Source organism: Dama dama, chromosome 15, assembly GCF_033118175.1.
Source record: "Dama dama isolate Ldn47 chromosome 15, ASM3311817v1, whole genome shotgun sequence".
In the NCBI taxonomy this organism is placed as follows: domain Eukaryota; kingdom Metazoa; phylum Chordata; class Mammalia; order Artiodactyla; family Cervidae; genus Dama; species Dama dama.
This window is the reverse complement of record NC_083695.1, coordinates 84161389-84305567: the sequence shown is the minus strand read 5'-3', so window position 1 is coordinate 84305567 and position 144179 is coordinate 84161389. Positions and strand designations below refer to the sequence as shown.

Sequence of the window (144179 nt, the reverse complement as noted above, 5' to 3'; positions counted from 1 at the left end):
CTCAGCTGGTGGGCTGTTTCTGGCTCCATGCCTCCTCTAGGCTTGGTATTTTCTTCCATTTCTGAACAAACAGCTCTCCTACAAGCTCTGGGTTTTCACTAAGGTCTCTCACAGCAGTGGCCGCAGTGGAGAGGCTTTGGTATGCAGCAGGCTGATGACAAAGTTTTCCTTCTTTGGGTGGCTGGAGGGGGTCCATCTGGGTGCTCATCAAGTCAGTGGAGGCCTGTTTAGATCCTTGAGTCAGATCTTGAGCAAAGTTTTCCACCTGAGACATCCAGGGGTGAATTGAGCCAGAGGCTGAGAAGGCCAGAGTCCTTGGAATGTGCTGAGGTCTACCTAGGAAAACAGTCAATTGTCAACACTGAAGACCAAGAGAGCTGGAATGGGAAATAAAGTCAAGTGTGAGGCTCCTGGTAGAACTGGAATGGAGAGGGCCATGAGAAAGAGTCATGGAGTACAGCCATGAACCACATTTGATTGTCCGTCATCTCCCTTTCTGACCGTCAGCAGGGTGGTTATGGACAAGGTGACTCAAAAGGGACAGGGCTGGGGAAACAAAGTGTACAAACAAGCACTGTTCCTTGGTCTATAGCTATGGCCTTGACTGCTTGATGTCTTTTTATTTTGAGTAAACACTTGGAAAATTGTGGATATGCCTTCAGAATTTTGTCTTAAGATGTTACGAAGTACATCTGTGGTTAGTCCATAACTGTGGTCTCCTGTCTCGTCATACCAAAAGCAACGGTCTTTAAAGTTTTTTTAAAAAATAGCTTTCTTACCGTTAGACCTAGTGTTAACTATCAGAGAATTCTGACCATCCCACCTGAGCTACCAATAAGGCTGTTTGGCCCCTGTGAACCTAGCCCCACCCAGGTCTGCTGGTACATTAAGACTATGTGGTGTCTGGGCATCTGGAGTAGATGAAATTCTGGATATCCCACAAGGACTGTGTTGTAGTCTCCTTCTATGCCAGCATAAGATAACTCTGCCCATCTAGTCCTTCTATGCCAGTTTCTGCTACATTTGTATCCTGGCATCAACAGAATCCTAGTTTCTGTCCCCTCTTATAGGATCTGCCAGCTCCCCTCTCCTAGATCTAGCCCTGGTTTCCAAATGCATGAACATAGTTCGAGGAATTGATTTGTCTACCAAAGACCTAGATTTCTCTGGATACTGATGACCATGTACTATGTGCTAAGTCACTTCAGTTGTGTTCGACTCTTTGTAACCATGGCTTATGGCTCTTTGGGCCATAGCTTACCAGTCTCCTCCATCCATGGAATTCTCCAGGCAAAAACACTGGAGTGGGTAGCCATTTCCTTCTCCAGGGGATCTTCCCAACCCAGGGATCAAACTCCAGTCTCCTCCATTGGCAGGCAGGTTCTTTACTACTAGCACCACCTGGGAAGCCCTACTAATGACCATATCCACCCAGAATTCTCAGCACTAAGTTTTAATCCACTATCTGGACTGGCTATTATAAATGTATCCTCAGCATCCCATCCTTGAGATAACTAACTTGAACTTCTGCCCAGTCCTGACCTTTTCTTGACTGCTTCTCTTACCCAGCTCCTCCAGCACACTTTGGATCTCATTAAGGGTTGCATTAGTTTCCTTGGCTCTTACTGTGTTGGTTTCAGCTCAGGAGTGGACCAGGTCGTGGCTCCCAGCATGCCCTGGATGAGGGCCTTTTATCACATTGGAGAGCTTGCTTCTGCCACAGAGCTCCTGCCTAAACTTTTCTGCAGTCATAAAATGGCTACATGTGAGAGTCCATTTGCTGATAGTAACAATACCCTCCAACACTTAAGAGTTTGTCATATACTATCTAAATTGATAGGCATTAAACCCTAAGAAATAGGTAGGTCCAATATTATCTCAGTGTACAGATTAGGCAGCTTAAGCTTCTGAGTTATTTGCTTTTGGAAACGCATCCAAAAAAAAGCACTTGGCTGAGAAAGCACAAGTAAATGACCCAGTTAAGAGGTACCACCTCGGGGCACACTTTTCATTAACTCATGTTGCCAACCTGGTAATGTAGGGCCACATGAGGAAGTCCAGTATGATTCCCAACTGGCTTATAACCTTGATCAAGAAGCTGATATTCACTGATTTGGCAAATATTTCTTGAGTGCCCACCATGTGCCAGGCACTCTTCTGGAGGGTTAGCACACATTAGTTCACAAAAGGGACAAAATCCCTAGTGCTCATGGCACTTTGCACTTGCCGGTCTATTCCTCAGGAGCGCTAGTTCAGATCTGACTCTGCCCCTAGCTTCAGCTCTCAGATGGAGATAACTATACTGGTGTTGCTAGGCTTTGCATCTGTGATTCTGTGACTCCCCCTGAGAAACCCTTTCAGTTAGGAGCTGACAGTCTGCTTGTGAGTCCCTAACTTCTTCCCGATAGCAAATTTGGGCAACATTATTGAAAATGCTCTTAGAGAAGAAGCAAGAAATGAAATAACACGATTCGTCCTTAGTGCAGCTGTTGAACCGGCTGGTGATGCAACAGCTGGGGCAGCTGTTAATGACAATCTTTCAAGTGAGGCTGAATGATGACACGGAACGAAAAAGCAGCTCTGTGATGTTGCTTGATTTTCAGTTGGTTTTACAAAAACTATTTCACCGGGGAAAATCATTTTAGAGGAAAAACATAAAACCTATAGCTGGGCTAAAAATATGGCATTTCTGCGGTGTGTGTTGAGCCTCAGCATTGAAAATAATACAGAGTTGATTTGATTCACAAAATAAGCATTAAAGATCTGTTATACACTATAATTATCTCAGAATTTTTTTATATGATGGGAACATGAAAACCCAGCTCTTTGCTGTCAGAAATGTTTTCTTTCATTCCATTTTTTTCTAATCTTCCTTAAAATATTGGTGTGAATTAAACTCACCGAGGAGGAAAGCAGTGAACATCTTCCATAATACAGTTATGAAGATAAGAGCAGAGCTGTTATTACTCCCATCTGGGACACCAGATGTTTGCAGGCTGGTGTGTGACTTGAAGCACATTTCTGACCCCCAAAACAAGACCTGGTTAAATGTGTTTAAAGTGTCCTCTTTCCTGTTCCAAACAAGTAAACGCAAGTGAGCGATAGCAAAACAGAAGTAATAGTACTGATAATCTATTAAGAAGGCATGAGGAATCACTGGCAAAGTAAAGTGACTTAAGGAGAATCTGATTGTATAGAGTGTTGATAATATAGAATGAGGGTGAAGAGTTCCTGCCATGCGAGCATCCTCTCAGGCTACTGCCAAGAGCAGGAAGTCCAGTACAGGAAGTGTCCTCGAAACTTTAATCTTGAAATGTCAGAAGTAACATACATTTTCTTTCTCCATATGTCTAGAGGGTCAAGAGTGGACACACATATAACAAAACTGAAAGTACTCTCTAATCAGTTGTATTTTTTCTTTGTCATTTGTTGAAGGCCAAATGGCCCACCCATTTATCATTTCAGCACTGGAGTCTCAAGAAAATGCCCTCCTGTGAGGTGGGTTCGGTTGCCCATCACTTTGTCCATCCACAATCATTGGAGCGTGGGGCTCCATTTGAACTCTGTAATGAGAGAGGGAAGGGAAATGGGATGTCTAGGAGAGCACTGACTTTATGCTATCAACCAATGGATTTCTAGAAGTTTCTTCTAACTACAAAACGTTTGAGAAATGCTCCTGACAATATGTATGCAATGTGATAGGTTTACAGGATGGTTAGTTCTTCAAAGTTCAAAAAAACATACAGTGACTGTCTTGACCCAGGACGGCATGAAACAGCTCTCATGACAGTCTGGTAACAAGGATATGAGGAAAGAGTTTCTGTGCAGTAACATCATGTGTCTACTTAACTCTGTTGACAGTAAAATACGGATTTCAGATTATTCTATGGCTTGGAAATATATTTTGTTGAAGCTGTGGTTTTATGTCTTTCTTTTACAACACCAAATAAGATTACAGTATGACTTGCACAGCAAATACTTCAAGAAATTTTTTTTAATAATTGAGCTTTAAAGAAACAAATTAGAAGAGAATTTGCATCATATCAGGGCTAATGAGTTTTTTAATGTTTGTATTTATAACCAAGTACAAGTGTACGTCCCCGTCTTAGTTTAGTGATAGAGCCTACATAGAATTTTTTGATGCAAATAATTTTTATATATTAGATTTTTATATTCTATATAGGTTGTTATATGATTGATTTTATAAGACAGATTATTTATCTGCAGTTGTAAAGAGTCATCCCTTAATGTACCTGTTTTGGAAGTCTGGACTTTCATGTATCATTTTTCCCTAGAATGACCCCAATGTATCACATAGCTTCAATTTTCTACTCCCTGTGCTTCATAATCCATAGTTAACCAGGAATGAGGGGAAAAGAAAAAGATCTGTTTTCTTGTCTAACTGTGTAGAGAAAAACTGCAGATGGCTCTAATCCAAAGCCTTTATAATAAAGTTTTATTAAAAGCCAATGTTCATTATAACTTTAAAAAACTAAATAATTCTTCTAAGACCCAAAAAGGTTTTTCATCTTGCATAAATAAGATTTTGTATAAAATCTTCATATAATGTTTATGCCTCGCAACGGCGAGGCAACTCTCTACTTCAGTTTCCTCATTGGCAAAATAAAAAGCTTAAAATGTTGTACTATTTGATGATAAACTATTTCTAGCAGGTAAGAAAAGTGGTACAAAGAAAGTTTGTGTGTGTGCACTTTACAGTGAGCTTTGGGTCTCAGAACTGAAATCTTCTCTTCCCTGTAGGATTATTTTGTCTAAGGACATGATGTACAAAACACTAATCGGCATTTACTTATTCATAATTCATTCAAGGAAGCTCATTATTATAGCCTTTCACAGTCTCTGCCCAACATACTTTATTTTCATCTTGCATTTAAGACAGAGAGGCCTGCTCCTCACATCCCTTGTAGATAGAGCCAGGAATGAGGGTGTGATATCCATGTGCTCAACTATAAAATCTGAAACACATTCAGTGGGCTGACCTCAACAGATGTTTTGGTGAGAGCTTCTAAGTGGAGCCAAAGAAGGGTGGAAAATTAGGTCACACTGCTAGGAAAGAAGTAAAGACAAAACTCTTGCCAAAGAGTCATTGTAGAGAGCAAGAAAAAGACCATGGGTTTATTGCTTGGGTGTGGAGTATAGTTCTTTCTCTGGGCAGTAGGGAACAAGGTTCCCTCTGGCTTTATCCTGGAGAAAACAGCTGACCCTTGGCATACTATGCAGGGGAACTGTTTGATCTTTCTGGAACTATAAGATGTTTCGGGGTCATTTTGTAGAATTGACCATTTCTCTCAGGAATGCTTGTTCTTTTCATAAGAAAGTAAAGCCAATATCTGGGCACTAAGTTAACGGATTGCTACTGGGGAGTCACTGCTTCTAGCACCTCTCACTGCCAGAGTTAAAATATGTACATATGTGTGTGTGTGTGTGTGAGTGTATACATCAGTGAAAGGTCACTCAGTCATGTCAGACTTTTTGTGACCCCATACAGTCCATGGAATTCTCCAGGCCAGAATACTGGAGTGGGTAGCCATTCCCTTCTCGAGGGGATCTTCCCAATCCAGGGATCAAACCCAGGTCGCTTGCACTGCAGGTGGATTCTTTACCAACTGAGCCTCCAGGGAAGCCTGTATTATGTGTATATACATACACCTATAAATATTTCTGTATGTACATACTGCATCTTCTTTATCCAGCCATCTGCTGATGGACACTTAGGTTGCTTGCATGCCTCGGCTACTATAAATAGTGCTGCTATAAACAATGGGGAGCGTGTACCTTTTCAAATTGGAATTTTCATCTTTTCTGGATGTAAGTCCAGGAGTGGGATTACTAGATCATATGGGAGGCAACTCTTATGTTTAGTTTTTTAAGGAACTTCCATACTGTTCTCATAGTGGCTGAACCAATTTACATTTTCACCAAGGCAATAGGAGGGCTCCCTTTTCTCTACATCCTCTCGAGCATTTCTTAGTTGTAGACTTTTTGATAATGGTATTCTAACTGGTGTGAGGTGATATCTCATTGCAGTTTTGATTTTCATTTCTTTAATAATTAGCAACGTTGAGCATCTTTTCATGTTCCTGTTGGCCATCTGTATGTCTTTTTCAGAAAGATGTCTATTTGGGTCTTCTGCCCATTTTTGATGCACAAAAATTAACTCAAAATGAATCACTAACCTAAATAGAAGAACTAACTAAATCCATAAACTCATAGAAAAAACATAACGGTCAGTTATCATGACCTTGAATTTGGCAATGGATTCTTACATATGACCTAAAAGCACAAATAACAAAAGAAAAAATAGCTAAACTGGACTTCATCAAAATTTAAAAAATTTGTGCATCAAAGGATACGATCAAAAAAAATAGAGACAAACTACAGAATAGGAGCAAGCATATGCAAACCATTTAGAAGGATTTAGTATCTAGACTATATAAAAAATTGAAAGTCAACAATAACAGCAAATAGACAAACAAAAAGGAACAATCCATTTTAAGAATAAGCAAGGGACTTGATTAGACATTTCTCCAAACAAAATATATAAATGCCCGAAAAGCACTGAAAAGATACTTATTAGTTATTGGGAAAATGTAAATCAAACCACAAGATACTGCTCCACACCTACTACAATGGTTATAATTTTTTTTAAAAGGTAAGAAAGAAAATAGCAAGTGAGATGCTGGAACCCTTGTGCATTACTTGTGCTCCGTTGCTCAGTTGTGTCTGACTCTTTGTAACTCCATGGACTCTAGCCGGCTAAACTTCCAGACTTCTCTGTCCATGGGATTTCCCGGGCAAGAATACTGGAATGGGTTGCCACTTCCTAATCCAGGGGATCTTCCTGACCCAGGGATTGAACCTGTGTCTCTTTCGTCTCCTGTATTGGCAGGCAGATTCTTTAACACTAGAGCCACCTGGAAAACCCATACATTCCTTGAGAGGAATGTAAAATGGTACAGACACAGAAAACAGTTTGGTAGTTCCTTAAAAAACTAAACATGAAATAGCTATCTGACCCAGCACTTTTGCTCCTAGGTATATATCCAAAAGAATTGAAAACAGGGACTCAAAACAGATACTTGTGTGCCAGTATTCATTTCAGCATAATAGCCAAAAGGTGAAAACAATCCAAATGCCCATCAACAGATGAATGAATTTTAAAATGTGGTATGCACATAAAATGGAATATTCTTCAACCATAAAATAAAGGAAGGTATGATAAAATGTTCAACATGGATGAATCTTGAAAACATGCTGAGTAAAATAAGCCAAACACAAAAGGACAAATATTATCAAATATTAATACATGATTCAACTTATATGAAATACCTAGAATGGGTAAATTTATAGAGACAGAAAGTGGATAAGAAAAGAGGGGGAAGGTAGAAAGAGGAATTATTGCTTAATGAGTACAAGGTTTCTGTTTGGGGTGATGCAAAAAGCTTTGGAAAAAGATAGTGGTTATGGTAGCTATGGTATAATAAATACTTGGTCTTTGTCCCTGTTCTGGTCATCACAAAGCCGCCAAAACCCTTGTACTCCCCTGAGTGATAGGAATGTCTTTTGTTATTCATAAAAAGCCCCTCTGATCACACCTGAGTTTATGCTAATTGACTTAGGGAGGAGCTCCTAGATATTTCAGGAGGCAGACTGGCCCCCAAAAAGACAGCTAAGATCAGAGGGTTGGAACTTTCAACCCCACTTCTCACCCTTCCTCCCAAATCTCTGGGCAGGGAAGAGTAGCTGGAGACTGAGCTTTATAAAAATTTTTGAACGAAGAGATTCAGAGAACTTATAAGTCAGTGAATACATTGAAGAAGGATGGTTGTACAGCAATATGAATGTAATCAAATCCACTGAATGGTACACTTCAAATAGTTTAAATGGCAAATTTTGTTACATATATTTTACCATATTACAAAAAGCAAAAAATTTAAAAAATACTAAAGATTAGAGAGGTTGGAGAGCTTGTAAATCAGTAGCTGGTAGATTGGGTTTGAACCCAGAGCCATCTGAGTTCTGGGTCTTTATGTTTTTAGATACATAGCAATTGGATTAAACTGTGTACAGCCATCTTTCACGTAGAATTTCTGAGCTATTAGTAATACCATAAAGGTGGTCTTTACAGAACATCAGCCTCAAGGGGGAGAAGGCAATGGCACCCCACTCCAGTACTCTTGCCTGGAGAATCCCATGGACAGAGGAGCCTGGTAGGCTGCAGTTCATAGGGTCGCTAAGAGTCGGACACGACTGACCGACTTCACTTTCACTTTCATGCATTGGAGAAGGAAATGGCAACCCCCTCCAGTGTTCTTGCCTGGAGAATCCCAGGGATGGCGGAGCCTGGTGGGCTGCCATCTATGGGGTCGGACAGAGTCGGACATGACTGAAGCGACTTAGCAGCAGCAGCGTCAAGGGATGGGCAGGTTTGAAGAAAGAGTAGGTGCCAAGTGATCAGACAGAAGGCTAGTGTTGTAATACAGTGGAGAAAGAACTAGAGTCTGGACCAGGGCTGTGGATATGAGAATGGAGAGGAAACAAAGCTGAAGGGAAGAAATGACGATGCATACTTGTTGATGCTGGAAAGAGACAATGAAGGATCCACAGTCAACCTTGGGAAGACGAGAGTGGTGGGCAGCTGTTGGCAGAAATAAGATATTTGAAGTCCCCTCATTTTCTTTTTTTTTTTTTTTTATTAGTTGGAGGCTAATTACTTCACAACATTTCAGTGGGTTTTGTCATACATTGACATGAATCAGCCATGGAGTTACATGTATTCCCCATCCCGATCCCCCCTCCCACCTCCCTCTCCACCTGATTCCTCTGGGTCTTCCCAGTGCACCAGGCCTGAGCACTTGTCTCATGCATCCCACCTGGGCTGGTGATCTGTTTCACTATAGATAATATACATGCTGTTCTTTCGAAACATCCAATCCTCACCTTCTCCCACAGAGTTCAAAAGTCTGTTCTGTACATCTGTGTCTCTTTTTCTGTTTTGCATATAGGGTTATCATTACCATCTTTCTAAATTCCATATATATGTGTTAGTATGCTGTAATGTTCTTTATCTTTCTGGCTTACTTCACTCTGTATAATGGGCTCCAGTTTCATTCATCTCATTAGAACTGATTCAAATGAATTCTTTTTAACGGCTGAGTAATATTCCATGGTGTATATGTACCACAGCTTCCTTATCCATTCGTCTGCTGATGGGCATCTAGGTTGCTTCCATGTCCTGGCTATTATAAACAGTGCTGTGATGAACATCGGGGTGCACATGTTTCTTTCAGATCTGGTTTCCTCAGTGTGTATGCCCAGAAGTGGTATTGCTGGGTCATATGGCAGTTCTATTTCCAGTTTTTTAAGAAATCTCCACACTGTTCTCCATAGTGGCTGTACTAGTTTGCATTCCCACCAACAGTGTAAGAGGATTCCCTTTTCTCCACACCTGCTCCAGCATTTATTGCTTCTAGACTTTTGGATAGCAGCCATCCTGAGTGGCGTGTAATGGTACCTCATTGTGGTTTTGATTTGCATTTCTCTGATAATGAGTGATGTTGAGCATCTTTTCATGTGTTTGTTAGCCATCTGTATGTCTTCTTTGGAGAAATGTCTGTTTAGTTCTTTGGCCCATTTTTCGATTGGGTCATTTATTTTTCTGGAATTGAGCTTCAGGAGTTGCTTGTATATTTTTGAGATTAATCCTTTGTCTGTTTCTTCATTTGCTATTATTTTCTCCCAATCTGAGGGCTGTCTTTTCACCTTACTTATAGTTTCCTTTGTTGTGCAAAAGCTTTTAAGTTTCATTAGGTCCCATTTTTTTATTTTTGTTTTTATTTCCAATATTCTGGGAGGTGGGTCATAGAGGATCTTGCTGTGATTTATGACCCCTCATTTTCAATACGCTCAGGAATGTGTTCTCATCTCCCAAACACACAAATCCTGGAGTCCCCAACAAAACTGAGCTTGTTAATGTGGGTTCTAGGGAACTAAGTGCTGGGAACACAGACCCCTCTATGGACTATCCCCCTTCCATGGAGGCAGGATTAAGTTAACATATACACAATGGGGACCTATGAAGGGGAAAAGACAAACATAAGATACAAAGGATATATTTTGTCTATCTTCTACCCAACCTAATCCGATGATAATTAACACCTAATTTTATTGTTTAATCTCTTTAAACACAAAGGTCAAAGCTCTACCTGCCTTTCAGCTAAATGGCCGGGTTTTGTTGTTGCTTTTACATATGAACAACACACTTGCGTGCATGTCAGTCACTTGTGTCCAACTGTTTGCAACTCTATGGACTGTAGCCCGTCAGGCTCCTTTGTCCATAGAATCCTCCAGGCAAGAATACTGGAGTGGGTTGCCATGCCCTCCTCTAGAGGATATTCCCAACCTAGGGATCAAACCCACATCTCCTGCATTGCAGGCAGATTCTTTACCCAGTGAGCCACCTGGGAAGCCCATGGACAACAACATAAGTAGACCTAAATGCCTATCAGGATGTGTGTTTAGGAATGGAGAAAGAAGGAATGCAAAGCCAGGCCAAGGACGGGCTGTGGCAGGAGTGGAGTGAGAGGAGGGATGTGGGGGAGCATTAAATTCCCTCCTCTTCCTCCCACCTGCACCTCTGTTCTTCAGCTTTACATGCTCCTCTGCACATCCAGGGCTAGAAGAAAGGCCCGTGTTCTTCCATAACTGCTGCAGCTGATGTTAAGTTGACAAGTCATCTTTTGCAGCCCTTGGAGACCCAGCAGAGCTATCTAGAGACACAAAGACTACTGATACTTATGCTGTAGTCCTCCGTTCTCACATTCTCCCTCAAGAGGCCTAAGTGATAGAGTTTTAGAGAACCTGCCAGATATTTATATTCTAACAAGCCAAAGAGGAAAAAAAACAAAAAACAAAACTCAAAGCAGATCTATTAATTCAGGGAGGATTTTACATATTTATGTGCTCGATTGCCATCTCTTAGGACTCTCCAGGCTTTTCACAGGAAGGAGTATATTGAAGCTGAAAGAAACTATTCCTAAAAATACAGCACAGAAGAGGTTTCTGATCAATTCTTTGTGTTCTTATGTAGCAAAACGACCACAGACATGCAAACAGATAGACTGTTGGTCTATCACATAGAGTGTGGGTTACAAAAATGAATCAGAGTTTAAATGTTAATAATACTTATGAAAGCAGCTAGAAATGTGATGATTGTATTTGATCTCATAGACTTGAAGCACCTTGAGAACAGTGACTGCATCAACTACATTCACTGGTGGGGCCCATGTGAGCACAGAGTAGGGCTCAATGTGTATTCACTGAACAGAGAGATGGTGGTACCGCTGGTTGATTTTAGTGATGTCATATAGTCTTTCTAATTGTATTTCGGGTAAAAGATGCTCTCCATAGTGACATCAGAGTAATATAGAAGGATTTTAACACATTGGCTTCCCTGGTAGCTCAACTGGTAAAGAATCCACCTGCAATGCAGAAGACCCTGGCTTGCTTCCTGACTCAGGAAGGGATAGGCTGGAGAAAGGATGGGCTACCCACTCCAGTATTCTTGCCTGGAGAATCCCCATGGACAGAGGAGCTTTGTGACCCCATGATCGCAAAGAGGTGGACATGACTGAGCAACTAAACAATTAACACATTGATGAAGAAAAATGCTGCTTTGGTGCAGAGGTATTGCATCTATAAATTTAAATCTAAAATAAACTTGTAGACATTTTGAGGTTGCTTCTTATGTTTGAGGTTGAGGTCAATTAGCTACCCATTTAAATGGGAGTGGAAAGAAATTGGAACTTATAACTCTCAGCTATTTCCCAAGGTGGCCACCTCTGCCACCTCGTCCTCCTTCACTTTTGGCGGGGGGATCTGTTTCCTTGTGCCTACCCAATCTAACCTGCAGGAGGATGCCAATACTTTTAGGTCTTTGGGCCTAGGTGTGGCTAGATCTCTTCTGTTCTTGGTTTGTGTGAGAGAATAGTTTAAAGCTACCCTCACATACTCCATTTCAGAACATATATCCTGTATCCATCCCCTATCTGTGATCACAGATAGCTCAGGTGACACTGTTACCCAGAGAGGTGCATCTCAAACCATCGTGTGTATAGGCGTCTCTGGGGAACATATTAAAAATGCAGATTCTCACTCAGGGAGCTTGGAGTAGAGCCTCCAGGTGAGGCTGGTGCTGCTGGTCCATGGATCACATGTAGAGTAGCAGACTTGATTGTATGTAACTCATTTCTTATATCTCTATAAGATGTGCGTGCGTGCGTGCTATGTTGCTTCAGTCATGTTCGATTCTGCGACCCCAAGGGCTGTAGCCCGTCAGGCTCCTCTGACCATAGGATTTTCCAGGCAAGAATACTGGAGTGGGTTGCCATGCCCTCCTCCAGGGGATCTTTCCGACTCAGGGATTGAACCCATGTCTCTTAGTCTTTTGCATTGGCAGGTGGGTGATTTACCACTAGCGCCACATGGGAAGTCCTCAGATATATATACAAGATGTATAAAATGCTAAATTAAACTACCAGGTCTTCTAGCCTGAAACAGTTTTGAGTCAGTGCCTCTGAACTTCTGATGGAATTCTCAGTTCCTTCCAGAATTTTCTTCCCAATCTTAGCTCTGGAGGTGGGCCCCCAAACCACCCTCCTTGCCCTGGACTACTCTGCCACTCCTTCGCCTGGAGTGATGACAATGACTGCTATTCTCCAACACGTGAAGAATTCTTCCTATCCAACTCCACAAATTCTTCTTTTGACTTGGATTTTCCTGCATAAATGTTGTCAATATCTCCCAGAACCTGGATCCTGCCAGCCTCTATTGTTTCAGCCTCTGGAAGCCAGACCCTGGTCATTGACCTGTTTTGTTTTCCTGAGTCATTTCATAAGCTCCTTGTTCAGTTCCATGCTTCATTTATGGTGACAATTTTGGACCTAGAATTAATCACGCTACTGGTCACGTGACCTGGCACCACTGCCACTGCCTTGGTCAAAATCAACAGAACGCGTCCCTGGAATGCTGAATGTCTCAACTCACGAGCCTACATATCTTTTGCCCTCTTCCAATCTGCAGTTTGAATGATAGTTTTGAAATAAGAATCCAATGATCTCTTTCTCTCTCTCCACCCCAAGAAGCAGACTACCCCCTCATTCTGTGCTGGTGAATGAGTTTTCCTAATCCATCCTTTGCCTGTCTCAAGTTTCACAAAGGGGATTTCAGCTCCAACTTCCTCCCTCCCTCAGCCAAAGCCTCATCTTCTCTTAGCCAAACCTTGGTGTTCCCGAGATCAATAACTCCTAGAAGGGAAACCATGGTGCCCTTCACTGGTCTATCTAGTTTTTTAATCCCTTCCAGCAACTGAGAGTTTCCCTTTCTTAAAATATCTACTCTGCAGTAAAGAGAGTATGTTTTATTCTGTGTGCAGCGTCCCAGGTGTTTTAGCAGGAACATTTTTAGGTTGCCCACTGTTTCATGGGTCAAAACACCTTGCTCTCTGCACTCACCCCATGCATCTTTCTGGTTTTCCACTGTTTATTTCCTCATTAGGATTTTTAGTGCTGTTCTTTCCACCAGGAAGTCTCTCCTTACTTAAACTCTCAACCACAATGATAGGTAAGTTGTATAAGAAATATTTCCTGATTCCTTGATAAAGTCGGCCTCCTCTCTTAACATCTGTTTCAGTGGTTCCTTCTGTGGTTCCTATGGTATTCTTCTTGCATAAATAGTACTTATTGCAATTGTACCTTATAGTCTACATCCCCTTCCAAAAGCTAAGTTCCTTACTAGGAGGGCAGATGCCTTGTTATTAATAGTTTCATTCCACAGTACATGGCTTCCAGTGCAACATGGAAATAATGATAAACAGCATGCATTGAGCTTTTTCTGTATGCCTCCCCGCAGCTCCACTGGTATCCCCATTTTACAAATGAGGAAACTGAGGGATAAAGAGGTTAAGTTGTTAAGATCTGAAATCAAATCCAGGAAGTCTGGCTCCAGAACCTTCTGTCTAAATCTCTATTTTGTGAAAGGTTGTTGCTCAGTGAATCTGGTGGGGAAATGACCCTTCTTGAGAGCCCAGGAGCTCCTGTGCTCCCTGCCAGAGCCAACCAAAGATGTCTCCTTTCTTCATTTTTCACCATATGATCCTCCTCCCAGAACCTTCCATGGATGCACTTCCTGGATGAGGAACCCCTTGGGCTGCTGCTTATTTGCATGGCAGGAATCGTTGGCAAGCCTGAGCTTGGTCACATCACCTGTCTGCCTCCTTTCCCATGATCTTGATGAGAACTCACTCAAGCGACACTTGAAAGAGATCTTTCAGAACTCTGCAGCTAGCAGTAGAAGCAGATTCTGAGTCAGTATCTGAAGCCTGAGAGTCTGCATTTCTAACCACTTCCCAAGTGATGCTGATGTTGCTGGTCTGCAGACAGCTTTGGAAGGGTCAGAAGCAAGGTCTGCATAATCTACTCTCCAAGCTTTCATTTCCTAGCTTGTTTTTGCAGCTGATACTATCTACTTTGTAATAGTCACATGAATAAAAGAATGTATGTGAAGTACTTAGTACTGTGGTTGGAACATGTTAGGTGTTCAACTAATGGTTTTGTTGCTTTTCCTATTTTAGTTTTCTAAATATTAGTTGATATTAAATCTGTAAAGATCTTATCATTTAATACAATATTTCTACTGAAAAATTAAAACACACGCACACAACTCTTGAACCATTTTTAGAAAAGGAATCCAATCAAGGCATTGAAAATATTCATCTAACATTATGTAGTGTAAAAAAAATAGTCATCTTCACCTCTTTGAAACTTAAATTCAGTCTGTAACTACCTAACCTCCGGATATTCTCTGCCTGACTATTAAAAGCTGATGATGAATCACACTAAGAAACTCTTATTGCTTCTGGGTTCTCACCATTACTGCAAATCCATAAATTGCCCAGAACTGTAGCTTTGAAGGTTGTTAGCTCTCAAGATTTCTATTATGAATTGGCACTTAATCTTTGATCCTGACATATCTTTTAGGCTTCCTATTTAATTATTTACTAAATACACATTTAAAAGCCCTAGGAACCAGTCTTCTCCATGGCGGCTGTCCACTGTGCTCACCTCCCCACCTGTGTTTGTGACCTCTAGGCTGCCCAGAATGCTGAGCTGCACCCACATGCCCATGTTCCAAGGGACTCTGCTAATGGATTGACAAGGAACTTCTCTTGGTCTGGAACTGAGTAGCTGACATTCTGACCGACACCAAGCATGAAAATCACATTACCCTGGTTGTAAAAAACCTTCACTGGCTACCTGTAAAGTACAGGATTATGTGTAAAGTCCTAGTTATTAACTTACAAGTCCTTAAATTGACTTGGTTTTGAATACCTCAGAGACATCCTGCAACCATACATTCCCAGTCGTTTTCTTTGGTCTCAGTCAATTGGATTAGTTCTTTTTGGCTGAAGACATTGAGCTACGGGGCATTTTTAATGTTTGCTCTCTACTTATGGAATTTATTAACCATGGAGGTCAGGCTGTCTTACTCTCTGTCAAGCTTTCAGTCCAAATTTAAGAGGCACCATTTCCAGATTGCTGATTTGGCTAAATAAGCCATAAATCGATCCACTGTTGTTTAGTTTTTAAATCACTGTTCTTTGGTATTTTTATGTATCTGCTCCAAGAGTTTGTTTGACATGTCACAGTTAAATTTTATACTATTGCACTTAATATCTTTTTTTTTTCACATCCTGACTTGAAACACTGTCAAAGTGAATTTACTAATTAAATGCTTTGCATGACATATTACCTTTCCCCATCTGCTTCAGAAGGATGTCACAAGGAAAATGAGATGTGAAAGCACTACTTGGATTGTGAAATATCAGGTCTTATATTCAATTATGTACATATATTTCACCTTATTTTGGTTCCTAATCAATCACTCCACTGTTAGGGTGCTCAGAAATTAATTGTTGAATGGACAAATGTATGCTAGACACACAGTGGGACCAAGGTATTGGTCATGGGTTTCTTCAGCAAATTTTAATCTAGCATCTTTCAATCAGTATAAATATGTCTAAAGTTAACTAACAATGAAATATTTAAATATCAGGTGACAACAGAGAAAAACATGGCTCAGGTCACTGCACAATTAAGGACCAAATATCAGGTTGGCCAAAAAGTTCATTCAGATTTTTCTGTGCCGTCTTAGGGAAAAACCTGAATGAACTTTTCGGCCAACCCAATATATTCTGCATATAGTCCCAGCTCCATAATTTCTGAGCAGAGTGCCATTCCTGAGGCTGGAACAGTGGAGGGAAATCTGACCGAGATGTTGGATTTGCAGTGGACCCAGGTATGTGTGTGGGAATAGGGTAGGCAAAGAAGAGGTGAGGAGGCCATAGGGTTGAATACAAAGATGGAATAAAAGCAGGAAGAAAACCCAATGACGTTTTCCTTTTAAGTGGGAGGAAGGGTTTTAAATTCAACCCATTTGGCTGGAAGAGGATTCAGAAAAAAATATATAATAGATAGTGTTTTGTGACACATTTATAAAAATAGGAGTTTCTTTTTCTGAGGAGATAAGTTTTTTTCTTACAGTGTCAAGACCGTCAGCTGGGGTCAGAGAGATGGAGGAGACAACGACGGGGAGGTCAGTAGAGTTCTCCAGAGACAGGCAACGAAAGGTTCTGGTGTTGGCAGTATTTTACTTCCTGTTTTGATTGGTTTCTTTGAGGACTGGGGTGGTGGGGTGGGGATAGGGGAGGGAAGGTTCTGGGATCTAATGCTAGAACTTGATTACTTTTTGAGAATCACTGCTCCAAACATTTTAAACTATGAAATCTCCACCAAAGCTCTCACAAAGTCTATGGATCCTGTTTGGAAACAAACATATTCTCAAGATATCATCAGGAATCAGAGTCAATTCAATCCAATCCAGCTCAATTCTATCAACAAGTAGTTACCAGGGCCTTCGTGCTTCTGGTGTCATAATTGTTGCTGCTGTGACGAGCCAAAGAAAGAGGAAGCAGAGTGTAGACTGTGGTTGTGAAGACAAACCTTACTCAGGGGAAATATTTACCCATCAGACGAAACAGAGGCCAGGTAAATACCAAGATCAACACCAAATATGATTGCTCTGTGCTCCCACATTTCAGAGAAAGACCGAAGAGGAAGTGAAAGGATTTGTTTGAGGGGAGAAAGTCCTGGAGTTGACTCTGAGGAACGGATGCCTCGCTACTCAAAGTAGGGTCCATGGACCAGCCGCACCAGCATCATTTGAAAGCATCATAAAAACGCAGAATCTCAGGCCCCATCTCAGAGACATTGAATCAAAATCTGGATTTTAAGAAGACCCCAAGTGATTTATACTTTCATCCCTGGAAGGACTGTGTTAGAAGATGCCAACTCAACTGCAAGAATGAAAACATCAGATAGACACACATGGGCAGGGGGTGCCCCACTTAGCTGAGTGGGTGCCCCACTTAGCTGAGTACTCCCCAGATCCCCCCCTCTTGGCAGATCTCCTAAACTTTAATGGATCTTGCATGAGTATCCAAAGACAGGATTGGCCTCATGTGCAAGGAAAGAGTCACTTAATAGCCAACCCTGTTGAAATATACTCCTGAGCTCTGACAGAAATGTTGAAATATTTGGACAGTGGGCACAGGCTTGGGAATAGGCAAGGACTGAAATGCCCTTTCCAGCATGTCTGATCTTACGTGTAGGTGCCTGCAGGTATTGATTTGAGCCATTACCTTCAACGGTTGAAAAAATTATACACATGCCAAAAAAAAGAAACACCCCCAAGACCTAGCTTCCTGCTTCTGTCATATAAGTTCATGCTTGCCTGGTTTGAATTAGTTAGAGTGCTTCATTATGGAGCAAGGAGAGAAGAGACATTTTAATGGAATTGGCAAAACCCAAGCCACAATGCCCAACAGAATAGGGCTGGAAGTAAACAGCTAAGCCCTGACTTTCTACATATGAAAAGGGTTTCTCATGCCTAGGATTAATGGAGTGCTTAAACAGCCATAGGGATCCTTTTATAATTATTACAATCTTTCCTTTCCTTCCTTCCTTTCTTCCCTTCCTTCCTTCCTTCTATACGGTTTTTAAAATAATGTGGTTTCCATGCAAATCAAAACCTGCTGAAAGCCTGCCAAGACCAAGATGTAATTGCAGATGGCATTTAAGCCTTTGTGTCTCCTCTGTCTCCAGAGATATCATCATAAAATAAAAGACTTCATCAGGTAACATTTTCTTCATTATTCAACATCACAATTCTGAAGCGAAAAAAAGATAATTAGACATACGGTGCTGTCGACACATAGTTTATGAGGAGCTCCTAGTTAATTAGTTATGGTAAAAGGTTTTTATATAGTCATAATTACTTTATATTTCAGAGGAAAAGAAGCAAACATCCATGTATTTTATTTTACCTGGTGACAAGTTTATCAAAGTGATGCTGGTGTTTGGATGATCCTTCGGCACCTTCTTCAAACTTCTTGGGATGTAATACAAGGTGTCATGAGGGGATTGTAATAGCTCAGCTCTTGTCAACTTTAATAGGACCCACACATCTGAAATCCTTACACATCATCTGGCTAGGTTCTATAAGAAAATATCATCTTGGTGTCCTGAATTTCCTTTGTCATCGACGGAGAGTTCACCTATGGAATAATTCAGAGCATGGTTACAGCAATTTTGTTTAAAACATGAGATGAGTCATCTTCGGGAAAATATTTTGTCTATTCTAATTTCTGGGGGAGTCACTGAAGAAAATATGATAGCAAAATAATATGCTGAGAAAAGTAGCATTCTAGTTTATTTGTTGAAAAATATTGGGTTGGCCAAAAGGTTTAGATTTTTCCATTAAACCCAACCTGAATGAAATTTTTGGCCAACTCAGTAATTATAATCTATAAAAGCTTTTCTTCCCCCCACCAGACGTTTCTAATACATTGATTATTCAAGATAGCCTAGTTAAGAAATGAAGGGAGATTTTTGGATTAGCAGATGCAAACTATTATATATAGGATGGATAAACAACAAAGTCCTACAGATGGCACAAGGAACTGTAATCAATATTCTTGATAAACCATAATGGGAAAGAATATGAAAAGAGTATGTGTGTGTGTGTATATATATATATATATGTATGTATACATACAAAATTAAATCAATTTTCTGTACAACAGAACCTTGTAAATCAACTATACTTCAATAAAGTTTTTTAAAAAGAAAAAAAAGGAAATGAACTTAAAAATAAGATCCACATTCTTAGTTTTGTGTCTGCGCCAGTTTCAACCATTTCTTAGCTGAGGGGAGAATCAGAACACTTCTGTTGTGTCCTACACCCATGTGGGTGTTCCAAGCACAGATTGTGTAATCCCCAGCAATACCTACCCATGAGAGAAAATTGATCAGGTACCAACATGCCCTGACTGTTGATTTCCTAGGATGTCAAATGGCTGGCATCTGCCCGAGTGTACCATCAAAGTGTATTCAACCGTGGGGCTAAAACACAATTTTCCTCAATCTCAGTCCAGGGCCTTATTTCTCAGAACGGAAGGAGGAAACCTGAGATTTGAGTTAAAGAGGGAAAATGGACAATTCTCCGTGGCATGGTACGAAATGCTAGTATCCCCTTCTCCACTGCTGGGTTTGACAGTTGTCTAACCTGGAGAGTCAAAGTGGCAGGTGCACGTTTCCCTCCATTCCTGCCGTCCTATCTGGTATCAGAGCACTCAGAGAGAGGCGTATGGGAATGATCACAGTGGCCATTTCCTGAGTGTTTAGTGACACTTGCCGTGTATCACGCACCACGCTTCATCAAGGACTCGCTGCCTCTTAGATGAATGTCCTGTGAAGGTGTTAGTTGCTCAGTCGTGTCTGACTCTGCCATCCCATGGACTGTAGCCTTCCAGGCTCCTCTGTCCATGGGATTTCCCAGGCAAGCATACTGGAGTGGGTTGTTGTTTCCTTCTCCTTGGGATCTTCCTGACCCAGGGATCAAACCCTCCTCTCTAAGTCTCCTGCATTGCAGGCAGATTCTTTACCATCTGAGTCACCAGGGAATCCCAGAATACTGGAGTGGGTTGCTATGCCCTTCTCCAGGGGATCGTCCCAACCCAGGGACTGAACCCAGGTCTCCCGAATTGCAGGCAGATTCTTTACCAGCTGAGCCACAAGGGAAGTCCAAGAATACTGGAGTGGGTAACCTATCCCTTCTCTAGGGAATCTTCCCGACCCAGAAATTGAACTGAGGTCTCCTGCATTACAGGTGGATTATTTACCACCTGAGCAACCAGAGAAGCCCAGATGAATGTCCTAAGGTGAGGTAATTAATCTTTCTAAGATTTAGTTTCCTCATTTATAAAAAGAGAGTACTAATAGGATTAAGACACATAGCAAATGTCAGGAGATTAGCACAATGCCAGATGTATAGTAAATGCTCAGTAAATCTTAGCTGTTGTTATTTTTATTTTGAGAACAGCTCTGTAATTTTAGATACCATCATTATCCTCGTTTTATAGATGGTAAAATTCAAAGAAGTTAAATCATGGTAGCTAGGATGTGGTTAAAAAAAAAAAGGGCTGAGTGCCGAAGAATGGATGCTTTTGAATTGTAGTACTGGAGAAAACTCTTGAGAGTCCCTTGGATAGCAAGGAGATCAACACCAGTCAATCCTAAAGGAAATCAACCCTGAACATTCATGGGAAGGACTGATGCTGAAGCTGAAGCTCCAATACTTTGGCCACTTTATGCGAACAGCTGATTCACTGGAAAAAATCCTAATGCTGGAAAAGATTGAAGGCAAAAGGAGAAGGGGGCAGGAGAGGATAAGATGGTTAGATAGTGTCACTAACTCAATGGACATGAATCTGAGCAAACTCCAGGAGATAGTAAGCCTTCTCTGCTGGCTCAGATGGTAAAGAACCCACCTGCAACGCGGGAGGCCTGAGTTCGACCCCTGGGTTGGGAAGATCCCTTGGAGAAGGAAATGGCAAGCCAAATCCAGTATGCTTGCCTGGGAAATCCCATGGACAGAGGAGCCTGGCAGGCTGCAGTCCATGGGGTAGCAAAGAGTGGGACATGACTTGCTGACTGAGCACACACAACACAGGATATGGTAAAACTAGGATATAAACCCAGGCTCCAAACTTGAACTATTGGTCTCATCAGAAAAACTATAGCAACCCTGAGCCACCATTGTCTTCTTGTTTGACTTTCCCCTTTCACCCTCCATTCTGGTGGACATCTTGGAAAGCAAGATCTAATGCTTCTGGTTCTTGGGACTTGTCTGGCTTCTGTGTGGATGTGCAGCATGTCGAAGCCTGGTCTGAGTACCCCAACATCATGTCTTTCAACTTATCCAGGCTTCAATGCTTCCTTGTTTATTTGCTTATTTAAAGGATGGGTGGAGGGAGGAGGACCTAGCTAGCACGTCCCCCACATTTTTGTTCTCCACCTGATTGGTCTTTTGTGATGAATGACATGGCTCTCACTGCTCTGGACTTTTCCTCTATAATTCTCCCTTCATGGTTCCTGTTTCCAACATCATTTTCTAGGATGCTAACATGTTTTTCCTGGATAAATCAGGGAAGGATTGCCTCATTTCCTTAGAGAAAAATCAGTCTCAGTATTTGCATTTCTACTATTTATCCCCTTCGATTTTTTCAAGTGGACCAAGAAAGGGAATGCATTCAAAAAGAAATAAAGGAAGGAAGAAAGGAAAAAAGAAGGAAGGAAGGGAATGAATCTTTAGTGTAGGTTCCATTGTGGCTAAATGCAATTCTAGGGTGTGGTGAAGTGACACATGAGGATATGTCTTTAGGTAGGAATCATTTGATAGCCAAACTGAAAAAAGTCTATTCAGAATGACAAAATAAATTTTATTTGACATGGGGCATGTTGAGAGCCTGAATAAATGAGATCATTAATGTGTTATCATTAAGTGTTTCATACATTGCATCCTTATTTCCACTTTGAAGCTAAGCATATGTTTTATGCCCCAGAAATAGAAAGATGACATAGAAGTATGCCATAGAAAGGAACAGCCATCTTTAATCTCATTTCCTTGAGGTAGTTAAGAGAATATTTACTATTTCTATGTATAATTTTTAGCTATGATTCTAATCTTTAATTGTTGTCATGTAATCTAGGAAAGAAATACCAATTTAGAATGGCAGGATGTTTGGAAATAATCTCTCTTTCATCTCTTTTTAAAATAATAAAAGTTTTAATATGTCTAAGGAGAATGGTTTCTAAAGTTTGTGATACTTCAGGTTCAGTCAATATCTTTAGGTAATGTAGAACGCTATATATAAAAATTCTGAATAAATAATTCCCAATTAAGCATGTTAATTAATTCTCAATTGATTATTTTGTAATTACACTAATTACTAATGTAATTACAAAATTGAAGATTAACCTGGAAATTTGGAAGAGCAGTATTTCTGTTAACAAAACAGGAATAAATTACATAGGCAGGAGCAGACACAGGGTTCTTTTATTTTGTTTGCCTAACTGAATGCCTACAAAGTACAATATAATCTGGGAACATTTGACTTTAGGATTTAATCCATTTGAAAAACCATAGAATCCATCCTATCTTCCATTTCACTCCAACACGTACCCTTTGTCTTCGATGTTGCTGATTTTTCAAAAGCTTACAAGCGATGAAAAGATCATCTCTAGCCTTAAAAGGAAAAATAAGACTAGGCCTTTCTATAGCATTTTGCCATTGTCTGCCAAGGCTGTTGGAAAGCTACAGAATTGTTAGGCCTATTGAATATTCAACAGGACTAAGAAAGTATCAGTAGCCTTTGTTTGCTGGGCTCAACCTAAAGATGCTATAGGACATGCTCTTTGGGATGCTGGCTTGAATTACAGGGACCACTTTCTTGCTTAGGTTCAGATAGCTGTAGGAGAAAATTGGGGTAGCTTCCAAATAGTAAGAGCTAAGCTGTTTGAGATGAGAAGCAATACAATTTCTTAACCATTAATCCTGATTTTACATATTGTTGTGCTTTGCGTCCTAATGCTATTTACAAGGTTTAAAGGGTTATATTTCTCTATGCTTTATTGACATTCACTGAGTTGGTCAATCAGTTGACCACTGGGGTGTGTGTGTGTGTGTGTGCGCACACACTTCTATTCTTGTCTACTGTGCCTGGTTCTAGATCTTGACTATACAAAGAAGAAAAAAGTGAAACCTCAGCCTTCGCGAAGCTCTCACCCAAGCAGAGATAATGTCCCATAGTTTTCTCGACATAAAATTACAGTTTAAAGAACACAATTTATCAGCAGGGGGTGAGGGAGGGGAAGTTCACTTTGAGGATATGACTCATTGAGTAACAATTTACAGCTCACAGTTCAGGTTGACCTAGCCTAGACCCATGGTCAAAAGGATTTTGAGGATTTGCATATGATGGAGTAATTCACCCCATTCTTTTGTGGTAAGGAAAGAGTCAGCTTTGCTTCTTCCATCTCTAGGTTCACAGAGAGGCATTTTTCCAAGAACTAGTGGAGAAGAATCCATTGGAATCTGATCTAATCCTCATTTCCCCTCTGAGGCTCACTGACTTAGGTCCTAAACCTACTCTTAACTCCTAATGAAACAAATTTTCTTCTTCTGAGGTAGAGCACCCATGGCCCTGGAATGCTGTGAAGAATAACAAACAAATGCTTCTGAAGTACTCTAAACGTTCAAAATGAAATTTGCCACATGAAAGCCAAGTATTGTTATTAATGACAGGAATTGCCAACATGCTAAGAACAAAGGAATGCTCCAAGCACTTATCATTCATCTTATGCTTTTTAATCCATTGTGCTTTTCTTTAAAAGCAAAACCTATCTTGTTATAAATTGTTAGTTGTAAATTACTTGTTTAAAATCTCATGACTGTTCATTTGAGTAAACCATGAGATAGATTTCTGGTGTAATTTAAAATGCTCCCCAATGAGCTATAATTCATTCACTATTAACATAAAAATAAAAGCTATAAACCATAAGAAGAAAATGAGCCATGGTTGCATCATAAGAACTAACTTCAGAGAAATAGTAAAAACTAAATATTATTTTCAGTACCTTGGGATTAACTATTATTTGCAACCCGACCACTGGTAGCACTCTATTTCATGATAGAAAGCATGAGAACTCATGATTAATCCTGATCTGCTATCTATTAACATTCATCTAGATTAGTGTCTCCCAACCCTAGTTTATTTCACTCTGGGGCATTTCCAACTACCTCAAGGGATGTTATGAAATTCTTCCAAATTGCCTAAACAAAATTAATTTTAATTCACATTAGTATTAAAAATAAATGTATACCATATGGCAGACTAGGGGAAAGAAAATACTAGAAAGTCAAACGAATAACTTAGAAAAAGCTTCCCACTCATTAGCCAACTTAAGTGAGGATTTAGATAACACTTTTGAAGCCACAAATTCTCAGCAAATAGGAATGTAGTTCTGGGAACCAAGAAAAACAGCACTGAGTTTTAAGTTCTTAAACTGCATATTCGAGGTCTCTTGATGAAACACGTTTCTTTACCATGAACTAATCCTAGTTTCAAAAACCTTTACAGACATCCCTGCTCTCTCACAATTTAGGTAAGGACAATGTTTTACTCCTATATTCTGTGTCGTGGTTTATAATACACTTCCATATACAGTATCTTGGGCTGATAGGAAATGCTGGTTACGTATGACCATAAAAAGAGAACACGAAAGAGCTATCTCAGTGAAAGGTCTTCACTAAATGCAACTTCAAGTGGAATAAGCTTAGACTTCATCACTGAAAGGGCTTCCCTGGTGGCTCAGATGGTAAGGAATCTGCCTGCAATGCGTGAAACCCTGGTTTAATCCCTGGGTTTGGAAAATTCCCTGGAGAAGGAAATGGCAATCCACTCCAGTATTCTTGCCTGGAAAATTCCATGATCAGAGAAGCCTGGAGGGCTATAGTCCATGGAGTTGCAAAGAGTTGGACACAACTGAGCAACTAACACTTTCACTTGGACCACTGAAAGCTTAATATTCTTCGTGGTGCACTTGGGACGAGGCGGGAAGAGTGAAGGGAGCTCTTTTGCTTTTACTTTTCCAGCTCAAGTGCCACAGGTGGAAGCTGAATGCTGCATGAACTTGACCTCAGTCTCTCTAGTGAAAGAAAGTGAAAGTTGCTAAGTCGTGTCCAACTCTTTGCGACCCCATAGACTATACAGTCCATGGAATTCTCCAGGCCAGAATACTGGAGTGGGTAGCCTAACCCTTCTCCAGGGGATCTTCCCAACTCAGGGATCTAACCCAGGTCTCCCACATTGCAGGCGGATTCTTTACCAGCTGAGCCACAAGGGAAGCCCAAGAATATTGGAGTAGATAGCCTAACCCTTCTCCAGGGGATCTTCCCAACCCGTGAATCGAACTGGGGTCTCCTGTGTTGTAGGCAGATTCTTTACCAGCTGAGCTACCAGGGAAGCCGCTGTCTCCAACTCTCTAATAAATAAAGGGGAGGGACAGTTAGGAATCGGTGGTAGATGGGGATAATAGAAAATGATTAATTCAACACAAATTAAATTTAAATTAAGCAGTGTGGATAGCGATCTCTTGAGGAAACTGGGTGAGCAGGCAGCTGACCACATGTGTAGAAGCTGGAAAGCTCAGATCCGGGGAACTTTAAAATAAAACCTACTGATGAAGGCATCTGAGATCCAGGAGGAAATCCAGGTACAGGTTAACTCACCCTTTAAAAAAGACCAGCTCTTACAAGCAAAAACAAAGATGTGCTTGTTGTAACAGGGTACTGAAGAGTATTTTTCATCTTTTTAATTTTTTTTAACTTTTACTTTTATATTGGAGTAGAGCTGATTAACTATGTTGGGATAGTTTCAGGTGGACAGCAAAGGGACTCAGCCATACATTTACAAGTATCCATTCTCCCCCAAACTTGTACAACCCAAATTCACCCCCATTTGTGATAATATGATCTATTTCATAATCTGATTTTAATGCTTATTTAGAGGAAAGTAATTGGAAATAATACCTTTACAGTTTTAGTGTTTAGAGCGTGAATATAATTTTTAGTATACCTTCAATTGAATGAATATGCTGAGGGTGTCATTATAAGAAGCAAAATGTTGAAGAAGCTATTAATCATTTGAAAATTCTGGTTCACATAGGAAATATTAAATCTGCCTGCTAAAGAGTTATATCAGACTACATTTAACTCATCAACTCTAATATTAAAATGCAAAGCATGATGGATATGATTTTTCATGCTACTAAATTATTCTCTGATTCTCTTCCTGTAGGTGGCAGAAAGTATAAACAGACTTTGAAGAGGTTTCTGGTCCTTGTATGAAGGCTAAGAATCATAGAACTAGTTATTCTCAGTTGGTTTAGTAACAGTTGCTCACTCAACAAGTTTTCAAAAACTCTTAGCAGGCTAAGGTCCTGGCCTTCAAGAAGTCTCAGTTCTGTGGCATAAGAGACATAGTCACATAATAACACTTTATAGTAAGAGCTGCAGAAGAGGTATGTTCAAAAAAATTCCAGAAGTTCATAATAGAGAATGAAAATTTCTTTCTAGGGGAGGTGTGAAAGGCTTCTCACAGAAAGTGGCGTCTGGATTCCCAGATGAAAAGCAGAAGTTATCAAGTATAAAAGAAGGACATTCAAGGCTGAGAGAGGAGCACATGAAAAGTCAAGAAGATACAAAAAGCCATGCTTGGACTTCCCCGGTGGTCCACTGGCTAAGAACCCACCTGCCCATGAAGGGGATGTGGGTTTGATCCCTGGTCTGGGAAGATTCCACATGCTGCTTGCCATAACTAAGGAAAGCCCACATGCAGTAACAAAGATCTAGCATAACCAAAAATAAATAAATAAAATAAATACCACTTTTTTTTTTTTTAAAGGCATGCTTCAGGGAAGAAGGGGATAGGTTATATGCCTGAGGTGTGGTCTGTGATAGACAGGAAGACACTAATAACAAAAGGGAAAGGGAAGCTATATTACAAGTTGGCAAGAGGGGAGATGTGGGAAGTTCTGGGGAAATTTCCAGGGGAAAAAAAAATGAAAAAGCACTCACAATATAAAAACCTCCAGGAAAACAGTACTGGATTTAGCAATCTCCAACTCATATCCAATTCTGAATCTTTTGTTTGCATGGATGCTAAGTTGCCATTATATCTACTACTGTGGGCAAGAATCACTTAGAAGAAATGGAGTAGCCATCATAGTCAACAAAAGAGTCCAAAATGCAGTACTTGGATGCAATCTTAAAAATGACAGATTGAGCTCTGTTCATTTCCAAGGCAAACTATTCAATATCATGGTAATTCAAGTCTATGCCCTGACTAGTAATACTGAAGAAGCTGAAGCTGAATGGTTCTATGAAGACCTATAAGACCTTCTAGAACTAACACCCCAAAGAGATGTCCTTTTCCCTATAAGGGACTGGAATGCAAAAGTAGGAAGTCAAGAAATACCTGGAGTAATAGTGAAATTTGGCCTTGGAGTACAGAATGAAGCAGGGCAAAGGCTAATAGTTTTGCTAAGAGGACGCACTAGTCATAGCAAACACCCTCTTCCACCAACATAAGAGAAGACTCTACACGTGGACGTCAACAGATGGCCAATACCAAAATCAGATTGATTATATTCTTTGCAGCCAAAGATGGAGAAGTTCTATACCATCAGCAACAAGACCGGGAACTGACTGTGGCTCAAATCATCAACTCCTTATTGCCAAATTCAGACTTAAATTGAAGAAAGTAGGGAAAATCACTAGATCATTCAGGTATGACCTAAATCAAATCCCTTATGAGTATACACTAGAAGTGACAAATAGATTCAAGGGATTAGATCTGATAGACAGAGTGCCTGAACTGTGGACAGAGGTTTACGACATTGTAAAGGAGGCAGTGATCAAGACCATCCCCAGGAAAAAGAAATGCAAAAAGGCAAAATGGTTGTCTGAGGAGGCCTTACAAATAGCTGTGAAAAGGAAAGAAGCAAAAGGCAAAGGAGAAAAGGAAAGACATTCCCATTTGAATGCAGAGTTCCAAAGAATAGCCAGGAGAGATAAGAAAGGCTTCCTCAGCGATCAATGCAAAGAAATAGAGGAAAACAGAATGGGAAAGACTAGAGATCTCTTCAAGAAAATTAGAGTTACCAAGGGAACATTTCGTGCAAAGACGGGCACAATAAAGGACAGAAATGGTATGGACCTAAAAGAAGCAGAAGATATTAAGGAGAAGTGGCAAGAATACACAGAAGAAACATACAAAAAAGATCTTCATGACCCAGATAACCATGATGGTGTGATCACTCACCTAGAACCAGACATCCCAGAATGGGAAGTCAAGTAGGCCTTAGGAAGCATCACTATGAGCAAAGCTGGTGGAGGCGATGGAATTCCAGTTGAGCTATTTCAAATCCTAAAAGATGATGCTGTGAAAGTGCTGCACTCAATATGCCAGCAAATTTGGAAAACTCAGTAGTGGCCACAGGACTGGAAAAGGTCAGTTTTCATTCCAATCCCAAAGTAAGGCAATACCAAAGAATGCTCAAGCTACTGCACAATTGCACTCATCTCACATGCTAGTAAAGTAATACTCAAAATTCTCCAAGCCAGGCTTCAACAGTATGTGAACCGTGAACCTCCAGGTGTTCAAGTTGGATTTAGAAAAGACAGAGGAACCAGAGATCAAATTGCCAACATCCGTTGGATCATCGAAAAAGCAAGAGAGTTCCAGAAAAACATCTGCTTCTGCTTTATTGACTATGCCAAAGCCTTTGACTGTGTGGATCACAATAAACTGTGGAAAATTCTGAAAGAGATGGGAATATCAGGCCATCTGTATGCAAGTCAGGAAGCAACAGTTAGAACTGGACATGGAACAACAGACTGGTTCCAAATTGGGAAAGGAATACGTCAAGGCTGTATATTGTCACCGTGCTTATTTAACTTATATGCAGAGTACATCATGAGAAATGCTGGGCTGGATGAAGCCCAAGGTGGAATCCAGATTGCCGGGAGAAATATCAATAACCTCAGATATGCAGATGACACCACACTTATGGCAGAAAGTGAAGAAGAACTAAAGAGCCTCTTGATGAAAGAGGAGAGTGAAAAAGTTGGCTTAAAACTCAACATTCAGAAAACTAAGATCATGGCATCTGGTCCTATCACTTCATGGCAAATAGATGGGGAAACAATGGGAACAGTGTCAGACTTCATTTTTTTGGGCTCCAAAATCACTGCAGATGGTGACTGCAGCCATGAAATTAAAAGACGCTTGCTCCTTGGAAGAAAAGTCATGACCAACCTAGATAGCATATTAAAAAGCAGAGACATTACTTTGCCAACAAAGATCCATCTAGTCAAAGCTATGGTTTTTCCAGTAGTCATGTATGGATGTGAGAGTTGGACTATAAAGAAAGCTGAGCACCAAGGAACTGATGCTTTTGAACTGCAGTGTTGGAGAAGACTCTTGAGAGTCCCTTGGACTGCAAGGAGATCAAACCAGTCCATCCTGAAGGACATCAGTCCTGAATATTCACTGGAAGGACCGATGCTGAAGCTGAAGCTGCAATATTTTGGCTACCTGATGTGAAGACCTGACTTATTGGAAAAGACTCTGATGCTGGGAAAGATTTGAAGGCAGGAGGAGAAGGGGATGACAGAGGATGAGATGGTTGGATGGCATCACCGACTCAATGGACATGAGTTTGAGTAAACTCTGGGAATTGGTGATGGAAGAGAGGCCTGGTGTGCTGCAGTCCAGGGGGTCACAAACAGTCAGACATGACTGAACGACTGAAGTGAACTGAACTGAAGTTGCTTCAGTCATGTCTGACTCTTTGCGGCCCCATGGACTGTAGCCTGCCAGTCTCCTCTGTCCATGGGATTCTCCAGGCAAGAATACTGGAGTGGGTTGCTATTTCCTCCTCCTGGGGATCTTCCCAACCCAGCGATTGAACCCCTGTCTTTTATGTCTCCTATATTGGTAAGCGGGTGCTTTTACCACTAGTGCCACCTGGGAAGACCTCCGAATCTTCTAGAAAATAGTTTATTCAAGAGAAAACCAAGCTAATGGTAGAAATCAACAAGAAAGCTTTGTTTCTTTTTTTAAGATATATTGCTGGAACACACTTTATGTGAACTCATGGTTGTTATTGCAATATTTTAAAATACTCATCAAAAAAACTAGAAAGGATGTATGCCTTGAATATTAAGAGCCCGATTCCTATGATTCTATTGGAAAATTAAAAGACTTCAAGTATATGAATTTAATGTGACCACAATCCACGTTTACAACTGAACACTTAGAAATGAGACCAAATTTTCACCTCCTGTGTTTCCTCTGGCTATAATCTTCCCAGCTATACTAAGAAGCTCCTGGGAAGTATGCCTATCATGAAAATTGCTCAATTTTCAAAATGATCTATGAATCATAATGGGAGTCTTGGTAGTTAAGTGTCTACAATAACATAAAAATGCCTCCCAGCCCTTCAACAGGTGGTAGAAAGAAGCTGGATGACTCATACAATGGTCTTTTTTGACTTCATTTAAATCCCAGCATATCAGACAACAGTAGAAGAAAAACAAAGCAAAACAAAACAAAACAAAAAACCCTAGAGCATGGGTATAATAAGATACATATGCTTATAGGAAAATAATATGATACAAGAGATAGGCCTAGTGCAGTGGAGCCAAACTGCCTGGGTTAGAGTCCTGGATCTATCACTTAGCCGCTGTGCAATCTTGGGGAAGTTATTTAACCTCTCTGTGTGTTAGTGCATGCTATAAAAACTCATGCGCCAATGTCATCTACTAAACAGGATTATTTTAAATGTTCTGAGGATCTTTACCTCCCCAAAGTCTCCTGCAATCTGTCTCCATTCTGCTTCTGGACCCTGGAGGCTGGCCCATAAAAGTGGCAACAGGTAACATCTTTACCCTTAGCTTTCTATCCTGTTTGGCTGATGGGAGGGACAGTCAAGAGAGCTTGAGGCAGGGGGACTTCCCTGGTGGTCCAGTGGTTAAGATTCTGAGCTTCCAATGCAAGGCGGTGCGGATTCAATCCCTGGTCAGGGAACTAAGATCCCACATGCAGTGCAGCATGGCAAAAAAAAAAAAAAAAAAAAAAAAAAAACCTTAAAAAAAAATGGTGGGATAGAGCTGGAGGCAGGAGGAAGAGTGAGGCAGGATGTTTATTCTCCTTGTTCCTCTCTGCCATGTTGCCATGGTTGTTTGCAACCCTCTCTTTCTGGGCACATATCACTACTCTCTTTCCCCACCCGTTCAGGCAGGCCAAGGGGAGGAAGAGGCTCCCTACTGCTGTCAGCCGCAGGGTTGTGCAGTCTCTTACTGCATTTTCTTAAATCCCACTCACACCTTTGTAAATATTCTTTTTATTCTCTTCACTGTGATTTATCCAATTTGAGTGTGCCATCTGTTTCCTGCCAGCATCCTGACTAATAGAATGAGTTCCGCTTTGTAAAGCACTTAGAATAATAGCTGGCCCAGGATAAGCACTGTATAAGTATTTGATAGATATATGAAATAAATGAGATTTAGAAACTTTTTTGTCATTGATTTAAACATATCTTTCTGCATCCTGTTATACAATGCAAAATCATCAGAAACATTTTCACAAATAAAAGTGTTTTCTTCAGCAGAATTTATGTATATAAAACAGCCATCATTCTATTCTGTTTTTAGTGCTTTGGCTAAAAAAATTCTATGTAATTCAATAGGACCCCATGGGGAATTTATGTAACTATATTCATTGTAATCATATAATAAACATATAATTATTTCCTCCTTTTTTCTACTTTGTTGTTTCTTCTCCATATACCTTTCATCACATTTATAATACTGTCCTTTTCTGATACTATAAACCAATCTGCAATATAAACATATATATTTTTTATTCAATTGGTCAAATATAACAGTATTTATAGTTTCTAAAACTGTAAATGTATCTGATAAAAAGCAATAGTCTTGTTAGTTCTTTGCATGAAAGACAAGAGATTTTGTATATTGGAGTCCACCTTTCCCATCAATTCTTTTTTGTTGTGGTTGGTTGTTTTAGATTCATTTATTTATTTAATTTATTTTTGACTGTATGTGGGTCTTTGTTGCTGCATGCAAGCTTTCTCTAGCTGCAGTAAATGGGAGCTACTCTTCGTTGCGATGCGCGGGCTTCTTATTGTTGTGGTTTCTCTTGTGGAGCATAGGTTCCAGGTGCATGGGCTTCAGTAGATGCCTCACGGTGTATGAAATCTTCCCAGACTAGGGATTGAACTGGTGTCCCTTGCATTGCAAGGCAGATTCTTAACCACTGGACCAACAGGGAAGCCTCCGATCATTCATTCTTAATTCTGAGGTTCTAAAACCCCTGTCCTTCCCTATTTTATATTAGAAAGTTTACCTACTTTGTGTGTTACTATTTAAAAAAAAAAAATCTCTTAAACCAGACAATTGGAGAAGGAAATGGCAACCCACTCCAGTATTCTTGCCTGGGAAATCCCACGGACAGAGAAGCCTGGCCGGCTGCAGTCCACGGGGTCGCAAGAGAGTTAGACGTGACTTAGTGACTACACCACCACCACCACCAAAACAGACAATAGCAGCAGCTTTCTAGTTTGAGCTCGTCTTTACTTATTTCTGTAATGACTGGTGGTTCCTCTTAGCCTAGTTCTAGTTCCTATCTTAACACAATAGAGTGTGACCTACAGCAAGCTGCCAAAAAAGAAAGTCTGAAACATTGTAGATCTTAGAGTATCCTTTCTTTTGCTTTTCTATCTAAGTGACAATTTGACTAAGAGATATATTCTAAGGTCTTAAGGGGCATATAGATGTTACTCCAGTTTCTTGCAATAACTGCTATAGTAGAGATATATGATGACAGTCTGGTTTTTACCAGTCTGAAATTAAGCAAAGTTGCTTGCTAAAAGACCATCATATAAAAATCAACTGTGTTTTGCTACTCCAGCAGCCAACACTTAGAAAAATACAATTTTTAAAATATATGTACTATTCACAAAACAACTAAATGTATAAAATATCTAGGAATAAATTTACCAAAAATTATGAAACTTCATGGGCATACATTAAAGAAGAACTAAATAAATGAAGAGATATACTGTAACTCACGAATGGGAAGACTCAGTATTATAAAGATGTCAATTTCCTCCTCAAAAGTTATACATTCAGTGGAACCGGGACAATTGTCTATCTGTATGTGAAAAAATGGATTTCTACTTTACATCATACAAAATACCATCAGTACAGGTTCAAAACCTAAATATGAAAGCAAAATATTAAGGTTTTTTAAGAAGAAGAAAAGAGAAAGTCTTCATTATTTCATGTTAGGGAAGCATTTCTTAAATACGATATAAAACCCACAAGTCACATGGAATCAATCTGACTACATTGAAATGAAAAACTTCTCCTTATCAAAAACTACCATTTAAGAGTGCAAAGAAAATCCACAGACTGGGAGAGACATTTGCAAAACATTTTAACAAGGATTAGTATACAACTCAATGAGAAAAAAGGAAATCTAATAGAAAAATGGGCATAAGACAGGCACAGATATTTTATGGGAAAGGAAATATGAACGTCTAATAAATGAATAAAAAGTATCAGCCTTATTAGATTCAAAGAAGACTTATGATCACAGGATATACCACTTTGTACCAACTGTATTGGCCAAAAAGTTAAAAATTTTGAGACCATAAAGTATTGGTAATGATGTTAAACAGTAGAAACTTATTTATTGATGGGTGAAAGTGTAAGGATATAGTCACTTTAGGCACATTTGATGTTATTCAATCAAGGTGCATGTACCAAGACCAGTTTTTGGGCAGTGGGTCTCAAAATCGTGCATCAGAATCTCCTGGAGAGCTCATTAAAACACAGATTGCTGTCCCCATGCCCAGAATTTCTGACCCAGTAACTCATGATGGGATCCAAATATTTGTCTTGCTAACAAGATGGCAGGTGACACCAAGGCTTCTGGTACAGGATCACACTGTGAGAACCACGGTTCTGGAGAAAGTCTTACACATGTTAAATATGGCCTTATGTACAAGAGTGCTCATAGAAACATTTTTTTGGTAACAACAAAAAACTCTAACAACCCAAATATTCATGGAAGAAAGAATGAAAAACTAAACTGCAATATGTTCATAAAATATTGTAGAGCAATACAGTGACTAGTGAATAAACAGCAGCAAGTTCATCAACCCGAAGGAAGATCAGAAAACAACAGTGAGTAAAAAACATATGTTGCAAAAGAAAGAATATGGGATAATGTAATTTAATTAGCTTTCAAAAGCTTGCAAAATAAAACTATAATTGCTTAACAGTAAGTGCACTTATTAAATTAAAAAGCCAAGGTAATGATAAAACTCAACATAGTGGTTACTCTTGGGAGTGTGTATAGACAAATGCAGTCAAAGAAGGACAAATGGTGGAGCTTAACACTACTTGGTAAGGCTTTATTTCTTAAACTGGAGAGTACACAAATGTTTGCCATGTTATACTTAAATTTTTCTTGATATGTGCAATATTTCAAAATATGTAAAAATAGCAATTATGTTTTAAAAAGTATTTAAACTTTCTCTTTCAAAGTTCAAAACTCTCATGTCCTAATTTTAAGTAGATATAAGGTGGGTATTTCTTCCTTTATGGCATTGTTTTTCTGTTCTGAAGAGTTTTACCCACGTACGACTTTATCTTTTGAGCCTTTACTATTGTTTGATCTCCAGGACGTCTATTTTATCACAATTTGGATCTCTCTGTATCAGTCATCTTTTCTTGAATTTTTCATTTCTATCACATCCTAGTGCTTCCTGCATAGCTCAGTTGGTAAAGAATCCACCTGCAATGCAGGAGACCCCAGTTCGATTCCTGGGTCAGGAAGCTCCACTGGAGAAGGGATAGGCTACCCACTCCAGTATTCTTGGGCTTCCCTTGTGGCTCAGCTGGTAAAGAATCTGCCTGCAATGTGGGAGACCTGGGTTAGATCCCTGGGTTGGGAAGATACCCTGGAGAAGGGAAAGGCTACCCATTCCAGTATCCTGGCCTGGAGAATTCCATGGACTGTACAGTCCATAGGGTTGCAAAAAGTTGGACACAACTGAGTGACTTTCATTTCACTTCAGTTCACTAGGTTTATTTCTTAAGCTTATCTTCTATTTTCTTACTGTACCTTTTAGCATCATCCATGGGCTTCCCAGGTGGCGCTAGCAGTAAAGAACCCACTTACCAAGGCAGGAGACCTGGGTTTGATCCCCAGATCGGGAAGATCCCCTGGTGGAGGAACTGGCAACCACTCCAGTATTTTTGCCTGGAGAATCCCATGGACAGAGGAGCCTGGCTGGCTACCGTCTATAGAGTTGCAGAGTCGGACACAACTGAAACAACTTAGCATGCAGCATCATCCATCTCATAAGAATTTTCAATTGATTGACAACTAGATTCCTGCCATTTAACTTTTGCTTTTCCATGAAAAAATATCTATGGATGACACTAGGTTTACTTCTAAGTGAGGGATTCTTAACTGAGCTTGGTGAAATACCTGAAACCATGTGTAAAATTTATGTTTGTGATTTTTATCTGGGGAGGAAATTTATAATTTTATCAGATTTCATTAGGTGGTCTATTACTAGGAAATGTTTACTTTTAAGAACTATTCTATTCTTATGTTGGAGAAAAATTTGCTCCAAATCATATTTCTGTTAATTTATACATTTTCCTTACTGATAAGAATCTTGTTTTACTTTATAGTTATGCTAACACAATATCACAGATCACTTTCTTAGTTTAGATTTTGGTTAATATCCAACCTAGACAGCATATTAAAAAGCAGAGACATTACTTTGCCAACAAAGGTCCATCTAGTCAAGACTATGGTTTTTCCAGTAGTCATGTATGGATGTGAGAGTTGGACCATAAAGAAAGCTGAGTGCAGAAGAATTGATGCTTTTGAACTGTGGTGTTGGAGAAGACTCTTGAACTGCAAGGAGGTCCAACCAGTCCATCCTAAAGGAGATCAGTCCTGAGTGTTCATTGGAAGGACTAATGTTGAAGCTGAAACTCCAATGCTTTTGGCCACCTGATACAAAGAGCTGACTCATTTGAAAAGATCCTGATGCTGGGAAAGATTGAGGGCACGAGGAGTAAGGGATGACAGAGAATGAGATGTTTGGATGGCATCACCGACTCGATGGACATGAGTTTAGTAAACTCCGGGAGTTGGTGATGGACAGGGAGGCCTGGCGTGCTATGGTCCATGGGATCAGAAAGAGTCTGACATGACTGAGCGACTGAACTGAACTGAATATCCAAATATTTTTGTTTAGCTGAGCAAAAATATTAAAGGCTAAATTTTTAATTTCTGACCATGGTACTGCTCATTCTAACAAACTGGGCTTTCAGATTCATAATAAGATATCAAACGTTCTCCATTCTTATCATACAAAAGGACATGAAAGTGCATACTGAAATATTTGTTTGAAAGGAAAAGATTATTTCCAGTTGGCAGAATTTTGGAAAATGTATTGGAGAAATTGACATTTGCCCTGAGATGGTTGGAGATAGGAAGAAAAAGTGCTATTGGGTTAAAACAAAACAAAACGAACCAACCAACCAACCAAACAAACAAAAATGGGCAGCATAGAAAAGACAAGGTAATGGGAAAGTGCATGAGTATTGATCTTTTCAAGGAATCAACTTTCGGCTTTGTTAATGTTCTGTATTTTTTGTATGGTTTTTTACTCAACTATTTTCTGCTCTTTAGTTTTTCCTTTCTACTAATTCATTTGGGCTTACTGTCTCTTATTTTATAGGTCAAACAGTGTTAGTCACTCATTCATGGCCGACTCCTTGTGACCCCATGGACTGCAGCCCACCAGGCTCCCCTGTCCTTTACTATCTCCCACAATTTGGTCAAATTCATGTCCATTGAGTTGGTGATACTATTTAACTGTCTCATCCTTTGCTGTACCTTTCTCCTTTTACCTTCAACCTTTCTCAGCATCAGGGTCTTTTCTAATGAGTCGGTTCTTCGCATCAGGTGGCCAAAGTATTGGAGCTTCAGCTTCAGCATCAGCCCTCCCAGTGAATATTCAGGGTTGATTTCCTTTAGGCAATCCTAAAGGAAATGACTGATTTGATCTCCTTGAAGTCCAACTTGAGTCTTCTCCAGCACCACAATTTGAAGGCATCAGTTCTTCTTTATGGTCCAGCTTCCATATCCATACATGACAACTGGAAAAATCATAGCTTTGACTAGACAGATCTTGGGTGGCAAAATGATGCTTCTGCTTTTGAATATGCTGGCTAAGTTTGTCATAGTTTTCCTTCCAAGGAGCAAGTGTCTTTTGATTTCAAGCCTGCAGTTACTATCTACAGTGATTTTGGAGCCCAAGAAAATACAATCTGTCACTGCTTCCACTTATTCCCCTTCTATTTGTCATGAAGTAATGGGAATAGATACCATGATCTTAGCTTTTTGCATGTTGAGTTTTAAGCTAGCTTTTTCACTCTCCTCTTTCATCAAGAGGCTCTTTAGTTCCTCTTCACTTTCTGCCATTAAGTGGTATTATCTGCATATCTGAGGTTGATATTTCTCCTGGGACACTTGATTCCAGCTTGTGATTCATCCAGCCCAGCATTTCTTCTGATGTACTCTGCATATAAGTTAAATAAGCAGGGTGACAATGTACAGCCTTGACGTACTCCTTTTCCAATTTGAAATCAGTCCGTTGTTCCATGTCCTATACTAGCTGTTTCTTCTTGACCCACATACAGGTTTCTCAGGAGATAGGTAAGGTGTTCTGGTATTTCCATCTCTTTAAGAATTTTCTACAGTTTGTTGTGATCCACACAGTCAAAGGTTTTCATGTAGTCAATGAAGGAGGAGTAGAAGTTTTCCCGGAATTTCCTTGCTTTCTCTGTGATCCAGTGGATGTTGGCAATTTGATCTCTGGTTCCTCTGCCTTTTCTAAACCCAGATTGTACATCTGGAAGTTCTTGGGTTTCAGTTTATTATGTCCATTTGGTTCTTTCTTATCGGTTCTAGTTCTCCATTAAGATTTCAGATTTGTTGATTCTTTACAAATTTTCTTTTACATTCATGAGTGTGGTTTATAATGGCTGATTTAAAATTCTTCCCTGCTAATTCCAGCCACTGAATTATTTCAAGGTCAGTCTCCATTGACTTCTTTTTGGCTCACTTTTTTTTTTCTTCATGTACTTAGTATTTTGGATAGTGTCCATTCATGAATGACATACATTGTAGAGCCCCTGGATTTTGTTGTATTCCTCTGAAGAATACTGATTTTTTTTTTTTAAAGTAGGTGGCTAACTAACATCAGACTCCAAACTGTGTCCCTTGTAGTGAACAGCCACAGAAATCTCTGTCTAGTCCCTTTAGCCTTAGCTGGACTACTTGCACAGAAGATTGGGGGTCAGCAATGATTTGTGCAGAGTTTATGCGCAGAATGTATTGCCCGTCCCCCCTTGTTTTGGCTCTCTTCTTTCCAAGATTTCCCCCTCACTTTCCAGTTCAATCACCTTGAACTCTTTCTCCTGGCTCTTCATGCCAATAAGACTTCAGGTTTTCTATCCAAGTTTTGAGTCACTCCTGTTTGGCAAGGATTGGGTCCTGCTTTCTGGCAAAAAGCAGTAATCATGGGTAACTTGCCCGTTATTATTCCTTTTTTCCAAAGGCAGTCTCCTCTCTAGCATTTGCCAGCTTGGTTACTCTTAGATGCCTTTGGACAGCTGCTTTTTATATTTTGTTCAGAATTTATAGCTGTTATGTGCACAAGGATTACAAGAAGCCCATTCCATTTCTTTTTTGAGCTTGTTTGTATCTTTTTTTTTTTTTTTCTTTTCTTCTTCATTATTTATCACCTTTTGTTCCTCTCTGGGCCCCCGAGGGCAGTTCTTCTGGTGCCCGGAGTCTCACAGCCTCTTCTGAAAGTAGCTCTCATCCTCATCTTTCTAATCAAGTCCAAGGAGACAGAGAGAGGATGAGAATCAATTATCAATGACCTTGTCTTAAGGACCACAATGGAGCATTTTCTTCAAAGCAGCAAAGTCTCTAGACCTCCAGCCATTCATTCAACTCAGAAAATATTTACTGAGTGCCTACAAGGTATGAGGCTCTGTCAAAGTCCGTTCAGATACTGTTTTGATAAGCAAAACAGTCAACTATCCCTTAGGGAAGTAACATCAATAAACAATAGACATAATAAATAAGCATTACATTATGTTAGAAGATGGTAGCTGGCCACCTTCATTCTTATTTCTAGAGCAGTCCTGGCTCTTTGGAATCATTCCAATATCTTCATTTCCCTTAACTTGACCAACTCTTGAGTTAATGTCTCAGAACAAACAAAAAGGCAGTGAGCCTTGAAGGAAAAGCATTTGGCTTCAGCTGCTGCAGTGACTCGATTTCGCCACTGGGTGGGCAAAAATAAAGGGAGCTGAAGAGTAATTGCAAGGGATAGAAGGCAAAGGAGAAGCCATGTTTCAACTATGGCTAAATTCCACCTGATCCCAGTTCTCCATGCGATCTCTCTTCTACCTTCAGTGAAAAACCACACAATCAGATAGAGTAATTTCATCACAGAGTAGTTTTCTGTGCCTGAAAATGGGAAAGTGTTTTTTTTCTAGCACAGGATTTTGTATATGTGTGTGTGTGTGTGTTGTGTTTGTGTCTGTGTCTGTGCTACACGTGTATGTGCCTGTGTCGGGCTTCCCAGGTGGTGCTAGTGGTAAAGAATCTGCCTGCAACGCAGGAGACCTGGGTTTGATCCCTGTGTTGGGATGATCCCCTGCAGAAGGGAATGGCAACCCATTCCAGTATTCTTGCCTGGGAAATTCCATGGACAGAGGAACCTAGAGGGCTACAGTCCATGGGGTCAGAAAAAGTTGGACATGACTGAGCGACTTAGCATAGCATGGCACAGTGACTGTGTTAGCTGCTCAGTCCTCTGTGTAGTCATGTACATGTAATCTATCGTTATTAAAACCTATTTTTTCTCTTTTCAGTACATATGTGCACTATAAGTATTTGTGTATGTATGTATGTGTATATGTGTGTGTTCTGCTTGCACTAATACATATATATATATCTTTGTTATATTTATTACGTGAGTGTATAAGTATGTAGGACTTCCCGTGTGGTGCAGTGATAAAGGATCCACCTGCCAGTGTAAGCGGCGCAGGAGACACGGGTTCGATCCCTCGGTTGGGAGGATCCCCTGCAGAAGGAAATGGCAACCCACTCCAGTATTCTTGCCTGGGAAATTCTATGGACAAAGGAGCCTGGTGGGCTACAGTTCATGGGTCGCAAAAAGTCAGACATGACTGAGCACACGCACACACACACACACACACACACATGCTCAGTGAATATTAATAGACATTAGGCACAATGGGAAATAGATGGGGAAACAGGGGAAACAGTGTTAGACTTTATTTTTTGGGGCTCCAAAATCACTGCAGATGGTGATTTCAGCCATGAAATTAAAAGACGTTTACTCCTTGGAAGGAAAGTTATGACCAACCTAGATAGCATATTAAAAAGCAGAGACATTACTTTGCCAACAAAGGTCCATCTGGTCAAGGCTATGGTTTTTCCAGTGGTCATGTATGGATGTGAGAGTTGGACTGTGAAGAAAGCTAAGCGCTGAAGAATTGATGCTTTTGAACTGTGGTGTTGGAGAAGACTCTTGAGAGTCCCTTGGGCTGCAAGGAGATCCAAGCAGTTCACCCTAAAGCTGATCAGTCCTGGGTGTTCATTGGAAGGACTGATGCTGAAGCTGAAACTCCAATACTTTGGCCATCTCATGCGAAGAGTTGACTCATTTGAAAAGACCCTGATGCTGGGAGGGATTGGGGGCAGGAGGAGAAGGGGACGACAGAGGATGAGATGGTTGGATGGCATCACCGACTCGATGGACATGAGTTTGAGTAAACTCTGGGAGTTGGTGATGGACAGGGAGGCCTGGCGTGCTGCGATTCTTGGGGTCGCAGAGTTGGACACGACTGAGTGACTGAACTGAACTGAACTGAACTGAGGCACAATGCCAGTCTCTTGATAAGGCTTGTTTCATTCACAATACCCCTCTGTGGGTAGGAGCTGCATTTGAGAATGGAGGAGGAAAATTGATAAAATATCAATATTCAGAGTGTGGTAGGCAAAGGCCTCTTAGACTAATACCTCATTTGGGAACGTGGCAGGTCTAGCCACAAAATATCATTAGTGTGTTCACTGATGACAAACTCAACTGCGAAGTAAATAGTCCATATATATATTTGCACTCTGGCCAGAGTATCAATTTATTCATTTATCAGGGAGTTTTCACACTTTTTATAAAAATAATATTTATTTGCTTATTTGGTTACCTCAGGTCTTCGTTGCCACACATGGGAGTTTTGTTGTGTCATTTGGGCTCTCTAGTTGTGCTGGCCAGGATCAGTAGTTGCAACGTGTAGACTTAGTTGCCCTGCAGTATGTGGGATCTTAATTCCTTGCTCAGGGATTGAGCCCGTGTCCCCTACATTGCAGATTCTTAACCACTGGACCACCAGGGAAATCCTGGAGTGTTCACACTTATGGAGCAGGACTTTTAGTTCAATAAGCATTTCTGAAATACCCAACATGTACTAAGGACTCGAGAACAAAGATAGGGAAGAGGAAGTGGTGCTTACATGAAGGAACTTTCAGACTGGCCTCTGCGGGCCTGAGGGATAGGAAGTGTGTTGGGTAGAAATGGTCCAGGGATCACCTGAAAGTGGGCTGCACCCTAGTACAGGGCTATCTATTGGGGAGCACTCTGCTAGAGCCCACACCTGGGTTAGGAAGAAGGACACCAGACTGGCTTCCCAGGAGGCCACTAGGCCTTGCTCTGCCAGTCTTCTTCTGAGGCCTTGGGCAGTTACATTAATGCCTCACACATATTGAGCACTTGGTACATCCAGGTCTGTGTGCTGAGTGCTTTAACATACATGGCCTCTCAAACCGAATCTGAATTCCCAAGTGTGACAGTATAGGTTTCCTATGATTCAGCTCCAACATAGCCCATTCTAATTTCTTCTCCTCTACAGGCACCCTAATCTGTAGCTATATTGCACTGCTTTCCATTACTTTTATTTCCAGCTTTAGGTGACACAATCTCTACTCCCTGGGTCCTCTTCTCCAACTCAGTCCATCATAATGCTGGCCATTCTTCCAGGCCCAACTCACATGCTAACCCTCTCTTTAAATTTTTTCTTCATAGGATCTCTGAATATCATACAATTTTTCAGCTCATTCCTTAGCACTAAGTGCCTTTTAAAAAGCTATCTTAATGTTCTCAGTTCTGATTACAAAAATAAATAAAATATTGCTTATTGTAAATAAGTCAAGCAATAATGGCAACATTCGGCAAACATGTCACACTCCTCTCATGGTCTTAAGTTCGTTAGGGACAAAGACTGTATTGCATTCATCTTTATATCTCCTCCAGAATCTATCCACTATAGCTCCAGTATGTCTACTCCAAGTTTGGTTTATAGTGAGAACTAAATAGATCTTTGTCTGAGTGAAGGAATTAGGCTTAGAACTTTTATAGCTAAACCTAGAGCTGATTTTTTTATTGTGTAAGTTATTTTTATTGGATGTAGTTGATTTATAATCTTGTAATAGTTTCTGCTGTACAGCAAAGTGAGTCAATTATACATATATGTATACATGTATCTAGGGGTTCTTGATGAAAGTGAAAGAGGAGAGTGAAAAATCTGGCTTAAAATTCAACATTCAAAAAACTAAGATCATGGCATCTGGTCCCATCACTTCATGGCAAATAGATGGGGAAACAATGGAAACAGTGAGAGACTATTTTCTTGGGCGCCAAAATCATTAGCAGATGGTGACGGCAGTCATGAAATTAAAAGATGCTCCTTGGAAGAAAAGCTATGACAAACCTAGACAGCATATTAAAAAGCAGAGACATTACTTTGCCAACAAATATCCACCTAGTCAAAGTTATGGTTTTTCCAGTAGTCATGTATGGATGTGAGAGTTGGACCATGAAGAAAGCTGAGCACTGAAGAATTGATGCTTTTGAACTGTAGTGTTGGAGAAGACTCTTGAGAGTCCCTTGGACTGCAAGGAGATCAAAACAGTCAGTCCTAAAGGAAATTAGTCCTGAATATTCATTGGAAGGACTGATGCTGAGCTGAAGCTCCAATACTTTGGCCATCTGATGCAAAGACCTGACCCATTGGAAAAGACCCTGATGCTGGGAAAGACTGAAGGCAGGAGGAGAAGGGAACGACAGAGGATGAGATGGTTGGATGGTATCACCAACTCGATGGACATGAGTTTGAACAAGCTCTGGGAGTTGGTGATAGACAGGGAAGCCTGGCAGGCTGCAGTCCATGGGGTCACAAAGAGTCAGACACAACTGAGCAACTGAACTGAACTGAACTGCATACATATATCTACTCTTTTTTAGATTCTTTTCACGTATAGATAACTACAGAGTATTGAGTAGAGTTCTCTGTGCTATGCAATAGATTCTTATTAGCTATTTGTTTTATATATAGCAGTGTTTACATGTCCATCCCAAACTCCCTAACTATCCCTTCCTCCTGTTTTTCACCCCCAGCAACCAGAAATTCATTTTCTAAGTCTATGAGTTTCTTTCTGTTTTGTAAGTTCATTTGTATCATTCTTCTTTAAAAAGGATGTCATATGATATTTCTCCCCTGACTCCTCTGGAATACTCCTCCTCTGTATTACAATCTCTTCAATCTCAATGTTTCTGCAAATAACACTGTTTCACTCTTGTTTATGGCTGAGAAATATTCCATTGTCTATATGTATCACATCTTCTTTATCCATCCCTCTGTTGATGGACATTTAGGTTGCTTTTATGTCCCGTCTATTGTAAATAGTGCTTCAGTGAACATTGGAGTGCATGTATCTTTTCAAATTATGGTTTTCTCCGGATATACGCCCAGAACTGGGATTGCTGGATCATACAGTGGCTCTATTTTTAGTTTTTGAAGGTACCTCTGTACTGTTTAGAGCTGATTTTTTTTACAATTTTATGTGGGATTTATGGTCAATGATGTTGTTAACATGTCTTTATTTCTAATATTATGCACTTCGCTAAAAAACTACTAACAAAATCATTTTGTTACTAGATTAAAGGAAACGCCTCTGCTTTCTTGGAGTGTGGGCCAAATCCATTCCTGATCATCTGTTATTGCTAGAAATCCTATTGCCTTTATCTCCAGACCACTTTGGAGATGAATTATTTAATTCATGCTGAGAACATTTCAGTACTTGAGGTTGTTCACCTTTCCGAGTTCCTCAGGTATCTGCAAGAATTTGTGAGTTAAAATATTCCTGGGTTATAGGTCTTTACTTCATTGGAAATTGACTGCATATTTTTATCATTAAATCATGAGCATCACAGATGACTTTATCCTTTCTGCTGAAGGCATGTTTCTTATTAGACTCAAGCTTTTCAACCTACAATTAATGGTTCATAGCACACTAGGGAACATTTATTAATTTTCATTTTACTTGTTTTTTGAAGGTTATGGGGGTTAAGGGTTCTGAGTTGGAGTTATTGAAAATTTAAAAGGTGTAAATAGGTAAATATTATAGCTCTTGGAAAAGTGAGACACTTTTCCCTTTAAGCAAGTGATTAATATTACTAATAAAAATGTCATCAGTCTTCCCTGCCAGGGTTATACGGTGAGAAAGATATTTTGTATGTATGTGGTTTGCTTTCCCTATCAAATAGGGCATTTTTGAGAGATATTTTATATAAGAAAATTACTTTTAAAAATAGATTCTTGATGCTTTGTTGACCAAATAAAATAATTCTAAATGAAAAATAGTACTTTCCTATGTATTTACTAAAGATTTTTCTTGACTATTCTTGGTGGCTTATATCAGTGTTTGAGATGCAGGGAATTTTTTCCCCTCTTATCAGATCACCTAACATGAATACTATTCTTGCTGAAGGCTGGATTTCTATTTCCTATCCTTTTATGGATAGATTACTTATTTTATATTTCATTCAAGTTTCATTTGCAAGCAAGTTTCCTAAATAGTTATTTCCTTATGCTACTATTTATAGTACATGATGTTGGGTATGTATATAATAAAATACATAGTTTTGGCATCTGTTAAGTAGTATGTTAACAGTTTTGCTGAGATGTAACTCACATACCACACAGTTTACACATTTAAGTGGTTTTTAGTCTATTCACAGAATTGTGTATCCATCACAACAATATAATTTCAAAACGTATTTGTCACCCCCAAAAGAAACCCTATTCCTACTAACAGACACTTGCCATTTTCTGCACTTCACCAGCCCTAGACAACTGCTAACCTAATTTGTGTCCACAGATCAAGCAACATTTTAAAAAATACATTATCTTATTCAAAAAAGATAATTTTAATTATCTAAAAAGTTTGGTGATATTATGACATTATTAAAACCAATACAGTCAATATGATACTTAGGTAAGGTCATTTTTCTTTATCTTCTCACTGATTTTATCCTCAAAATAAAGCATCTTCTTTGCAATAATTTCAAATCCATTGTTAAATTATAGTAGTATTATGTTTGCCTGGGCTGCTCTTCTATTTGGTTAGTACCAGAAAGTTTATCTATACCTCCTCCAATGGAGAAGTGTTGCATTAGAAAAATGGTGACAATGTCAGTGGTTAGCATGAAGCACCTCAGAGCAGACCGTCTCAAGCAGCTCCACTGTCCTGTTTCATTCTCCGGTTCCTTCTACCTTATCAACACATACACATGCATATGTGCACACACACACTCACACACACATATTCTCACCACCACCCCCCCCCCCCGACATGTATGCATACAGAGTGGCCATGGTCACATACAGTGGAAGATGCTAGAGAGCAAACTTTATGCAATGACAACCCGAAGGATCAATATAGGTCCAATATAGAACTGACACATTCTTAAGCACCCTATAAAAACAACATGTGTTGTATATTTTGATTGCATGTATATATGGTTTATTTCAGAATCATAGTGGGGTCACAGAACATTCTCTAGAGGTCAGAAATGTTAAAGCAGAAATGTATAAAATAGTATTCTAGGTTGATGCTTATTTCTACTGATTTTGCTCATGGCATCATCAGAAAGGCTGGAGGTCATCCATTTCTTCATTCATTCATGCAACATGTATTGGCTAAAGATAACGTGAAGGGCACAGTGCAAGGCCCCAGGGAAAATGAACACCTAAAAGCCAGCTTCCTTGGGAACTGTTACTCAACTTCAGCACACAGAAGGAAAGAGCTCAATGAATCATGCACCTCTTCCTTTTTCTTGAAAAATTGCAGCCTATATTTTGCAGGAAAATTCAACATAATTGGTATAAACCCATCTTTTTAGGTGAATTAGGTCTTAACTGACAGCTAGCCCATTTTGTCCTAAAATTCAACAAACTCTTGGAAAATCTTATTCCATACAATCTTTTGAATATGTCATTTGCTATTTATATTTGATGGCCTTAAGCAAAAAAAAGTTATAAAAGGTATTAATGCAAGTAGATAATAAAGCTGCATTCTATAAATCTATAGCGGCTTACAGTAATCATTAAAGCATGCAAAAGTCTTTCATCTATTCAAAAATATGCAGTGCACAGAATGTCTGCTAAGGTGCATGACAAGTCAGAGTTAAATATATATTAATAAATGAATTAGCTTCATAAATAATAGCCATAATGACATTTTAGGAGACAATAAGTCTGAGGATTGTCAGAAAACGGTTGATGTATGAGCTTCACGTCTCAGTGATTCTTCAAAATGAATAGGCTTTGTGAGATAGTTCAGACCCGCGACCAGCCTATTTCCTTGAATAATTTACTTGTTGTCAATTTGTACAGCCACATTACACATGCAAATTGTGCTGCCTGTGCAAACACCACTTGGAGATGATAAAAACAAATTTACGAAGGCTATAGAAGAAGGATTTATTTCACTTTCTCACCCAGGTCAAGCAATACATGTATCTGACGATTGTGTGTACCCAATTTTGTTGTAATTATATCAGCAAATTATTCCTTATAATCTTATTATTTTTAGCAGTCTCCTTGTGCTTGGGATAATTAGCTTTCTTCACTCAGTGTAAAAACAATTCAACTTGCCAGCCAGGCAGGGCATAGCTCCATTATCTGTTTTGGGTTTAAATTTATTCCCTATATTCTTGGACACTTTGTGTAAATTAAAAATTTCATAGTCCCTAATACTGTACACGCTGCTCATTCAGTGATGAATTAAGGCCCCTAAACCTCTCCGTTTGCCATTAGATATCTCACCCACTTTATATGTTAATCTGTGCTAATGAATTCCACAACCCCTAGCCACAGCGAGATGACTAAAATTATTACCACTTACAGAGATAGGCCTTTTTCATTTAAAGTTCAATTCAAATTGCTCCCATAAACAGTCTGCCACACAAAGATACCTCCTATAAAGGAGAGTTACTTACCTATAAGTAGAGTTCTCTGAAGGTAGTATTATCTTGGGATGCACATTCCTAGGTCACATGCCCTCAGGTCTCTGGTGTGGGGAGAGAGAACTCATAGCTGATGGGTAAGACTTTCTTTCCTTGGGGCACTTCGTTAGCTCTGTGGCCTGTATTCCTAAGGGTTATTGGTGCCACACCCCTTCAAGCAACCAATCCCTTCTGGCAGACCAGTCCCCAAGTGCAATCGGAGGCCAATGTAGCCTTCCAATGAGAAGTGAAGGACTGGTTATCATAAACAGTGGCTGATGATCAAGAAACACATTTTCCATTTTAAAAGAAGTTACCTATAAAGTAATATGCCTAATAACTAAAAAAAAAAAAAAATGAGTTTTTGCCTATAGTATGAAATGTTAAATGTATATTTACTTTTTATAGAAATGGCATTTTTATTGCAGAAGAAATGAAAGTGACAGTGTTAGTCACTCAGTACTGTCCAACTCTTTGTGACCCCATGGACTGTAGCCCACCAGGCTCCTCAGTCAATGGGATTCTCCAGGCAAGAATACTGGAGCAGGTTGCCATTTCCTTCTCCAGGGGATATTCCTGACCCAGGGATCAAACCCCTGGTCTTCTGCATTGCACGCAGATTCTTTACCGTCTGCGACACCAGGGAAGCAGAAGGAATACATTGTCACTATGGAAGAGCTAGAAAATATATATCAACAAAAAGAGTAAAAATCACACATATTCTCACAAAGAATCCTGTCACCCAGCGATAGTCACTGGCTGGTATCTATTTTTACAGACTAGCTTTCTACACACTTTTACATAAACTCTTAAGATGGCAGCACAATCACTAGTCTTATTAGGTCCCTCTTCACCCCATTTCTAGGACAAGGCAGCACCTGCCCTGTTTGCTCCTAAGTCTCCAACTGAACACATTTTAAGATGCTATTTGCTGTCTTCCTCTAAGGTTGAGAGATTACCAGAGTTTCAAGGGCTGAACCCTTGGCTTCTTCCATCCCTGATTCCTCAACAGAATATTCAAGCCAGTTCTCCTGCTTCAGCCCTGAAATACTCTCAGCGATTACCATCTTCCTGAATAATCTTTCACAAACAGTACAGCAAGTCACAGGCATGTCAGGCACGGTCTGAAGGCTGGGTCCCTGCACCAGACTTCACCAGATCTTACATACATGGTGTTCTATTGGTATGGGTGCTGCTTCATATTCATTGCTGTCTCTGCCCTTGATTTCCACAACCCCCTGTGAGAACAGGCGGGGCAAGTGCAGTTGTTCCTGCTCCACACACGAAAGTATCTCAGGTACCAGAGTTTAAGCCGCCTTCCCGGGAGAAAAGAATTAGTTCCCGAGTCTTTGTGACTTCTAGACCCAAGTGATCTTCATTTCAATCCTTGTCCTGTATGGCTTTGGAACTTAGGGCATTTGGGGTCTTTTCAGTATTTCTCCTTAAGGGCAGATCCCTCCAAAGGTAAAGCTTTGGAAACCTTTTTGGTTAGAAACTCAGAGCTTCGTACATTATTTTGTATTGAGTTTTCCTTAATTATTTATAACTGTAAGAAGGCTATTTACCTAAAGCAAATATTTTGCTTCAGGAGAGTTTATAATAGTCTATCTTTTATAGTATCCTCTGCTGAAAAGTCAAAACAACTTCTTGAAAAAGGAGATTTTTTTTTTCCAGTCCACAGGTCAGAAAATGCTCACTGGTGAACTTAATTCAGTATGACGCCTGGACATAATGAATGAGACGCTTCTGAGCCCTTCTCACTCTTTGCGTTTCCCTTTTGGCCTCAGGGTCACGCACAGTGGTCAGCACCCGGGTAGTGAGGATGGCACGTCACATGTGACATATGCGATGGGAGGAACATCAACTTAGAGAAACCATTTAATCTATCATTTGGAAGTTTGAAAATGTCATGCCCATGATAGGTTGGGCAGCCTGCAATTAAGCCGGGTTAATATTTGGCAGAGCCAGACGTATAGCTCTTAACATCTAATCTCACAGAGGTGCTATATGTTCTCTCATTAATAAAAACCAAGTGTACTTTCAGCATCTTCTCTGGATCACAGTACGTTCAGCTCCGTTGTCTCATCTCCATTCATGAATCTCAAGTGCAGGCGTGGTTCTGCAGTGACCAAGCTCTGAGAAGCATGAAGTGGGCAGGGTTGGGATCCTATGCCTCAACCATCCCCAGAAGTGTCTCCTCCCTTCCTCCTTCCAGTCAACCCTGCCCGTCTCCCTGTGTGCCCTGTGACCCCCTCATCTCCCCTCCCCTTGTTAAATCCTCCTGTCTGGAGACCAGCTGGTCATTTAGTCACAATGCAGGGCAGTGGCTAATAGCCCTTCCTAGGTTTTCTTTCCCAGAATCATCTTCATTTTGATTGGAATGAATCCTGGTAAGAAAATATTTAGGTGCCAGGTAAACATTTCCAGTGACCATAGAACGATGTGACTTGGATCCAGGTTCTTGGGGATTAGGGATATTTTAGTTGTAGAATTGTTGAATTGCCACGAGGATGTTGAATGCCAGTTCAATTGTTGAATGCCAGTTCCTTTTCTGGTCTGTGTGACAACTTAGAATTCTCTTTTTTTGGCGGGGGGGTATAACTTACTCTTATACAGAATGAAGATAAAAATGAAATCTCTCTCATGATTGTGGTGATGATTTAATTGGTTAATATGTGTAAAAGCAATTGGAATGGTACTGGCCTTTAGGAAGTACTCAGTGCATTTTGTAGATATTCTTCCTCTTCTTCCTGGGGTAGGCAAGGTGGCATAGAAAAAAGCACATGGGTTTGGGAAGCAGGTGATCTTGGCAGATGGCTGATCTAGATTCTGCCACTTGCTAGTTATGTGATTAAGGACACATAGCCGTTCTGAAATTTAATTTCCTTTATTATAAAATATAGATAATAAAAGTATCTTATCTTACTGTCATGAAAATTGAGATCATGCATATCCTATGATTACCAAAGCGTTTTGTACCTGGCAAGTGCACATTAATGAATTGTTATTTTTGGTGCCAATAAAGGCAAAAGGGCTTCCCAGGTTGTGCTAGTGGTAAAGAATCCTCCTGCCAATGCAGGAGACACAAGAGACTCGGGTTTGATTTTTAGGTCCTTTGTGTATGTTGTGTCCCTTCAGACACAACCGAGTGACTGCACTCACTCACTCAAAGGCAAAAGACATACATGTATTTGAGGCTGCAGCACAGTTTTCTAAATATTAAATTGCCTCTTATAGTCACTTAGCTAAATATGAATGTCAGCTTGTTTGCATTTAAATACTGAGAGTTTCCAGGTTAATGAATCATAACCCCATTTTCTTTACGTAAATGTTTTTCCACTATCCGAAACAAATAAACAGTAACGGAAAACCACAACAGTATAATTTGGCAAACATTCTAATGAAATGCTATGGAGGTGCTCGTAAGAGGGTTGTTACTAAAAAGAAAAATTTAGTATATCTGAAAGTATGAAGTATATGTTAATAAGACTTCAATGAACCAGAAAGTAGAGAAAAGAAAATGTAGAAATTCTATGATTAAGTGAAATTGTGAAGAAAGTTCCTTGAGCTTCTTTTTAATTAAAAAATTAGAAAATTTTGAAAATTATTCTTTCTCTCAATCTCTTTAAAGTCCCATTGCCATTTAAAAATAGTTTACATATTATATTAATATATGCATCAGATAATTGCCTCTATATTGGAAAAAGGAACCCTACACATATATCACACTAACAAAATTACTGTAAACTACAATCTGGTTCCCATTAAATTCCCTGAGTTTCCATTAAATTCCCTGAGTTTTCACTTCTTTCTTTCCTCCATAGAATCTATTTCCAAGTTGTTTATATTTGTATCCTCATTTTCAATTTCTTCCAAAGCCTATGGCTGAAATAGAAAATACAGTCTTTTGTTTTCAGGTTCAGTCTTGCAAGCATTTTTTACCTAGCTTGTTGCTGTAGCTTCCTAAAAGGCTTCCCCAACTTCAGTCTGCATGCTTCTGTCAATCTGTCTTTTAAGCCTCTCCATAATTTGATCTCTACTTGACTTTCCCTGTTTGTTTGTTTGTTTTCCTGGTGGTGAAAGTGAGGCTCAGGGAAATATAAGGAGTTGAGCAGGGTCATGCATATATTTAGGCTTCCTAGGTGGCACTAGTAGGTAAAGAACCTCCCTGCAGTGCAGGAGATGTTAGGGACACAGGTTCGATCCCTGGGTCGGGAAGGGCTCCCGGAGGAGGAAATGGCAACCCACTCCAGTATCCTTGCCTAGGGGATCCCATGGACAGGAGAGCCTGGTCGGCTACAGTTTATAGGGTCTCAAAGAGTTGGACACTAATGAGCAGCTTAGCATATGTGACTTTGTGACTTCAAAGTCCAAGATCTTATCACTAAACCATGCTACTCTTCCCCAAATAAGACGTATAATTTCCCAGGCTTTTCTAAAATGAATTTCCCTACCAGATATACCTACTAAGTTATTTTTATCCTCCTACTTCCCTTTTTTTCCCCCAAGGCCAGTATATATCTTACATCTACCAAGAAACTATCCTGGAATTTCAGTCTGATTTCATTGCTTCCTACTTACTGCAATCATAACACTTTATTCTGTTTTTGAAATCGCACTTATTGTTGTCTGCTTTATATGTTAGGGTTATTTATATCTGTCTGTTCCTCTCCCCAACAGGATTTTGGACTTTTGGGTGTCAGGGACCATGTTCTTATCTTTCTCATTTAATCGTCCTTCCCTTTCAACCTAAAATAGTCAATGTCTCCCACGGTGCCTTGTATCTAGTAGAAATTGAATCAATATTGAATAAATTGCATTAAAGCTTCATTTTAAAAATGTAAGAAAGTAGGTTCCTGTATTTTTGAAGGAAATGTAAGGGTTTTTTTTCTAATAGCATTTTTAATGAAAAAAATACCTGTTATTAACTAAGTGTTCTTGTATAGAAAAATTTTTCTCAATAAGAAGGTATTCTATATAGGTAGGGAAAATTTCATGCTACATTAACTCATTTTTCATCATATAATTATTGACTGAATGTCCAATGTGTAGGACAAGAGAGCTGGCAGACATTAGGTGGTGCTTAATATAAAAAGTAGTAAAATGAAAGTGCTAGTCACTCAGCCGTGTCCAAGTCTTTGTGACCCAGTGGACTGTAGCCCACCAGGCTCCTCTATCCATGGAATTCTCCAGGCAAGAATACTGGAGTGGGTAGCTGTTCTCTTCTCCGGGGAATCTTTCTGATTCAGGGATCAAACCTGAGTCTCCTGCATTGCAGGTGGATTCTTTACTGTCCAAGTCACCAGGGAAGCCCCCAAATCTTTACCTTAAAAACTGTAACCAAAAATGAGTAAACTCTAACAGCAACAAACAGCAATAAGATTACATGAAAAACATGAGAATGTTTAAGAAGATACACACCTATCTGAATTAGAAATGCTTGCATTTCCAGTCATGGCCAAGTAAGCTCCTCTGTGGTCCACCATTCTACTGATGACAACTCTAGACTCTGGAAGAAGCAAAATTATTTTTTGAAGACATTGGAGAGTGAAAGAAAGCAGTCAGACGCTGGAGAGTTCAGATACTCAGAAGAAGCAGACTCAAAAGGATGAGTTTATCATTGTTTTCCAGCTCTTAGCCTGAGGGAAGGTCTCAGTCAGCCTTATGCTTAAGGGCTAGAAATAGATCAGAAATACAAGCTCACTGGGGAAGAGTTTGGGTCAATCACAGGTGCTAAAAAGTAAAAAGGTGTCTCAAAAAGAAGAGAGAGAGGGTGAGCCCTCTCTATTCTATTTATAAATTATGCCTTAATCTTTGGACAGGGCTTCCCTAGTAGCTTAGTGGCAAAGAACTTGCCTGCCAATGCTGGAGACATGGGTTCAATCCCTGGATTGAGAAGATCCCTCAGAGAAGAAAATGGCAACCCACTCCAGTGTTCTTGCCTGGGAAATCCCATGGATAGAGGAGCCTGGTGGCTGCAGCCCATGAGATGCAAAAAAGAGTCAGACGTGACTTAGCAACTAAGCAGCAACAACAACACCACTCTTTGGATGATCCTTGAACTATGCAAGTTAAGGACAGATTCCTAGCAGCCCAGCTAACACTAAAACAACTGAATTTAGATTTTAACTGCCACCTATCAGAGGGAGACAGAGCTTGTACTTTGAGCTTAGCTAGTTAACTGCCTGCTTTGAAACAGAGCAAGAGCAGCAGCAAAAGCAACAACAAAACATTGTTCTTTAGAGGAACGTAAGAGAATCTAGTGTTTCTACAACATGTCATTCACAGTTTCCTGGATGAAATCCAAAATTTTTCATTGTCTATAGATATGAGAAAATATGAAACGTTAAAAAAAAAAAAAGGAAAGTCAATGGAGGCTAACCTGGAATACCCCCAATGTTGGAATCGAAAAATAAAAATTTTAAAATAGTTATGCTAAGGCTAGAAAGGAGAATACTATACTATAATGAGTGAGGAGCCGAGGAAATCTCAGTCAAGATATAGAAATTACATAAAAAGAACTGAATAGAAATGATGAAACAGAGAAATAAAATACATATAATGAAAAATTTACTACATAGCTTAATAGCAGCATAAGTATGACAAAAAAAAGAGAGATTCAGAGAACTTGAAGATACATCATTATAAGTCATACAATCTGAAGAACAGAGGAAAACATTTGTAATAAATGATCAGAGCCTCAGGGTGTTGTAGATCAATATCAGAACGTCAAATATTTGAGAAATGGAATGACAGAGGGGAATATAAAAAGTGTTTGAAGAAATAATGGCTGAAAACTATCCAAATTTGTTTAAAGACATAAATTTTCTAGTTCAAGAAGTTCAGTGAGCACTTAGCAAAACATATAAAATCTAAAATGTGCATCTAGAATCATTATAATCCAACTGCTGAAAACCAAAGGTAAGGAGACAATCTTATAAGCACATGAGGAAATTTCTGTGCTTTGAAAGACATTTAAGAAAATAAAGACACAACCACAGACCTCATTAGTTATTAGGAAAATTAAAATTAATACCACAAAGAGATACCACTAGACATTTATTTGAGTAGCTAAAATTCTTTTTTGTGTCTCTGGCAAGAATTTGGAGCAACTGAAGCTTTCACCTATGGCTGATGGGAATAAACAGTGTTACAACCACTTTGGAAAACAGTTGGTGGCTACTTATATAGTTAAACACAAATTACCATATAACCCAGCAATCCCGCTCCTAGGTATTGGCTCAAGGGGAATGGAAACCTTTATTCACACAAAAACCTACATCAGTGTTTTCAGTATTCTTTGTTCATAATTCATAATGGGTAAAGATGAAAACCATTCCAAATATCCTTCATCTGGTGAATGAATAAATAAACTGTGTTTTAGCTATGTAACTGAATACTACCCAGCAGTATAAAGGAACAAACTGCTGACGGATTCAATATGAACGATTCTCAAATGCGTTACATTACATGAGAAAGGCCAGACTCAAAAGACTACACACAACTAGATTTTACTCGTATAACTTCATTCTGGAAAGGGCAAAACCATGAGGACAGAAAACATCTCAGTGGTTTCCAGGAGCTGTGGGTGGAAGAAATAATTTACTTCCAAGAGGCATGAGGGAACTTTAGCCGATGACAAAATGTCATGTATTGATTGCAGTAGTGGTTACATGAGTATATGCATTTGTCAGATTTCATAGAATGTACACTATCAGGGGTAATAGAAATAGAAATCTTTTATCCTTTCTTTTTTTATTTTTTAAATTATGACAGTATGATAACACATTTACAGGAGACTTGGAAAACACAGAGCAAAGTTACATATATTAGTAGCTCCACTGTATATCACAATTATTTTTAAGTAGATAAAGTATGGATTTTAGTTGCAGTTTCAATATCAAACTTTCAAAAATTAATAGAATGAATAGACAAAAAAGTGGAAGGATATAGTAGGCCTGAAAAGTACTATGAACCAATTCTACATAATTAAGATTTATACAATTTTCACACAACAGTAGGATGCAAGTTCAAGTTCCCATAGACTATAAACCAGGAGACAGTGGAACATATCCAGGGACATAAAACAAGATGCAAAAATTTCACAGACTAAAGATATTGAAATCATACAGAGTCTGTTTTCTTATCACTATGGAATTATGTTAAAAATCAGTATCAAAAGATATTTGAAAATAACCCACATATTTTCAAATGCAATGGGACATTTACCAAGAAAGATCTTTGACAAAGCCATTGAAAGCCTCAATAAAGTTAAAAGGCTGAAAAAACACAGAGGGTGATTGCAGAGAAGAAAACATTCAAATGAGAAATTAAAATCAAAGATACTTTAAAAACCAGTAAGGGAGAAATTTTATTGTACTTAAATTCTACCTCAATAAATTTGACTGAGAAAAAGAATGATATTTTCAGGTAAAAGAAAATGAAGAAAATCCATTGCTAGCAAATGTACTGTAACAAAACATGCTAAAGGAAATTCTTCAGAATGAAAGTGAATGAAAGCAGATATAAATTCACATCCATAAGATAGAGTGAAGAACATCAGAAATACTAAATGTGTAGGTAGATGTAAAAAACAAATTCCACCTCTTTATTCCTTTAAAATACATTTAAGGTTTAAAACAAACGCTGGATTGTGGGGCTCACAATGCGTGTAGCTCTAGCGTCTGTGACAATATCGAGGTTGTGTCTAGAATCACAGATGTACCTATAGACCTCCAAGGTTTCCACATTTTTCATGAACTGTTAAAATACTAACTTTAAGTCATCTGTGAATAGTTAAGGATGAACACTATAACCCCTAGAGTGACCACCAAAATATCAGATGAAGAGGTAAAAATAAAATGCCAATATATAAGTTTAAATGAAATTCTAGAAAGGACCTATGAAATGCACCTGGAAAGAGGGAAGGCATTGCTCTAGGGATGGTCGGCTCAGACCTGGGAGGCAGGATGGCAGAGTCCGTGTAGCTCAGTTACTAAGTTGGTTGGATGGGCTGAGAACGTAACCATGGAGTAAAATGTGCTTTCCTTTCTTCTTGATTCAAGTATAGTTCATTTATAGTGTGTTCTCAGTTTCAGGTATATAGCACAGTGATTCAGAGATTATATCTATCTCTATCTCTTTTGATATATTCGTTTTTCTGATTCTTTTCCCTTACAGGTTATTACAAAATATTTTTTAAAATGTATTTACTTTTGGCTATGCTGGGTCCTCATTGCTTTGCGCGTGCTTTCTCCAGCTGCAGTGAGCAGGGGTTACTCTTCATTGCATGCTCGGGTTTCTCATTGCGGTGGCTTCTCTTGTTGCAGGGCACAGGCTCTAGGCACACAAGCTTCAGTAGTTGCAGCCCTTGGGCTCAGTAGTTGTGATGTGCAGGCTCTAGAGTGCTGGCTCAGTGGTGGGGGCACATGGGCTTAGTTGCTCTGTGGCATGTGGAATCTTCTCGGACCACGGACTGAACCCATGTCCCCGGCATTGGCAGGCGGATTCCTATCCACTGTGCCACCAGAGAAGTCCACCAAATATTTTGAGTATAGTTCCCTGTACTATACGGTAGGTCCTTACTGAAAATGTGCTTTTCTTAACTGGAATTAAATTAGTGCTTACCCACAGTTTAATCAGCCAGTTCAGTTCAGTTCAGTCGCTCAGTCGTGTCTGACTCTTTGCGACCCCATGAATCGCAGCACGCCAGGCCTCCCTGTCCATCATCAACTCCCGGAGTTTACTCAAACTCACGTCCATCGAGTCAATGATGCCATCCAGCCATCTCATCCTCTGTCGTCCCCTTATCCTCCTGCCCCCGATCCCTCCCCGCATCAGGGTCTTTTCTAATGAGTCAACTCTTCGTATGAGTTGGCCAAGTAATGATAGAAAGCAATTCAAAAACATTTCCAAGTTAAAACCTAGCAAGGGAAAATTGTATGAGACAGCTCACTCAGGATGTCCTCAATTTAGCAAATACATGGTTTCAAGTGTTTGTTTCCAAATAGTTACAAGAAATTCAGAAAAGCCATTTCACTAGAGACAGACAATATCCTAAATGCCATTTCAGTTCTCAGGTCATAGAAAATAATGCCATGTGGCAATAAAAACCAAACAAAATAAATAATAACACTGGATAAGAAATGATTCTTGCTTACTTTGAAAGATGGAAACTTTGGAAAACTTTCCGAAAGGCTCTTTCCTTTCAGCCATTCAAGGTGAGATGCTAGTTCCGTAATTAGTTGCTTCACTTTAAACTTCCAGCTCTCTTTTTCCTCACCAGCACATCTCACCTTGTGCTTGGCAGTCAGGATGAATGTGGTGGGTAGTGGTGTTTTATGTATCACAAAAAAAGATGATGGAGAATAAGACACCAATATTACTGGGTTAAAACTGGAAAAGAAGCTTCCAAATGGGTTATCTGTATCTATGAGGAAGAGATTTGCTGGAATTCCCATCTTGTGAACTGTAAAGATTGAAGGGGAGGCAGAGTACCTTTTTCCATTCTCTGCACCAGAGGAAATGTGTTGGTCAGCCTCCAAGCAGGCTACCCACATAACCATTGCTTACCTGGAACAGTTTTGCTGTTTTTTGGAATAATTTGAGGATGTGGTCCTGAAGGTGGAAGGGAGGTGAGAGGTGGCATACAACATGTTTGCTTGAGCAGGTTATTTGAAAGTCAGATTTGACTAAGGGAGTTTCTTAATGAAAAGGATGCTTGAAGATTGTGTTGAATCCATAAAACTGAATGCAATATAAGAATGGGTAGAAAGTAGGGAGCAATAAAAGAACAAAAGCATGAAAGTGAGAATGAAAGGGAATGAATGAATGAGGAAAACATTACCCTTGATGATCAGATTTCTTATCCTCATTACCAATACTTTTATCCAGATGCTTCTCATTTATCCCACGATGGTCTTCTAGCTAGGCATCTTTCATGTTGGCTCACCTACTTCCAAATCCATCTTTCTTATTCACAAGACTATAATATTAATCTTGTTGTGGAGGACCTGCTTCTTCTAATTATTCCCTTGATCAGAATCCATTAATTCCCTCCTCTGTATCAAGGTAGAAATTGTGTGTTTGCCTTAGGGAAGTCCCCTAGGAAGCTGACCCACGTTGGTTTCTTATGTCTGACCTAAACCACAGCATTCTTGCCATTCTACATTGGTTCCTAAACACCTTCCCTGTTTCTCTTCATCTCATGCCTTGACATCTCCACTTCCATCATCCATCTGTCTTCTCCACAAACACTTACTGGATATTTGTGCCAGGACAAGGACTTTGCCTTCAGAGGAGCTCACAGTCCAACAAGGTTAGACTCACCTATGACAACTGATTGCATTTCAGTGTGATGAAGCCCTAGCTGGGCTGTGCATCAGTTGTTATGAAGGCACAGAGAAGAAAGCCATGAACTGTGTGTCAGGATAGATTTTACTTAGAAGATAATATTTTAATCTAGGTTCTGAAGAATGAAAAGAAGCTCAACAGCTAAAATGAGAAAGGCATTCCAAGAAACAGAGATAGCACATGCCAAATTCCATTCTGGGGGGCTTCCCTGCGGTCCTATGGTTAAGACTCTGTGCTTCCCTTGCAGGGGTCCCGAGTTTAATCCCTGGTTGGGGAACTAAGATCCCACACATTGTACAGAGCACTCAAAAAAAGTCCTCTTTGGGACTTGTGTAATTTCTACTTATATCATGGACCTCATAATTTTAGTAATTATGGTACAAAATATGCCATTTAAAACTACATTACATTTCTTGCACTAAAGACTTCTTGACAGGACAGTTTACATACTTTATTTGTATTCTCTTCAAACCTTAGCAAAATGCTAAGCATTAGGTCCAAAGTAAGGACCACAAAGATGCTAACAGATTAATCTAGCAAATCTGTTAACATTTATATTCTTGGTTTTTTTGTGTATGTGTTCCTATAGAACTTTATTTACGGACACTAACATTTGGATTTCATGTAGTTTTCACAAGTAATATTATTCTCTGATGATTTTTAAATAGTATTTTCAGAGCAGTTTTAAATTCACAGCAAAATTGAAGCAATATACAGAGATTCTTCCATATATGAATCGCCCTCCCCCTACACCATGACAGATATTCTCTACCAGCATGTTACATTTGTTACCACTGATGAACCCACAGTGATACATCATAATCACCCAAAGTCCATAGTTTACATTACAGTTTGCTCTTGATGTGGTACACTCTACCAGTTTGGACAAATGTTTATGGTATCATTACGGTATCATACAGAGTATTTTCTCTGCCCTAAAAATCCTCTGTGCTCTGCCTATTCACTTCCCCTCCCCTCAAACATGCACACACACACTCCTTAGTTTTTACAGGTAAAGGGAGAAAACTAGTGTTTATTGACTATTAACTACATTCCAAGATGAGTGTTAAAAGCTTTACATGTGTTTCCTCATTTAGAGAGATTAAGCAGACAATGGGCTGTTTTGGAAGGTGACGGTATTAGGAAAAGGGAGAGTAACATAGATTTCAATGCAGCAATCAATGAATTATTGAATAGGATGGGATTTGATAATAGGATGGGATTTGATCACTCACTACTACCAAGAAAGACGGAGAGAGAAGACACATTTTGCTCCTGAAGACTCTCTTTCCATGAGTTCCCACCTAGTAACATCCCACTGGGTAGTGATGATGTCTACGCTTTATTGACTGCACTGTGTTGGGATTTACCAGGAACTTCACTGTAAAAGGGACAGTGTGTGACAGTGGAAAGAGCAGGAGCACCAGAGTCCAGTGAAACTTTCCGATCTTAGTTTTGCATGTTATTATTGTGCCTCTTGAGAAAGCTGTATGCAGGTCAGGAAGCAACAGTTAGAACTGGACATGGAATGACAAACTGGTTCCAAATAGGAAAAGTAGTATGTCAAGGCTGTATACTGTCCCCCTGCTTATTTAACTTATATGCAGAGTACATCATGAGAAATGGTAGGCTGGAAGAAGCACAAGCTGGAATCAAGATTGCTGGGAGAAATATCGATAACCTCAGATATATAGATGACGCCACCCTTATGGCAAAGGCAAAAAAGAACTAAAAAACCTCTTGATGAAAGTGAAAAAGCAGAGTGAAAAAGTTGGCTTAAAACTCAACATTCAGAAAACTAAGGTCATGACATCTGGTCCCATCACTTCATGGGAAATAGATGGGGAAACAGTGGAAACAGTGTCAGACTTTATTTTTTTGGGCTCCAAAATCATTGGAGATGGTGATGGCAGCCATGAAATTGAAAGACACTTACTCCTTGGAAGGAAAGTTATGACCAACTTAGACAGCATATTAAAAAGCAGAGACATTACTTTGTCAACAAAGGTCCGTCTAGTCAAGGCTATGGTTTTTCCAGTAGTCATATATGGATGTGAGAGTTGGACTATAAAGAAAGCTGAGCGCCAAAGAATTGATGCTTTTGAACTGTGGGGTTGGAGAAGACTCTTGAGAGTCCCTTGGACTGCAAGGAGGTCCAACCAGTCCATCCTAAAGGAGATCAGTCCTGTGTGTTCATTGGAAGGACTGATGCCAAAGCTGAAAATTCCAATACTTTGACCACCTCATGGGAAGAGCTGACTCATTTGAAAAGACCCTGATGCTGGGAAAGATTGAGGGCAGGAGGAGAAGGGGACGACAGAGGATGAGATGGTTGGATGGCATCACCGACTTGGACATGGGTTTGGGTAGACTCTGGCAGTTGGTGATGGACAGGGAGGCCTGGCATGCTACGGTTCATGGGGTCGCAAAGAGTCGGACACGACTGAGTGACTGAACTGAACAGAACTGAACTGATTTGACCCTTGACTATATTTGTGACATTAGATCAGTTTCTTAAACTCTTGAAGCTTTAATTTCTTTTGTCTGTCAAATGGATACAATAATAACCACCTCTTGGGTTTATATGACATTAGTTATATGGGGTTGCTAAGAGTCGAACACCACTGAGCAACTTCATTTTCACTTTTCACTTCCACGCATTGGAGAAGGAACTGACAACCCACTCCAGTATTCTTGCCTGGAGAATGCCAGGGACGGCGGAGCCTGGTGGGCTGCCATCTATGGGGTCACACAGAGTCGGACACGACTAAAGCGACTTAGCAGCAGCAGTTACATAATAGCAAGCACCCAGAAATGTTTCCCCTCCTATCTTCCTATGTACAATCAGTTGGACCAGAAGAATCTAAAAGTAAGGCATGATGAATAAAGAAACAGTACTTTTCTTTGGCAACATCCTATATTACAGAAATTTCCTTTCCTCAAATGTCAACTGTTGCTAATGTCATAGTGTTACTTGTTCAACATATTTTTGGAAGATTAACATTACCTAGAGATGCTTCAATTTGCAAGTTTAAAAAATCCAGACAGAGAAATTGTCATATGATATCTAAAGTTCAGAACTGCCTTGATTCTATTCTTTTGCATAAGTCATTAGCCTAATTTTTCTTCAATGCAGAAAGAAGGGCACTTTATACAGATGCAAAGAACTGTTCTCTTTCTCAGTTTCAGCTAGAAGTACATTTATCATACGTTCAACAAAGTAGCATTCACTTTTTTCAACTGAGACATATTTAAGGGACTTCAATATATTTGGGAAAATTTTCATCAGAGATTTAGCAGCTACCAAAAAAAGACCTCCACAATTAATCTTTTATAACATGAGTGTGACTTGTAATCTCTATGCTTAGGATAAATATTACTAAATATAAGGAAAAACAATTCATAAACTATAATATTTCTTGGCAAAGAAAAACTGCTTTATGATTTTTAAGATGTTTGAAAATTTAAGTGAAACTTACATGTTTGAAATTAGTGCCAGATGCAACACAATTCAAGCACAATTCTCTAGCTGAATCACATTCACTATGATTTAGTAAAAGAAATTCAATAATTCTGTATTTCATAGAAATCTCACAAAAACAAGTATTTCATTCACAAAATGCATGGTTTGGCAGGTTTCCAAAGCAGGAATTTGCTGGAGGGAAGGTAAATTTATTGATTAAAATAAATCAAATGACTGACAGCTCCTTTAGAAAACTGGCAAAATAATAATATTCAGAGACTGAAAAACCAGAAGAAATGTCTGAGCTATTTACATGTATTATAGGAATTCAATAATGTCACAAGAGTAAGTTAATCAGATATTTGAACATTCTTAAATTAACATTGAGAACATTTTAAACTATGTGTTTTGGGAGTAGGATTTTCCAAAAATTTTTGATATGAAATCCGGTAGTTGTAAGTCTTTGGAGTACTTATAATTATATTCCCCATTTATCCTTTCCAGATTTATATGCACTAAATAATGAGTATTCTGTGATAGAATTTATATAGAAACAATCCAGACAGTTCTTAAACAGGCCGACAATACTTCCTCCCGATCCTTTGTCTCAGTTCTTCCCTCTCAGCATTTGTTATGGACCGATTGTTCCGGTACTCCTAAAATTCAAACACTAAAATGCTAAACCCAGGGTGGCTGTATTTGGAGATGGGGTGGTTAAATAACTGATTAAGGTTAAATGAGGTCATAAGGGTAGGGCCCTGATCCAATAGGATTAGTGTCCTCTTAAGAAGAAACACCAGAGAGCTCTTTCTGTCCCTTTTCCTCTCCTTACACAGTGCACAGAGATTTTATGAGCACACAGCAAGATGACTGCTGCCTACAAGCCAAGAGAAGAGGTATCAGAATGAAATCTACTTTGCTAGCACCTTCATCTTAGATGGCCCAACCTCCAGAACTATGAAATATAAAGTTTTGTTGTGTAAGCTATATAGGCTTCCCTGGTGGCTCAGTTGTAAAGAATCCACCTGCCAATGCAGGAGATGAGGGTTCCATCTCTGGGTCAGGAAGATCCCCTGGAGAAAGAAATGGCAATCCACTCCAGTATTCTTGCCTGGAACATCCCATGGACAGAGGAGTCTGGCAGGCTACAATCCACGGGGTCACAAAAGAGTCAGACAGGACTTAGTGACTAAATAACAACAACAAAGCTACTTAATCTGTGATATTTTATTATGGCAACCCCGGCAGACTAAGATAGCAATTAGGAGGCTTAATGTAAGAGCAACAACAGAACTTTCTGACACACTCTTTCTTTAACTGCTAAATTTGTTTTCCTATCTGGATACAGGGAAAACACTATTGAGAGGCTGGACGCACTTGGCCTAGAGAGTTTCACACAGATCCTGAAATCATTCAGCCCTCTTCTATTCTAAAATCAGAGAATGTGAATGTAAGAAAGGGTCTTTGTAACCCAAGCTTGCCAATTCAGATTTTGCTATCATTCTGGGGTCATAGAAAACTACTCCATACACCTAGCACATCTTCTGGAAAACAATGGGGGTTAGGTTCAGTTCAGTTCAGTTGCTCAGTCGTGTCTGAGTCTTTGCAACCCCATGAACTGCAGCACGCCAGGCCTCCCTGTCCATCACAAACTCCCGGAATTTACTCAAACTCATGCCCATTGAGTCGGTGATGCCATCCAGCCATCTCATCCTCTGTCGTCCCCTTCTCCTCCTGCCCCCAATCCCTCCCAGCATCAGGGTCTTTTCCAATGAGGGGGTGAGGTAGTGGATAGTTAAGTATTCAACATCTGTTTATACTAAATCGTGATATGTTATTTACTGCCATACACAATTTTTACAGTTTTGGAATGCTTCAAAGGCATTATTGACAAGGTCAGTGACAGTAACACCAAATAGCTGAAAGACTGGAAATGAATGGGGGCCAGGTAATGCCTTAAGGGGTTAATATGTATTTTGTTACATGATTGTTACAACACTAGAAAACAGAAACGTATTTTTATTATTACAGAACATTATTTCAGAGTATGAAAGCATTTCTAAAATAGTCCCACTCCCATCATGGTCATATGCTGTGTTTTATTTTCCTCATAGTTTTTTTTTTTTTTTTTGGTTATTTCTTTTTCCCTTATTTTCTATGTTCCTCCCAACCCCCTTCTCAGAGCCTAAGTCAGTGGCTGCCAGGGAAAAGGAGCTCAATGAGTTTTTGGCCAAGGCCGGTCTGTAGCAGCTGCCACCGTCACCAGATGCTAAGCGCCACGAGAGCAGGGGTAGAGACCATTTTGCTCTAAACAGAGGCTGGCACGGTGCCTGCTCAAAAAAATATGTACGGGGAGGGGGTGGGAAAGTAAGGAAGGGAGCGGGGGGAAAGTTTGAATGAATGGAAACGTTCCCAGAAGGGTCTAGAGAGCTGCTGCAGCGAGTCTCGGTCTTTGGGGAATGAACTCTGTTTAAGGTCTATGACAGCACTTTCCTCACCACGTACAGCAGGGGATGGAAAAAGAACAAAGTCTTTAAGACGTCTAGAAGAAAGGAGAAAATGGCGAGAGAAAAGCAGAGTGGAAAAAAAGAAATAGAAATGAATCGCCCTTTTTTCGTTTATTTAAAAGGCGAGGCTAGCGCGACCGGTTACCATGGCGACCCCAGGCCAGAACGGCCCCAGCCCATTGGCCGAGATGTCGGAGCCAATGAGAAGGCGCGATGTTGGCAGGTCTTAAAATGGCTGCCGGGCGGCACCGTCCGGACCGGTGAGTACGGCTGATCGCGAGGCTGGCTCTTGGGCTCCAAGGTGACGGGTTCAGGGAAGACCGGGTGCCAGGAGCGAGGGAGCAAGCATGGGCGGCCTCACAGCCTCTCGGCCGAGCTCGTAAAGCCTTTGGTCAGGCCCGCCAAGCCTTTGACCGGGCCCGTGGGAACGTCGGCCGAACCGGCCTCCGCTTTGCTCTGACGCGGCGTCGCGGCGGAGTCCCAATCCTGTTGGTGGGAGAGGGGTTCTCCGTCCCACCCCGGCCGGAGTGAAACTGGATGAGAAGGCTTTCGACCCGGGAAACGCGCTCTTGTTTACAGTTGCCGTACCCGGAAACGAGCTGCAGTTGATGGGAGAGTCAGCAAGGTAAACATCCTACGTCAGAATCTGTGGTGCTTAGTTCTGTGCCGGGAGGGGATTCTTCCCATTTGGGCGTCGGACTGTGGCCCCGCCGCAGGGGAGCCTGCAGAGTTCCCGGTGGTTCAGCCGTGCAGCGAAAGGTGTGCGTTTCTAGAGCCACCCCTCTTGCAGTCTTCCACCCTGTAAGTATTCTCACGGAGACATCCAGTTTTAAAATGGGTCTCGAACTATTGGCTACCTGTAAATCTTTCTTGCAGGGTCTTGACTATCTGGGAGTGTTTTCTAGCCCTAGGCTGAACAAGACACTCGCTTTGACATATGCATACGTGCAAAGTCCTGCTAAATAGTTTATCTGGGTAATCGGATTGGTAACTTAATTCCGAAGTCAGGCCTGAGATTCGGTTGCACTTTCTGTTCCTTTTTGAGAAAACGGAGCACATTTATTTCATAAACGTGAACAGGGCATTTGCGTTAATGGTGATGATAACATGCTTAGAAGTATTTCAGTTAAGTAATTAATGCCCAGTCACAGAAACTGATTATTGTGTAAATTATTTAACAGGATCTTTATGCTGGTAGGTGGTGATTTACGATTTCTGTAAGATTTAAGTTCAGATCAGACAAGATTTTCCCTTTTCTGTGATTATTTCTAATTGAATACAAAATTTTGGAAATAAGGCAACTTCATTCAGTAAAAATGGAATTGAAAGTCTGGAATATGAGAGTCAGGGGACATTTACCCATAAACTGCTTAGTTGAGTTCTGATTATAAGCAGTTATCTGGACTTCAGAAAATGTGATATTATTATATTACCCAGGCCTGTATTCAATTTGGTATAACATTTTTCTATAGCTTTCTGCCCTTAAAAGGTGAGAAAAAAATTTCTTCTTGATCAAATTTTAATGGAATTACAGGCTGGAGATATTCTTCAGACCCACTCTCAAATCTTTGTCACCAAGAATATAATACTACTTAAACTCTGCACTCTAAAGAGTTTTGAGTTACAGAGTTCTATTTTTCTAAGATTAGTGGATCACCAATCACTGGATGAGTCTGTTACTGCATCTGTAAAAGGGGTTTAGATAATAATTCCTAGTGGAAGGGTCATTGTGAGGGTTAAGGGTAAAATAGTGCCTGTCACATTGTTTGTATGCCATTTATAGCAATGACCTGGTTTGTTTTTCTTTTTGGTTCTGTTTCTTCTGTCACAGGGGGGTTTCTTTCCCTTTCTCCGGAACACCTTTTAGGTGTTTTCTCTGAAGTGCAGGGTCTTACCGAAAACTTGCAAGCTTGGCTGTGGTGGCTGGGTTAGGAGAGAAACCTGATCTTCTGGGGTGTTGGGGTTTAATTAGTATTGTTCTGACTGAGAGAGAATGGAGTGTTACATTAAAGAATGAGGTGATTCTGGGCATTTGGGCACACATAATATTAAGATCCATAAAAAGGCATATTAGAGCCTCTAGACGTCTCAGAGATTTGATCAAACCCTTCATGTTTTAGGTTAAGGGTGAAGACCCAGAAGAAGCAGTAGCTTTTCCACAATTATGTTGTTCAGGACTAGAAACCCATCTTCTGACTTCTAAAACTGTTCTCTTTCCCTGCTCTACCGCTGGCTCCCAGTCCTTTCATAACCTAGAATCTCATTTATTGTAATTTGATATCTCCATGGGTACTGTATTTTGAAATATTGCCTCTACTAAACTATACCCATTTAATTTGTGTTTTTTCCTTTTTAGTAAAACTCAGGCCTTTAGCTACCAATCAGATGAATGAAAATGTGGTGAACAATAATGTTTCATTGAATTTAAGTTTCCTAACCTAAAGGTGTTTCCTAACCTAAATATTGTTTGAGGGAAAATGAAATATGTTGGGCTTTTTGAGTATTGAAATTAGCTTAGAAATCTCCATTACTATCTTCATAAAACTTTGAAAAACACTTAGCTGAGGAACTGCTGAGCTGTGTCATATTCTTCTAGATACACTGTCATCTGCCCAGGTGTGCTAAGTAGTAGCTGTGCTTGATTTCCAAGGGCAAAAGAAAGCCCAGCCATTCAGACTAGGATGTGACATAATGTTTTTGTTCATCATAAATCATGTCAACCCTGGACTGCATAGCATACACAGAATTTTTCTTTGTAGAATAACTGTGGATTGGGAAGAATCTTCACTCCAGCAGTACAGAGTGTGTGAAATGGAGAAGCTGATATTCAAAATCGCAGAGAATAGGGGGATTCTGAATGATTCACATCTTCTTTGGGGCTGAATGATTAAAGTATTTGACTTACAGGCTGAAAACATGAAAGTCAATATATCAACACATGGACTGTTACATAGACTTGACTATAATCTACACTATAAAAACTTCTTTCTTGGTCTCTGGTATGTGATGTTTCTTGAGAATGGCTGAGTAATGCCCACATTTAAAGGGTTATCTGCTTTAAAATGAAAGAGTGCACTCTGAAAGGTATGAGATGAGAGATGCTTCAAAGAACTAGAGAATCAGAATCCAGAGCAACCCAAACAGAAGTAACAGGAGGCCTAATGGGACCAACTGGTACTGTAGTACAATTGGAAATGTATAAATAACATGCGTATGCTTTGACTAGAAAGACAATGTTTTTGAATCTAAGCCCAAAACAAGTCACAAAGCAGCCACTCCATATTGGCTGATTTGCAGTCGGAGCTGCTGCTCAGATGGGCAGCCTCACTTTGCAGGCTGCTCAGTTAACTGTCCGTGTTTGTCAGTGGCCACCAAGTTATCCTGCTATTTGTGTGTGTGTGTAAGTTATGGTCACAGGAGAATGGCACATCACTTTAAAGATATTTAGGGATTAAGTTCAGAAACATGTCTTATTTGATCTTTACCTTTTATGGATTTGGACATAGAGTCCACTTTTTAAAAATGATTTTAATTTTTCCCCCACCATGGGCATACACAGGGAGTTATCATACTAGCCAATAGCCTGCTGAGGACAGTTCTTAATGCCACATCAGCAAGAACTTATTAAACATATATGAAGTTGAAGAAGTCCAAAAGTGATCAGAAATGATTAAGGGCTGCTGAAGAAAGGCGTGTCCTCTCCACGGCTACTAGCCCTGCTTCCCAAGGTGAAGCCCCTTGGGGTGCCCAGAGCATAGACTTACCCTGTGAAGATACTGCAGTGGCCCAGTGGAAGAACTGTGCCCATCTGAGCTGCCACAACTGAAGTCTGGGCTGAGTGGTACTTGGCTGCTGATGGACAGAAGCTTGCCATTTGTATAAGAATGTTGGTTCCATGAGGGTGGGCATTTTTGCCCATTCTGTATACTGCTGTTTCTATGTCTTGAAGAGTGCCCGGCACACAGTGGATATGCAGAAGATGCTGTGGACAGGGAGAAGAAACAGTGGCTCCAAACCATAGAACCCCCAATTAGTTCTAAGAAAGCTAACTCTGAAACTTGTTACCATCCGTAAGTCCTAAAATGGATAGTGAGTCTGAAGGTGTATTATATGCCAGTGGCAAAGTCATGGTACAGCAGATTATCACAGCCTTCCTCCTGCTTCGCAGAAGAGTAGAAATGTTTTTATTAATAGCTCCACACCTGTTTTTCTATATTGGCTTATTATACGTCATGTCTTTTGTGCTAACAGTATCTCAATACTACCTCCACTCCAACTTTTAAAATCCTCAGTCCAGATTTAGGGATGGATTCAGGTTTCCCCAGTGGCTCAGTGGTAAAGAATCTGCCTACAGTGAAGGAGAGGTGGGTTCGATCCCTTTGCCTACAGTGAAGGAGAGGTGGGGAAGATCCCCCTGGAGGAGGAAATGGCAACCCACTCCAGAAAAGTCTGAACTTCAGGCAGTCCAACTGCCTGAAAAGTCCCATGGACAGAGGAGCCTGATAGGCTACAGTCCGTGGGGTTGCAGAGTTGGACATGACTGAGCAACTAAGCACGCATACACATAGCAGGTTTTATAGGGCTTGGAATTTATGTAATTTGAGTCCTCTTTAAAAGAAGGAATACAGATTCAAAATACAAAATCAGGTATAGTGCTTTGGAAGAACTTACGCAAAAGACAAGCCTTGAAGCTTAGGTTCAGTCTTCCTGGTAATTTGCTTCTGATTTTATTGCTCCATTCAGAAAACCAGACATCAGTGTTTTTAATTGAAAGTTCATGTCAGACTGTGGAAATCAGGGAGTTAAATGACTTTTTATCAATTACTAAATGAATTCATCTCAAACATTAGAAATTTCAAAACTTCCTTATATAGATGCTGCCACCCATAATAGAAATGATAAAAATGCAGTACATGGCCACAGAAATAAATGATAATGGCACAAAGAAGCGGTCATTGATCAAGTCCCCAGAACCTCCTGAACACTGTGTAGAGTGTTTAAGTAGCTTACCTCATTTCATTCTGAGAATAACCCAGTGTGCAGGGTAATTAGCCCCATATTACAGATGAAAACACAGGGTCAGAGGTGTTAAAAATGACTTCCTCAGAATTACAATTAGAGTAGTTAGATGTTAGAAATCTTCCTCTGAAACAACCAAAACAGTGTTTTGGTGAAGATGCTTTACAGAGAGCCAGCAGCTGATGAGACTGGACCCAGACTGTGAAAAGTGAGAGCTGATTCTTTAGACTTGGGAGGAGGTCCTTAAAAGTGATCAGGAATCCATTGTTCAGAGTATGCAAAATGCCATGATACTTTGTCTCAGAGACAGTGCTGGTGGTTTTCTTATACTCTGTTAACACAATAGAGGGCAGAAAGATAGCGAAAAAGATTTCCACCCTTCCGTTTTATTCCTTCAGTTGATGGTAAATCATGAGCAGAACAACCAGCTTCTCTATTCTAGGGATCTTTTAAATGAACTAGTTTTGGCTTATTGTGTATGCTAAACTAGACTGTGCCATGGAGATTAAGAGTGAAATGTACTCAATTATCATAATTTTAGAAAATGATTACAACTTCAGTTTTTAAAAATTATTTTTATTAGACTTAACAATAGTTAATGATTCTCTCTACCAAGGGGCTGTGTAACTAATGATAAAAGTCACCCTGAACTTGTTTTCCGAATACAGTATTGTTACTTTAAAAAGCTATATGTTTTTGTTAATTTGTGAAGATTATACTCCATTTAGTATTATTTTAACAAGCAGTGTAAAATGTAAAACTGGGCCATCCTTTTTACCACCATACTTTTCTGAAACTGCTTGCACAGCTTAAACATTTTCCTTTGTGTAATTGTTTTCCTCCTCCATAGATAGTAAGTCCCCTGAAGTTTTATACGTTCAAATACAGGCGAGAAATCCAATTTTATTTTCTTCTCTAATTGTTACAGCTTGAAATATTAGTGTTATAATTCTTAAATTACCTCCAGTGTATATTGTTAGGCTTTTAACATTCTTGAACTATGAATGCTTTTACTGAATTTCCTGTCTTTTTTGGACAAAATTATTCATGTATTAGAGGATCAAGATTTTGTTGTCATTAAGTCATTCAGCTGTAGGTGTGTCTTGTAACAGACTTACTTAAACTATCTTACACTTCTAAAAAATTTATATAAGCAAAATATTTAAATTATTTTGATATGGAGGGTATATCCTGCTTTATACCAATTTTTAAAAAGTATAAATGGACTTTCTCCAAACCATTGGTATAATTATTAAATTCCTGGTATATCTTTTAATGGTTTTAAAATTCTTTCCATGTCTACTTTGTATATCTTAATTCATTTTTTTTCCCCCTCGAGCAGAAAAGATGTGGAGTGGGCTGCTACCTCCTGGCCTAAATGAAAGTGATGTTGAATTGAGTTCTGACGATGATACCACATTAGAGAGCTCTGAACTTAACTCACAAGAGGGCAAAGAAGATGGGACCTTTAAAAAGACAGAGGCCGTAGACATTTCTCCAGACGGACCAGACGCTGAAGCAGAGGCAAATATAAATGCGTATGCAGAGTGTCCATCTGGGATTCCCTTAAATATGTGGAACGTAGGTTTTCTCTCACATGTTCTCACTGAAGTCTGTGCCTGTGTCTCTGCCAGGGTCAGAATGTGTGTGTTCTTGGTGGGTAACGGGTAGGAAAGATTGATTCTGAATGATTTTATTGCTCTCTGTGTCTGTGGCCAACTCATTGGTCACTCAGGTACTTGCATTCATTTTTGTTTTCTTTTTCATAAAAAGAGGAAGGAAAAAAAAACATTTAGTAGGATTAACTACTTTGCTTAACACAATACATGAGGAGTTTCAGTCTTAATCTCTTTGTTACAAAGTCTATGAGTCATTGACTTTTACCCCTAAATTACCAGATTGACTTGTTTGGAAATAAATGAGGATAATTCAGGTTGTAAAAGTCTCAGACAATAGAGCATCTTAAGAACTAAACTACTTTCATTATATTTGTATTTTTATAAAAGTTAAGAATATAGTTTTTATTGACATGTCATTTTTCAGATGTATACTTTGCTTCAAAACATATTTGCTCTTTTTTTTTTTTTTTTGCTTTTATGTAGAAATTTCAAGAATTGCATAAAAAGCATTCTGAGCAGAAAACCTCAGCTTCTAGATCCGAAAAGAAAAAAAGAAAACGCTCCAGAAAAGGTGTTTTAATTCAGGTTAATTGTCAATAGTGTTAAATTGTGACCAGTTGGACTTAACAGTTTTTAATAACCATCATTTTGAAATAACCAAATGTTTAGGTATTGATACTTTGTGAATTCTTTTCAGGTAAATTGAAGAATGAAGAAGAATCTCATAGGTAGGTGTAATTTAAAATATCTGTCTGTCCTAGACAGTATTGTAGAACTTGTACAAATAGTTGAATTACCTCTGAAACCTAAGAAGTAGTTGATGTAATATAATTGTAGTAACAAATTAAAAACAGTAAATGTAAAAATGAGTACATTTTGTGTGAAACCTAAGTTATTGTCTATCTTTTTACAGTGAACAGTCTTCAAGTGAAACCCAGTGGAAGGAGCTTACCCAGTATTTTGGAGTCAATGAGAGGTTTGACCCACCTGTTAAAAGGAAAAAAGTTGAAAAGGTAAGATCTTTTTTATTGCATTTTCTATTCGCCAGTGGGAACTGTTTGTAATTAGTCTTGCCTAAGGTATTTCTCCTCATTGATTCATTCAGTGAAGAAGTTAATGTGTGCAGGATGCTAGATAAACTAGCAAATACATAGTTACAAATCATTTTTTAAAACTGTTTAAAAAGAAACAGGGTATTGTGAAGAAATTAATATGGAGGCCCCACGTTAGCTGAGTGGTCTTTGAAGGCCTTTCTCACTAAGTCTGAAGGATGGCAGGGAGCCATCTGTGTAAGACCCACTAGTGTAGAGGTGATAACCTGGTTAAAGATCCTGCTGGGGAGGAAGGGCCGTCATGGGACATGGGAGTAGCAGTGAGGAGGTCAGCCTGGCTGGATGGCGTCAGCGAGGAGAACATGAATGGCCAAAGATTAGACTGGAGAAGCAGGCAGGCAGGGAGCAAACTGTGCAGGACCTTAAAGGACGCAGTAAAGAACTGGGTTTTGGTCACGATGCAATTGAGAACCATTCAAGGGATTTATGTGAAGGGAGTGACGTGATCACAGTTATGTTTGAAAAGATTGCATCTTACATCGAAGATGGACCTTGGAGCAGCAAAAGCAGATGGGAACAGTTAAGAGACTCAGCTAGACATGAGATGATGGGAGCTTGAGTGAGAATGGTGCTGCTGAAGGTAGACGAGAGCATGGGTTTGAGGTACACTGTAGAAGTAGAATGGACAGTATTTGCCTCTGGATTGCTTATGAAGTGGTGAGGAGATTGGAATTAGGAGGATGGGAGAGAACCATTCAGGGTTTTACTTAAGCAGTGGTGTGAATAGCCACATTGATAACAACGATGAGAAAGCTTTGAAGGGGAGATTTAGAGTGAGGCCTATCCAAAGTTCATTTCGGGGCATGGGTGGTATCAGTAAGCAGAATAGAGTAGACCACTGGTAAGATGAGGCAGGAGCTTGGAGGAGAGTCTTGAGTCTCGAGATGCATGCTTGGGCAGTTGCCAGTCTATAGATGGCGTTAATATTTGGTAGAGGCTAGAATGAATGAGTAACTTACACACTTATCTCAGGGAATGTTGACAGACTTCAGGAGCATGGAAATTGAGCTCTGGGCTGGAATGGAGGTACAGAGGCCTCTTGGTTAAAGCCCAAGGATATTGTGTCTTGCATATACAGACAGGATCATTGCTGTATACTACTGTATGTACATAGATATTGTTACTGTTTTCTGGTTCATCAGTATTTCTTGTGAAAAACTGCTTGATTTTAAACCCATCATTGGGGTTTAAAATTGGGTGCCTCATTGAGGGCACATGCATTAAAGAACTGGCACAACAGAGTTTTTACATGTGAACTGTTGATTCCAACTTTGCCAAGAATTCTTGCCACCTAGTCCGTTGAACACTGGGGAATTGGTACCAGGATCACCTTGTACTGCAAATAGTTAGAGGTGTTGAGCAATCTCCTTTTCCCAAATGTTCAAGCAGGTACAGAAATGCTAAATTTCTTACAGAAATCACTGATTAGAGCTGAAGCTAAAACCCAGACTTTGTTCCACCATTCTCAGTTCTCCAGCTTCACCACCCAAAAGGCTGATGAGCATTTTAACGTGATTGCTGTGCTCTGGACGACTGTGATTCTGCTCTGCCGGGCTGGGAGGAGGGATCTTGTGGGGAGGATGCTCTTGACTGTGACAGACCTGCTCCAAAGCTTGAGGGAGGAGGCTCATGCTGACAGCAGTGGTCCCCAGGCCGTCTCTGGCCCACCTGCTTTAGAGTCCTAACTGCTGACTAGATTGTTATTTTGAGGGAAAAATGTTAATTAAAAATAATTTTATTTTATTTTACTGCCATGATGCATGCATGTAGGCTCTTAGTTCCCTAACCAGGGATCAAACCTGGGACCCTGCAGTGAATGCGCCAAGTCCGAACCTCTGGACCACCAGGCAATTCCCAGAAATGGTGAAATACTGGTTCTCATCAGAAATATTTTTTAAAGTTGTGCTTGTGAATTAGGTGGTCTTTGATCTTCAGTTGTTTATAATATTTGTTATGTTTTCTCATAACTATATTGTAAGTCACTCAGTCATGTCTGACTCTTTGCAACTCCATGGACTGTAGCCTGCCAGGCTCCTCTGTCCATGGGATTTTCCAGGCAAGAAGGGGTTGCCATTCCCTTCTCCAAGGGGTCTTCCTGACCTCGGAATTGAACCTGGGTCTCCTGCACTGCAGGCAGATTCTTTACCGTCTGAGCCACCAGTGAATCCTGTATTTACTTTAGAATATCTAAATTGTTTCTTAGTGAAGTTAAAGCCATAAAATTCAGTATTTTAGCCTTTTCAAAAAATAGAAATTTTGAGAGTATTTTTTACAGTCTATCTGTATTAGAATATTATTTCCCTACATGTATGATGTTGTACCTTCTTGATAATTGGCAAGATATGGCTAAGTTATTCTTTGTCTAAAGTTTGGAATTCATGAAGAGTAACTTTAATAAAGGATACTAGGATTCCTTGTGCAAAGTCTTTTGTACAGCTCAGTTTTAAGAGCTAGTGTTCTGTTTCACATTGTATATTAGATGTATTCTAGAAAATAATGATAAATCAAACTCCATTTTAAAAAGAAATTTCTGTTTAAGGGAATACTGCTGTAAATCCTTTTATAAATACTCACGGATCTGTTTTAAGTTTGGATTTTCTTAACAGCAGCGTTTCTCTGTATAAGTGATATCTGACTAAGAAAGTCGTGGCATCTCCTGAACAAGGAAACTGACGCTGGCCAGGCTAGTATTGCCCAGGATGTTGCCAGCACTTAACATTCTATTAGTAAGTGTAAGCATAAGAGGAAAGGAAGGATTCAGTGAAGCCAGATGATTTCATATTCTCTTGGTGAAAAATGAAAGTTAAGTCGCTCAGTCGTGTCCGACTCTTTGCGACCCCATGGACTGTAGCCAACCAGGCTCCTCTGTCCATGGGATTCTCCAGGCAAGAATACTGGAGTGGATTGCCATTTCCTTCTCCAGGGGATCTTCCTGATCCAGGGATCGAACCCAGGTCTCCTGCATTGCAGGCAGATGCTTTAACCTCTGAGTCACCAGGGAAGCCCAGTTTTCTTGGTAGTTCAGCTTAATTGCATGCCAGCAGGTTCACACTTATTCTTTGGTTTGGATCACTGTTTTCCATGCCCCCTTGGGCTATCATGCCAGTCTCTACTATGAGTCCAACAGAGTAAATAGACAGTAAAGATGTCCACTTTGGAGACACCAAAATAAAAGCTAAGAATAAATGTCAGTCCACCAGATAATAGCTACTGGCTGAGAAATCTAGAGAGGATCATAAAAATCCCTGATGCAGTTTGGACAAAACCAGCATGGATTTCTGGTCCATTATTTTACTTCTCAGGAGCAAAGGTTGATCTGTTACCATATTAGCAACCCTTTTTAGTCCCCTTTTCACTCAGTCACTCAACTCTCAAGAATGGTAAAATGAAACGAACTTCTTAAGTCTGTTGTGCGATCCATCTTTGTTATTCTTTGCTCCCCCACCCCCCCTTTATTGGAACACTGCCAGACTGTTGAAACTGTTGCTCAACCAAGGATGTGTATTTATAACACTGCTGTCACCTGCTTCCCTGACAATGCACAGAGGCTTATATTTTAAAATATAATCTCCCTAATGTATAGAGCTGTTTTGAAAGTGTTCTTATATTAAATACAGCTATAATTGTGTTTCTGGCAGCAGTTCTGGGTCTTACAAAACTTCTGTTAATTGTGACATAATTAATGTTGAATCTATGTGGGAATTTCTTTAGAATAAATTTTACTCATTAATTTCATTATAAATGCCTCAAGTATTCTTTAGTTGCATCAATTTGATTAGTCAGCAGTCATCTTTGGGAGTAGTTTTATGTCTACTTAATGGGTACTTTTTGGCAAGAAAAACCAAAGGTGCGTTTAATAATTTGTAGAGTGACTGCACGAGGTCTGTGATAACTTTTGTTTGTGAGAGGAAGCTGCTGGTGTACTGTGTGCCTATTTTCAAACTTGTTTTTTTAGAGGAATACTTTTTCTTACTAGGCTCTCACGTGGAGATCCGGTACACAGATCATAGGCTGGCTGCCTGGAGTGGTAGGGAGTCGGGTGGCTGGTGGTGGGAATGTAGAGGTACCCGATGTTCCTCTGGTATCAGGTACAGAGTTTTCTCTCTTGATCTTTATGTGATCCCTGTTGGGTGGGTTAATACCTACCAGCTATTATTCTCATAATACAGATGAAGCAACTGAAGCCCAGCATGATTTGTCTAAGAAAACAGAGCAGGTTGAAAAGGAAAATGGTCCCAAATCTAGATTCTTTTGAAGTAATAGTACTTAGTTTTACTTTGTTTTTTATTTGCTGAGTGTGTCTTTTCTTTTTTGCGACCCCATGGACTGTAACCTGCCAGGCTTCTCTGTCCATGGGATATTCCAGGCAAGAATACTGGAGTGGGTTGTCATTTCCTTCTCCAGGGGATCTTTTCTGACTTGATTCAAATAGTCCAAGTGGGTGTGATTTATATGTAAAAGTAACAACACTTAATTCTTTTTTTTCTTCCTCCTTTATGGAGAGAGTTACCTAATTTTTTTCCCTAGATATTTAGATCTGATCATAGAGCAGCAAACTTGAGTGGACATTTCGTTTGTATTAAGGTTTAAAAGTTGAATGTATTATCTGATTGAATATTCAGTAGCAAAATATCTGTAGAAATGCATTATGTTACAGTTTGACCTAAACAGTTTTAATCGGTATATTAAAAGAGATTTTACTACACACATGGGGATGGTTAATCCTTAATGTTAAGCCTAGTACCAATAAATTTCTTAGATTCTTACAGTACTACTGCCTTGACATCTGTAATAAAACTGTTAGTTAGCGGTCACTTATTGCCTCATGGGAACCTGTCAGATACTGGCCTTAGAAGATTTTCCACCTGTGACCAAATTGCCATCCCCAAGTTTGTCTGTACTGAGATATATCTTACGCTAAATTCTGGGTCCTGCCAGAGGCATCTTAGGAGCACACTGAGGCCTTAATCATCAATCCTGTCCCCATCAGTCCTGAATATTCATTGGAAGGACTGATGTTGAAGTTGAAATTCTAGTACTTTGGCCACCTAATGCAAAGAGCTGACTCATTTGAGAAGACTCTGATGCTGGGAAAGATTGAAGGTGGGAGGAGGAGGGGATGACAGAGGATGAGATGGTTGGATGGCATCACTGACTCAGTGGACATAAGTTTGAGTAAACTCCGGGAGTTGGTGATGGACAGGGAGGCCTGGCGTGCTGCAGTCCATGGGGTCGCAAAGAGTTGGACATGACTGAGCTGACTGACGGACGGACTGAGGCCCAGCAGTGCTTCTGTGCGTCCTGCTACTCCTGTGGTGTGAAAGATGTTTCTGGTAAAGGTTACTTTGGGGTCCAGCTTATGACTTGGACAAAGCCTTGCTACTCAAATCTTAGTTCATGAGATGACTGACTGACTCAAAGTTGAAATCTTGGGTCTTATACTTGTGTCTGAGCCCTTGACTAACTGTAATGAGGTCTGTAGTTATATAGAGGTGAACCTTCTCTTTGTTTTAATGGTATCTTGATAGATATAATGTGAATACCTTATTTATTGAGTGACTACTGTTCTAAAAACTTTGCTAGGTATCCTATTTTTTGCCTTTACTGTAACTCTGCAAAGTATGTGGTGATATTCTCATTTTACAGGTGAGATAACTGCAGCCTGTCGTTTAGGAACAAAACTCAGGGTTTCTTGGCCAGTAGGTAGAGGAGCCAGAATTTGAATCCAGGTTTAACCTCAGCAACTATGTTCTTTGTAAACTGTTGTTAGCTTTTGGTCTTAAGGTGATAGAAATGTTTGACCTTAGGGTTTTTATTATTATTTAAGCATTTTGAAAATATTTGGAATGTTACTATCTTCTTATAGAAGCAAAGAGTCTGGGTGTGCATATGGAAGCAGAAAATTTTCAAAGCCAAAAGGAGCTGTTATATTTTACTTAAATAAATTGCTTAAAAAGAAAAAGAAAAGAAAAGAGAAAACGGGGAAGAAAAAAAGCAAAGTCATATCTAGTGAAACTTTATTGATATTAAAAAAAAAAACTCCTAAAAGAGCTAAAAACAAAGTTGAACATGTAAGGGGAATTCTAGAATTTTATTTCTAGGGGAGAATTTTGGTCGTCCATGCTGATTTTCTGATTTTCTCTAAGGAAACTGAAGCTTGTGAGTTAAGTACCTCTTTTGCCTAGTGCTGTCGTCGCCTTCTCTGGCTTCTGGCCCCGTGCTCTTTCTGCTATATTAGAGGCTGGTTGGAATGGCTCGGGGAATGGGAGTTCATTGATAGTAGAGAGATTTGTAATTTTAGCTCATTTATTTTTCAGTGAAAATTATACCAGTCAGCTCAGCAGTTCACATAAGTTTCCAGAAAAAGGGAATGTTCTTGTTTTCCGTTTTGGGGACTTTCACTGTAATCTGTGTCTCCATGGTAACCAAAGGGAGTTAAGTTGATGGATTTCTAGGCCTCACCCCCAGAGTTTTCTGATTCAGATTTGCATTTTTAACAAGTTCTCAAGTAGTGCTGATGCTGCTGGTTTAGACTTGAACTTTGAGAACTTAAGGCTTAGAGTCTAGTTTGAAAAGGTTATTCATGAGTTGCAGGCCTGAAGGGAGGAGAGGAGACTCAGGATGGGGCTGAAGGACTGTGAGAATAAATATGATGGTGCCTAGAGTATGGGGTCCAAATGAAGCCCCAATAGGTTTACTTTCTCTGAGGACTCGAGGTAAGTGGAAGGACAGAATCTTGTGTTTGGAGAGAATTCTAGATTGTAAAGCTCTTATGTGACCTAGAGCAAGTGTATTCAAAGGTTCCAGGAGATAAAGAACTTGTGCCTGAGTGTAACCCACTATACGCCTTCTTTCTTTGAAGTCTGATTGTCCTCATCAAACCTTACCCATCCTCTTCTAATAAAAAATCAACTAGGCAAACCTATGCATAGTTATGTAGTTGATTTGCATTCTGGCACAAGCTCAGTTCACAGACTGTCATCATTTGCAGACTTGAACTGGAACATAGACCACACTTGTAGAGTCCCTGACTCGAGTGTAGGGTGGGGGTGGGGGGGGCTATTATTTAGTGGCCCCAGAAGATGAAGGATGTTGGAAGAGTGAGTCCAGGATGTTGTTTCGGTCATCAAGAGAAGAAATCTGCAGCAATACAAAAAAAGAAATTTCTGGAGACTGGTGGATGATCACAAGACCAGGATGGAAAAAGGACAGTAGAGCAGCATGGCCTGGGCTCAGAGACACTGAGAGGCTCCTGAATGACACTCTGAAGCTCCAGTCCAGAGCGAGGGAAAAACCACATCGTCCTCCAGGCCTGGGTGGGGTGAAGGATTGGTGAGAAGGGACAGTCTTCACTTAATATAGGTGTCGTCAGCAGCCTCCTTGGTCTTTGCTTCCTAGTCTTTTTAGGCGTGGGCGTTTTTAGAGTCTTGTTTCAACAAAGGCTCCATGGGAGTGAAGTTTCTCTTATAATCAAGCAGTACTCTGATGGAAGAGACATTGCTTGGACTTCTTTTATTAGGTTAAGTAGGGAGAAGTCTATTAACCAAAAATGAGATAAGCCATTGGGATAAACTTTTCTTCTAAGAAACATATATTAGACTATCTCTTTAAAAAATTTGTATTTTCTTTGGTAACTATTTCTACAAACCAAAACTCATTTATTTAAGTCTAACAAGTATCTTTTCATAGGGTATGATACATCCTACCAAGTCTGTTTGGTAATCCCATGAAAATTTTAATTATGACTTCATGAAGTATCTTCAGCTAGTAAATAACATTTCCATAGGAAAGTAAAATATAACTTTCCTCCTGTGTTTAATATCCAGCTTAATACCCATAGTCAGAGACTAGGAGGGGCTGGTGAATGCAAGTATGGGCAGTAGAGAAAGAGGCAGAGGGAAAGGGTGGTTTAGAATATGGGCTCTGGGCAAATCTATTAATAGATTCATGTGATGGCTTAACACTTAACAGACTCTGTGACTTGGACAAATTGATGAGTCCAAACTTCTGTTTCCTTGTGTTCAAAACAGGATAACAGTTTTATTTCATCCAATTGTTATATGGATTAAATGAGCTTTCTTATAGTGAGAAAGGGTGTGCTATATAATAAGCATGCCATACTTTCAAGCTTATTATTATTAACATATTGTTATCAAGGGAAAGTTTAGTCCTTAGGATCACAGAAATGTGGATTTACATTTCCTTCTTAATTCAATTAGTCTGACCCTGGATAAGTCAGTTATTAATTGCTGATTCCCTTTCTCGTCAGTAAATGGGGGTAGCAACTACCATTGCGGTCACTGTAGGAATGAAGTAGTCTAAGTACATAATGTGTTTGGTGTGGTCCCGTGACATAGTCTTTACTAGCAAGGGTTTGCCTTTCTTTCCTGCCTCTAAGTTTGAGATTTCTTTTCTTTCTAGTCGGGACTTGAAAAGAGGATAGACCAAGCTGTGGAAGAGTGGAACGTTGAGAAGGCTGAGGAACTCAGCAACCAGCTAGCTACTCGAGAGGTGAGTCAGCCCCACCATGACACTCTGCTGTGCTTTCAAATCTTCTGAAATGAGTGTATGTTCTTTGCATGATCACTAGTAAGTGCAGTGTTCAAATATTTGATCTAAGATTTTCCTTCCTGTCCATTTTCTTCCCTCTTAATCTCCCATTTATTTTGAGATACTGGGTTTTATTTTTGTCTTTAATGTTAATGAATTATTCTGATCTAAATCTTAATGCTGGAAATAATCCATGGTTGATCTTCAGCCTCTAGATTTCATCTAGTTCAGAGCTCTTTCAGCCATTTGTGCTGAAAAGGCTAGCTTTCTTTTTCCATTTTCGTCTTTAGCTCAGTTTAACTCTCCCTGAGGGCAGCCGTGTGTTCTGGGGTCACATCTCTCAGCGTGTTCCTAACCCTTTCTCCCCAGAATGCTTTCTTACTGCATATTCTAAATAGTTCCCTCAGCCCTAAAGAACTCTCAGCCTTTTTTAACCTATAAGTCTGTAGTATAAAGCTAATACGTATATTGAATATTCTTTTCCCAAGTACCAAGGTATCCAGAAGATTCTCACTTGCACCTTCTGGGAGAAAGTTGCAAAATTTGTAAAACAATTTCTGTTTGCCCTTCACTCAGATACCTGAAATGTTAACAGTCAACATTTGCTTGATCATTCTTCTCTGATTTATGTACCTTATTTAGATTTGCCAAATATGTCAGTGATTGCCTTTATAGCAAAAGAAAATTTTCTTTTTTCTGGTCTCGGATGCTGAGTTTTGTTGTTGTGTCTTTTTAGTCTTCTTCAGTCTGGAATGTTTCATCAGTCTCTCTGTGTTTCTCAGGACCTTAGTAATTTTGAAGAGTAGCTGATGATTTTGTAGGATGTCTGTCAAGTTTGCTTTGTCTGGTGCTTCCTCATGATTAGATTCATGTTATACATGTATTGGTGGGAAAATCACAGAAGTGTCCTCAGTGTAGGATATCAGAATGCATGTGGCATCTATTTGTCTATTTTATTGACGATGTTCCTTTGATTATTTGCTTAAGGTGGTGTCTCCAGGTTTATTCTAACATTATTCTTCCCTGTGTAAATTAATAAGTATCTCACAGAAAGGTGAGAGATGATTTGAATCGACTGTGGATATTCTTTTTCTCACTATTCTTTACCTACTAATTTTAGCTGTCATTGCTGATTGTTTTCCAGCTTGAGACAATTACTATTATAATTAAGATCTTGAAAATGTTATTTGAGTGTACTTTTCATCTTTACCTGGCAAATCAGATCTAAAATTTGCCTTCAGTGAGATACTGGATTCTAGAATCTCTTATGTATGTATGTTATATTTTCCCTAAGTGATGTGCTGGGAGGGTTGGGGTTGTGGGGCCTGGTGTCCACCGGGGTTGCATGTTCAGTCCCTGCTTGTCTGTCTCATCAGTGGTCACCTGTGAGCAGGAGGCAGCGTGTCAGAGCGAGCAGGGGTAGAGCCCCAGAGGCCTCAGACCTGGGTGTTTCCTTTGAGGGTATTGAGTTTCTGTTTCTGTTTTGCTTTGTCATACTGCTATTTTTGAAATGGGAATTGCATACTACTGACTCGGTATTTTCCATTTTAATAATATAGTACATAATATAATAATAACAATAATATTTATATAAATAAATAATAACCATTTAGGTTATTATTTCCTGTCACGCTTTATGACAAATGAGATTGCTTTAGAAATATACACCATTTTCAGCACTTGTAAAGGATAGTAAGCATTTTCTCAAGAGTTCTTTTTACTTTCATACCAGCATAACATTTTATTCTAATGAAAGAAAATTTATCTAGCGTGGGGTTAAAGATTTCTGGTTAAAAGGAAAAAGAGTAATTTGTGCCCTCCTCTTTTCCTTGTATAAGTAGAAAGACATCTGGAAAGTGTTTACTGGCCAGACACAGACACTGGAGAGATACTGATGCCATGTTAATTAAACACCCGTGGAAGAATAACTAAAGTAATCAAGATGGAATTCTTGAATAAATAGTTTAGTTTGAGGTTTAAGTTTTTCAAATTTATCTCCTTGGTGCCAATCACTGGATATGAAAGATGAGATTTTGAGGAGTAAGTAATCGTGAGTTTGGGGCAGAAACCCTTTATGAATTAAAGGTATACATGCATGGTAGGTGTCCTTTTGGAAATCAGGTATACAGGTTTTTAATCAGTACTGTTCTCTTTTTTCAAGAAGCAGTGAGTGGGATGTGCAGATAAAGCCTTTGCTCAGAGGCACAGATCTCAGAGTTCTTAAAGCCTTTTCCAACTGTAATAAGTGAAACTAATTTTTGATGTTTAACATTTATAAGCCTGTGAAACCAATAGGGCAGTATCAGTATTGAGAAGAGTGAAGCCAAAAGTAGAACCCATGTCTGAGAATGAGCCTTGAAAACAGTTCCTCAGAACAGAACAGAACAAAATAAAACAAACTGGTATGTCAGAATAAAGCTGTCAGTGCACTAGCATTATCACACAGCAAGCACGTATTTTTCCAGAATCACATACCCTTAAATTAATGATGACATTAAAGGTGGGTGTAATCTGGTGTGGGGGATGGCTTAAGTTCACATGTTGGAAACCAGGATTGTGCTGTCATGTTTGACTTTGCCATGTAGTAATGTGGTTGCTTTGGGAAAGTCCATCCTATCGATTAAATCCTTCTTTGTTGTTAACAATCTTGGAGGAGAGATAAAAGTGGAAAAATACATTTGGTTTGTGTCATACTGATGAAAATGTTCTAATTTGAAAAAAAAATAGCTCTTAAAAAATTACTATTTATGTATGTATACATACACATGCACATTCACACACATGTTTGAGCACATTTATAGCTTCTTAACCTCAGGCCTGAACTGGAAGAACATCCCATTTATTGATAGTGATCCTCAAAAATGCCATCCTTTGGTTCTTATCTTTTCTGACACACTTTGTTACAGTCCAGATCATACCAATTTGTAGAAACCAGTAGAAACAAGTATTTAAAATTAAGTGCTAAGCCTAGATTTAATAAAGTAAGCAGCATTTCAGTTGAACCTCACATTTTGAAAACAGACTTTGTCTCTAGGCATCTTCATGTTAGCCTGCTGTACATAAAAACCAACTTGGTTTGGCAGCAGACAGTGAATTTCTACCATTGAATGAGTCACACCTACATTAACTAGAAAATATATTGCTTTCAATTATAGCTGTGCCATGTTAGGGCAAAAATGAGTGGGGAAGAGAGGTTGCCAGTGAATTTTGTTTGAGCTTTGTATATAACTCATGCCCCTGAAGGTTACCTTTTCTGTAAGTGATTCAAACAGGATGATCTTTGACAGCACCAACTAAACTTAATTCCTTGGAAACATCAGTACATACTTCATGTTGTAATGTTACAACTATTTTATGTAACTTATAGTAATTAAAAAAAATTTTCAAGGTATTAATATTCATATCTGAAATATTTTGGTTATAATCTGCTACTATCTTTGCTAAGGTCAATAGCCTTCAGTTGGAGTAATGATATAAAATGTTTCATATCCTAATCTTTTGCATCAACTTATTACTTTAGCCTGTAGTACTCTTAAGCACAGTATTTATTTAGAGTCTAACCAAGGTGTCACAAGTACAAATGATTAAAAAAAAAGTGTCTCACTTTGATAGTATTCTTCTTATAGGTAATGATAAATATTTAATTGGCAGTATAAATTAAACTGAAAATTTAATTTTAGCTGTATTAAATTTCTTAAATAGGCTACTTAGATTTTTGGATTCCAAAACATAGGTGGAGTTAATAATGTTGAAATAGTAATAGCTTGTTAATATTTAAATGGGCAAGGTAGGAATGGTCTTTTTAAAAAACCAATGTTTGAATTGATTGAGTTGTATTCTTTCCTAGCTAAATACATTAAATACTGTGTAAATTTGGGGTATATTATTAATTTGTTGTTGAAGTTCTATTTTTAGAGCCATTTCCTAGAAAAATCTTAAGGTATTCTTGTTGGAGAGGTATATATACACACATTTGAGGAGTTAGTTTTTGTATTTTATGTTAACGTGTAAGAAGAAACATTTCTTATGAAATATTTCCTATTTCTCAGAAATATTTCCTATGCTACAGCACTTGTTCTGGCACTCAGAAGTTTTCCATTGCAATTTATTGTTGGGCTGTAGTTTCCTCGAGAGGATTCTGGCTGTAATTCACCCTTTCATTTTGATTATTAATTTCATGTCGATGTACACACTGCATTGTCTTGATGGAATAAGACATCCCCCCTCCCCCCAAAATAATTCACCCCCCTCCCCCCAAAATAATCTCCCCTAATAGAACAGTTTTGACAGATGTAGCTATCAAAGTACCTGGAGTATTTGCATATCCAGAGTTCAGAACTGAAACATTTGTTTCAAGTTTTGAGATAGAGATGCTGCCAAACTTGGTGAGTTTGAAGTTGCCTCTGATCAGTGCTGTTTCCAGAGCTCTGATATTTTAGGAAAGTTGTTTGCTTGCATCACATACAAAAAAAAAAAAAAAAAGCTGAGTTGATGGATATTATAGTGAAGAAGTCTTGTGGTTCTAAACTCTTGGTTCTCTAATCCAGAGGGCAAAATTATTTTCTTCCTGTTTTTGTGACTACTTTTAGAACTCTCTTAACAACCATGATTCCAGAGGTAAGGCAGTTAGTTCAGATATGAAGCTGAACATATATTCCAATTAGCTGTTATCAGAATTTATCAGTAGAACCTGTGACTCTAAGAAGGCCAGGAGGTGCATTCTATTTTCTTAATTATTATGGTTTCTAACCACTGAAGATAGGGTAAACGAAGTACAAATACATTAAGTAGTACCCACTGGTACATATTAAGAAATTAAAATTAAATATCTCCATTTCAACATCTTATTTTTACAGAAAGGAGATTTCCTTTGTTGTGAATTCCAGGAGTGTATATGGAGAATAGGTTGTTTCAAAGTCATCTAATGCCTGAACTGTCCGGCAAAATTTATTTTATGTCCCTCTTTGAAATTTTACTACCCTACCTCCCACCCCTTACTTTTTCTTTCTTTTGGTCTTTCCATTAGACAGCAGAGTGTAGGACCATTTTCTTTGCAGTATATTTCACTGATTATCACTGGGAGGGAATCCAGGACACTGGGGAAAAGACGTCCTCACTGAACAGGCTCTTGCTGGTCGGCAGTGATCAGCCACCTGGGGAAGCTGCCTGCCAGGGAGGGAGGGGTGTGTGCCTCCGTTAAGGATCATGTAGAAATGACTCACTTTCATTAACTTTGGTCATTTCTCAGTGGTTTTTTAATTTAAACATTCCTGTTTGTGTCATTTTGTAGTCTGTACATAGTCCGGGGGGCTTTTCAATGGTAATTTTAATTCTTTGAAGCCTTGTTCTCCTTAGTTCTTAAAAGTAATTCTGTTATTTCATATAGATGAACAGGTAGCACAGTGTATGGAAAATAAGCTCTGCCTGTCCAGGTGAGGGAAGGCCTAGTTGAATTCCTTTACGTGGAGCTGAAAGATACGTTCTTACCTACAAAAAATGGTGTACATCCTTGAAGTTGGAGCATTTTAATATGAGAAAAATAAAAATGGTACTGAGTGAAAGGTTTTCCTCTCAAGCTTTTAGGTGTGCTTTTTAGATCTCATTGCACTGAGGACATTTTCTTTTAACCTCTGGGGTATGATTGGGTGATCACCTAGAATGGTGTTCCTTATGCTCTCTTTTAATTATGTTTATGGTGCTTTTAACAAACCTTAAAAAAAGATTTCAGATGTTACAAGTCTAATTAAAGAGACAGACAAAGCACAGTTTATACTGTAGATTTTTTCTGCAGTTCAATTAATCAGCATGTTTTCTCTTTTAATTAAAACCATTTTAGTAAATTAAAGCCCACAGCAAAACACATATATAATTTGTTTGTAATTAGCTCTTAATTGGTGGTAGTTGAAGCTTAGCACCCTTGGTTTCTTTCTTCATGATTGCCATTTTATTAGCAGCCAGTCATTAATTAATCTTTTTCTAATTAGCTTATAAAACTGTTGATGGCACATTATTGTAAATGTGATTTTAAGTTCAAAGCTTGTTAATAAGCTTTCTTACTTAGAAGAACAGAGATAAAGAAATTGCTGAAAACAGTACTACAGTTCTTTAAAAAAAAAAAAGAAAAACTGTCTGATGGGGACTGTGTAAAGCATCTAACAGCTTATGGTTAATTTTTTTCCCTTATGAATGGAATAAGTTGCTTGAATATGAATGTCTCTATCCAGGAGTAATTTCGACAGTATAACATCTTTTCTCCCCCCTTTGGAATACTGTAATCTACATATAATTTGAAGCCTTAATAGTCATCATTAAACCAGGTGTTACATAAACTATTTCATTATGAAATCAGAGTTGATGATATGAATCAAAATATATCTTCTCACACATCATGGGCTAAATACATTTTTTTTATAAATTGCAACGTGAATCATATCTATTTATACATGTAAATATACAATATATGTAATATGTCTATACAAATATATCTTATATTTTAAAAACAGGGTTTGTTGGGTTATGCCTTGAAGTAAAAACCATTTGGCTTTAACTGATTTGAAGTTATAGGTGTTAAAATAAATAACAGGTGTTTGTGCAGTTGTGCACACAACAGAGATACATGTAGTACACAAACATGGAAACCTGTGCACGCACATTTTAAGGTGACAGTGAAATTAGGCTCTTCTTTCTAACAGAGGGAAGAAGACTTGATTTAAAGTCAGTATTTAAATGACTGGATATGGCATAGCTTATTTGCTGTCCTCAGAGCTTCGGCATCTCAGGTATGTCCGTGGAAATGTACCAGTCCCACTGGAGACGTCCTGAATTCACTGTAACACCTGCCATGTTAACCTGTGGTTTGAATAAAACACATTAGCCACTTCATATTGTTTATTGAAATATACTATCGGTTTCATAAAACTTAACTTCATGGTATTCTGAGCTGTTCATCAGTATTTTTTCAAAGTTTTAAAAGTTATTAAAAAGAAAAAAAGCATCAGCAGTCCTTGGAAGTGCTTTTTCTTCTTTGCTGTTTGAACTTTGCATGTTACTTCAACTTTGGCTATTTCTCTGCTTGTTTTTAAGAAGGCATTTATGATGCCATGCAAGAGACACTAGAAAGGGATAGCTGACAAGGAAAAAATTAAAAATTGGATAAAAAGTAAATGAATAATGTCATATTACCAAAAAGATGAGAGGCTAATTTGTGCCGACTTTTTGCTAATTTTGTTCAAGCCTCAAAATGAGGAGCTGTCACCCGTTCTGTGTAGCGCTGATGACAGTGCCAATGATCCATGAAATAAGCTGCCGCTGGCTTTGTTCTGATAAGAATGAACAAATCTGCACAATGTTCGGCTCCCAGAATCTCATTTTCATACTTGCATGCAGGCGAAAAGAAATAAGCTGTTTGCAGGCTTGATTAATCAGACATTGGAGGGGTTTTTGTCTCTTTGATCTCTTTCGTCTCCTAGGTAACTTGCTTGACATTAATGTTGAGCTTGAGTAAAGACAATCAGGAATTGTCGACCAAACTGATATAAAAATTAAAGACCTTAACACTTTAAGTACTCCAGTAATGGTTCCGCTTTACTTCAGAAAACATCTGTTTTCATTTAATTAAAGAACAAAAGAGAATGGCATAAATATTTTTCATAGAGACCTATTATTCCATAAAAAGTTAAAGTATGATAATTGGTATTTTTAAATAAGTGCCTTGAAAGTGTGCAAAAGGGAGGGAAACTTCATAAATCTGTTACAAGCTAGTAACTTGAAGATGAGTAAAATTTTTTATGAAATGGATGAGAAGTTTACAGTGATGCTAGATGAAGCTGTTTGAATCAGATTCTTCAAATGAATATCAGCAAACTTTAGCAGGGCAAGGTTTAGCAAGAAAAACTAACTTTATTTTGCAAGTTTGTCTTTTAAAAATCTTGACTATGTTACACGATGTGCCATTATATCTGTTTTACAACCCAATATGATTTACACATGCTCAACCTGTAAAATTGAAAGGAATTAAAAAAATGTCGCCGTGCATTTGCTTGAGGTTATGCAGACGCTTTTACAAATCTTCCAAGTGGCTGTAAAGATGAATGCCTCAAGGGTCCAGCCAGGGCCCTGCTTTTCCAACCAGCTAAAGCCCTTATCTTAAATCCAAGCAAAGTACCATTAATCTTTTTGAAAGACCTTTTATGGCTTTTAATATATCCCAAATTAGAACATTTTACACCCTTGGTTCCTGAAATATGGTGATAAAAAGCCTTTAGAGCTTAATTTTCCTTACCGCTTGCTCTGACCAATTTGCAGTTCTTTGTGATAATGTTTAGACACCTTAATTAAAATGCAGCAAAATATTGGATGTTCTGTATGGAAAATGCTGATACTTTGGCGACACATAGGAAAAATTCTGTATATATTTTTATTCTTGAAAAAAATTCCTTCCCACATGGTGTTGCTCTAGTTATCTGATGACCTGAAACCGTTTTTTAATGTAAAAACCATTGACCAAGGTTTTGTGATGTTTACATTGGGCCCGAAGACGCTTTTTTCTTTTTAGAGGAGCAAAAGGGGGATTCTTGGGGACCTATATTGTTTGTTTGTAATATTGAAATGTAGCATAGTATTCTTTTATCTTCTGGAGCTTGGCTTAGTCTTCTTGCCTGGGAAAACACATTTCTTCTCAACTGTCTCTTCTGTAGAAGATCTTATGATCCTTTCAGATTTCCAAATATTTCCGTTTTTTCTTTTCCTCTTGAGAATAAGTAAAACATATTCGTCTTAAGCATGCAAAGGCCCTGGCGTTGATATGACTTTTCATCATCCTTACAAGCTAAAAGATCCTTTTAGTTAAATACATAGACCAGGCTTGTTTAATGTTTATCAGTTAAAGAACATTTCATTGAACGTAACCCCAGGCAAAATACAGTTAGAAAATACAAACTTTCCTACAAGCAAGTCTGAATATTGCCTATGTACCTGATCGCTTACGCTGTTCACTTAGTCTGCAAAACGATGGAGCCCTCTCGTGTAAACACGTGTTTCTTACATTGTCATGAACGCTTTGTAAGATATTTATTCTGTCTTACGTGGTGCGTGCATGCTCAGTCTGCTGTGATGCTGATTGTGCTGGGTTTGGCCTTCATGTTGCTAGAAATTCTCCCTTCTGAGAGTATGTGACTATGTTGAAAGGAGTCCCACGTGAATCAAATGACCACAGTCAGCATCCAGACATACTGAGATAGATGGTCTTTGGTTTGTCTACTCCAAATCCAGAAAACCCATATTGGGAAGTTTCAATAAGCTAAAAATAGAAGCTACACCCTAATTTGCTACAGTTTCAGGAAATAATTTTGTCTCACGGTTAATGGTACATAGCAGCTGTATAATTCAGGTCATTTTTGTTTCATACTCAAAAGTATAGGCTCAATTTAAATAGAAGATAAACTAGCTGAGGCGGGGTGATCTCAGCAAAGCTATCATATATCAGCTTTGTATTTGCTGTCTAATACGTAGGAGTATAATTAGACAGACAAATACTGAATTCCATGTTTTACCTTTTGGAGGTGGGAGACAGAGAAGGAGACTGTCCTACATGAACGTGGGGGGACCCAGCGTACCTCTTAAACGGAAGTGGTAAGCTGCGTGTTCTGACAGTAGGCAGTTCCTCCGGGGCACTTCCTGCTCCCCTCACGTCCCCGAGCACCCCTTAGCCAGGTGGAATTGTACTCTGACCAGAGGGCTGTGAGCAGAAACGCTGTGTGTCGCTTTTGGACTAAAGCACTGAAGAGGCAGTGTGAGCCCCACCAGCCAGCTCTTCTCTGCCGCTGAGACTCGAGAGCCGCATGTTGAGATGCTGGCAGCACCAGATGGAGAGCCTGGCCAGTCCACAGCTGATGTGAAGTGAAACAGAAACAAAAGTTCAGCCAGTGAGATTTGGAGATTTGTCTGATACTGTGGTTTTGATAGCCTAACCCAACAGGCACTAACTTGATTTTTTTTACATTTATGACAAATGGATGGCATTTTAGTCAATAGGAAATCCATCTTCATGATGAATGATGCCACAGCATTCTTCTGAGCTTCGTTTTCTCCTTCGATGAGGAAGCTACAGCCCTTGGATTCTTAGCCTTTTCTTAGTTGAGTTAGATGAACTGTTCTGTGGTGAAGAACTGAAAGTGAAAAGAGAGCCAAGAGAACAGGGCGGGGATTGACGCCATCAGCTATAACTGACAGCCCCTTCTCCCTAGCTCCCTGCACCCCAGCCCTCTTGTTCAAAGCCGTGTCTGCAGCGCCTACAACAGTGCCTGGCAAAATAATGCACTTGTGCCCTCGTTATATTGGTTGCATGAATGTCCTCCTTGTGAGAAAAGATGGTGATGACGGTAGTGGTGCTGGTGTTGGCTTGGGTGTCAGGAAGACTCTGAGTTGGTCTGTTGTCACAGGTGGGCTCGCAGCGACAATCCACCCTCCTTCCTTCAGTGGCTTTCCTCTGGGTTTTGACCATTTCAGCACACTGGCTTGACTGTCACATTGCTTGCATCTGCTTACCTTCTTTATGTGTATTCTTCCCTGGACTGAAAAATTGGATCTGTTTTTGTTCTTGTTTGTAAACGCTGGACAGTGCTTGACGACAGCTTGTTTCTTTCATCCTAAAAGAAGCTGTTCTCCAAGGTGAGCTGAAAGGAATGTCAGGCAAGCCAAACCTCACTTTCCTCAGTCAGCTTCTGTCCTTACCCGTGAGCCCTTAACCGCCTGCCGTGCCTCACTGTCGGCAAGCAGGTCCCCAAACCTTGGGCTCTAATTCTTTGCCTGGAGAGTGGCTTCTGGGTCCTTTCCTCTTGTCTGCAAGTCTGCTGGCTGCTGAAATGCAGTAGGCTGTGGTCAGAGAAAAGGAAAGAAACACCAGGAAGAGATTTTTGTAGCCCTTGTTGTTTTAACGGATACTTTTGAGCCTTCCATGTAGGCGGGCATTTTTAAAATTGGAGCCCACTAAAAACAGAAGAGCCCCATGCCTGTCCTGGACACACTCACTGAGGAACAGCTCTGCGGCCAGAGGGCCATGGAGAGTCCAGTGTCGGAACCGTAGGCTGTGGTGTATAGAAGCTGAGGGGCGGGAGAAATACCAAAAGAAGTTGGTGGTGGGTTGAGTTAGAGGAGTCTTGGGGGCCGGGGCTGAGAGGACGCTTTGTTCTGCTGGGGCCTTTAGGACTGGGGCAGATGGAAGGAGTGTGAAGGGGGGTGCTGGCAGGGAACACTGTGGTCCTGGGGCCCCGCCTGTTTGCCTCTTGGCACCCCTTATATTCTTTTTTTCTGTCAGTGAGTGAAAAGCAATTGCCCATCACACAAAGTGTGTTTATCAAGTAGTAATTAGCTTTCCCGTGTTTTATTAATCACATCTATGACTGCCAATCCGAGCTTCTGATCAGTGTGAGATAACGGGTGCACCCATACCGAGTTGCTCTAATTCTAGCCCAAAGCAAAGACACTGGATGTCTCTGTCAGCCTTATCAGGGTAAATTCCTGTCTGTCCTACTGAAATGGGTAAAGCGCTTCAAGATCTTCATCCACAGGCCTGGTGGACCCTCGAGGGGCCTTGGTGTGGGAAGGTGCTCCATCCGGGCGACTGGTCCAGCTGGGTGAAGGGCTGAGGGAGGAGAGGAGAGAAGGAATGGCATCTTTGCATTTGTGATGGGACTTTGGCAGTTTCAGAGGCCCAAGCATTAAGAGTTTCCATTCTTAGCATGTGTAAAATAAGGTTGACCTGGCTTTCTTACCCACAAATTCTCGAGTATCTGTATCACTGTAATTCTTGTATCAGCTAGAATATTTATTTTCACTTTTTCTCCTTTGTAATTCTTAGCTTGGTGTAAAAATTGCCAAAGCTATTGCCTGCCACAACTTTGTGAAAGCCAAAAAGGAGGCTGAAAATTCACAGGTTGCACGAAAAAAGAAGAAACTTGCCTGGGGGTGAGTTTTAAGATTTTTTTTTTTTTTAAATGAGTGATTCTACTAACTTCAAAGCAATTACAAAAATCCTGTGATACATTTTGTGAATCCAGTTTGTGCATAGTTGTTATTCATTTTATTCTTTGGATCTTTGCTGAATGTTTATCAGATTATAAATATAGAGGCATGTCTTCATCCTATTTGATATTTATTTTGTAATTGATGGAGTCTGTGAAAACTTTTTAATTTTACTTTGGCCCTTAGTAAACATGTTACTTCAGTAAAATATTTAGAAATGATTCGAGATTTTCATGTTCTTCATTTTAGATTTGAAGCAAAGAAGAGATGGGAAACCAAAAGCAACATGGGATATATGTGACTTGCCAGAGTTCTTCAAGACCTTTGAGGTTTCACTCGAGTCTTCAGTCGCTCAATTTACTGAAAAAGATTTTCCTGCTTATGTTAACTATGTCAGAAAATTGATGGAAATGGAAAAAATAAGCATAAAATTTGGGAGTTGATTATCAAATCGTTTTTCAGTCTTTTACTGAAGAGTCCTTCTCATTGAAGTGAGTGAAATGGACCATCCCGTTATTTGTGCAAGTCATCTAAGCATACATACAGGGGGGAAAAAATAGGATTTGATTTATTTATTTGTATAGACCTCCAGTATAAAGTCAGTTTTACTTTTCATCCATTTGCTGGAGCATAGCCAGTGAGCTCCTTGTACATTCTTATCTGCACTCAGTGTAACTGCACTTACTGTGGAGTTGTGTTTTTAAGATGGGTATTTGTTTATAATGGATTAGTCATAAGTGCAAGAAGGATCCTGTGTTTACAGATGACTTTATCTTAATGTTATAAAAGTAATTATCTGTTCTTTATTGGAGGCAGTAGAGTTGATATTTCATAGTCACATAATAAAGGCAATTGATTAATCTTTGTACCTTCAGATTAAATAACACCATTTTAAAAAAGGACAGAATCTTACAGTATTTGGAGAATGATTTAAATTCAGGTTCTCTGCCTGGAAATGTCTTCCTAAATATCTCTCTCAGCCATGTCGTTCTTTAAATTATGAGATGGTTCTTAGAGAAATTGATACAGTGGTACTAGACAGTTATAACTCAAGACCTTGTAACTTTGAACCTTCTAAGAACAAACATGATTTGATTGTTTGCACTCCTCTTCCCCATTACTCTGGGAAAGACTGAGTGATTGCATAAGGATAAAGAAGACTTGTGCCCTGCTAAGTGGTTCACTGGTGTGTTTCAGAGTCCTCACTAGAAAGGGCTTTGAGAAATTATCTCAAGCTGGTGGACATGCCCACAGCTGGATGATGTGATTTTTTTTTTTTTGGTAGGCCTGGGTTATTTTAGCATCTCCCGCTTGGTGCTCAGGAGAGGTAAAGAACTGCCTATTGTGGTTTCTTCCATCAGTTCTTTTCCCTTCCTGCGCCTTCATCAGAGGTTCTCTAGCCATCTGATACAAACTTTCTCTAGGTTGGAAATATAAATTCAGGAACATAGGAAATGAATCACGGTGATAGTAGTAGTATTTTGTTAATTTTAGACTTACAAATAGTAATCAAATTTTACTAATTTATGGTGACATATTTAATGTTTTTTCTGTTCTGGAATAAGTGAGCAACTTGTTGCCATTTAAGAGAACAAAAATCATATCTTGCTTCCACTTAAGTGATGAAAGCCAGTATAGTAGAGAGAGTGAGATTTTAGAAAATTGTGTCCCTACTTATGGACTTCATCATTAAAAGATACTCAGATCAAACATTGGAAAATCTTATATTTTAATATTTAATATTCCCTGTTGAATTTTATAAATATAATCATACAGCCTTTACCTATAACATCTTACTTTAAACTCCTAGTAGGTGAATGCAAACTTAGAATATAGGAGATTTTCCTCTCAAAAAAAAATTCATCATGGGGGAAATATCCACTGCACAATCCATTGGTTTTGTCTGAAACATGAAAAATGTTCTCTCTGAGCAGGCAGGTAGTGTAACAGTCTCATGTACGGGGCTCCAAGACAGTCAGTCATCTCCCTGCATTGTCTGCTCACCTTTTCCCGCTTATCTGCTTCCTTAGCACATTTCATGACCCCTGTGGGCACATTTCCCCTCTCTTCTCATGCTGAGGCCTGGCCATAGTGGTCACCTGTAGGGTCTGGTTTGGGAGCCCCTGACCCAACGTCCAGCTGTCTAAACCCTTCTTCCACCTGCCCTGGGGCCAGCAGTCACTCATTCCTTCCACTCAGAGGTCCCACATGGATGAGGACGTTTTCCCTGAGTGGACGGCATTATGGTGGAATCAGGTCTCAGGGGATTCATTGGATAAGAGGAGCCGTGTTGCAGAAGTCCCTTTCTCCTCGAGGCCTGGCTTGTGAAAGAATCCAAGATCGTCCAGCAGAAGAAGGAGTGGGAGGGGAAGAGGATTTGAGGAAGAGGAAGGCACTGGTTTTCTTCGGTTAGCCCTGCTGGCATATCATTTGGGATCACTTTATTTTTAATCTGCTTTAATTTGAATTTTCCTCATTAAAGCATTAAAATGGGGACATTATTCTTAGAAAACCCAGGTTGCCCCAAAAGTATAGTCATTTGTCCTCTCCATCTGGTGACAGCGAAATAAGGATTCTCTTTGGATCAGTAATAATTTCAGTTCCCGAAGCTTTAACATGTGCATTTACTACCATCAGAATGCCTGAATTAGATTAGTAATGTAAATGTCAGTTATTGTTACCTGAGATTAATATGTTTCAGGCCATGGGTATGCCATTAATGTAACTATGATTTACTGTTTGAGTACTTCAGGCTAAAACACCTTACTAAAGAATAGTAATTTTGAGCTTTGCAGCCCTGGTTCTGAGAAGTAAAGTTGATAGTGCATTCCTCTTTGGAAGCCCTCAGGATGTTTCTGATTTTCCACAGAACATTCTCATTTCTTTCACCAAAAGGAGAGTTTGAATATATAATCTCAGGTTTGCTATAATTAGTTCTGATGACAGACCTAAATACCTTGGCCCAAACTGTAAATCAGTAGTTAAACAGGTTTCTGCAACTGATCATAAATCTCAAACTCCATATTTTAAATGTGCTTATTTTTTTAGAGAAACAGCTACAGAAGGAACAGGCCAAGGACAGGAATAAAATGTTACCTGAACTTTGGCTAACAGCTTAAAACTTCATCTTTAAAATGTACCGAGTTCCCTGATGCCTTTTGTCTAAAATGTTATCTTATAAATATTGTAATAACTTAGCTTATTCTTCACTCTGATAAGACAAGTTTGAAGTTAATTCTTTTTTATATAATTTTATTTTTTTATTTATTTGGCAAGCAGGAGCTACTCTGGTTGCTGTCCACGGGCTTCTCATTGCAGTGACTTCTCTTGTTGTGGAGCAGGGGCTGTAAAGCACAGGCTCAGTAGTTGTGGCCCACGGGCTTAGGTGCTCCGAGGCATGTGGGATCTTCTAGCCCAGGATCAAACCTGCGTCTGTTTCATTGGCAGACGGATTCTTTACCACTGGGCACCTGGGGAGCCCGTGAACTTAATTCTTCAAAGATGAATATTAGTTTTCAGATGTTCAAGTTTTCATTTGTTGGGTAAATATATCACATTTTTAGAAAGGTATGTCCTGCTAAACTATAAAAAACTACCAGGTTGATCCTTAAAAAAATTGTTCACAGTTGGCCTCTTACCTCAGAGGTAAGGTTTGAGGAAACAAGATAATAACCTTAACATCAGGCCCCATTTAGGAAAATTAGTGAAACCTGGTTAACTTCAGAACCAACTGAAATAATTCAAGTTTTTCCCTGTTGGCAGAAGTTGCTTTATTTTTAGTATCTGGCAGAGCAGCAAATGCTCTGCATGTCAATTTAATGTTTTTTGAAGCCAACTGTTTATTCATTGGCTTAAAATTTACACTCTACTAAAGTCTTTGCCTTGACTTCAATGAAACAAATAGTAATATTTGGACAAAATATGTGCACGAAAATCTTTTTCCAAGACCAAATGTAGATTGGTATTTGTGGCATCAGTGCCTTCTATCATGGTAATAGATCACACACACACACACAAAATACTTTGAAAAGGCTAATTCAAAGCCAGGACAATGCAGTTCAAGGAATTAATTTTTATTATGAAATAATCAGAGCATCTTTCTAGATTTTCAGGTTTTTAAACTGCTAAGAAATGGAATCTTTATAGAGTAAATTTCAGTGAACTGTCAAAAGATTATTTTATTGATCTATGTATTTATTCTTGAACTTGATAACATTCTGAGACAGACCTGTTTTTCCAGTTTTGAGGTTGGGGTGCTCTGTAGATTTTGATAAAATAAATAGAGTTGCATTCTTTAGTCTTTATTATTTTATCCTCCCTCCACATTACTCACTGTAAAAGACACATGCATGCACGCATGCACTCATTCAGTGTTGTAGCTGTGATCAGCACAAGGACTGGCTGGGGAAAGGATTCTCAACTCCAGTGAAGAACATGGAAGCGTGTAGCAGATCAAGATGCCGTGGAGAAACTCAGGAGTCAAACCATCTGTGCCTTTGTGTCTCAATGAAGTATATTTTTTCTTCATCTCCTCCAATCCGTGAGCATTCTAGAGATGTATGTTCATTTTGTTAGAATTTCTTCAAACACAGCAGTACTATCAGAGAGCTTCTGGCCACTCTAGCTTTTGTGACCTTGAACCCTGGAACACAACCACAGGCCTTTGATGAGACTATCCATTAAATGCCATGCAGTATGCTGGGTGTTTAGATGTGCTTTTCAAATTAAGAATTAGCTGAGAGATAATTATCTTTTTATTAGCATTAGTAATTCCTTTTTACATTCAAGTAAGAAAGCATAAGACTTCTCTGAGTAGGATGGAATTTAGAAAACAGTTAAGTACATACCTTTTATGTCCAGACCAGGTTTCTTAAGGAAACAGAACAAAGGACTGAAGGGAAGGGAGGGTATAGTGTCCAAGGAAAGCCTTGGCTCCTGGCTGCTCCTGCCCCAGGGTCCTACATGGTTCCTCTCTGGCATCATTCTAGAAGGCCCAGCCCACCCCTCCCCAGGGCCCATGGGCTGCCTCTTGCTGAATTGCTGCAGGGGGCCTGCCCTGTGACAGCTATGGAATGAGGTAATCTCTTCCCGCCTCTAATTCCTGAAAGGCGTGTCTGTCCAGTTATTACTTGTTCATCGAACTGAAAGGTTTAGAAGCCAACAGCTAGGGTACAAGCTGTAATTACTGATGTCTGTTTCATATTCATCTGTAAGTTCTGGCATTTGATCAAGAAGTTAATATATCACTTCATCTTCAGACTGAATACGCCTCAGCTATAAACGTTATATTTTTCGATGGATAGTATACAATTATGACTGCTCAGAATAAAAAGTGTTTTCATTTGTGTGATACTAGAAGAAGTAATTATGAGTGTCACAAGGAGTAGTGAAACAATGAAGCCTTGCATTGCTTCAAATTCCTCCCTACTTAATATCTGAGAGACAGTCACTGAACACCTACCCTGTTAGACCCTAAGCTAACTCATGCCGATGCAAAAGGGAATGTGCACAGTCTGCTGGGAAATGTTTAGGAAGCATGTTTTGGACAACTTGATTTTCAGGTAGGCTGTTAATACAAAGGGGCTTCCCAGGTGGTTCAAGTGGTGAAGGGTCCACCTGCCGGTGCAGGACACAGGCGGGAAACGCGGGTTCGATCCCTGGGTCGGGAAGATGCCCTGGAGGAGGAAACGGCTACCCACTCCAGTATTCTTGCCTGGAAAATCCAAGAAAGAACCTGGAAGAAAAGTGAAAGTCACTCAGTTGTGTCTGACTCTTTGTGACCCCGTGGACTATACAGTCCATGGAATTCTCCAGGCCAGAATACTGGAGTGGGTAGCCTTTCCCTTCTCCAGGGGATCTTCCCAACCCAGAGATCGAACCCAGGTCTCCTGCATTGCAGGCAGATTCTTTACCAGCTAAGCCACAAGGGAAGCCCAAGAAATAACCTACATGTAATAAATAACCTAGATGTAAAATTTTTAATTACATGGGCACACGTTCTTTTCTCTGCAGGATGTGAAGTCTCCTTGCTGGTCAGCTTGGCTCCAGTCATTCACTAGCACTCACCTCACTGACACCCTGACTTTCACCTTATTTTGTAGCCTCACTCAGAGGTGAGGCCCACTGAGGTGAAACTTGGGAATGATTGCAGCTGTTTGGCACAATGCTCCATAATTTTAAGCTTAGTTTTTCTTAGGCTATATCAACATGTCCTTCATTCTACAATGGCTATGTCACAGTGCCTGCCCAGGGTAGAGAAATGTTAACTACTGCAATAAATATGCCCCCGAACTACAATGACTCAAACAGTAGAAGTCTATTTCCTGCTCATGGGACAAAGGGGGACACCCCTATCAGTGGGGGGCTCTACTTCTTACAGTCATTCAGAGATCCAGGTTGACAGCAGCTCTCTGACTTTCTCTTCCTAGTAAACCTGGGGGTCACCATCCCAGCCAACTAGAAGGGAAGAAGCCACAGAGGAACACTCGGAGGAGGTTATGGGCCTGGCCTAGAAGGGGAATGGGTTACTTCTCACTCTGTACTGGCTAGAACCTCATTACTTCACCTAACTGCATCAGAGGCTGGAAAATGTAGACTGTTTCCCTGGAAGGAGGATAAATACATTTAGTAAACAGCTAGCCGTGTTTGCCACATCCATGACCATCACATGTGACCTTGGTGTGTGGTATCCAGGTGATGCTAAGACATGATGTTGAATACCACAAACTACTACTTGTTACTTGATGTAAGCATTGTACTTGGATGTTTTGACAGAGCTGGTCAAAAAGCCTCTCATATTTGCCAAGTAATGTGCATGGTAGATAGAGGTCTTGAGCATCTCCCATGATGTATGGGAAATGCTGAAGTAGAGTCACATTTCAGCAAGACTCAAATGAGAATGTAGTTGCCACCTGGAAAATCAGTCAAGGTCATGGGAAAGGCAATGCTTCAGTCAGTTCAGATCAGTTGCTCAGTCGTGTCCGACTCTTTGCAACCCCACGGACTGCCGCACTCCAGGCTTCCCTTCCATCACCAACTCTCAGAGCTTGCTCAAACTCATGTCCATTGAGTCCGTGATGCCATCCAACCATCTCACCCTCTGTCATCCCCTTCTCCTCCTGACTTCAATCTTTCACAGCATCAGGGTCTTTTCCAATGAGTCAGTTCTTTGCATCAGTTGGCCAAAGTTTTGGAGTTTCAGCTTCAGCATCAGTCCTTCCAATGAATATTCAGAACTGATTTCCTTTAGGATGGACTGGTTGGATCTCCTTGCAGTCCAAGGGACTCTCAAGAGTCTTCTCCAACACCACAGTTTAAGACATTCAATTCTTTGGCGCTCAGCTTTCTTTATGGTTCAACTCTCACATCCATACATGACTGCTGGAAAAACCATAGTTTTGACTAGACAGCATATTAAAGGCAATGCTTAGTTTAAATCATAAAGGTTAAGATTGGGACTTCATCCAGGGGACCCACTAAAACAAGATCATCCCAGGAAGAAGGAAGCACAGGAATTAAGCAGTGGGGTTGTATGGGAGGGTGGCGGCGGAGCTAGAGAATGATGGTGCTGGAGAGGGTGGCTGGAATCCACCTCCACACAGATAGTGAGACGTGGGAGGGTGTTTGGACTTAGGTCTCTAGGGAGTGAGGACACATCCGCATATATTAAGAAATGGCATACGAGAGATGGTGGTTTAGGAGACAGGCCTGAAGCTAGGACAGCTAGGGTATTTCAGTATCCTGGGGAGGAACTGATGAGATCCTAAACCAAGGCTGTAGGAATTGTGGGGAGAGCGTGAATGCTGGGAGTTTTGGGGGTGGGGGGGAGACTTGACAACATTTGCTGACTGCACAGGGGTGCGGGAGGGTTGGGTGCCCATGGATGGTGATGTGAGTTGAGTGAAGCAGGTAGCAGAGAGCAGGTACTATAGGTAGAGTTTAGTAATTTAGTTGTGTGAAATCAGACATTTAATAATAACCCTGATGCTGGGGAAGATTGAAGGCAGGAGGAGAAGCGGGTAACAGAGGATGAGATGGTTGGATGGCATCACTGACTTAATGGACAAGAGTTTGAGCAAACTCCAGGAGATGGTGAAAGGCAGAGAAGCCTGGCATGCTGCAGTCCATGGGGTCGCAAAGAGTCGGGCGTGACTTAGAAACTGAATCACCACAACATATTTAGTAAAGTAGATGATATTAGGCACACTGCAAAATGCCCATGGAATTTGCTTCTGGAAGGTTGGAAGAGAAGGCTGTTGAAGAAAACAGGTAGACGCTTATTTAAAAGATGGAATATCAACAGCAACACAACACCGCTGAGCCACTGAGCAAGGTAACAGTGGCATCAGAAAGCCTGGTGATCTGGGTCAAATCCAAGATTTAAATCTGGATCATAATAGGTGGTACCTCAATGAGGTTTCCTAGAAGTAATGTCCCAGATGTCTTCTGAAAGCAATTTATAAATGTGTGCATTTCTGGAAACACCTGTAAGGGAGAGAGTGAAGGCCATGAGGCAGTGAAAGAGCTGGTGAGGTCGTGGCTCTGTGAACCCCTCACTGCAAAGGAGCTGGCTCCGCACACCCTCAGCCCAGTCAGCTGGTGGCGGGGGTGGGGGGCGGGCGGTGGTGCTCTGGGTCTTTCCTGGTGCACTACTTCCCTGGGCAAGGGGGCCTCCCTTGGTGGAGGGCACTTCTGTCAAAAAGGGGCAGCCTGGCACTGCTATTGGCTGTAGCAGCAGCTGGGGGATGGATAAACCCCCCCTCCCATACACACACACACACACACAGTAAAGTGAGGTGGATGTGTGTGCAGACACAGGTCAGACAGTCCTGATCATGGCCATGGATTCAGCTCTACCCAGGGGAGGTTATTTGAACCAACAACGTGGGCTGGTGGCTTGAAGTCAGAAGGGTTTAAAGAATCCGCCCCTTATCTGATAGGGCTTCCCTGACAGCTCAGTTGGTAAAGAATCCGCCTGCAATGCAGGAGACACCGGTTTGATTCCTGGGTCAGGAAGATCTGCTGGAGAAGGGATAGGCTACCCACTTGAATATTCTGGCCTAGAAACTTCCATGGACTGTATAGTCCATGGGATCACCAAGAGTTGGACATGACTGAGTGACTTTCCCTTTCACTGGTCTGATATCTTGATGACATGAGAAACAGAGATGCCTGGTAGTGGTGGGTAGAAGCCTGCTGGATTCGAAATCAGAAGTGATTACTGATTCTAGTAATAAATGAAACCCCTTAATAACTGTCCCTGAGATGTATGAAAATTGAGATGCTTAAAGGTTTTAAAACCTCATGAGCAGGGACTTCCCTGGTGGGCTAGTGGTTAATACTCTGTGCTGCCTGTGCAGGGGGTACTGGTCAGGGAACTAAGATCCCACATGCCTTGTGGCACAGCAAAAAGATAAAAAAAAAAACCTCATTAGCGCTTGCAAGCACACCCATGAGCAACTGTGAGTACTACAGGTGCTGTACAAGGGTTTGGACACTGGATAAAGGATAGAAATGGAAACCCTCTACTACTAGAGGACATTTGCTTAAATAGGTGTATATCTTATAGTTACAGATTATTTCAACTTCTATCCTTTTTCCAGCTTCCCAGGTGGCACTTGTAAAGAACCTGCCTGCCAAGGCAGAAGACATAAGAGACACATGTTTGATCCCTGTGTCAGGAAGATCCCCTGGAGGAGGGCATGGCAACCCACTCTAGTATTCTTGCCTGGAGAATCCCCATGGACAGAGGAGTCTGGCAGGCTATAGTCCATAGGGTCGCAGAGTCGGACACAACTGAAGTGACTTAAAATATGCACTTAAATAGGTAGATAAATGTGTGTACATATTTTGATATGTACCTACAGTTACAGACAGGAGGAGCTCCCAAAGAAAGTTTAGTGGAACCTTGGCCCATTAAGAAAAACAGGTTTCTGTGGTCAAATGCATTTGGGAACCATTGCATGTTATTGCCACTGTGACCTTGACCGCTGTCACTTAGCAGCTCCTCAAGGCCTCTGAGAAGTCAGGAACCCTCTGCTGGTGTTATCACAGTGCTTCTCAAATTTGTTGAACAATGTGGTCTTTTTTTTTTCACCCGCCGCTTATTAACAATCCACATGTTTACTCACAACACTCTGGGAAACACAAACCTAACTGTACAACATCTAAATGGTAACATTTTAGAGTATATAAGACTTCTCTGGGGGAAACCTGTCTGGGAAGGGCCTTTGTGCTTTCTCTAGATTTTCGCTGAACCACACCCCCGCCCCAATCCCACCCATCCCCATCCTCTCACAAGTTTTCATTGGTATTTCTTTCCAGGGCATGGAGATCATATCCTCTGTACCCTTACAGTATGTAGATTTCTGAGTCCAACCCAGACCTACTGAATCCCTGAGCATGTGGCTTGGAATTGTTTTGTTTGATTTTAAAGGTCTCTGTGGTTTCTAATGCAGCTAGACTGGCACAGAATTATAGACCAACATTTTATGTGGATGGAAGGATGGTGGATGGATGGATGGTTGGATGAGGCAGTGTATACATACCTGGTCCTTTCAGCCAAACCATTTGAAGTCTTGATGTCCTTATTAAATAATCATGACTGGTTGAGAAAAAAGTCTTGGAACTAATTGTTACTGTTCCACTGAAAAAAAACTTTTAAACATGTTGAGAATCAATACAGTTTTTCCCCTATATACAAATGAATTTCATTCCTAAAGCTGAAGGATCGTCAGCAGTAGGAGATGGAGGGCAAGCTGCAATTTCACTCACGCCTGATGTTGTTGGAATGCACGTTTGCATCTTTTAAAGTTCTCAACTTGAAGGTTCATATATAGGGGACTTACTGTATTGTATATGCTCCTGCCTTAAAGAGACACCTTAATTTTGCATGCATCATATAAAAGTCTAGCAGGTTGAAAAGTTAAAATGTTTTTCATTATACTTTCATTATATTCTTGGAAGCATCTCTCTAAAGAAGTGGATACATGTTATACTTTTTTATCTCTTTTTTTTTTTTTTTTTTCTTTTTTTTAAGAGACAGGGTCTCACTATGTTGCCCAGGCTGGAGTACAGTGGCTATTCACAGGCGCGATCCCACTACTGATCAGCACGGGAGTTTTGACCTGCTCCGTTTCCGACCTGGGCCGGTTCACCCCTCCTTAGGCAACCTGGTGGTCCCCCACTCCCGGGAGGTCACCATATTAATGCCGAACTTAGTGCGGACACCCGATCGGCATAGTGCACTGCAGCCCAGAACTCCTGAGCTCAAGCGATCCTCCAGCCTCAGTCTCCTCAGTAGCTGGGACTACAGGCGCGCGCCACCGCGCCCGGCTACTTTTTTAATAGAAGAGGAAACTGAGATGCTGGGAGATTTAAGAGAGAACTCTAAAGCAAGCAGACCTTCTCTATAACATACAAGAGCTGGGGTTAGGGCCCTAGCCAGGCCTTTGCTCTTTCTCCCTCTTCCAGTGATTCTTAAAGAATGGTCCATGAACTACCAGCAAGCAGATGAATCACTTGTTAGAAATGTAAACTTCCCCGTGTAGGAAGCTGGGACGGAAGAGATGAAAACAAGCCAATGAAACTTGCACATCTTATCACAAGATGGAGCTTCCCTTGTGACTCAGCTGGTAAAGAACTTTCCTGCAATGTGAGAGACCTGAGTGCAATTCCTGGGTTGGGAAGATCCCCTGGAGAAGGGAAAGGCTACCTACTCCAGTATTCTGGCCTGGAGAATTCCATGGACTACAGTCCATGGGGTCGCAAAGAGTTGAACAGGACTGAGCGACTTTCACTTTCACTTTTCTTTCACTTATCACAAATGATAGGGAGAGAGGGATACCTCAGTATAAATACTGAGTCTAATTCCATTAATATAAATGCTTATATCCCCAAACAGGCTGGCTCTACTCATAAGCCACTTTCATTAAAGGAAAAAGAAAAAAAAAAAAAAGCCAGAAAAAGAAAGGTTCCGTGTCAAAGAACTCAATTGGAATCCTCGCTTGGTCCTCGCTTCCTTGCCAGCAGTGCTCAAAAAGAAAAGAGAAGAAAATCCGAAGTCCGTGTGCATAAAAGTTCCATTCCCCATGGCGGAGGGTTTAATTAAAATCTTCAGATGTTTCTCTGCAGCTTGGAAGGCATTTTTTTATGAAATTCATATATTACTGGAAGTGGCTCCAACAATTCTCGAGGTCAAAAGCTTTGTAAGTGACATCAGTGGATCAGGAGCACACCGCCCTCTTCAGGATCTCTGTCCTGGTTTCTTTGCCTCCAGTCTCGTGGCGGGAAGGGCTGACTGCTCCAGGAGGCAGGAGGGGGTTTTCCAAACGTGCGGTCAAATGACAGAATCCAGAAGAAACGGACCTCCCCATATGTTCCTCCCTGATTCTTTCAGTAAATAGGTGTTGAGGGCTTGCCACATGCCAGGTCCAAGTGGAAGCACTGAGGATACAGCAGTGAGCAAAACAGACAAACCCTGAAAATCACGGGGCTCGTATTCTGGTGGGGAAGACTGATCATAAACAAACTAGACAGGATCCCGGTGGTTCCCGGGGTGAGCTCCTGGGCTGGCAGCCCCTGGGAGATGGAGAGATGCACGTTCTCAAGTTCTAGGACAGACACTGATGTGACAAGCCCTCCAGGTGACGCTGATGGACACTCAGGTTTGAGTACTCCTGTGGGGAGAAGCTATGGAGAAAAGGAGAGCATCCAGCGTGGGGATGGCTGATATCAGCAAATGTTAAGACAGTGAAACCCTTTCCCCCTGCACTCTGGAGGAGCCCAGATTCCAATGTCAGCACTCCCACTATGAACTGTGTTACCTCCAACAGGGCAACCTCTCTGTGTCTTGGGTCTCCTCCTGAAAAATGGAGATACGAAGAGTACCTATCTTATAGGACTGTGAAGATTAAAGAAAATGATGAATATGAAAGTGCTCATGGGACTTCTCTGGTGGTCCTGTGGCTAAGACCCCGTACTCCCAATGCAGGAGTTCCGAGTTCAATCCTGGTCAGGGGACTAGATCCCACATGCCGGAACTGAGTATGCATGTCGCAAACTGAACAAGGCCCTGCCTGCTACAACTAAGACCCAGTGCAACCAAATAAATAAACAGTTTAAAGTGCTCAGATCCTGACACATAGCAAATCATAACCTTGTAGGGAGACAGTTTTCTGGGTTTCTTGCATTACTCCCATCTTGCAAGCATGGTGTTAACTACCCTTTGTCGCAAACTATTTTCGTGAGTGTGTTTATATATAAACAGGATTCCCTGATGGCTCAGCAGGTAAAGAATCTGCCTGCAATGCAGAAGACATGGGTTCGATCCCTGGGTCAGGAAGATTCCCTGGAAAAGGATATGGCAACCCGCTCCAGTATCCTTGCCTGGGAAATCTCATGGACAGAGGAGCCTAGCGGGCCACAGTCCACAAAGTTGCACAGTGTCCTACATGACTGAGCACACACACACATGTATGCACGTTGGGTATAAGCGGCCTTAGAAGACTGAGATGGTGTCTCTCTCTGGGGCAAAGAGCAGCCATACGTAATTACTGTCCAGTATAACAAAGAATGTCCTCCTTTGGAGCTAAGGCAGCCAAGCTTACTCTCTTTATAAAGATACAGCTCTCTAAGGAACTTCTTTCATGAAAGCCATGCAGGGACACGTGTCATTGAGCCCTCTTCAGTTCAGTTCAGTTCAGTTGCTCAGTCATGTCCGACTCTTTGTGACCCCATGAATCGCAGCACGCCAGGCCTCCCTGTCCATCACCAACTCCTGGAGTTTACTCAAACCCAGGTCCATCGAGTTGGTGATGCCATCCAACCATCTCGTCCTCTGTCGTCCCCTTCTCCTCCTGCCCCCAATCCATCCCAGCAGCAGGGTCTTTTCCAGTGAGTCAACTCTTCGCATGAGGTGGCCAAAGTACTGGAGTTTCAGCTTCAGCATCAGTCCTTCCAGTGAACACCCAGGACTGATCTCCTTTAGGATGGACTGGTTGGATCTCCTTGCATTCCAAGGGACTTTCAAGAGTCTTCTCCAACACCACAGTTCAAAAGCATCAATTTTTCAGTGCTCAGCTTTCTTCACAGTCCAACTCTCACATCCATACATGACCACTGGAAAAACCATAGCCGTGACCAGACGGGCGCCCTCTTAGTATCACATTATTGGAATCAGTGCAAAAAGTGCTGAGACAATGGCTACTGCTTGTGAGTACAATAAGTCCCCTACATGAGAACTTTCGAGTTGTGGGCTTTCAAAGATGCAAATGTGTAATTTACTAATGAAGATCTGATAAAATTGAAGGCCTGGAGGAAGGATGAAGAGAGATAAGCAGAAGAAGTAAGTGAAGGACAAAAGAGATTCACAATATGCAAGAAACGGCAAAGGGATTCTCTTGACTTGAGGCGCTGTTAGATTTTTGAGACACAGGGCCTAAATGCAGAACTGAACATGAAGGTTGCAACAGCCATTCAGAATGCAATCCAGTGCTGCCGTGTCATCTAAGATGAGAAGAAAAGAGCTACTACTCAGACATACTGGATTTTCTTTTTTTAAAAAACAGGATAGATAGAATTGAATCCAGTAAGAAACCAGAACTTAAGCCATCAACATCAGTTGTGAATAAGACTGCAGCTTGCCCTCTGCTCCTATTGCTGTTGGTCCTTCAGCTCTGCCATCTCCCACCTCGTATCCCTCCTCCGGTCAGTAACTCTTCTTGCCTGTTCACTCACTGCCAGCTCCTGGATGCCAGCGGTTGTACTGTACGACTGTACTTTTCAAGGTACTATAAGATTAAAAATGTTTTCTTTTTTTGTTTTTATATCTTATTTGTGTGAAAGTATTATAAACCTACTATAGTACAGTGCTATATAGCTGATTGTGTTAGCTAGGAACCTAAGCTAACTTTGTTGGACTTATGGACAACTTGGGCTTATGAACACACCCTCAGAAGAGAACTCATTCATATGCAGGGGATTTACTGTAATAAATTGTCCCCGGTCTCTGACCCAGGAGTCTAGTATCCTCTACCAACATCCATGAAACAGTGGCAAACTGACTTGCTGGCTTTAAATAGGGTGAAATCTCAGCCCTTTCAGAGCTCTTGATGATACTGTATGAATGTTTGTCTGAAGATGTGATAGTATTGCTGCTGTTACTCCTCCCCATGTACCAAATTTCATAATAAACAAAAATACACCTGGTAACTCCAGCCTTCAAAGTTTCCTAATGACCCAAAGAGGTTAAATATCTATGTAAAGATGACATGAAAGACAGTAAAGCAGGTTTGAATCTAGGTTCTGGACTCTCACTCACTATGGGAACTCTCTAAGCCTCAATATCTTATTTGTCAAGTGTTGTTAGTAATAATGCTTATTGTGTGAACTTCTTGTAGACGTTAAGATAATGCATGTAGAAAGTTTAGCCCAAGGCCTTGTGTGAAGTAAGCACTCAGTTATCATTAGCTGGCATTACTGTATTTTGTGTATTCAATATTATCAAAGCATTTTCTACCCTCTCCCTGGATCTTTAGGGAAGTCAGACCCCAATACTGTACCACATTCCAGGGAGAAGCTTCCTTTCAACTACCCAAACCCCTACTCACTGTATTCCTGGATACTGTCCAAAAAATTTCTTGAAATTCAGCTCCTACTATAGGTGGGGTAGAGGACTGATTTTAGAGTCAAAAACCTCTCATTTCATGTATAATTTGAGGTTTAATAGGATAATATAATAATTTGAAGTTTATATGGTTCAGTTCAATTCAGTCACTCAGTCGTGTCTGACTCTTTGCGACCCCATGGACTGCAGCATGCCAGGCTTCTCTATCCATCACCAACTCCTGGAACTTGCTCAAACTCATGTCCATCAGGTTGGTGATGCCATCCAACCATCTCATCCTCTGTCATCCCCTTCTCCTACTGCCTTCAATCTTTCCCAGCATCAAGGTCTTTTCCAGTGAGTCAGGTCTTCGCATCAGCTAGCCAAAATATTGCAGCTTCAGCTTCAGCATCAGTCCTTCCAATGAATATTCAGGACTGATTTCCTTTAGGATGGACTGGTTAGATCTCCTTGCAGTCCAAGGGATTCTCAAGAGTCTTCTCCAACACCACAGTTCAAAAGCATTAATTCTTTGACACTCAGCTTTCTTTATAGTCCAACTCTCACATCCATTCATGACTACTGGAAAAAGAATAGCTTTGACTAGATGGACCTTTGTTGGCAAAGTACTGTTTCTGCTTTTTAACATGCTGTCTAGGTTGGTCATAGCTTTTCTTCCAAGGAGCAAGAATCTTTTAATATGGCTGCTGTCACCACCTGCAGTGGTTTTGGAGCCCAAGAATAAAGTCTCTTACTGTTTCCATTGTTTGGCCATCTATTTGCCATGAAGTGATGGGACTGGATGCCATGATCTTTGTTTTTTGAATGTTGAGTTTTAAGCCAGCTTTTTAACTCTCCTCTTTCACTTTCATCAAGAGGCTCTTTAGTTTCTCTTCACTTTCTGTCATAAGGGTGGTGTCATCTGCATATCTGAGGTTATTGATATTTCTCCCAGCAATCTTGATTCCAGCTTGTGCTTCATCCAGCCTGGCATTTTGCATAATGTATTCTGCATATAAGTTAAATACTCAGGGTGACAATATACAGCCTTGACATCCCCCTTTCCCAATTTCCCAATTATATGGTGGGTTGGTTGTAAAGATTTTATTACTGTACATAAAACTCCAGCACGTAATTTACATTCAGCCAATGTTATTCAGTCCCCTTGGCTGCAACAGCATGGTTTAGTGGACCATTCCTTTTCATGAGTGCATCCCAAGGACCTTTTGTAATGGCTGGCACATAGCAGGTGTTCAATTAAAAAAAAAAAGACTGAATGAACCCAAGTACCTACTATATAATTAATAAATTCTGAAAAAAAAATTTTTGGCCATGCCATGTGGCATGTGGGATCTTAGTTCCCTGACCAGGGATCGAACCCACACCCCTTTCACTGGAAATACAGTCTTAACCACTGGACAACCAGGGAAATCCCTAATTAATAAATTACTATTTTCCCTTCCTTTGGAGACCTTTCTGCTCTAAAATGTCCTCAGTACATTTTTCTGAAATAAAAAATTTTTGACAAAGCTCCTCATTTCCTCAACTTCCTCTCTGCCACTGGCCTGTAAACTTTCTGGAGGCCACAGCAAGACTCTCTCTGTAAGAAAACACACATGTGAACATATACACAGCATTCTGGCATGAACACAGTGGTTCTTGGCTCTCCTAAACCCATCCCATTTAGAGGACCCCATTTACATGCTCCTGTTCTACAGGACACAGTCCACTAAGATAAGAAGCCAAGAAAACCCGTCCCCTCTGTCTGTCCCAAATCAACAAGCTATTATGGACAACCTATATAACACAGTGGCTATTTCATCCTTCTAGTCAAGTCTGCCCCCTTCATGGATCACAGCTTTGTTGTGGTGAAAGGGTTTGCATAACTCAAACGATGCTATGAACCATGCTGTGCGGGGCCACCCAAGATGACCCAAGATGGATGTCTCATGGTGAAGAGGAAGACTGAAGGTAAAAGGAGATGGGGGTGGCAGAGGATGAAATGATTAGATAGTGTCATTGACTCCATGGACATGAATTTGAGCAAACTCCAGGAGATAGTGAAGAACAGGGAGGCCTGGCGTGCTGCAGTCCATGGGTGGGGGGGTGGAGGGGGTGGGGTGGGGTGGGTGGTCACAAAGAGTTGGACATGACTTAGCAACTGAACAACAACAAAAGCCAAGTCTACTTAAAACCTACTTCCTATCTACTTGTGATTTAGGGGAGCAAAGCTGAAGGAATTCAGATATTTTAGGTTCCTTAAAATAAGCTTGTGATCTTTGAATAAGCTCATGGAAATGTTATTTGTAAAAATAGGTTCATTCAGTCTCACTGATCATGCTTATCATCCTGAGAAGTCTTAATGTACTTTCTACATTTCCCCTCTCCTTCCATTCTCTAGTTGTGAGAACACCCAATGGTCAAAGAATAATCAGCCTTCTCTGAGCCCTAGAAAACTGGGCAGTCAAGACATTTCTGGAAGCAGAAAGGAGAATTGAACGGGAGAAGACTTTCTAAAATAAATCACGTCAAGTGCCATGTTTAACCTCAAAAAAACACTTCACCAGGGTCGGTAATTGACAGGGAAACTCAAAGGGAGAGGTGGGGAGTGGATGAAAATACTTACGTAAAACTGCCCAAAGGAAGAACCTGAAAAGTTCAGGCATAGATTTTCTAAGAAGATGAAAGGATAGGCTTTCATGTATTCAAGAATTAGGCAGTGAGTTTTTTCCATTTGGAAGCTAAAATAAGAGAATGATCTGCTGCCCAAGACAAAGAAGAAAATGATCTGGGCCCAGAGGGAACTGTCGCTCATAACTGCGCTGTCCAGGGGGCTGGGGGAGGATTAGAGCCGCCATTTTGGCTTCTCTAGAGTGAAGCAGCAAAACAATGTCTAGTAGTTGCTAGGCAACCATTAGCTCATCGCTCTGCCCTTTTCCATTAAACATTATTTGCCTTCTTCGATTGTTTTAATTTATATTTTTAAACAGGGAAGGTAAGGCAACAGAGAATTATCAGTGTGACCTAACACTAAAAATGCATTTGAGGTAAAGATTTTTGCTAAGGTTAGATCACTCTTGGGTGAGACGTTAAAATTAGTGACCGTTGACTAAAACCTCTTCCCTCAAACATTTCATCACTTGACCTCATGTTTCCTGGTGCCAAAAATAACACTGGAGACAGAAGATAATCTCTGAAAGCTGTAAAACTTAAGGTCAGAGGTTTTTACATTGATTCAGTTTGATTCATTCTCTCAGTGCTCTGCTGTGACCTAACCCAACCTAGAGCTTGTTGTAAAACAAGTTTATCAGCAAAGAATGGCTGTTCGAGGTGGTGAAATGGAGTTCTGGCTCTGCTCAGCTTTTCAGGCAACAGAAATCACGTTATTCACAGTATCTGAGCAGAGAGATAGGGAAAGACCACCTGTTTATGTAAGGAACAATTTCTGGAACATAAAAATGAAAAGTACCCAAAAGACAATATGAGTCTTTGTTCAGAAACTCATGTGCATTCAAGTTTTAGAGATACATTTGTGGCTTTTACAAAAGATGGTGAGGAGGTACTCAGCAAAAAGGGTACAGAATCAGAACTAGGGGATTTACTGTTAGCCTGTCATGGCCCATGCACATAGGGTCTTTTTTTGAATTTCAGTGGGTTCACTGTTTGGCTCAGGGGACCTGTCTGGGAAGGGATTCGGGGAAAAAAAGGTGAATTCTATGGACTGGGACTCAAACACGTAAAGCTGCATTTATAAAGGTAGCTGTCTCACTTCCATACACTTCCAAGATAAAGAAGATGAGAGTGAGTATAAGGTCTGGGAGAGTTAAACATGCAACTAACTACATTCCAAGCCTGATTCTTCTGCTCATAAGTTGTGGGACCTTGGGCAACTTTACTGTGTTGTTTATCTGTAAGTGAGGGTAATAATATCTACTTCATCAGAGCTGTTATGAGAACTAAACAATATTAATGGACAGTGAATTGCAGTCACCATTATTATTACTTTATTGTTGCTAGTAAACCACTACCAATAGTGCTGTAGAGAAGCTCTACTGTAGAGAAGCACTGGGTCACGTTGCCCTTTTCAGATGTCTGTTATTCTTCCAGACTGTATTTAGTGTTCTAGATGCAACTTCATCTGGACTGGAAGAGTATACATACCATATGATTCCAACTATATGACATTCTGGAAAAGGCCAAGATTTGGAGACAATAAAAATAATCAAGGTTTACCAGGGCTGGGGCTGAGGGACAAGAAAAGAGATGAAAATGCGGAGCACAGAAGATATGAGGGGCAGTAAACGCACCGTGTATGATATAATGACGGATCTATGTCATACATTTGAATGAACACTGAGAGTGAACCCTAAGGTAAGCGGTGGGCTTTGGGTGATTATGATGTGACAGTCTAGGTTCATCCTGGTAACAAATGTATCACTCTGAGAAGTAATACTGATTATGGAGAAGGGTATGCTAGTGTAGGGGCAGGGCATATGGGACAGCTCTGTACCTTCCTCTCAATTTTGTTAGAAACCTAAAACTGCTCTTTAAAAAATTATCTTTACATTAAAAAAGAAAAGAAGAGAATGTAGGCTTCCCTCTTGCCGTCACTTTCCCCTGCAAGCTTACAGTCCAGTGCAGGAGAAAAAGGTTATCAGACTCACTCAAATAGATTAAGAGTAAACTGGGGTAAGGGGTTTCCCCGGTGGCTCAGTGGTAAAGAACTCGTCTGCCAATGCAGGAGACTCGGGAGACACAGGTTCGATCCCTGGGTGGGGAAGATCCTCTGGAGAAGGGAATGGCAACCCACTCAAGTATTCTTGCCTGGGGAATCCCATGGACAGAGGAGCTTGGTGGGCTACAGTCCATGGGGTCACAAGAGTCAGACACGGCTTAGTGACTAAAACAACAAACAACAAAAACTGGGGTGAATGGTGTAAAGGAACTCCTGATTCTTGGCGAGGCCACAGTGAATGGATGTGACTGGATCAAGATCCAGGAGGACCTGAGAGGCATCCTTGAGGACAGGGGAGTGGGATTCAGCTCTGAAAAGGCGAGTCCATGGAAGCTAGGGGACACACAAGGGGACAGTCTGCGTGAAGCCCCCGGGTGCAGGGCAGAGGCACACTTAGAGGCTCGAGGCTGTTGGGGTAACTAAGAGAAATCCAGGAGTGGATAGGTCAGGGGCAAAGCTGCAGGTCAGGTATAGTATAAGTCCGGCCCAATCGCACAGCGTGTTGATGACCCAACTGGGCTGTGATTTCAATGACAGTGTTTTAGGTCTTTCCTTCCAAATAAGTCAAATTCTCTGAAGACTCTACCTTTCTTTCCTTAGAGGTTGAAGGCTTGCCTACTAAGTCTCCGGGACCTAAATGACTAAATGGGTGGCCATCTCAACTCCTGGCATGTGTACCTTCCCTTATCACCCTGGTTTGGTGTATTTTCCCTCCTCCTACCATGTCCAATGGGCTCACAGTTGGTGCAATGGTAAAAAATCTGCCTGCCAATGTGGGAGACACAGGAGATGTGATCCTTGGGTTGGGAGGATCCCCTGGAGGAGGGAATGGCAACCCACTCCAGTATTCTTGCCTGGAAAATCCCACGGACATAGGAGCCTAGCGGGCTACAGTCCAGGGGATCACAGAGTCATGTATGACTTACCCAGTAAAAAAACCACACCACCACCACCATGTCAAATATCTCTGAGTCCAAAGACATTCTGTTTGTCTTCTCCACAGACAGGGTGGGGAAGGATATCAGTTTAAAAGCCACATGCTTGTAAACAGACTTTACATCTGTGTTCCTTACTTTTCCAAACACCCTTCACCCCCATGTCCAGAGGCGACTGGAACCATTATGTCTTATACCCTGTGTGTACTGAGTGGGTCTTGGCTTTCCCCATTGGCCCCTTAAGGATCTCATCATCTCAGATTTACTTTATTCTTTCCAGATTCTATTAATGTGGTTACTAATGACTTTTTTCTATTTACTGTCCTTATAGATACATCCTTTGAAAAATGATTTTACTACTATCTGGTGAAAGGAATAAAAATTGATATGTTCCATCCACCATTCTTGTCCAGAATTCTTAGTTTTTAAAATCAACTCCATGAAGTATGATATATGTACAATAAGCGTCATCCATTTAAAATGTGCAATTCAAGGATTTCCCTAGAGGTCCAGTGGCTAAGACTCCATGCCCCCAATGCAGGGGTCCTGGGTTTGATCCCTGGTCAGGGAACTAGACCCCACATGCCACAACTAAAGATCTTGAATGCCATAATTAAGACCTGGCATGGCCAAATCAATCAATAAATTTTTAAAAAATTAAAAAATGTGCAATTCACTAGTTTTAACAGAAGTATATACCTAGAAACTTCTACCATAATTAAGATATAAAACATTTCCATCACCCCCAAATAGTCCTGGTGCCCCATTTGCAGTCCAAACCTCCCTCCAGTATCTCAAGTGGAGACACTATTTTTATCACTATAGATTAGTTTGTATTTTCTATAACTTTATAAAAATGGAATCATGCAATATTTACTCTTTTTTTTTGGTTTGGCTTTTTTTTTACTCAGCATAATGATTTTGAGATTCATTCCTGTTGATGCATATACAGTAGTTTACTCTTTTGTATTACTAAGTAGTCTTCCATTGTGTGAGTATACCACCCGTTGTTTATCCTCCTGCTAAAGGGTATTGTTTCTAGTTTGGGGCTATTGTGACTAAAACCGCTGTGAAGATTTGTGCACAAGTCTTTGCATGGAAACTCTTTCATTTGTTTTAAGAAATATTTATTTATTTGGCTGTGCCAGGTCTTACTTGCAGCACGGGGACCTTTGATCTTCATTGTGGCATGCAGGATCTTTAGCTGTGGATTGTGAACTTCTTAGTGGGTCACGTGGGATCTAGTTTCCTGAACGGGGATCGAACCTGGGCCCCCTGCATTGGAAGCTCAGATAGCCACTGGACCATCAGAGAAGCCCCTCATTCATTTTTAATTTAGCTATTTCAATAGCCACTTACTGGGTCTGGCTGTCCCCAACCTTTCCCTATCTCAGTATAGCCTGCACATTGCTTCCAGAACATTCTTCCCAATGCACAGCTCTGATCTCATACCTTTAAAGATGTCTCATAGTCTATAAGTAAAAGTCAATATTTTTTATTGCAAAGAGCATTCACATATCTTTTCACATCACTCATAATCCACCTCTCCTCTGACCACATCAAACCCACTCTCATCTGGAAGCCCCCTTCACACTCGTGGACCCCTGGAGCTTCCCCTTCCCTACTCTTCCAGGAGAGCCTCCCCCATTGCTATTCATGAGCTGTTCGGGAATTACAGCTATTACAGGAATGGAAGAAGGGTTATAACCTCCACGAAATTCAAGTTGGCCATCGATCTCGGCTTCCATTCTGCACCAGCCCTAGTATACCCTTCATGGACTGACTGTGCTTTGCACAGAGATGGCATTCTACCTGTTGAGTAAACATGTTGGTAAATTTTACCTCTGTGTGTGGGACATAGTTAACAGGATGCAATGTATCTTGCATCACTGGGAGATGAAACAAAACATACAGGTTATCCAGGTAACCTAAAATAGTTAATGTTGAAAATAAACACTTTATGGAAGTATTTCTCGAATGAGTGATAAATGTCTCTTCCTTCTTAACTGGATTTAACTGAACATAACTGAGACTGGGTAATGGATCAGAGTAATCACTATAATCATCGTTTCTAGATCTGTATGGTGATGTCAGGGATGTCCATAGAGCAGATGTGTACAGCACTTTCATGCCTTCACTAAATATCCCCATTCAGCTGCACTTTTATTTCCTTTCTCCATTAAGTTGTCATTTCTGACCACACAGTGTCTAGTTGCTGCCTTCTGTTACTCAAAATTACCAATGAGATAGCCTGCAGTATAAAGAAATGGGGTCTGTTCAACTGCATAGACTTATCAATCCTTAAAGACTGTGATCATGTGGTTGTGATAAAAACCACCCCAGGCACAGAATAGAGAATGGCTTAGTGGCTAGAGCTGTTTGTTAGTTGACGTAGGTTATGTCTTCAACAAAGGAAAGGGGGCCCAGAATGCAGTGAACTGATGGAGGTGATATACTGGTTAGCTACAGAGCTGAGACCAGAACCCAAGCTCCCAAACTCTTGTCCCAGGACTCATTCTTTCTGTAAAATTTATTTACAGAAAGTAGAGATACACAATTCTACTCTAATTTATACCTACATTTTGGGTGGCTGTGTTTCAGGAAGCATCATCATCAGATAGGTTTAATTTGGCCATGTAAATATTCACCAATGTGGATCTCCCCACTTTCTGTTCTCGAGGGGAAACTATTTTTATTCCGTAGAAAAAGTTCTCCTCGTTGATAAAATTAAACCCGTTAGGGAGTTGCTCTTTGTACCAGTTGGGGAGCATGTATTTGCAATTAAAAGCAATGAAGTTTCTAGGAAGCCACAGTCAAAAAATTGTGCTCAGATGTGTAAGAGTGGATCCATATGCAGGAGGAAGGGTCTACTGGGCTTGGTTGGACTGGCTTGGAAATTAACACTGCAAGGTTTTCCTTGCAAGACTCCAAGGGAAAGAATCAGTAGGTTGGAACCAGTCTGGCTCTATGAGAGGCTATGATAATAACCAATTTGAGAATTCCTTGGAGGATGGGATGAAGCCCTGGGCAAGGAGAGAGACTGATAAAGACTGACTGGGCTGCTCTTCAGTGAGATCTTCCGCATTCCTACCCTTCCTCCTCTCAGACCATCTCTTTTCAGTCTTTTCTGTTGAATCCTTAAAGGCAGACTCCCAAGTCAAGAGATCTCTTGTTTATCTTTGAACCACTGTGGGTGATCATATTATTGGCCCCAATTCATCTTTTCTTAGTGACTTTGTAGTTCTCCCACCAGCTCCATGAGCAGAATGGCAGAATATCATTTCATACTCCTTGAATCTGGGCTTAGCCACGTGACATGTATTGTTTAGTGATATGTGGGTGAAAGGACAATGTACCAGCTCTGATCCTGAGCTTGTATTTCCTGATCCTGAGCTTGTCGTTTGGTTCCTCTACCATCACTATAAGAAAAATATACCTACATTAGGCAGGAAACCAACAGACGATGAGAGACATATGGAATGTGGCTGCCCCAACCAACCAACAGACCTGCAATGAGAGTTACCAAGATGTCTGAAGCAGAGTCATCAGCTGAGCCCAGACTAGATCAGTCAAATCCAAGAAGACACATAGATGTGAGCAATTATAAAACATTGATACTTTAAGCCACTGAGAGTTGGATTGTTTGTTACACTGCAGAACTGATACCAACCTCCCACAAGCTCTGAAAGAAAGGTCTATCAGAAAGCAAAAGAGCTACTAAATGAAGGGTCAGGACAAGTCCACCTACTGCATTAGAAACAAACAGCTAACATAGATAGAGCCCTTCTTTATTCCTGGCTAAGAAAGGAGAAGGAGGGGGAGGAGCATGAGGAAGAGAAAAAAAGAAAAAGGGAGTGAGAAAAAGGAAAAAATAAAAGAAGGAAGGGAGGAAGGAAGGAAGAGAATTTGGGGCAAGTGATTGAGGAAAAAAAGATGAGCCTACAGCTTAAAAAAAGGAAAGGAACTTTGTCTGAAGATGCAGAAGAAGATCATTCTTTTGGGGAAAAAAAAGCACTTACCAAAGGAAGCAAAACTTTTAGATAGCTTCTGCTTGGTACTTGTAATAAAATTGGAGAAAATATGGACTTTTGAAAATAAGAAGCTAAATGTAAGATAAGACAACAGTATTAACAGTACACATTCTCTTGGATCACTTGCTCTGGTTCACTTGCCAGCTGCCACACTGTGAGGACACTCGAGTATTCCTATAGGGAGGTCCATGGGGGAGAAGTTTAGACCTCCTACAAATAGCCAGTATCAATTTGCCAGCTTTGTGCTTGAGCCATCTTGGAAGTGGGTCCTCCAGCCTTCAGATGATGGCTGTTGGAAGAGAGTGCAAGGTGGAAGGGGCAATGAAATTTGCAACCTACCCTCAGAAGTCACACTCCATCATTTCTTCAATGTCTGAGTGGTTGCATAGTCGGCCCTATTCACTGTGAAAACAACTATACAAGAATCATGAATGCCAGGAGACAAGAATCTTTGGGGGCCATCTTGGAGGCTGACTACTACACTCTGTGTATGAGATACTTGCTTAGTGGAATAATTTTTCCAGTAAACAATAGTTGCTAACATTTATTCCATCTTGCTATGTTATAGACCCTGTTGAACATGCTTTACATATGTTTAACCTTCCCAACAACCCTATGAGGTAGGTATTATTATCCTCATTTTATAGACCAGGAAACTGAGGCATTAAGAGTTGGAGTAATTTACCCAGTGTCATTCACTTAGTATGGACTGGCTTCAAGAAGCCACACTTTTGTAAGCACTGCATTATACTGCCCCTTAAGCATACAAAAGTTTATCACTACAGTTTGTTTGCAATTATTTTGTAGGAGTGGAAGAGGAAATACCAAGATTAGGAGGGAGCTAAGAGAGGTGGTGGCAGCTTGCTTGCTACTGTACTAAGAATAGCAATTCCAGAAACCAGAGGCTTCTGCCCTACTGGAAAGGTCATGCTCTCCCCAGTGACCCTCCCAGCACAATGTGCAGATGACAGTTGGCTCCCTGTTTCCTGTCACTGCCTGGTACCCTCCTCAGGATGCCTGCTGCTACGGAGTATATGCCACAACCAAGATGCCCAAGCATTTTCACAGCTCCCTAGAAAAGAACACAATTCACTTTCCTTTTAAATAAACTGCCCAAGCCAGCCTATTACTAGTTATCTGCTCTCTGCTGCCAGGGGCTGCAGATGAGTGGGGAGCACCTCACTCACATGTTTGATGAGCAGTGAGCAGTTAAGTATAAACAAAAATTCAACCTGCTCAGAATGACCCTCTCCTGTACACTTGACCCCAGGAGGTTAAAAACTTGCACCAGAAGAAAGCAACGGGATTTCCTGGGGCTGCCTCTGAGGCTCCCAAAGCAGAACAGGACTGGGGTAGACCAGTTGTATATTGAGACACAGTGGAGGCTCTGTGTGAGGCCACCTGTAAGGTTGGGCCACCTCTTCCTGGGCCCTCAGAAGATGCCCTGGTGTCCCTGATGTTTTGATGTCTCAGAAGATGCTGCAGTGCCAGGCTTGGAAAGGAAAACCCACAGCTTTCCTCACAAAGAAATAGAAAGTGTGGCTCAGAGCAGGGTGGAGGCATGAGGGAACAGCCTGCTGAGGATAGTGAGTGGGCACACTGCCATTTTTGCTGCTCTAACTTCATATTCCTTCTGTTCTTTCTTTCTTTTTGGCTAAGGAGATGACTTAACATGTGGCTCACAGCTGACTCTTGTGGGGATCTCAGATAAATGATGAGAAGAAAAATAACACCTGGGTACCTTTACACTGTTCCTTCTGTGCAGATTGAGGATGGAGCCAGATGGCCTCTCCGCTCCACCCCCTTGGTTTATGAAAGGCTTCACTCGCTTTTCAACAGGACAGGAGAGGGAGGGAGGGACACTGGAGCTTCGTGTTCAGGGACAGGAAACAGTATACATGAGCGAGCAGCCCTGGTGAGCCACTGAATATGGACCTGGTCACCAGGGCTCTTTCTCTTCCAAGAGCCTAGCTCGTGGTCCAACCAAGGACTGCTGGAGGTCACAATAAGAAGAGCATAATAATAAGCACTTGTATAGCGCTTCCCTTGTAGCTCAGCTGGTAAAGAATCTGCCTGCAATGTGGGAGACCTGGGTTCGATTCCTGGGTTGGGAAGATGCCCTGGAGAAGGTAAAGGCTACCCACTCCAGTATTCTGGCCTGGAGAATTCCATGGACCATGTAGTCCTTGGGGCTGCAAAGACTTGAGCATGACTGAGCAAATTTTACTTGGGCTTCATAGTGCTTATCATGACTTCCCTGGTAGTTCAGATGGTGAATCCACCTGCAATGTGGGAGACCTGGGTTTGGTCCCTGGGTTGGGAAGATCCCCTGGAGGAGGGCGTGGCAACCCACTCCAGTATACATGCCTGGAGAATTCCCATGGACAGGGGAGCCTGGTGGGCTACAGGCCAGGGTAGCAAAGAGTCAGGCACGACTGAGCGACTAAGCGCAGCACATGGTACTTTCACGGAGCCAGGCTGTCTTCAAAGTGCGATGTGTAGCAGTCTCTTGCAGTAATAGATGCATTCTTATTCCAATTTCACAGATAAGAGAAATGAGGCACAGTAAGATTAAGTTATCTGCTCAGGTTTATCCACATGTAAATGGTAGAGCCAGGAACTCAGACTCAGGCAGTCCAGAGCCCATGTTCGTAACCACCATTCTCTATTGCTTTAAAGCAGGAGGATCTCTGAAGCCTCCTGACCCAGGTTTCCCAAACATCGCTCTCTCCTAAACCACTCTTATTAGTTTGCAACATCTGTGTCCCGCTTCTAATGTCACTTACCTAGCATTCTGAATTGATCACTATGTTTAATTAAATGGTAAAGAATCTGCCTGCAAGGCAGGAGACCAGGGTTCGATCCCTGGGTTGGGAAGTTCCTCTGGAGATAGGAATAGCAATCCACTCCAGTATTCTTTCCTGGAGAATTCCATGGACAGAGAAGCCTGGCGGGCTACAGTCCATGGGGTCCCAAAGAGTCAGACACGACTGAACGACCAACACACACTAAAAGGAATCTTGATGTTCCTACTAAAGATGAAAAAAATCAACATTGTTTGCCATAAGTAGAAAGGAAATGTAAACGTAAGTTCAGTGAACACAGTGTTACTGAATGTTCACTGGGTACTGCTGCCCCCCTGAGTTGAAGGATGGAGAGAGAAGAGGGAGGGGTCATGCTCACAGAGCCTGCCTCAGTGGATGCTGTGTTCTCTCAATGAGCCACGTCGCTTGTTCCCTCCACTCTGAGAAAGCAGGTCTAGGACATCGCTCTTCTTCTTTTTTAAAAAATCTCTGTAAAAAAAAATTTTCTTTCCTTCTTTTTTATTTCTTTTTGTTTATTTTATTTTTCATCTTTTGGCCATGCCACATGGCATGTGGGATCCTAGTTCCCTGACTAGAGATCGAACACATGCCCCCTGCATTGGCAGCACAGAGTCTTCACCACTGGAAAAGAAAGTGTTAGTCACTCAGTCATGTATGACTCTTTGCGATCCCATGGACTGTAGCCCTCCAGACTTCTCTGTCCATGGAATTCTCCAGCCCAGAATACTGGAATGGGTAGCCATTCCCTTCTCCAGGGGATCTTCCCAACCCAGGCATCAAACCCACATCTCCAGCATTTCAGGTGGATTCTTTACTATCTAAGCCACCAGGGAAGCCCCTTAACCGCTGGATCACCAGGGAAGTCCAGGACATCTCTCTTTTTATTGCTGAGGAAACAGAAGTCCAGAGAGGGGAACTGTTGTGCCCATGAGCACATTGGTGGCTGAGCCTGGACCAGCACTTGAGACTGCCAACTCCCCAGCACGGCAGCCCCTGCACACCCATTTCTAGAAATATTTTCACACAGGCCGCACCTACCAGGTTCATTCTTGAGTGAATTCTGACCATTTACATCTTAACTGGAGGCATGCCCTCTAAGATGGTTCTCCAGTTCACGTGTTTCTGGAGTAATTCCAATCTTCTACTCTCGCAGCTATCACTGTCCGTCCTGGAGAGAGCCCCAGGCCACCTGTGAGCGTGGACTCACGACCCCTTCACCCAGTGGGGTCTGCCTGTCATTGTGGTATGAGTCACTTAACTTATTTCCATCTGCCAACCCATTTAGAAGTTCGGCTAATAGCACTTTCTCTATGTAAATACTTCAGAGGGCTGTTAGAATCCAAGTGAGGTCATGGACTGGAAGGTGCTCTGGTGGAATACACTGCTCTAAATAAGCACGCTCGTACTCACCCCAGCACTCACTTATCTGGCATCCACAAGTGATGAGAAACGTGACGGAAGGGGAAAGGCAAGTGAACAGACAAAACAGATATCTCCAAGTTGATTCATGCATTCGTGGGGCATCTACTTCTCCTTCAGCACAATGTGCCAGGTGCTGGCAGGGTATGAAAGAACAGAGATGGGGTACCATGTGGCTCTGGCTTGAGGAGGTTCACAGTGTGAAAAATACCCATGCACTAAATCGATGAGGTTCTTCACTGTGTGGATCCTTAACCTGGGCCCCACCAGTCTTCCATGGTTCCCAGTCTAACAGGTTCGCGCATCTGTTTTCCTAAATCACATAGCTTCAGAGCTAACAGATGAGAAGGAGGCAGAGGCTAATTTCCTGGGCAAGGAAACACTGAGTTGATGTAGAAGAGGGGCCGACTTGGAGGAAAGAGACAGGAAAGCCAAGAAGCAGAAACTTATACAGTGAAGTCTGAGGTCTCTTAGTGGAGGAGCTCAAAACCTTACATCAGCCCTGAAGTTTGTTGTTTTGTAGAGTTCAGTCATAAACCACCACATATTCATAGTTACCTCCTGAATCGAGGGCTTTGTTTTTGCTACTCCCTCCGCCTGGAACGCTCTTCCGCAGACCTCTGCTGGCCTGCCTCTTCAACTGCTTCATGTTTCTGCTCAAATGTACCCAACCTCAGGGACACCCACCCTGACCACCCTCTTCTCAGGATTTCCCATCCTGCCTCTGGAACTTTTCCTCTGTTTTTTCCCATAGTACTTATCACCGTTGGACATACTACTTTATCTATCATCTATTATCTATCATTTTTCTATCATGTATTATGGCTTTTGTTTGACTCTCTTCTATGGAATGAAAGTTCCATGAGTACCAGAGTGTTTGGTTACCTGCCCCCCACCCCATAGGTTCCGTGGCCAGAGCATGTGTTAGGTGCATGTATTAGGCACTCAATAAATATCTGTTGGTTAACCTCCAACTCTGTCTGAGTCATTAAGGGAAGGTCAAAATGTAGTTAATATATTTTAAAAAGAGAGCAGTTGACAGCTGCTTCTGCCCTCGTCATCTGTCACATTATAGCGTATCAGTGTGCACCTTGTATTCATTCCTGGAACGTGGACCCCATCTTCCTCATCTTTACACGCAGCCTGAGCCAGGACCTACATAGAGAAGCCACACCCTTCTCCAGCCTGACCCCTGTCATGGACTTCCCATGATGACTTCTCTGAAAGAATTTCTGCAGAGAAGCAAGTTTATTCTTTTTTTTTTTTTTGCTATTTGCCCAGTTTTCTTTACAATTTTCTTTCTTTCTTTTTTATTTAACCAGTCCTTAGAAAGTCACTGAGGAGATAAGTAACCAGGATCCCTATGAAATAACTGACATAAAGAGACAGAGAAAATATAGTAAGTATCGCAGTTCACTCATCCATGATCAGCTACTTAGAGGAAAAACAAAAACTATAAAAGGCAAAACTTTTAAATTAGCAACCAAAAATGCCCCGCTTAACCTAAGCACTTTTTAGGCTACCGTTGCCATAGCAACTTGAAGCCCATCTCGGTGGTCACTGTGCCCAGTTCTATTGATGCTAAAAATTACCTTAACTTTGTGCATATGCTTGGCCAGCACAGTAAAGTCTGGGTTAACAGAAAATTAAAACTTTTTAAACCAGTGAAATTACTTTTACTGGAGCAAAAGAAACCTCTCAATTGTAATAGTTTTTCTTCTAAAAAAAAAAAAAAGCATAATTTGTCGGACATTAAAATAACAAAAGGGCTTTGAGAAAGGATTATGGGTTTCTGATGTTTCACCAACAGAATAGATTTACTTTATATCCGACTGATGTTGTAATCTTGCATTCTGAGGTAATGGTTTAGCTCTTTCTCTTCCCATAAATAAAGATTTCAATGATAGCACTTCATTCCTTCTCTAGAGCATTCCTTTGGATTTTTTTTTTCCTCTCAGACTTGTAAACCATTTCACCAGGATGGAGTACAAATTGGATGCAAGACTTCTTTCGGGGGCAGGGAACTCATTACCAGAGGTTTTCATTGCGAGGAGCTTAAAATGGAAAATGTTTAAAGTCTGGAGAGTTTGAATGGAGGTGCTTCGCATCAGATGCTTTTGCTAACCATGAGAAGGAGGAGAAATTCCGTTTTTGAAATGGAGAGTTCAAAGTTCTCTTCTTAAACCCAAAGGTGCCTGGCCCTGGGATTTCTCTGAGCCCGAGGCTGCCGGTGAATACGAACTTGGGGGTAATTCTGATTTCAGAAAGAAAGTGCCTGTTTACTGCCCTGGGCCACTGATCACGTGCATCTCTTTTCCCCCATTGCAACCTACAACTTTCGTGGGCAGCATAGATTCAATTAGGGTGAAATCTCTTTAAAAATTCACATATATATCCCTTCCTCTGCAAAGCAACTGCAGAAGCTAGCCAGGCATTGAATATCTTTTGAAACCGAACAACTGTATGTAAATAAAGGGCTGTTATTTACCAACAAGAGGACAAAGCCCCCAGCACCCCTTCAGCTCCAGGCCACTGCAGGACACCTCTCTTGGGCAACTTCAGACTTATTAGCCTGATTGCCAACTTTGGTTTGTTATTCACAAACTCACCCTGAGCCCCGCCTTTGAATGCAAAGAAGAAATGGTGTTTATGTTCCAGATTTTCTGCTTTATTCTCAGGACTGAAGTAAATGCTGAAGTATTTTCTGCCTCAGCAGAGCCAGCAGGGAGGAAACACATGGTGTAATTACCTTAAACAAGCAGGCAATGGAGATCGCTTCTGTAGTTGCTGGGTAGGAGCCCCAGGAAAAGTGGAGAACATAGGGATGGCCCATCTACACTCAGCCTTCCATGTATCTGCTCATTTGAGAACTAAAGGAGGGACCCACAGTGTGATAGATACCTTCAAATGTGGCCCAATTTAGTGACAAAAATGTTTACGCTCTTTAGCCAGTAAAACACATACTATTATATGGATCTTACTTTGATTTTTTTTGAAAGATGAAAATTGATGAACATGTTTCAATGTTTTTTTTTAAGGAAAATCATTGTATTCAAGCAACACAAAATGACAGGAGCAAATCTAAACTTTGTAATTACTAAAGATCACTAAAAAATATCTATTAAAGAAGCATCACCGACGATAAACACTTTTGAATCTGAAACAGAGATGGTTTCAGACGAAGATTTTGATCAGGACAAGTCAATCAGGCCATTATTAAAAGTACAAATAGAATCCAATGTTTGACCCTAAATAATCTCCAGTTCTGGTATCTGATTTGAGACCTGGTTCCAATAGAGTCAGCTTCCTCCATAAAGTGAAGTGAAGTCACTCAGTCATGTCTGACTCTTTGCGACCCCATGGACTGTAGCCTAGCAGGCTTCTCCATCCATGGGATTTTCCAGGCAAGAGTACTGGAGTGGGTTGCCATTCCCTTCTCCAGGGGATCTTATGCTTCCTCCATAACCACTAAAAAAGGACCTATCAACTATGTCTCTATTTTACTCTCAAAAGCAGCTGGGCTTGCCACTGAGGTTTAGGCTTAAAAGGAATGTTTTTATTGAACAGTCTTCAGAGTTTCTCTACCAGTTAATAATGCCTGATTGTCCTTGCCAAGGTCAGGAGGCAGTTGGTAACCAAAGGCCTGGGTAGTGCTCTCAGACCCCCTCTCCCCTCGGGAGCAAGTTTTGGTGGGGAAGGAGCAAGTTAGTGGGAGAGGGTATGTCTCCCGGCGCCCCCCACCCCCAGCACCCTGTTTCTCCCTCTTGAGAGGCCAGCAGATTTATTTCTCCTAATTTCTCCTATACAGGATATGCAGTGTTCCTTCTTCTACTAATTAATGTGAGAATAGAGATTCAGAGAGGGTATCCCTCCAAAGAGTTGTTTTTGAAGAGTGACAAATTAATCCCCTCGGATATGCCTGGAGGCAGACAAGATATCTCCTGTTTTGTTTTGCAAAATTCTGCAATTAGATGTGCAGAAGTTCCATTTTTAGTAAAGATTTTGTTGACAAATTTCACTCCCTTCAGAAAGCGTGCACACTCACACACACACACATATTCCATTTCTGAGAAATAATTCTAAGGAGAATATATTTTTGGACAGCTGAAAAATTCCTGGTGTGCCCTGCCAGCCTCCCTACTATCTCTCTAACAGACTGGGAAATTCACAGTTTGATGCAGAATGTCCCCATTAGAAGTGGCTACTTATCCTGGAAGATAGGCACCATGTACAGTTACAAATTCCTTCCTCACACCCATTTTGATGGTGGGACATCTGCGAGGTGAATGATTTATCCAAGGTCTCATTACATTTACTTAGTATTGGAGTCTGGATTCAAATTGGGGTTCTTTTATTCAATCAAACTCTTGATACTTAAGACCATATTTCTGTCAATATCATTTATATTAACTAAAGCTGGATAACTTAAAGAATAACAAGATTATATCTGAAGATGAAGGCCATCTTACCTCTGAATCCAGTGCCTGAATACAAGAAGAAAGGTGTCTATAGATCTTCATTTAATGCTAGACATTTAGTGTTAATTTCTTACTGACAGTGCACTGGGGTTCTTCTCACCCAAGAGTCCTGGTGAACACTGACTGCATCCCCAGTTGCTGCCCCTAAGACCCTCACGACTGTTAGGGCCTCGAGTATTTCTTCAGGTCACATTTGTGCATGTGTACTAAATCGCTTCAGTCGTCTTGGACTCTTCGTGACCTTATGGACTATAGCCTGCCAGACTCCTCTGTCTGGGATTCTCCAGGCAAGAATAGTGGGTAGCCATGCCCTCCTCCAAGGAATCTTCCTGACCCAGGGATTGAACCTAAGTCTCCTGCATTGCAGGTGGATTCTTTACCACTGAGCCACCAGGGAAGACCTTTAGGTCACATAAGTAGGCCTAATTTTCTAGTCTTCAGGTTTTTAGTGTTTGTATTTGGGCAACATGAAAGAGGAAGTTGACATGATATTTAGCCAAGGACAGAACACTTTTCTGGGACTAAGATGTTATAACCTTGGCCAACCCTGGATCTTAGAGGTCCCTGGAAATAGGACAAGGGCATTTATATTGCCCAATTATTGCCCCCTGCCATGCCTAATTCAAAGAGAGGACAGACAAATGCAAGGAGATGGCATGGGGCCTGGCAGTCTCAGGGACCATGACTTGGGACATTTGTCCCCCAGTTAGGTTCCCACTGGTTGTTGGAGCTAGTAGCCAGGATGGAGCTTGCAAAATTGTGAGGTGATCCAAGTTTGTGTTTTATACCCCTCCTTGTGGATCTTTTCAGAGCTCATTGGTGTCCCCACAATCAACTGCCTGGCCATGCACCAACTCTTCGTGGCCTAGTTCTTTTGGACTATACAGATACCAAATATGGTTATTAAAACCAAGATTTCTGGAATCTGACAAACCCAAGGTTTTCTCCTGGGGTGATGAAAATGTTCTGGAACTGGAGACAGGTAATGGCTGTATAACATTGTGACTGTACAAAATACCACTCAATTGCATATTTTAAAATAATAAATTTTGTGTGTTTTGTTGCAGTTTAAAAAATCATGTAAAGCACACCCACATGTTTTTATCCAACTGAGGTCACATAGTTACCTTGATAGTCATAGAGGCATAATCAGTCTCTGAACTCACTTACCCTCAAGATCAATTTGTCAGAATCTAAAGCCTCCACATTTTAAATAGAGCTTTATCATTTGCTCACATTAAACTACATTTTCCACAGTTCTGTGAGGTAGGTGGCAAGTAACATTGCCTCCATTATACAGATGAGAAACTAGAGGATCGGAGAAAGTAGAATCAACTGCGATTGTTCTCTGTGCTGTTTTACAGTGTTGGCATTATGTTCTGAATTCACAGAAGAGCTAATGGCCATCAGAGGCTGGACTCAAATTCTTGTCTTTGGTTCCTGGGTCAGTGTCACATTTCTCGATAATATATTTTATATTACACATAATATATTTTATATTATACATATTGCACTTTAATTTTTATGTTAATCATTTACAAATGATATTGTATTAGTGTTTATTCCTGGCTGACTCACAAGGAGGGCAGATTTCGTCTGCGGAGACTTCGCGATTGGACCCATGGCTTCCTTTATTTAACTGAAAATTACTGCCTTCGCTAGGGGCCATTAGCACATCAAAATGGTGTTTGTGGAGCCAGGAAAAGTGACACATTATGCTTGCATTTATTCTTTGGTCCCCAAAGACGAATTGTTGGTTTGTGTTTTTAAACACGCTTTCAAGTGCCAAGAGGCCCTAATGAATTAAATTAACATGCTGTTGTTGTTGTTCAGTCATTAAGTTGTGTCCGACTCTTTGTGACCCCTTGAACTGCAGCACGTCAGTCTTCCCTATCCTTCACTATCTCCCAGAGTTTGCTCACATTTATGTTTGTTGAATAATGGTGTGGAGTGGGCAGTGTTCCAGTGACGGAGCTGGACTTCAGGATGAGACAGTGGACACAATCACTACAAACTCCTCGATTTCTGAGGCTATTTGTCACATGACAGAGTGTTTCCTCTACCTTGTTATTTAATAAATGCATGAATCCTTTGACTTGGGGTACTAAAGCTGCCATTTCACAGGCGAGGACATTGAGGCTTAGAGAAGCCAACTGTTACCCATTCAGAGCTTGTAAAGGCCATTCAGAAGTGGGTTGTGGCACCCCAGAGCCCATCCCAGAGAGCACCCGTTTGCTGGTGACGTCACACATTTGGTCGGGTTTTGGACGTTCCCGGCACTTGTTGGGTTTCTGTTTTAAACTACCCAGGGCTCATCTCAGTACTGGTTTGGTGATGAGGTCCCATGATTTCACTTAAAGATCTGATTTACATCAACAGAAGCCAGTCTCTTCCTGTAACTAGGTGACCCAGAGGAGACCATGGCAAGCACCCTTGGAAACTGTTAAAAGAGATGTTTGGATTATTGTAAATAGTGCTGCAATGAACACTGGGCACACGTATCATTTTGAATTATGGTTTTCTCAGGGAATATGCCCAGGAGCGGGATACCTTGGTCACATGGTACTTCTATTTTTAGATTCTTAGGCGCCTCCATACTGTTCTCCATACTGCCTGTATCGATTTACATTCCCACCAACGGTGCAAAAGGGTTCCCTTTTCTTCATGCCCTCTCCAGCACAGGGAGCTCTGCTTGGTATTCTGTGAAGACCTAGATGGGTGGGATGGGGAGGTGGGAGGGAGGTTTAAGAGGGAGAGAGTATATGTGTACATAGGGCTGGTTCAGTTGTTGAGCAGCAGAAACTGACACATTGTAATTATACTCCAAAAAAGAGAGAGCTGTTTGCCTGGCCCTTAAAACCTGCTGAGGTGCTCAACTGATTTCTCTGAGTGGATGGACACCTAGCCCTACTCCACGGTGATAAAGCAGCAGCCACGTTTGGAAAATCTGGAGACATTCTCTGAGTGGATCTGTTCCTGGGGGGCCTAGGACACCATGGTTTCCGGTTGAAGTTGTTAATTACCACCATCATCTCAGCTCAGTTGGTGTTTATTGGGTTCATGCTCAATGCTCAATTGGGTTCATTGGTGTTCATGCTCCCTTATGTATGATACTGAATTATGTCGGCTGTCACATGTGGTCAGCACTGTTATTTTTCTACCTTGCAGAAGAATGTATTGAAGCTCAGAGCAGCTGAGTGGCTTTCCTGAAGGTATAGTACCCACTGATTAGGTGTCTCCTGCTGCACTCTCCTGCAGCATCCCAGCTGGCCCCCTCCCTTGGGTGGTTCTAGCATCACCGCTTGTCCTTAAGATCTGTCAGCTGAGCTCCAGAGCATCACACCCTATCCAGAGCATCACACCCTGTCAGCATCACACCCTATCGAGCTGGGGCTAAAGCTCAGCTGAGGAGGTCAGTGAGAATGAGTCCAGGGGTTCAGTCAACCCATACTTGGCTCTCATATTTTAAGGCACCAGGGAAGACGGGCCAGGAATTGCTCAGAATCAAGGGCCTCTGCTCTGAGGAAGGTGTGTTTTGTTTCATTTAGCAGAAAATCTGGCCCTGTCGAAAGTGCTCTAGCTCTTTAGACAAAGTCTAGTTCCCCAGATTCCACCTCAATAGCGCCTATATGCTATTTTGAGCCTTTTGGCACTTATGGCGTCTCCCTGAGGCTGGGGGAATTGGGCTGCTTCTTAATATGTAATAATTGCCATTACCTCTCAATTACTTAACAAATAGACAAGCGCAGGGCCATGTTATTTTGAAAGCACCTCCTGAGAATAGGGCTGGAGATCTCCAAGTGCTACCCAGAATTAGCTGGGAGGGGGCAGGCAATCAGATCTTTTAATATGACCCAGGGGAGGTGCACCTATTATGCACTAATGCCTCGGGCGGGGCCATGACTCTTTCGCGCCCTTTCACTGTAAGCTCTGGCCTGGGAGACACCTGCTCCTTTTCTTGCTGAGAAAGAGCGGCCCGTGGAAGAGGGTCCAGCCAGGGCCCTCCTGCTGTCGACACTTGTGGTGGATAATCTACTTTGCTCTCAAGGCTAGCAGAGTTGCGGCCAAATCCTTGCGACTCCATGGACTATAGCCCACCAGGCTGCTCTGTCCATGGGATTTTCCAGGCAAGAATACTGGAGTGAGTTGTCATTTCCTGCTCCAGGGGATCTTCCCAACCCAGAGATCGACTCTGCGTCTCTTGCTTCTCCTGCATTGCAGGGGGATTCTTTATCACTCTGCCACCTGACTTACCTCCAAGTCAGAGACCAGGTAGCCATTCAGGAAAGGTGAAAGTAAAAGTGAAAAGAAAAAAAAAAAAAAAATCAGTAAATGAAGTAGTGGGGAAAAGAGAAGTTAAATTGTTTAATATTATGTAGACTGAAAAAAAAAAACCCAGAAAAACTTGATTGTGGGGAATTCTCAGGTGGTCCAGTGGTTAGAACTCCTCACTTTCACTGTCAACGACCTGGGTTCGATCCCTGGTTGGGGAACAAAGATCCCACAAGCTGGGTGGTGTGGCAAAAAAACTAAATAAAAATCCTATAAAAAAAAAAAAACTGGATTATAAGACATCACCCGTCTCTTTTTGGAATTACGGTAGCTACCTTATGTTTTGAGTTTTCCAAAGAAGCCAGTATTGCTAAAATTCTGTGAAAAGGATGCTTTGGGCAAGTTAAACATTGCCCATTTTCTTAAGAAATATATTAATTCCCAAGGCAGTTTTTAGGGTCTTAAGAAGCACTGTTTCCTATGAGAAAGTAGGAAAAAAAATAAGATCTTTAGTTTTATATCCAAGATTTGGTTTAGATTTAATGTAGGATTGCAACTTTGAGCTTTGATTTTTCTGGTGCCATGAAAATTAAAATTAAATTTGGCTTTAACCAAAAATCCTCAATGCATAATGAGGATTTTAACGTTAGGGATCTGACTGCCCATGAAACTTTTGATTTCATTTTGACTGGCATCTTTGAACACTCAGAGCAGAAGGTTTAATTTACAGGAATATGGAGACTTCAGGTACTCTGCTGGCTTTGCGTGGATCTTTACGCCAAGTGAATAGCCGTGCACTTCTTGCAGAATCAAGGACTCAGGAAGTAAAGGGGAGAGAAGAGATTACCCTTTCAGAACCCCGATTCCCACTAAAACAAAGGTAAGCTCTTTGTAACTATTGATCAGGAAATAAATCCTCTTTAGTATTCCACAGATGCAGGAAAACCTCTCTCCCTCTGCTTTTCTTTAACTCTTCCTGCAAATACGTAGTTTATACTGACCTTGCATTTCTTCTCACAGACCTACCAGTTTGGAACTTTTCTGACCTTAATTGCTGGGTTTTGTGTTTTTTTTTTTTTTCCTCCTCAAAATAGGAAATGAAAATATCTTAGTTGCTGAGGTAGACTTTTCCATCCAAAAAAATGTTCCAAACTATTTACCATTTTCAATTTTCTGGAAAGAAAAATAGTGATATGTTTGATCTTACTCAAGGCATTGTAACCTATAATATCTCATGTTCAGTATCTTAAATAATGCTTTTAATTATATTCAAAGAGTAATGATGAAAATACTTTAGATTTTTATGCTAAAAATCAGAGATTATAACTCTACATGATTCTAAGAAACCCACTGATATTTTTGAAGATGTATACATTTTTCTTATGAATTCTCAGCCCAGAAATACTCAACTTCACTCAACTCACAAGTCTTTGCCAACAGTTGCTAGTGATCAACCACTGCAGAGGCAGTAGAAGGGGAAGTGATGATTAGCACATATATGTTTATGTTACTTAAGTAGAAAATCCATGAGCTATTGGTAATGAATTGAAGGTTAAGTGACAATTTTTCTTTACAACCACTCTTGTCATCTATTCTGTGAACTGAAAACTGGATTAACCTTTAATTACCCTCTACGATCTCTCAACCCCAAGACTTCACCACTACTACCAGTAGTATTTGCATATACAATTTAATGAGAGAAACATCTGTTTGCATATTTGATATCATTAATATTATGCAGATGAATAGATACTCACAATGTGATGGGCATTCGTGCTAACGTCTCATTTTCTTTCTTCCTTTCTAGTCTTTCTTCCTCCACCCACTGATTCAGCTGGACTTGTATTAATTAGAATTAAAATCTGTCTAGAGCCAACAGCCTTGGGCGGAATGCACAAATGCAATGGAATCTGAATGCCTGCAAAGCCACATTTTAATCAACTGGGGAAAACAGTGTGTGTGATCTAAAGAAAACTATGTTTTCCCCTCTATAATCCAAATTTTAAAGAAATCCTTTGTATATCTATTTTTGGGAAAGCTTGCTTTCACACACAGCTTTCTTCCAATGACTGTATCAAATACTTCCTGTCTGGAGTTTGACAATTTTAGCACTGACAGAGTGCTTGGAGCACAAGCCAATCAAGGTGACTTGCCTTGCCTGCAGTCTCCTTAGTGGCCAGTGATGGACCTGGGCTGGGCGGGAGCCTGAGCCTCCAGACTCTAAGCCTCATGCTTTGTCGACTGAATTGTGCTGCTTTTCTATGTGAATAAAGTTTCAAGACCTTTCTAACAACCAGTAAACCCATTTCACACAGCTTTCTTGAAATTCTATGTGGTTGTTAATTGAGGCAATTTTAAAGGTATATACATATGCATTATGAATGTAAAATATCTGCTAGAAATACAATCTTTAAGAATAAATGTATTTTATGTATATGTGTTTTGATTCTTGCATGTGCAAAGCTTCCATTTTTGCATCGATCCAAAGATAAAGAAAGATTCCTTAAAGATTTTCAGGACTTTAATTTCACGGTACATTTTTCAATACTTCTCTCAGTATGAAAATAAAGTGCTATTTCTTTATGCTTTTTGAAGTAAAAAAAAAACTCTCAGTTCTAACTTAATTTCACCCCCTTCTGATTATAAGCCTTGAGCCAGGCATCCTCCCCTTTAGTATTTCCAGCTTCTCAGCATATGCCATGGAAATTATTTGATAGACCTACTCCCCATGACTGTATTGTCTCATCAGAATGAAGAAAATTCTTGGCTTTCATTAGTGAATCCATCCTCATTAATTCAAACTAAATGGTGGTGGTGGTAAAGGGGCAGCCAGATTAACTAGTGAATACTTTGAACCATAGAAATTTTTTTTTATGGGAATGTACTATTCTTACTTCCATGGATGTTCTGTAATTAGAGCTGGGCTGTGACTCTGAAGGTCTTTAGGATACATGATTAAATCTGTTGGTTTGTGATTTCATATCCATTATTTGCAGGCAAAGCTGCATTGCTAAACTACTGGAAGCAAATTGTTCTCTCAACACTTTCAAAATTCTCCTTATAACCTACCTGCTCATTTATGCTATATATAAAAGTTAAAAAAGCATTTCTAGAAAAGAAAAGGAGAGAGAGCTAATTCAGATAGAATATGGGTTAATATAATTTCCAAATAAGTAAGCTATTTATCATATTCTCCAAGTAGAAATGCACACAATGTGACAATTTTATTTCAAAAGGCATTTTGAGCACCTGACATGAAAAAGAACACTGAGCAAAATGAGGGTTCTATGGAAAGTACAGTCATTCTGTACAATCATTTTTGATGTCTGTTTCCTACTATTGTCCTGCAAGTAACATTTAAATACTAAGTGAAAATGTGACTGTGTGAATGCCTGACACACCAATAATAACAATATTCAATATTCATTAATAATAAACATTTGTTGGATGGATGGGTGGATGGATGGAAAGATGGATTGTGGCAGCATAAGGCATTCTAATCCTGTTAGCCATTTCTAGAATCTGAAGGAGCCCACTATTTCCAACGATCTAAGAATTAATTCTAGTCCCAGGGCAAAATTTTGTAAAGAGAGATGTCACTGTAATTCATGGCTTCTAGCAATAGCTGTTCAATCATGTATTTCGTGGGTATCCAAAAATGAATTCCTAATGACTCTAGAATTGCTTGGGCAGTAAAGTTAAGGGGTGTGTGTGTGTGTGTGTGTGTGTGTGTGTTGGGGGGATTCATAAGAAATCTACCCTAAATTGCATTTACTAGACAATTGGAAAGTACAAATTAGATTCCAGCTTCATGGTGACCCAAATATTTTTAGACTTATGCTACCACTTATTCTTGTTATTTTATATTAGTCTTGACCTATAGATTCTTGGGACTTCCCAGGACTTCCCACCTGCCAATGCAGGAGACATAAGAGATGTGGTTTCGATCCCCAGGTCAGGAAGATCCCCTGGAGGAGGACATGACAACCCACTCCAGTATTCTTGCCTGGAGAATTCCATGGACAGAAGAGCCTGGTGGGCTACAATCCGTAGGGTCGCAAAGAGTGGGATATGACTGAGCACGCACGCAGGCATGCGCAGACGCTCCTATTGTGTTTCTGGCTGTGTTCTAGACTCTAGAATCTATAGTACGTGCTCTTGGGTGTGCTGATTTATGGATCATGAGTATATTTACTCCAAGACAGGAGGGAAAAGATGTTAGGGGATGTTCAGAGCCAGATTTCCCTGTGGGGTGTTAAGGGTGCATTTGCTGATCCACTGGTTGGAATTCCGTTAGCTTTTGCTGTAATTGCACTTCACCTGTTTCTGACCAGATTAGGTCAGAACCCTTGGCAAATGATCAAGCTTCTGGTTGCCTTAGGAAATGGATGCACATATGCCTTACCTAGATGCACCATAAGAATCTCTTGGGCTGACCTTGGTTTTCCATGGGTCTGTCATGGAACTCTGGGGCATTTGACACTGTCAATCATCCACTAGGGCAAGGAAAGTAAACACTAGAACTTCTATTAACATATTTTTGTGAAAAGGATACCTGTTAAAATGGAGTAAGTCAGTGTATGTATATAATTTAATCATAACTATGCATATGCTGGGGGTGATCAAATACTTTTTCAGAGATGGGGATACATGATCAAAAAAGTCAGGAGACCTCTAGTCTATGGGCAGATGCACTGTGCATTCCCCCAGCGCCACTGGGCAGGGTACTTTCTCGTGTCTCCAGTTTTGTCTCTTATTCCTCCCCCATCATTTCTTGTGCCTCTGGACAGTCTGGACACCGCACCCAATTTTCAGATCTGGGCTATGCTCTATGCTGTCATGTCCCTCAGGGCCCTTGAACTTGCTATTTTTTGAACCTTAGGTTTTCTTTTCCTCTGCTTAGTGAATCTTTTTTTTTTTTTTTTACTTTTGTAAAGAGTTTCCTGTACTTTTTGCACAGAGTGAATCTCTCTTTCCCGGAGGCCCTGCCATCCCCATCTCGTGTCTCTGTTTGGTTGTTTTCCGGACAGCTTAAGATCATTTCTTCTACCTGGGTGCAGAAACGCTTGTAGAATGAATGAAAGAAGTGAAAACAGCCTTCACTGACAACTTGCTGCACTGTTTGGACTCTGTGGCTTGTTCAGGTCACCAGGAGGGGGCGCTCTTGGCACTTCCCATAACAGGGGAGCCTGGTTGTCCCATTCTGGCAAACAGTGGGATCTTTCCCAAAATGGTAGAGTCTGATTTCAGTTCTGTTCTTTCCTACCCTTCTCCTACACAATCACTTGGGAAGGGGAGAAAGACTGAACCAGAAAGCAAAACAGAACTTCAGACATTATGATGAAATTTTTTGTGCCTGGAATATCATGGGAAACTCAGACTGGGAGACCCCAGCACGTAGGGCAAGCCTTGCTGGATGGAGTCACAAATGCTACTGGAGAAATTGCTGATGCTGCCTTGCCTCTTCTAGACCCTCTGCAACAAGCAATGGGTTATAAAAGAGGCTTTTGAAAATATCATTAGCTGAGAAACAGCAAACAACACCCATGAGCAGATTTTGTGAGGCACAAAATCGCTTCTCTGCTTCTGAATGCAACAAGGTTGGAAGATTCACTTGGCTTCCCTCGGTAAACTGGATAGAAAAATGCACCAAAGTAGGTGAGATCTTTGTATTAGCTGTAATGGCAAAGAATGCATTGTCATTTGCCATGACAAACTATGTTTTTAAGAGGCAAGCGATTATGAAGGAGTTGGTGCAAATAAAAAAGGGTACAGAATGTTTCAGTCCCATCCTTTAAAATTGCTATTCATTTTTCCCCACTTTATTTTAATTCCAGGACATTTTTGTACCTTGGTAATAAATTAACATTTCAAAAGTACTTTTACCTGCTGAGATGGTTCATTCCGCTAATATGGGTAACGCTGTGGACTCGAATAATTAGTGTAAATTGCCTTTGAATAACAGAGCTGGGAACAACTCTAACTTGCTAGGGCTTAATGCCCCTTTCCGTACAGGATGAAGAGTCCTTAATGGGGCCTGGAAAAACAACTAATACCTACAAATCAAAGGAGAAAAGCCGTTTTTGATGCATTTGTCTGAGAGTGTGAGTTTTAAACTAAATTGTTAATACTTCCTCCCCTGCTGAGGGTCATGGATTAGCTAGGCTGGGAGATTCTTTGAGAATCTTTCACACTGACCAGGGGAGGTAGGGGGTTCCAAATACAAGTGTTTTCTTAACCCTAATCCCCACCTCCCTGACCAGGACAGCTCTGCATTTCCCTCTAATTAGGTGAAGAATTAGGAGGTGGATAAATGTGTTCAGGGATGAGGATAAAGTGATTAGTTCACTCCAGACCATGATAGCGATTTTGAGGTGCTACTTAGTTCCTTTCAAGATGATAACTTTTCTCTTTCTTTACAAAAACATATTCAAGCAAACCTCAAACATGTATTTATAAGCAATGATAATCATCTTCGGGCAAGTTTGGGGAGGTGTATTGACAGACAATTTTTACTCTCTTTTGCATTTGTTTGCTTTTCGTAAGATTTTTATCCCATAGAGGAACATTCAGAGCTGTTTCGTATCTGACTCAAGTTTTATAATTATTTGTGCAATCTGAATACAATCTAATAACCTAACCAAAAAAATAATGCATTCACATTTAAATGATCCTTTCAATGAAAGAGTGGAAAAGACACATTGCTTAGGAGCTGAGATGAAACCATTTTGACACTTTTCTGCATATAAATAGATACTACTGTGTATGCACCCCCCCCCCCTCCCCCGCCTTTTTAAAAGATCTTGTAGATATTCTTCACTGAAGTGTAATTTTGAATTTCAGGCTGATGAAAGAGGTTACAAAACAGCTTCAAACTTCGGTAATATTAGCAATGTTCACCCTTGACGACTATCCCAGGGCTACCTAGATCGCTAAATCAGTTTCCACACACAAAAACCCCAGCCAGGTACCAAAAAGAACATATTGCCTTTTATGCTCGGACAATCTGTACTAGAACTGCATGCATCAAATTTTCCTCTGCTTCTGCCATTTCACTCACTTGTAGACCGAATGTATCCCCATTTGTCTTACCTAGTATATGTCTTTTGTGCTATAAAGATATACTGGAAATAACCTCAGGAAAAAGAAAAGTGGTAGCAATAAATAACGAAACGTCACGTTCTACCTCTCTTCGGAGGGCGTTGGAAGGCCCAAGGTCTTATTCTGGTTCGTTTGAAGGCCCACGAAAAGCAATGATCTAATTGTGACTTTCCAAAACAAGTTCTTCCTATTTTCATCTTTCTTGGATGTTTATCGTGGAGGATTATAAATGAGCCAGAGCAAAAAAAAAAAAACAGAGATGAAAAGTAAAACTGTAGCTGTGTGCTGGGTCTCCACGTTAGTTTTTTTTTTTTTTTTGAGGTTTAGGGTTTTATTTTTTTAAGAGCATACTTGTATATGTTGATGCTTTTTCCCTTAAAAAATGAAAGGAATAGCTGATTTACAATGTTGTGTTCATTTCAGGTGCACGGCAAAGTAATTCAGTTACATATGCATGAGTGCGAGCGTGTGTGCTCAGTCGTGTCTGACTTTTTGCAACCCCGTGGACCCCACCAGGATCCCACCACGCTCCTCTGTCCATGGCATTCTCCAGGCAAGAATATTAAAGTGTGTTGCCATGCCCTCCTCCAGTGGATCTTTCCAACCCAAGGATCTAACCTATGTCTCCTGAGTCTCCTGCATTGTAGGCAGATTCTTTACTGCTTGAGCCATTGGGACAGTCCCAAGTATATGTGCATCTTTTTCAGATTCTTTTCCCTTTATAGGTTATTACAAAATAGTGAGTATAGTTCTTGGTGCTATACAGTAGGTCCTTGTTGGTTATTCATTTTATATATAATAGTGTGTATATATTCATCCCAAACTCCTAATTTATCCCTTCCCCTCTTTCCCTTTTGGTAACCATAAGCTTTTTGGTAACCAACAGCATACTAAAAAGCAGAGACATTACTTTGTCAACAAAGGTCCGTCTAGTCAAAGCTATGGTTTTTCCAGTGGTCATGTATGGATGTGAGAGTTGGGCTATAAAGAAAGCTGAGCGCCAAAGAGTTGATGCTTTTGAACCGTGGTGTTGGAGGAGACTCTTGAGAGTCTCTTGGACTGCAAGGAGATTCAACCAGTCAGTCCTAAAGGAAATCAATACTGAATATTCATTGGAAGGTCTGGTACTGAAGCTGAAGCTCCAGTACTTTGGCCACCTGATGGGAAGAACTGACTCATTTGAAAAGACCCTGTTACTGGGAAAGATTGAAGGCAGGAGGAGAAGGGGATGACAGAGGATGAGATGGTTGGATGGCAACACTGACTCGATGGACATGAGTTTGAGCAAACTCCTGGAGTTGGTGATGGACAGGGAAGCCTGTCGTGCTGTGGAACATGGGTTTGTAGAGTCGGACATGACTAAGCAACTGAACTGAACTGAACTGAACCATAAATTTGTTTTCTATGTCTATGGGTCTATTTCTGTTTTGTAAATAAGTTCATTTGTATCTTTTTTTTTTTTTTTAGATTTTGCATATAAGCAATAGCATTTGCTATTTGTCTTCATCTGGCTTACTTCACTTAGAATGATAATCTCTAGTTGCCAGGCTTAATTTCTGAGTTAGTCTCAGCCCACTGAGAGTAAACATTTCTCCTCTGGATCACATGATGGTGGATCATAATAATGGAAGGAAGACGCATCACATTATTACTTAAGGACAACAACAGCAACATGAAAAAACTTTCAAACTGCAGTAAGTTTTCCTTTCCACTCTTACAAATATCACGGCCTGTTTAAGGTGTGATGCCCAATTATGCTACACAAGACAGATCACACTACATTAACCAGGATTATGTTGCCCCTTGATCTTATCAGCTTTGTTTCCTAAACTACAAAAAGATCCAAGATAGCGCTGGTTAGCAGTTTGACTTAGACAATTTCCACAGCCATCCATCACTGTCACTGGTTAGCAGGAGGCGTCAAGCACAGAGCGAGGAGGCAGGGTGTTGTGTTGACAGGCTCTTCCCAAGTCAACCCTTAACTTCCCATGGATGCCTGCCCTTGCTCACTATTGCAACTTTCTTTTCCTCGGTGAAAAGAAGTCTGTACCTTCTGCCTTCCAAAATCCTAGGTAATGTGCCACATCTCAATTGTTTGCTTAGCAACTACAGATAAGACAGAGAGGGAACATATAAGGTAAAGTATACCTGTTGTTATTGTTTGGTCTCTAAGTCGTGTCTGATTCTTTTGTGACCCCATGAACTGTAGCTTGCCAGGCTCCTCTGTCCATGGAATTTTCCAGGCAAGAATACTAGAGTGGGTAGCCATTCCCTTCTCCAGGGGATCTTCCTGACCAAGCGATTGAACCTGTGTCTCCTGCATTGACAGGCAGATTCTTTACTGCTCAGCCACCAGGAAAGCCCATAAAATATACATTCTTGAGCTAAAAAGCAGGTAGAAAGTTAGATGCCTGTGGGAGAAGAGGCTAATTCGCACATTAGAGTCAACGAACCCCATCTTCTGGGTCTGACTTGGATAAACTCTGTGCTCATAATGGGTATTCTCAGAAGAAAGATACACATAGTCTAGCAACTGGGATTTATCATTTTTTTAAATCAACTCTGGGATTATTCCAAATGTGTCCATTTCTGTTTTATAGTCTTGGCTCTTTAAAATAGCCTTAGGAGTAAGCTAGGACATTTGGATTCTGACCCACTGTAAATTGCAATAGATGGCACCTTCTCTGGGCACTTACTCCTGTTAGGTATCACTGCCTTGTCCAGAGATATGAAACAGAATGAGATTTGAAAACAGAATCCATTACCCTATTTGTGGTCAAAATCTGATAGGATCAAGTAACAGATCTCCCAGTAGAAATATCTACATGTCATGGAGTAAACTTGATCACTGTAAGAATATAGTTAATGCAGCAGGAAAGGATAGCAAACTGGAATATTAACATTTCTGTTTCAGCCTTACAAGTTCAAGGAGTTTGGCCTCTTATCACTTTATAGTGAGTATAGAAAGTAGGAGTGATTTCCTTTAATTTGGAATTATTTAACAGAAATGTGAGGTCCGGCGGCCTTGCTCTCACCCTTCTGGGCTGGCAGACATTGGTATGCAGAATCCATGAGAGAAGGAACAGTACACCATCAGAGGGAGACGTGTTTGATTATTCTTTAAAACCAACTAAGAGAAGTTAATCTCATTGAACTTCTTTTTATTCAACAAAAGAGTTGGATGTTTCCAAGTCTAATGTGACTATAATGTTCATTAAATGGACTTCTTTACACCTTTAAATGGATTAACGGTACATCTTCACAGTCTAATTATTATACATGTCATTCAAAAAAATCACAGATCTAATTCAGGGGATGATAAAGCCCTTTCTTTTACGACGATGGAAAAGACACAGCAGTAAATGGGTGTGATTTTTATCTGGGCCATTTTTTTTTTTAAAGGGCACATGTTGCTCCAAGGAGATGGGAGGGGAGGCCGTGGTGGACGTTCCACGTGTTCCTGCCCTGCTGGTTTGTGTTTGGAGATTTAGGAGCTGACCATGCTGTGGCTTGCCCCTTCCAGACGCAACCGTGCCAGGCACCTCAGCGGTCCCTCCCGCCCAAGCCTGCTCAGCTAATGACTTCAGTCTGTCCAAGACAGCTCGTAGGCAGATAAGCGATAAATTATGCTCAGCCCCCTTTCAGACTCGGGCCTTTGGGGCTTCTCTGAGTTCCTTTACCCAGACCTTTCTTGAAAGACAGAGACGCCTTCTCATCATGCCCCAAGAAATAGTAGTTCGGTTTTTACATGTACATTTGACATCAACTCTCTTTGGGTCTGTACTTGCCTCCTTTGTTTTTTGGCTGGGGAGGCATTAAACTTGCCATAGCCTGGCAGCTCATGGGTGTCCTAAGAATGTCACAGGCTGTGGGTAAAGAATGTTCTAGATGCCATCCAAGAGCTACAAGGACATTTTTCTCCCTAGGGGATGGGAAGTCTAAAGGGGGGGCGAGGCCTGGCACCCCACAGGGAGTGATTCAGGCTTTTCTGGTTTAAGTTGAAGAGAGCACAGCTTTGTCTCCATTCATTCATTTCACCAGTATTCACTGGGAAATGATTATCTGTCAGGTCCTGGGTATAACCTGTGAGATGCAGCGAGAAGGTGAGCAGACACAATTCTTCCTCTCAAGGAGCATTCCATCTAGAGACACTGACACATAATTTTGTAAATCAAAGGAGGCACCAAATTTTCCAGGGAAAAGGGCTTATATTTGGCAGTCTGGTTGGAAGGTGACTCCAGAGGTCTTGCTTTGAGGTTGTGTTCGCCTAGCAAGTTCATACTATTTTCATTTATGTTGTACCTATATGGAGTTGCTTTGTAGTAATGGATGGAGACCTGGGGGAAGAAATGAAGCACCTAACCCCTCCCTTAGGGCCACCATGAGACATCTTCCTTGGAACCAGTCAACAACCTTTTTAGCTACTGGGAAGGCCAGGGTTGGGGTCACAGGTGAGGATTTAAGGTGTGTCTTTGGAGCATGTTCAGATGTCACGGAAGAAGAGTACACAGTGTCAGGTAACCCAGGGGGAAACACCAGCGTGGCTACTTCCAGTGATCGGCCTGACAATTATTCATCCTCTTTAAGCCTCAGTTTTCACATCTGTAAACATGGGTAATGATACCCATCTTTCAGTGTCTTTGTGGGGATTTAGAAACAACACATATATAAAGGGTCTAGCCCGGTACCTGGCACACAGTAGGTGTTTAGTAAATATCAGTCCCTCTGTCCTTCCCTATCAGCTGCCCTCTTGACCATCCTCCTCGTTTCTCTGCCCCATTATTAACCCTCATAATTCATCATTTAACTCTGAGTCAGTTCTTACTTCACAAACAAATGTAAAGCTCAAAGCCTATCTGCACTGGGATCTCGGCCTTCTGAAAGAAAAATCTGAAGACATTCAAAATCCCAAGGAGCAGTGGAATGATGCCCAGTGGGGCTGACGTTTGGTCAGATGGACATGCCTTTGATGCGGACACCCGCAGAGCCACATGACCAGAGACTCTCACAGCCAGAGACCCTCATTTCAGGCTCTATGGTCTCACTCTGAGCTTGCTACCTCAAACTCCATGCCCAGGGTGTGACTTATAGCCCTGGATTATGCAGGAGGCTGGTATGGCCCGGGCTTAGCATGCACACTCCCCGAGCCTGAGCTGTCCAGGCTCAAAGCTCAGACATGACATTTCTGCTCCCATCACTGCCCACCTCCTGGTCTCCTTTGCTTCTGGTGTTCCACACGACCAATATGGGTGAGGGTACTCTTAGAAATGCCTGCACTGAGGCATAAATCATAAATCATTTCATAAATCATTTAAGATCCATGTTGTACCAACGTCAATTACGAGAATTGATTGCCCCCCTAAAACATGAGGAATTGTGCTACAGAGAGTCAACATGAACTAGGGTACCGTAAGCCTCTGTATCCTGTCTTCTGAAGGAGCGTGAGGCAGGTACCTTGATAAAGCAAAAGCAAACATCAGCCCTTCATTGCGTGCTAGGTACTGTGTCCCCATTTTCAAACTAATAAATACTG

General features: G+C 40.6%; 1 protein-coding gene across 4 annotated transcripts; it reads left to right on the top strand.

Moving 5' to 3' along the window:
• Nucleotides 1–65129: 65129 nt before the first annotated feature.
• Nucleotides 65130–94106, top strand: FAM204A (family with sequence similarity 204 member A). 4 transcript variants are annotated; one of them, XM_061162752.1, is made up of 9 exons: nt 65130–65185; nt 65505–65550; nt 71287–71525; nt 72047–72134; nt 72261–72291; nt 72477–72576; nt 81097–81186; nt 93083–93189; nt 93496–94106. In XM_061162752.1, the coding sequence occupies exons 3-9, from the start codon at nt 71292–71294 to the stop codon at nt 93545–93547; spliced, it is 702 nt and encodes a 233-aa protein (XP_061018735.1). In that variant the 5' UTR covers nt 65130–65185; nt 65505–65550; nt 71287–71291; the 3' UTR covers nt 93548–94106. The 4 variants fall into 4 exon arrangements, with proteins under 4 accessions (XP_061018735.1, XP_061018734.1, XP_061018737.1 ...); XM_061162751.1 differs by having other exon boundaries at nt 65139–65550; XM_061162754.1 differs by lacking the exon at nt 65505–65550 and having other exon boundaries at nt 65141–65185.
• The last annotated feature ends 50073 nt before the right edge of the window (nt 94107–144179 follow it).

Bases quoted from the DNA above. Each gene is read 5' to 3' on its own strand.
- FAM204A (XM_061162752.1), top strand. From the start codon at position 71,292: ATGTGGAGTGGGCTGCTACCTCCTGGCCTAAATGAAAGTGATGTTGAA. The intron at 72,135-72,260 runs GTGTTTTAATTC...AATTCTTTTCAG, and splicing joins AAGAAAACGCTCCAGAAAAG to GTAAATTGAAGAATGAAGAA. The intron at 81,187-93,082 runs GTGAGTCAGCCC...TGTAATTCTTAG, and splicing joins ACCAGCTAGCTACTCGAGAG to CTTGGTGTAAAAATTGCCAA.